Genomic DNA, 144,179 nt, shown 5'->3' with positions numbered 1-144,179 from the left:
CTTCAAATGCAAACATGTCTAAGTCATTCAGCTCCTTGCTGTGTTTCAAATGTTCGTGTTGTCTTTGTTTGCCACAGGAGAAACCAAGGATCTAAACCTCAAATCTAAGCCAAGTAAAAAGACAATACCACTTTAATAAAATGTCTTCCACTTTTAGGTCACCTTTTCATATCTGTAGATTCATTCATGTGAACATAGGCTTTAAAAACCTGTCCTGTTTCTTTATTTTGCTTTTTAGTAAAAATGAAACGTCTCCCTACCAGAATTTATTAGAAGAAGGAAGACTTTATAGGAAAAAAAGGAAGAAGAGTGGAAAAATGATAAAATTCTAAAAGAAACATGAAAGGAAGTGACAGAGAATTATTATCTCAGTCATTCAGAATGTGTGAAGGAAAATTGCTAGAAAGATGTGGTGCATCTAATAAGACTTTGGCCACAGCATTGGTGGTGCAATAGGGCAGTCAGTTTATGTCTTAGTATCTTTATCTTACTTCCCAGACAGTTCCCTGGAAAGGCACACTCACACAAAGAACTGTTGAAACAGGCCAGGCTCACTAAGAAAAATGATCTGTGAGAATTGTCCATGTTTTCAAAAGAGAGTTTGGTGTGAGCACATGATTTTCTTATATGAGCTGTGCATAAAGATAGAGGGTCCCATAGTTTTAAGGCTCAACCCACTTGGCAAAACTTACAGCAACTGCCTAAATGGGTGGTGCCTTTTCTCCATATTGAGTGAACCATGAAAAATTAAAATATTAAATACTGTAAAAAGAAAGATTTCTAAAGAACCAATGGTGATATCTTTTCCAGACAGATAATTCATCAGTGGGCCTAAGTCTTCCAGGAATTATTAGTGTCCAGTTTAAGATAAAACCAGCTGCCTTCAGTTTTTCCAGAAGTTCCAGGGTGTTTTTAAACATCTTTTGAAGAGATAGTACATCCTTTACTTTCACTGCACTAACTGTATTTGTCAAGAAACAATGCACAGCAGTCAGACATTGACAGGATACAGGAAAAGAGACAAAAAAAGTCCACATAACAGTCAGGAGAAGATAATACCATATTATAAGAGGTTAAGACAATGATTTGGCAATAAAATATTTATTTGTTCAAGTACTAACACAAGTCAAAAAAGCAAGTTGTTTGGAAATCAAAGTTTAGAAATATACAGCTGTGGAAAGTTTCCTTCCACATTCTTGATAAAATTTTTTGTGTCCAAATATCTTTTTAATCAAATACCTCCTTATAAGTTTTAAATGTCTTAAATATTTTAGTTGATGTATACTTAATACTTCACACAGCTCTACCCAAACCAGATGAAAACAGATAACTTTTAGATTGCTAAAATGTGCAATAAAAGGCTCTAGGATGAGAACAGGCTTTATGCTTTTATATCCTCAATTTTTAGGAAAGGAAAACTAATGAAATCCAATTATATGCAGCTCAGTTCCTGGGATGAATGCCAACCAATGGCTCTGTCTCTTATCTTCTCCTTGACTTTTGGGGCTTTGGAATTACGTCTGTGAAGAATTAGCAAGAACGTAGAGATATCAGTTGTATGCTTTAATATAGCCTTCTATTTATTTTCTCTCCAAAGTGCTGCCTCTGAATCATACCTGTTTTCTCACACTGCTATGGTGGTCTTGAACTGGTAGAAAAAAATAATGGTAATCTCTGTTCTCATTTTATTATGGTCTACTTCCCAAATCTCAGCAATAAGTTACACAAAAATTCCAACATCCATATAATGTATCTTTTCTCCCACGTACTTTCTGAGATACTGATCCTTTTAAAAACAATGAGAGAGAAAAGAAAAACCTCAGTTTAAAATTTTCAGAATCAGACAACCACTTCTGTCTCCTGTAATAATAATCCGATTTTCTTAAAACATCTTTCTGGTGAAGAAAGTCAGCACATAAGCATCCTAAGGAACAGTCTGTAAAAAAAGGTATTATGTTCATGGAGCATCACTCTCAGTAAAAGCAATTTTAAACAAAGGCAGTACCAAATGGCATAACGGTCATAGCATCTGTCTAGCCACACTTTCTTAACCTGGAATGCAAACCTTCTGTTTCCTTCAAAGAATAAAAACATCAGTACAATTTTATTTAATCCAATATCAGTAGAGGTGCTGTTGGTCCCTAACCACACACATAGTAAGAATATTTGAAACTGCAATACATCTTTGCAAAGAAAGAGCTAGTGTTTCTGTGTTTATACAAACATCTACCCTGAGCCCTACCAAATGTAGTTTCAAGGAGTTTAACTGGGAGCACTTCAGTATTTTCAGTGAAGTTCAGAACATTTGCAAGAGCAGAGAACTTGGTCATTGAATGCAGATCAGCAACTCCTGTGAAAATATTTTTAGCAACTCACAAAAAATTTTATAAGACAACTAAGACAATTACAAAATTAAGAGTCCTTTTCTAGCAAGATGGTAATACATAAGAAAGAATTACTGCATAATGACAGTTCAGAAATCCTGGGTGGAAGCCCTTACAGACACTACCCAGAAAGCCCTCTCAGAAAACCAGCAAATCCACTGATCCACAGAGGTAACTGTATGAAAACTGCTGCATTTTTAAGACTGTAAATGTTCTCATTCCTTTTGTTATTCTTTTAGAGGCCTTGTTTCCTCTCTTTCCAATTTCCCAGGTTTCAGTGAAGGGACATCAGAAGGTGAAGGAGTCCATTCTACCAAAATACTGTTTTCTGGAAGGTTTTATATAAAATAGGCAAGAAATTATTGCTAGCAACAATATCCTAACAACAGACTCTGTTGTACATTCATTCCCCCAGCTTTCCCCTTTATGTAGCTATGTTCATCTGCCAACCAGCCATTCAAATGGGAAAATTCATTAGAATATGCTTTATAGTGCATCCACTGAGATCACATTCATTACTATTCTTGAGAGTTAGTTCAGCAATATAAAGCAGGCATCATGCTGACTTACCCTACTCCATTGTGCTTGGGGGTCTATTGTATTATTAAAGCAGTGGAATGTAGTAAAACCACACCTATTTTAATGTTCATATAAAATATTCATCTCTGTTGGATAAAGGTTTTCATTTTTAATGCATTACATAACATTCCTAACTTTAGTGGCAGAGGCTACGACTCAGGTTGTTTGAATTTATTTATATTTTTCCAAATGAAAAGAGATTTTCTCTTTGGTTTCTATAAAAACAAGCAAAGCTATTGAGACGTCTACAGCTTCTGTGCTCAATAAAGAGTCAGAATGTTTGTTTAATAAAAGGGGCAGTTTTCATTTCTTAACTGGTGTATTAAAAGTACAGTTGTCAGTTCTCACATATAGGGAGTTACCTTAGCTCTGCTTTGGAAAAAAAAAAAATACAGGTATGCACCATTTCCCAAGAGCCTGACTTCTGCAGGAAGGTAAATTAACATCCCCAAGGGACCTCCAGAATCTTGGGACCAAGCCTATGCAGAATGCTGAGAAGGAAGGGAAGGGAAGGGAAGGGAAGGGAAGGGAAGGGAAGGGAAGGGAAGGGAAGGGAAGGGAAGGGAAGGGAAGGGAAGGGAAGGGAAGGGAAGGGAAGGGAAGGGAAGGGAAGGGAAGGGAAGGGAAGGGAAGGGAAGGGAAGGGAAGGGAAGGGAAGGGAAACTCACATATTTGATGAAAATAGAAATTTGTCACTCCATCAAGGACACAGCCCAGCTTTTCTGAGCACTGTGCAAGTACCTAGGTAACAAGAGGCCTCTCTGTGCTTGAAGCTGAGAGCACCTGTACTGCTTGCTTCTCTCACATAAACTAAGGATGGAATGAGTCAAATAATCCCACTTGACAACTGGACCACAGATGAAGAGAATCTAGAGAAGGCAGGGATACAAATCCTTGTATTGTGAAGCACATGGCCCTTTCAACTCATCCCCAAGATCCTGATCAAGATTTTGGAGCTTTTATGCATTGCAGGGTCCCATTCAGCCAGCATCAGACAAACATCAGGAATCAAATTATAATGATGTCAAAAAGAATTACTTTCTTTTAACTTGTAATTGAGTCTATCAATAATAGATAATGACAAGCAGGGATTTAAAGCTAATGTTTATAGAGGATTTGCCTCCTCTGCATATTCTGTTTGTTTCCTCCACTAGTTTTTCCATATTTATGTGCTCCCTTTATGTGGCTTCCTTATCTGTGCCTGAGTGTAGGCTGTGGACTTTCTAGGGTGGGACCACCTTTATATGAAACCTAGCAGAGGAGGGTCTAGCCAGGATTTGTAGCTGTACTGCAAGGAAAATAAACATTATTAATAAACTGATTTAATTTCATTGAACTTTCCAACTTAAGAACCAAGAAATTGATTTCACAGACTATTCTGTTTACCAAATGTAATATAAGCACAGAGATATTTTTTTCAGCTCCCTCAAGTATATTCCTGCATATGCTGGGATTCCAGAAATATTATGACAAAGGACAGGTTTGATTCCTTCATGTTATTTAATGTGTTGAACCCAACAAGATAAAAGGAATTTTTTAATCCTGCAATGTATGTCTGGTTCTTTACATAAAACTAAACATCATACAACTGCATCTAAGGAATTTACAAGGTAAGAGGGAGTTTCGGAAACTTGTTCTAAGATAAAGCTGTCATGTTAGAAAAGTAAGATAGTTCAATACACACACATATGGAGGAAATGTGGCAGTACATCTGGAATATGTCCTCATAAATACCACTTCTGTATTGACTGGGTGAAAAACCCTATAACATCAAAGGATGTTTTGGGAGAATATGGTTTCTTGGAAAAAATAGCTTACTGAATATGGAGTTTAAGTCCCAGGAGAAAATGTAAAGATGAGAAAAGAAAATGTGCTATACCTTGCAATGTACTCAGATCACCTAAACATTCCTTCTATTTAAAAACAATTCTTTTTGAATAGGTCTGAGTTGCCAATATTGACTACCATTATACCCTTTCACTATATATTCATCATAGTGGTAATTTCTATTTAAAAAACAAATTACATGGACGAGTCTGGTAACAATATGTCTAATTAGTATTCCATATTTTTTATAGTATCCTTCTTGCAGAGCATGAGTTTGGAAAAAAAAGTTTGTTGGGGAGCAGGTCAAAAGCTCTGGGACAGGTTTGAGGAACTGTCACACAGTGGGGTCCCCTTGGGGGGTGATGGTAATATAAATAATAATAGAATGATAACAACTCTGCCTGACAGGCTTCCTTCTTCAGGATATCATTACAGTCCATCTGAATGTGCTTCCCAATGACCTTCCCAATGCTTTTTGATTCTTCATTCTGGGAACTATTTGTTCCTTCATGCACATTTCTGAATTTCCATGAAGAGAGACATTAAATGATTGAACAGATTTAATCTGATTTTTAGTCAGCAGCAGTCAAAAAATTGCTGGATATTTCTTTTTAATTCTTGGTTTCACAAAAGCTTCAAATCTGTCAAAATAAAATCCTGTACAAAGCTTTCCATCTGAAATCTTGGGAAAGCCCTATTTTTAGTCATTTACCTAAGTACTATCCAGATGCAGTTGCTGTAATACTTATAACCAGAACCTACCTTTAATTAAAACCTTACTGCAACAACAGAGAAACAGTGGGCTTTTCCACCCAGCCAAGTTTTATAATTCAGTTTTTTACAGTGCCCTTTCCAGAGGAGACTCTTCTCTTTCCTGTCTGTCTTCGATTATTACTGGGCTGGTGCCACTATCATAGTCTGTGTGCCTCAAGACCAAATCTGAGTTTGTGCAACAAGAAAGAGTGGGTCCAGCTCCTCAGTCACTCCAGACTTGTATCTGACAGCACTCTGGAAGCACAGACCTTGCACAAACTGCCAATAAAAGCCAACCTTCCCAACTGCATTCCTTTAAAAGCCACTATTGTTCTCATTCATGATTGAACAGCTCAGCTTTCATTTCAAATGAAAAAAAAGAAGTCCAGGCTGCATTGAACAACTTCCAGACATTTCCTCCACCCTCAGAGAATTTCAATCCTATTGTAAGGCTTTTGAGGGTAGCACCCCTGAAATGGTGATGGTTATTATTTTTTCCAGTAGGACAAAATGTCTCTGATAAATTCCAGCACAATATTTCTGTAATAATTTAAAAGAAAGTTTCCGTATGTATTATCTTGCAGAATTGGAAAGGCAGAGCAGTAAATTCATGCAAGGCACAATTTCACTGGCAGACAAATAGATGATGGATTAAATCTGGTGTTTCTTCAGCTTCTTCAGTAATGAGCCATTTTCATTGTGATCCCAAATTGTTTTTCTAAGTCACATTCTGGGCTTCAAGACAATGCAAACAGTCATAAATTATTTTAATTTTGTTCAGTGTTATGCTAGAAAAATGATGAGCTCCAGGAAGATGCCATGAATGGAAGAGTTTTTATCACAAACATCTTGATAGCCCTGTTCACCTATTTCTTGATCATGTTTCTTAATTTATCCCTTTACTAGAATTACTACCTAAAAGAAAGTTACAAACTTCCAGTGTGCTACAAAACAAAAAGAGGGCATGATCCTTACCCAGGAGACATTATGATATGAAGTACCAGGCAACCGACCAGTTAAATTAGTAAGCTATAAAACAAACATCTGTGTATTTTTAATATCTATATATTTTTAGAAAAGGTTTAATTTGCCTCTACTGCTTTCATATTCTGAGATATGTATTTTAAGAAACGAAAAACAGGAATAGAGATTACTTATATTACATGCACAGAATCACAGGATGGGTAAGATTGGAAGGGACCACAGTGGGTTATCAAGTCCAGCCTCCCAGCTCAAGCAGGGTCATCCCACAGCACATGGCACAGGATGGTGTCCAGATGGTTCTTGAATATCTCTGGTGAGGGAGAATCCACAACCTCTCTGGGAAACCTGTTGCAGTGCTCAGTCATCCTCAAAGTAGAGAAGTTTTTTCCCATGTTCAGGTGGAACTTGCTGTGCCCCTTTCTGCCTATTGCCTCTTGTCCTGTTGATTGGCACCACCAAGCAGAGCCTGATCCATCCTCTTGGCACCTCCCTTCAGATACTGGCAGACATTGGTGAGGTCCTCTCTTATCTGTCTCTTCTCAAGACTGAACAGGCCCAGCTCCCTCAGCCTTTCCTTGTAAGAGAAATGTTCCAGTCCCTAAATCCATTTTGTTGCCTACCATTGGAGCCACATCAGGAGCTCCATGTCTCTCTCTTGAGAGCTGAGAGTTGGATACAGCACTCCAGATGTGCCTCACCAGGGCTGAGTGGAGGGGCAGGATCACCTCCCTTGTCCTGCTGCCAATGCTCTTCCTGATGGACTCCAGGATTCAATTGGCCTTCTTGGACAAAAGGGCTCACTGTTAGTTAATGGACACCTTGTTTCCTGATAATAATATGGATTTTATTCATATTAAAAAATCCCAACACATTAGTTTCTGTGTGGTGAATCAGCAGAGCTGGAAATGCCCAACATTTGTGGGCAGGTCAGACAGACTTTGGTGCTTTGCATCGTGGTGGAACAGGGAGCAAAGTACTGATGCCTACCTCCATTGTGCAAGGGAAAAACAGGTAGACTCAGATACAATAATTTTAAAAATCCAGCTCTGTGAGTAAGAAAGTATTTACATGAAAATGCTAAGTAGGAAGGTACCTTCAGTCCTGCTTTCTGGTGCTTAAGTGCCTTTTTTTATTGAGGAAAACCTCATTAAAAACCAGAAGCCTCTGCTAAATGTGAGTCCAGGCACAGTTTTTCATTAAGAATGGTCCATGGAAGATGTAAAGAAAGAGAGCTTCTCTTGGGCACACTGCTGTATAGAATTTCCCTTGGTGCTGGAGCACTGAAAGTCTCCTTCCACTTGGAGGGATTCAAACCCAAAGTTCCCATATTCTGTGATGGGAATGTGCCTCAGATACCTCAGTGAAGCTGTGCATGGAAGTCACAGGTCACTCTAAGAGGAAGCAGAGAGCTACAGTGAAGGTGGGAATCTATAGCACACTGATTAGGACACTGAGCTGGGAGGGAGGAGCAGTGACTGATTGATCTTTTGTACCAGGTTGCAAAGCCCAGTTCATACCCCCAGAAAGAGCAGGCCTACAGAAAGCACAGACACCTAAGCAAGAGATCCAGTCAACCCTGTGGTGAGACAATTTAGCTACCCAGTTACCAATGCCAACCCCAAAGAGCTGTCCCATGTCATTAGAAGCATCTGTCACAGCTATCTCTAGGATCTTCCCCCACCTTTTTTTTTGCTGCTTGAAATGACACCTTTTTACACAAAATGAAGCAATTATAATCTCTGATTATATTATCTGATGGTTTAGTCATTCAGCATCTACACTGAAAGTCATAAAGAAGTATATCCTAGTGGTTGGCTTTCCTCCATAAAAGCAGGTAAGCTGGGCTCCGTTCCCCATTTTCATTAATATTAAAGAACTTTATACATAATGTAAATAGCATAAGTTAGTGAGCAAGGAAAAGATTTTCCTCAGTGATACATCCACTGGAAAGGAGATGATGTTTGTTCCCATTTGACAAGAAGAGAAGAAACTGAACTGGATACTGCACAAATTGGATGAATTTTCTCAGTACTGAAATACCTGGAAAGCCAGGACTCACTGTTTTGAGCACAGTCTTATTTAGTGTAGATACTCAGAATATATCTGTAAAACCAGTCCCTTGGACAGCATTAGCAAAAACATATTAACTGCTGTGTCTGCCGGGACGGTGATGGACTAAATGTACCTACACTGTTTTGGCAGGGGAAGTTACATGTCTGTGAGATAAGGTGGCAGCTGAAAGAGAGTCTTGTGCATTGTTGTAACGCGTTGCTACAGTGCATCTCAAGAGTACACGATGCTGATGTAAACTCTTCCATGGTAAGGAGGTGCAAGTTGGCTGGGGAAATCTGCATGCAATGGGATGAGTAAGATCTGCTATCCTAATCTCTCCAGATGAATAATATAGTAAAGCATTGCCTAGGTCCATCAAAATTTAATATGAGGCGTTCTTATTGTTTATATTTAGTGGATTAGCAGTGACCTTATCCAAACATCCTCTTCCCTCTCACTGTTCCCTTCCCTGTGTCTCCTCTACAGCTGGGAGGAAGCACCTCTTGGTCCCACAGGACTGTCCACTAGATCACACTGCACTTTTCCAGGGTGCCTAGCCCCAGTTGAAGCTGAACACATGTATCTTAGAGGTCTTAAAAAACTAAAATATATGGGCAATGGTAAATAGAGATTAGGCACCGGGAAGCAGGGAGAGATGGAGGAAGTATGTAATCAAATTCCTTTCCTGCCACCCACACCCAGCTCTCCTCTGGGTGCTACAAGGGAATGAAGCCTCTCTTTCTTGTTCTCTTTGTCTCTTTCTCCCTGCTTCCCTTTCCACCTGAACAGATGTCCCCTGGCCACTGTCCCACTGGAGCAAACTTCAGCAGATCCCAGGACTGGTGCTCCTAGGTCACTGGCACTTGTGAGGGACTGGCCTCTTTCAGAAAATCCTGGTGACATGTGGCCAGCCATTCTACACACAAAACCCTGGAAGTTCCTAATGTGTTCAGCATGTGCAAGCTGATTAAGTTCCGACTACAGGGAAACATAATAGTCTGCATATAGTTGGAGGTAGTAAGAGGAGAAGTTATTAAACATGGTATGAGGGAGTTTATTAGGAGTAATAGGATGGAACTGAGAAGGCAAACACTTGAACATATGGAAAAGCTGCCAGACAATGAGATCAACTCAGTATGAAAGGCTAGTGCAAGGAAGTGGAGGAAACCACATTTAAAATTAGACTTAACACTAGAAAATGTGCAGTGGGGAACATGCCGGCCTGGCAGAGATGTGCAGATGGATCAAGTAAATCTTTTCTCTCCACACCCATCACCCTAGGATCTGAAAACAGGTCCAATCACAATAGATCCAGACTCCACAATCTGAGGCTTCATGCCATCTCTACTATGATCAGAAGAAAAATCTTTTTAACATATGTTAGGGGCTACTGGAAACTAGCTGAGCTGACAGTCACAAAGACAGGAAAAGCAAACAAGGCATACCAGGCCATCTTTGCACTGATAAAGGCCAAACAGCACCTTACAGAATTGTGATATTTTTTCCAGACTTACCATCACCTTTCCATCTAGACTTTGCCTAGAAGTTTTCTTATGCATCTAATATTTTCTGGGTGGAAAGGGGGTGAAAGGAAACTAAGATGTATGAGATTAAAAAAGAAAGTCCCTAAAATTATGTCCAGGGTGTGGGAGGTGCAAGAAATACATTTTGCCTTTCTTCCTTTCAGTGTAAGGGAAAGAGAGCTGTTGGGAAAGTCTGGCATGGTTATTTTTACAGCTTCATGACTATTGCTAAACACAGCTTTGTAGACACCACTGCCTGGAAACACCCACCCACCAAGTACGTATTTATTGTGAAACCAAGGCAATAGCAGAAGGCACCAGGGCTGCTGTTATCAAGTCAGCTGGGAACACCAGCAATTCTCACATCCTCTCAGCAGCCAGGCGATTCTGCAGCTCCAGCTCGGCAGCAAAATCCTGGTTCTCAGCTGATACGACACTGCATATATGGGACTAAGAAGGCTTGAATTAACTGTCAGACATTGCCTCAGGTCACAACGATGCATAGATTTTTCCATTCTCCTTTTATTCGCAATCTCTCTGCTTAATCCCACACAGCAGTTTCAGTGAAACCCAATAGGTCACTGGTGGGTTGCTTCCTGCAGCTCCTGTTTTCTTCCTCTGCAGACAGTCTCAAACGGAGCAGCTAAAACAGGTTTAAGTATCTGACACACAAATACCAGAAAAAAAGCAGAGGTTTGTGAGGATATATTAATGGATGCATTGATTTGCATGACTAAATAGTGCTTTTTAGGAGGCAAACATGAAAATGGCTACAGCTATTGCAATTTGGTATTTTTAAAGGATATTCTGGTTTTAGAATTAGAATTTTTTATTTTTGAAAAAAATATCTCTGTAGCTTTATTTTATGCTATGTTTCAGTTTTACACCCTCATATATGGACTCTGGGGGGTGTCTTTATCCTCTTGCACAATTTTAATATACAAATCAAGAATATTTCACTGTGTAAACACACCCAAATGAGCAAATTGAATTATTTCTGTTTCCAACCAGCTGCTCTATCTCACAGTCCCTACAAAGAAATTACACAGTTGAATATAATGTCTTTGATACTTTTTCATTACAAAATCTTGGCTAAAATATTCTGAGTTTATATTTATCTTCATTATTGTTACAGGCTTTGGTTGCAATACATGAGGAAATCAAATAAGATAATTTTCGTCATTTCATCCAAATGATAAACATTTTCATCATGTGGCTTACAGAAAATATTGTATTTCCTGTAGGGAAAACTGTGGGGAGTTGATGAAATGCTTGCTAATCACTGTATTCAAAAAACAATGGCAGGTAGATGCTAAAAAAACATCAGGAATATGAAGATGTGTAACTTCACTGTTGTTGAAAAAAAAACCCAATAATATTTCCATTAAACTCAAACATTGTTGTTCTCGATAACACTTCATACTCAAATGCATAGTCAAAAGAAAGTCAGGAAACACTACAAGTTTCTGTTTGTTTTTCTGTCAGTAAGAAAAAAGCCCAGTGTGTTTTCACCCCAATCTTTTGACTTATGTTTTCAGACAGCCTGTAAGTGCAGTGATTTGTCTTCGCTTCCAAAAATTCTGAAATGCTGTTACCAATGCAGAGCACCTTCTTAGAAGAGTTATCTCAGTTGTCCTGAAGTCTTTGTTAACTCAACTCCATATATTTCTTGCTTTTCATTTTAACACAGATGGACATGAACACAAACTACATGGTGCCTATTTTTTCTGTTGTGCTCCTGTGTCATTGGTGTTACCAAAGGATCAGTTAGAGAAAAAATAGGCTTTGGAGGTCTGGAGTCTTGAATGGCAGGCTGAATTTGACCATCTAAGTGACACTTAGCAAGCAATTTCATTTTGCACATCAGTCTTCCCTTGTGACTGCCATTTGTAATATCCAGGACACTGAGATTTCTGGGTGGATGACATTTTTATTAATTATTTGCATGACTCACATCCAAGAGGCCTGGTCACAAAGCAAACTCATCTACATTGAATGCAGTACAAAACTGATAGACACATATTTACAGACTGTAAAATGGTGTGTTAGGGACAGAGTAACAATAATCCATAATGGCAAACATTAACATTAGCTGCCTTTCATTACTCTTGCCCATGACTGATAGAAAATCCTGAAGGAAGAAGAGCTTTGAAAATTACACAAATTGATGAAACACTCACTAAAAATTACTTAGTCACAACAAGTTCCCTGCTCACCAGCAGATTGTTTTGACAAGCTGCTATCTGGAATATTTGAGGCAAGGCAGCTGTTTCCAGTCATCCCCCTCCACAGTGAACTGTGCATGGAAAGTGTACAGTGAGGATATGTGGAGGCAGTGAGTGCCTATATGATATCACCCTGAAGTGATCAAACATCTGAGTCTTGTTTTATTTCATAGGGCTTTTTTCATTTAACAAAGCCAAATGTCATATTCTGTTATCCTAGTCCTTCCCATAAAAGGATTATGGCTGTTTAGTTTATCAGGGTTCATTTTTTGCTAACAATGGACAGATTTCCTTCTCTTTACAGTATAAGACATTAATCTTCACTTTTCTACTAATCAGTCCAAGGGTTTTAACACTTAATACTTTATGCATGAAAAGCAAAAAGAACTGTCAGCATGATATAATTAAATTCTCTCTCACTGACCCTTAACATGTTTAACAGCACCTCTTCCAGTGACATAATTACAGTAAATTGGAAGGAAAGCTTCCAAAGTCAGTTGGATCTCCTGAATAGTAACTGCATTCTTTATTCCTGAATCCACAGCTGTTAGCACTCCTGTTGAGATGTATTTCAAGAACCTTCAAAGAGTAACAACTACATACCCACAGCAATATTAGGTAGAAAATCCTACTTACATCATTGGTAATTTGTTAGATATCAAAGACCTTTCTGGAAAATGATTGATTTTCCATTTAGAACACAGTATCCAGGATTTAATCAAAATAATTTAGTAGATGTCTCTCTGCTCTACTTTCTCAATAACCAAATATACACAAGCAGATAACAATTACAAATGTTTCTGATTAGAGATACTTAGGGGAGTATCAGTGTCCCAGGCCATGGGCTTCAGATAAATGAATACCATCTTAGGTCATTTAGAGGTAAGATTCAGAAACAGATATAGAAAAAAATTAATTATCAAAGCAAGTTTTAAGCCTGTCTGCCATTCTCTCACACAAAGAAAGCCAGAGTACAGATTGCCTTGGTCCTGGCAGAGTCCACCCTTCAAGTCTGAGAGAAGGCAACCTGGTATGACTGTTGCAGATACCTGACATGAAGATTTTTGTTTTTGCTATTTGCTTACTGCAACTAATTCTCAGTTTTAATCCCTACATGTACAGGATTTCACAGACAATTTCAAACTGAAAGAAACCCAAGGTTTTTGTTTACTCGAATGTTCTCTTTCACAATGAGAAACTTCCATGCAGTGACAGCTGTAATTACCATCTACTGCAAAAAACCCCTGCCAATATTGTCACTGAAAATAACTCTGAGAAGACACTGATTTGCCATCTGCATCCTCTGAAATCCACTTCCTGACTATTGATTTATCAGAATTTCCTTCCCTCTCTGAACAGAACTGACTATCACCAAGCAAGTGAAACAGAGGACTCACATTTTGAGGGACTTCACAGCTGAGCAAAAGCAGCCACTCTTCTGATTCACACAGCAAATCTCTGTTCTCCACAGAGAATTTCCCTAGACTTTTCTTGTTGATCAAAGCATTGCCCAGTGATAATGTGGAGCAGAAATGGAAGTTTCTTGGCTGCTGGAGACAAACTTGATAGCACTCAAGGTTAACATATGTTTTTGCTCTATCAGAAAATGATCTCAGCTCCCACCCCCCTAAATTTCTCATGCTAGGGGAAAATCAGACAAAATCAATGTGGCAGATAGATATTTGAGGAGTGGGAGGAGAGCTATGTTTTCTTTAACTTAGGTACCATCAAGAGCTCCATCCAACTCTGGCACATCCACCTCCTCTAACTTGTGAGCTTTTTGGATGGGCAGAAGGCATTTTCCTCTCTGCCTTGCTGCACAGTGTGCTCAGGGCAGATTTCAAGGCTGTTATATGCTTCCCCAGCCAGACCTAGGAGCTTGGCCTGAGGCCAGGAGTCCAGTTCATTGTCCAGAAATGTGATTCTGATTTGGACTTTGTGATGGGTGAGGGAGCAGTGCTGAGCTTCCTTGGGGAAGAAAGGATTTTGGCCAAAGCCTTTGTAATACAATACAAGTGTAAACCCCAGAGCTGGGGAATGGCTTGTGATAGAAGGAGCTTTGGCCAGCCTCGTTTGTATCACTTGCAGCACTCCAGGACTTGCAGCTGTACCAGAACTGTGTTGCATGTAAGTGCTAATCATCACTGTGTTCACAGTCATGAAAGGGCACAGCAACCCTACAAGTTGTGACCCAGAGCAAATGATTCGCACTTGCCTCACAGCTGTTTGCTCCTGCTTTGGGAGAGGATTAAAAATACATGGAGAACAAGGAAGTAGGCTTTGTGCAGGCATCCTGCTTGTCCTTCTCTCTTGGAAAGTGTTAAGAGTGGAAGAGCAGAAAGGCAAGGAAGCCCCCTTTCCTTGAGTATTTTCTCTTTGCAAACTCAGTGGGATCTTAGGTGGATGGAGACAGTCAAACTCACTAAGACAGACTGCCAAGGCTTGGCAACACAGCTGTAATTATTTGAGTTGTTTGCATTTTGTTTATTTACTTGATTGTTTTATGATTACATAAGTAATCTGGTTTTCATTATTTATTCCTTATCCTTTCAGTTTCCTTAGGAAAGAAAGGAACAAAAGAAATTTAATAAGCACAGACAGGGACCCACAGTATTTCCATGGTTTCTATCCTACAGGCTTAGGACTAGAAAGAGAGCAAGTTCCCAAGAATTCAACTAAAAATTATGACTATTAAAACATTGGTAGGATATTGAGAAAGAAGGGATGTATGCTTCCCAGTTAGACTAGTTTACCCTGCACAGCAAAAATCTCTGGTTCGGGAGCACTAGACTCCCTACCAAGCTGCAAAACCCCATTCATACTTGATCTTTGCCCCTGTAGCATCACCTAGCTTCAAGAAAAAGCATGGTCAGGAATGAGAAAGTAAACATTGGTCTTTAAAATTCCGTTTTGTTTTTTAATTCTGGTTAAGTAATCACTATTTAAAAAAAAAAGTTGCTTAATTGGGGAACTGTGTTTTCGCAGTTACCTGTGTCAACCTGTGAGAGGATTTGAGGCTTTCACTCAATCAGACTGAGGCATCTTGTGAGCATTTCTGTCTGCCGACCTCAGCTCCAGAAAGGAGAGGAAATTCCTCCCCACTATTCCAGTTTAAAATATATGCTATTTCACATGAAACTACAGTAATAGATTCGTTTATTTGAGTTACTCACAGTATAATAGTATAGTCTCCACTAAAAACAAAAACAAAAGGAGAAAGGACTGCAAGGAGAGGACAAACAACTGTGCATTTACAGCCTCAAGAGCCAAAGAAGCCAGGGATTCCCAGCAGGGCAATCAGCTTTGCTAAAGTGATGGCAGCAGTCCCCAGGATCAGGAGCCCTGCCTGTGCAGTGAACAGGACTGCAGCACTGCAAGGCTGCTTGAGGTGAGACAGGTCTGTTCTCACTCCACAATCCTCTCAGGAAAAGGGGATTTTTCTGCTGTCTGACTTAGGCCATAAGAACAAGCCTATCCCTAGGGAGCAACACCTTAAAATATTAGGCAAAACCTTAAATATTTTTTTCTTTTTAAGGAGGCTGCTTTTTCATCTGAGTGAAGATGGATGCAAGGCAAATGAAATCTCTCCACTCAAATCCTTTCAGTATCATTCCTCTTTTAATTAATTTTGGCCGTGTGACTACTTCCCTTTCTTGTCCCGTTGCTCTTTCAGGTCTTGCCTCTTCCCCCCACTAGCTGTCAGAGCTCTGCTTTCACTCTCTGGCTGCTACTTAACTTCATAGTGTAAACCCCAGACCACAGGCTCTACCCCACAAGCTCGTTTTCCTTTCTTCCCCTTGGGCTGTACTTACAGACTCTCATCTTACTAAACACAATGGAAAAAGACCACTCCTTATTTTGGCTCCCATGTTTATGCTGCTGTTACAGAAAGTCTGCGGAGAGGTAGAAGAGACGTGTGGGTGTTTGGATTGGCATGTTGCACACCAGCATCCTCTGACACCTCCATCACCATCACAGAGATAAAAGTATCAAAGAATTTTAAGTATTAATTGTACTAAGTGACTATGCTGGATAACCTCCTGGAAGGTACTAAGGGTTGACTAAGGCTGAAATAGGTGACTCAGGGTGACAGGCTCCCTTCAGTAGTGTCCAACAACATGGAAAAATCCAGTGTACTGCAGGTCTCCAGAATTCTTCCCACTACTTGGATGTGTCTATAGGATACTGTGGAAAGATCATCTTGAAAAAGGTCTGCAAAAGCTCTTTGCTGGATCATGGCACAGTTGTTGTACGTGAAGATGACACATTTCCAGCCTGTTGAATCACACTTTTTTAATGACCCCATATGGGAGCTGGATCTGAAAATAATTTGGTGTATTAGTAAAAGTTTTTCTTGCCTGTGAAATCATGTGTTGAAGCATTCTTATGAATCAAATAATTTTAATCTCTTGTTTTTATCTCCCAGCTACTTATCTTTGAGACTATTTAAAGGAAAAAAAATAGAAATTTTGATTCAGCTTTTTGGTTTTTTTTTTCCCTTCCCATTCTCTGGTGCTAGCCCACATACCATACATTTTTTTCGTCAAAATTCCTGACTTATACAGTCAATTTAATAGTCACTGTTGCATTCAGTTAAAACAGAAACATTATGATGTTAACCCACTATGATTGGCTTAAGGGAGACAGATTTGCAGACATGCAAAGGAATTTATGTTCTTTAAGCGTTTGGACACTCCCAAGCTTTTACAACAGAAATAATCTTTCCAATCTCATGACCATGTTCAAGTATTAGCCAAACGTATAGGTGCCATTAATGTGATGACAAAACTAATTTTCAGTGAGTAAATGCAACCTAAAAGGATAGCGGAGCATAGCAATATCACAGCCTTCTTAAAGCACAACAGAGATACTTTTTATGATATTGACCTACTTGAATAGGGAGTCTTAAATGGTTACTCAGTTAACAGTTGCATAGTTTTCATCTGGATAAACCTGTAAGTGCCACTCTAGGCTAGAACTTCTTGGAAAATACCAGGAAAAAATAAATTTAAAAAAAAAAAAAGGAAGAAAGAAAACCACAAAAGAAAAACAAAATTACTCTTGTTTCATAAAATAGTCCCACCAGATGCCTCCCAGCTAAATGAACTATGTTTTGTATTACTACCCTCACTGACCCAGGGATGTTGTCACTTTCAGAATCACTAGTATTTGTAGACATAAATATAATAAAATATATATTTAAATTCTACTAAATTTTTCAGACTCACTGGGGATTGAAGTCTCAAAACTCTTGAGACTGTGTACTCCAAGTTCTCATTTAATATCTTAAGTCTGTGATGCCTCAAGCGAGCAGACACAGCCCCTCTAGAGATCTGTGGAATCTCCTTTTGTCTAAGGACATTTTGAAGCTCATTGGCCATTTACTCAAATTCTTGGGTCAGAGTTTCCATCTCTTGATTCAGTTATATCCCTCCTTTTTGAATCAGGACCATTAGGAGGAACCAGAGCACTTGGTGTGTGACAGCTGATGTTCCTTTACCTTGCTGTGATTTTACTGCTATGTGTTACACTTCTAACATTGTGATCAGCAGCATTAGAGTGCAATGTATAACACATTTAACACATTGCAAGCTGGGAGTGGAATCGTTTCTGTACCCAGTAGTACAAAACCACTGAAGTGTTTTTGATAGTGCTGTGGCTCATTTTTAAAGGAAAAAGAAATTTACAACACACACTGGATTATAAATTCATGCTTTGCTTGTGAGAAGAGGACATTCTGTGATCCTTGACTTGAGGAGTTCACGGGGGAGCAACGCATGCCAAATTAACTAAAGAAGAGCCCAAATTCTCATCAAGTCAAACAGGAAATGAGAGAGGAAGAGTGTTTTGTTTTCCTGCACATCTTTTTAAGATCAATTCTTTCAAATCCAAATTTAGAACTGCTTGGAACTAAGCCTAGTTGAAACAATTAAATGATTTACTATTGTTTAAAAATAAATATGACTCTGGAGTATACTTTAAAAGTACTTCTGTGGTTATTTTATTCCTTTTTTTTTTTTAATTTAGAGGGAGAAAAATTTTTCCTCTATCCTGTCACCAAAAGGACAAAGAACAACTCAGGCTCTGTTAATTAACTGTGGAAAAACATTCCTTGACTTTGAAATTATTTTTAAAATTATAATATGGTATTTAAAGAGGACAATTAAAAAGTATGTGGTGTTATTAATGTATGTACATAAACTGATGCTTAAGTAAATGAAGCGTATATCACAACAAAGATGTGACTTGGAAATGACATTAGTTTCCCTCTGTTTTCAATTATACATATTCCAGGCCAATTCCAATGGCAGAGTTTTCAGTGGAGGAGAAAAGATGTACTCTATGCATCAGCAAAAGCCAAAATATTAAAGGGAATTCTTTTGTTGACATGAGGCACCCTGCTTGAGCAATATGGTAGTTATACATTTGGGGTGCTTTAATAAAACCAGCTGGGAGCAGGCAAGTGTGTGTCTTTAGACCTAAGGCACAACTCTGTCACCCAGCCCCAGGAACAGACGTGAGGCTGCTCCAGCCTTTGCCCCGAATGCCTTCCCTAACCCAGGTAACATCTGCTTTTCCAAGAGGTCTTGCTGTGTTTCGTTCCCATCTGCCTGTGCTGAAAGGGTTGGCTGGCAGGACAAACAGGATCGTGCTTGCACTCGTGGTTCCTTCATGGGCGTTTTTGTGGAGACATGTTCTCTTCCCACACTCCAGCCAGCCACATAGGATCAGCATTTATCAATCAGACAGATTATGTCTGGTGGAAATGCAAGCACCATGTCACAAGATGTGATTGCCAACTTGTCACATCACCATAGAAAGAACTGGCTTAGTTTCTTGTGAAACTATCTGATAGAGGTGGGTTTTGCACAGCATCCAGTACTCTTTAGATTCAGTGCATATCCGGCAACTTGTGAGTACACCAGTTTTCGTCCCTCAGCTTGCAAAGAAGTGAGTCCTGAGTTAACTTCAACCCACCTCTGCAATCCACAGAAAAGCAACACTAACTTGCAGACTTGAGAGAATCAAGGTAGAATGGCATGGCCATTTTTAAAACCTTTGAGGTAAAAAGATTTATTAACTACTGGAAACTGTGGTTCTACACATGGAAGTCACCAAGGTTACAATTTTTTACTATGAACTGGTTGACCAACAAAATCAGTTTCTTCTAAATGAAAATTCAAAGCTGTTTATAGATAGCAAACACAGCACCACCTTGAATCAGGACTTGCTTGTCATGAGCAACCAGTGTGCAGCAGCTGATACCAACACATGGTCCTTTTCGTGACTTCAGACCTCTGTTAAAGTCCAGAGAGATTAAACAGTCCTTCCAAAGAACTGAACAAAATTCTTACCTTGTAATTTCAACTCTACTGAAGTTAAAGTCGTGACAACAATGAATCATATTACTAGTAATACATGTAATACTAGTAATGTAGTAAATAATACATTATTATTAGTGGCTGTTTAGTAAACTTTAAAATGGAAGAAAGATTAGTCTCAAATACTTCTTTGTTTTCAGTGAAATTAGAAAAAAAAAAGAGCAGTGTATATTTTAATTTCTCAGCTTTTGAGGACAGTTTTCAGAATGTCACTTGAGATGAAGACAAAATACTGTTTCATTGTTTTGGCTCTAGATGGCTCTGCCTGAGCAGGGGCGTTGGGCCAGCTGACCTCTGGAGATCCTTTCCAACCTCAACCATCCTGAAAGTCAACTGAAAGTCAAAACTTTTCCTAAGTATTTCCTTCCCCTGCTTCAAATTAATCTACCTAATTTGATCCTTGAAATCCTGAGCTCCTCTGGTGTAACATAAGGCACCATGCATGAGATTCTGACAGAAATCTTTCAAATCCAAGGATATAACACTTCCTCTCCCATTCCCAAGGCATCACTGTTCTTTACTTTCAAGTACTCTCTCCACCCCTAGAAACTGCATCTGCCTTAAATCAACTACTTCATGGGTGGTGGAGTTTTTTTAGTTGGTTTTGGTTTTATTCTATAGAAGAGGATACAGTATCAAAGGAAATATGCACTGAAGATTTTTATTTCACATAGTCCTTTTTCCAATTTGAAAAAATTAAACCCCCAAGCAAAGAAAGGAAGACTGCCTAAATGTGCTATGGTGATATCAATAAATGCAATGCAGATATATTTTTTCCCCTTCTTGTCACAGATAAACATTTGTTCTGCAGTGTTACATTTCTATTACAGCATTTTGTAGAGGGTAATTTTTTCACATTACCCAGGGACCCTCTTTTCCCAGCCAGTTACATACACTCCTACTAACTTCCCACTATTTAAAGCATGCAAACTGAGATAAATGGGGTAGATGGAACTATTGACATTAATAGGAGAAATTTTATTTGACCCTTAAACTTTGACCTTGTTTTAAAGAACTTTAATTTCATCATGTTACTGGAAATCCTTTTAAAGACTCTATCTTGATAGGATTTGTTTTCTCTCTTTAGTTTGTCTCCTTCTCATTCATTGTCTTCCATGTGACTCACGATAATGCATTGTGTAAATCTGTAATTTATTGCTGCTATCTCTCTTAACACCTTGAGAAAAAAACAGGATCAGGGATTTTTTCAATAGAATAAACAGAAGTTAACTCCAATGAATGTTACCCACAGGCCAACAGCGAAACAAGCTTGAAAATGAAGCAAGCACTTCCAAAACATTACAGGAAAATACATCTGTGGATGCCTTCGAAGGGAGCCAGCTAAAAAAAGTAAATGCAAGAACTTTATTGGCAATATATTAATGCAAGAACTTTATTGGCAATATATTAATCTATACTGTAACTCAAACATGCGTCTCAAGGTGGCTTGTGTTTTAGCCTCCAATACATCATATGCTATATGGCCCTATGCAGAGAAAAAAAACCCTACATAACACAAAAACCCTCACACTTTTGGACAACATATGTTCTAAAGATCATTGACTGTTTCTATATTCCTCTTGCAGCTTTTCTTCCTTTAGTTGCTTGAAGTTATGCCAATCTCAGATCAACTAAAGAGATTTATAGAGAGAGAAAAGTTATGGAATTAATTATTTCAAGTAGGATGATATCTTGGGTTACACAGAAGGTGTAAGCAACAGTATGTATGCTATTACCATCTTCATAAATTGTTAAAATAGGTGGAGCAGTGTTCCTTACCCTGTGACTCAGCCCTGCTAACACCCTCTGGGGAAGCAGCAGCCACTCTGTGGGGGGCAATCCTCTCTAAAGGGCCATCAAGTCTCCTGGGATGACTCACAGAATTACATCATCCCATTGTGAGATGCCCTGCCCTGAGGGGAGGAACCCAACATTCCCACCTGCATATAAGATGAGCCTTGGAACACCACGGGGACTCTGCCACTGGATTCCCAGAGGACAAGAGCTCAAGAACCACCACTGGATCTCCAGACCTCTCTACAGGATCACCACTTCAACCAGACCACATCCATCACACCAACAGGACTGCAGCCACCATTTAACCAGACTGCTACCACCATCCTGACAAACAGGGTGTCAGGTCATATCCTAATTTTGTCAGTTTAAGCCAGTGTTTCTCTACTATTGTCTTTAGTTTTCCTATTAATTTGTAGTTCTGACTTGGAATCTCTCACAACATATTTGTGTGGGGTTAATTCCTCCGGTTTGCTTTCAAATGAGCACAGATGATATCTCCACTCAATTTACAGACTACAATAGAATCCTAAAGACATTACAAGGTAAATAACTCATTTGCATTATATATTTATTACTATTATTCTTGACCATTTGGAAACAGAAAAGAAACTAGTGCACAGACTTGTAAACAAGTTAAGTTTCAGTACTGCTCATGATTTTGACACTGGCATGGTAAGACAGTCAATTTAATTTAAATTTTTAATTTCAATGACAAAAATACATCTACGATCATTGAATCTTCTTATTTTATACTTGGAAATAAAAAAAATCTTTGGCAAATCTTACCACAAGCCCAATGTAAGTTTGTTTTCTAGACTGGTAAGTTATCTTAATGAAGGCTATTTCACTCCATGAATCCCATCCTTTAGCAAGCATCCTACAGAAAGATTTTTACTCTGCAGCAAACTCAGAAGCTGAGAACTGTCTTGTATTGACAACCTCCATGTGTTACATAAACAAAACAAAATTAGTAAAATCCTCCATCTTTTAAAGCTGCAAAGCCTCTTTGCTTAAGAAATGTGACATCACATTCCAAACTTCAAACCATTTAACATTTCATGAAGATTCTGTAACAAAAAAAAAAAAAAAGAAAAAGAAAATACAGGGTTAATACTGTTAACTCCTCTACTCCTTTTCCACGGAGGTGAACCTTGCTTTTGGGGGGTGATAAGTGAGATTGTGAGATTTTATACTTCTATCAAAGACACTTAAAAGTGATACAAATGGCATTTAGAGTGACAGAAACCTCCAGAAACCAACAATCTGTTTTCTGGAGGAAAGTGACACCCAACATGAAAGCACCCCAGTAAAACCTGATACAGAACACAGGACAAGCTGAGGCATCACCACAGCCTAGACTGCACTTTCGAGAAATGCCCTGTACATATCCCAGCTTCACTCTTGGACATTAGCTACTGCCATAGCTACACTTTTTCTACTACATAATTATTGACACGTGGGTGAAAGAGAGGCATTGAAGAAAACTTCCTCTTTTTATTCCTCGATCAATCGCTCCCAGTGTTAATCCCCAGCTGAAGAACTGAAATCAGCCCACCTTCACGATACTTCTTTATTCAGGCAATATTACTCTATTTCCAACCTTACAATATTTTGCATCCAAAGCTTGTTTAAGTACCCAAAAGATATGTTTAAATATCTTAAACTGAATGCACAGATTTTTTGTATTTGGTTCCCAGTTCAGTGCATTAATTAAAGTTTTAAACAAATTACCATATAAATTTCAAATCTGCCATATTTTGCATGTAAATAATCACCAGCCACATAGTTAAAAAAAAAAAAAAAAAGAAAATTATAGGCAGAATCTAGTCTCTAAAACAGACTTCAAATGTTTTCGAAATCCAAAAATTCATTACCTCAAAACCAAGGGTCAGCAAAAAAACCTGGCTCAAGGGTAATGGTCCCTCACATTCTGATAGACTGCCTAGAAAATTTACTTTAAAATAATTATTATTATAATTATTACTATAATTATAAATCTCCCTTTCTTCAATAACAGATGGTGATATTAAAGAAAGGATTCAGTCCCTAACAAAACTTGCTTAAGAGATCCACCACCACACTTTCCTTCTTGCATCACCAAGATTTTGCTGGGGATTACATGAGTCACAGGGGTCTCATGTAAATATTTAAAAATTGGTTCAGAATGCACTGTTAGAATTTTATTTTACAGCACATTGCAATAATCTTGCTCCCTGGTGGCAAGTACCTGCAGAGAATAGAAAGACTTCAGCCACACTCAGCTATTGAAAATTTCTTTTCAGATAAACTAGGTGGAAAAGTAGTGCTTTTGATTCAAAGTTCGGGTCCCAGCAGGGACACATTTCTGACAGATCAGCTGGGTCAGCAGGCTCACTTACTGCTGCTACATGGATGATGACAGAGTGGCAGGAAGAGAAAGTGTCACAGCACAGGACTGCAGCGCTGCTTTAAGTCACAGGCCAGTAGGAAATATCTAAAAATCCTAAATCTGAATACATTTGAAGCAGTTTAATTATCTGAAGAGACTGCTGTTCCTGGCTAATGCATTTACATATCAATTCACAGCTGAGCTTTATTAACATGAAGAAAAAATATTTTACTTGCTTCTGTTTACTTACCCATGCTTATTTTCTGCAAAACCTGTCAGTAGAAATGAGTAAAAGCTTGACCAAAACCTAAGAACAGAATGTTCACCCATCTAGTTAATATGCATCAAAAGGAACTGATTATCAGTACAAATAAAGACATGCCATTTTTGAATATTTTATTTACTATATTAAAACAGCCTATCAAGCACTGCTTCACTTAAATGACTTTACAAACACCTTGATTAGAAGAGTGTCCTGAATTCAATTACAATTTCTTTATGAGAAAATAAAAGCAGGCCAAAGAAGGTACTAGGTATTACACACACAATTTGAAACAGCCCATGTTTTTGGCATTTGTTCATCAAACTTCAGAAGCACAAAAGAGCACAGCACCTTCTACTTCGGTATTCTAAATCAAAAACTGAGCTCTCAAATGCCTAACTTCTAAAGCGTTGCCATTGTAAAGCTCAGAGTTTTTCACCAGCTTAGTCCTAATATTTGCTAAGCTGCTCAGTTATAGTCTCACAAATCTGCTCAAAAAAGACACTGGTTCTTCAAGGTGAAAAGACTTAAGTTTAGGCTCTGCAAGCTCAAGCAAACTGCTTTCTTCATGTGAATTGCAACAGTATTGGCACTGAAAGCACAACCACCTCCTCTGCACAGCTTGCACTTGTGCAGGAAATTAAGAGCATGATGACTGTGAAGCACAGTCCTTCTCCAAGGGATTTTAGCACCTAGGATTGTCTAAGATCAAGTACTGACTAAAGTTGAAATAAACTCTGGCTCCTAAAACTACATTTTTTGGATACAATATTGAGAAGAACACTAATTTTAGCTTAAAAAAAAAGCATAAACCTAATCAGGCACCATTTTTTAAACAACCTTTAGTGATAGAACAAGTGCATTTACAAGTATGTACTGGTCAGGTATATCAGGTTATCTCTGGGATTGAAGTCCAATTCAAGCTTATTTGTTTTCCCCAAATACTTTTCTCCCATTCATTTATCTTCTTTATTACAATAGTCCAGAATAGGACCAATATGCTGGAGACAAGAATTAAAAACCAAAAAAACCCAACAAACAACAAAATCTCAAATTGATTAGTTGTTTTAAGATGACACAGACTACACTTTTCAAGGTATCTGTATGTACTCTGATTATGTAAATAACAGTAGAGTTAAGTGCATGGTACCTTAGAGTTCTGCATACTAGAAGTAAGACTGGCTTGCATTTTTGGTGTTTCAGGTCACATACCAGTTTTGGGATGCCCCTCAAGAAACTACAGTGGCCTCAACTACAGATGCAGTAAGAGGTGTTAAGACTTCCAAATGACTCAGCAACTCATTCTTACTGGCAATTTAAACAAATGCAGTGAATCAGATAAACCTACCTTAAGTCAAAGTTGTATAATAGCTCCACTGACTGCTGCACGTTTCACAGAATAATAGTTTGAAATACAATTGCACAAAAGTATTTGGATACATAGAAAGAAATTCATACAATTCAGCTTGCTAAAATTTTACAGTGCTCCCGGTTTCAACGATAAATAAAAAGCATGACATACATTCAAATGTGGTCATTTTTTCAAGGGTACATGTAAAGGTCATGGAAGACAGAATGGAAAGTAGAGTCTTCAACTGGAAACAGCAGAAGAACCTTTTACTTTCCCTATGAAAACCTGCCTGAATTCTGAAGCTGAGATTGTAGCACCTAGCAGGAGTTTGCACAAGGAATGGCTCGATTTATGAATTACATAAGAATTCACACAATACCGGGCAGGATCCAGATGTAACAGTGCCAGTTGCTTTCTACCATTCTTTATAACATCATACCTTTACTGGTTAACAGTGGGTCACGGAACAGTGGGTTCTTGTCAAATGCTGTTTTAAGAGTGTTTTGCCCTAGAAAAGCCTAATGAAGCATGAAGTGAGAAAGATCTGGGAGTAGTGACTGTGATCCAACAAAACTTACCTGCCCTGAATGAGTGAAAAAGCGTGTTTTAAATAGCCTCTATTGGATAAGATAAAGGGTTATATGTGCAGTCCAAAAAGATGTAACACTCAGGACAAATGAACAAAAACTCTGCCACATGGCTGGGGTACAAAAAAGATGCCAAACCAAATTCTTTACAAACATCCTGGATGCTTGTTACCATTCAAAAAGTTTCCATGATTTAACTGAGAAATTCTTTTGATTCATGTCAAAGACATGACTAAAAGCCTGCCAGGGCTCATTGCAGTGTTCCCTCACTTTTCATTACCAGTGTCTTGAAGCACATGACATAGTGGTTTACAAGAGAAAAACATCAATGCGGAGAAATTAGAATGAAGCCAGGCAGAAAGAAAAAAATATTCTGTCTAAAAAAAAATGAACCCTTAACTAGTCCAAACTGTATCCAGTAGATTCTATGACTATGTAATTATCTCTACCAGATTAAGATATTTAGTGGGTAAGAAATAAAATACATTTCATCCAAGAGAAGGAATTAAACATGAACAGCTAAAAAAATTTATGTAAAAATGGATTTTTTAGTTCTTGAGGGACAATAAAATAAAGGATAAGTTAGGTGTGCTTGACATCGTAAGAATATTTTTTGATACTTAAAAGAAACAGACTGAAATGAATGTTCTGGACAGTATTCAGGTCATTAAGTTGTGAAAATGCCAAAGCAATTAGTGTCATATAACCAAAGTTTAATGAGAAGTCTGAGTTAGCACTCAGGTGGCACAACCTGAAGTGGTTTTGAAAATGTACTTTTTGGTGCGTCCTCAACACTGTCTGAAATCTGTTCCAAAATCTGTGTCTTGTTCTGAAAAGACTTAACACCTGAAAAGAAAGAAGTTGTTTTTCTGCTCCTCTCATCTCCCCTTCACCATTTTCTTGGATGAAGAACTTTAATCTCCTCCCAACACAAATGAAAGCAAACTAGGTTTAAACATTTGAAAAGATATAAAGGTTTATTAAATGAATCCAGATTTGACAGATATTACATTAAATTAAACAGCAATAAAGTTTTACTAGGGTTTATGTACAGATCACAGTGATTCTCATTGTGCAATGAGGGCTGACTTTGTAACTTTGAACAGTACTTACACATGTGAGCTACAACAAGCAACCAGCAACACACATTACCCCAAGTTAACCTCGCAAGTCGAGCAGTCCAAACTGATTATGCAGCACACAAATGCCGGCTACCACTATCACTACTTACTACACAACGGAGTATTTATAAAGCAGTCAAGGTTTGCCATAGAAAAGTGCAAAACATGGGAAGTCTGTACATAGTACAGTACAAAAAGGAATCATGCTACAGTCATTGAAAGCTGAAAAATAATTCTATAGCATAGGAAGCACTGCATCACAACTCTTCTGAATGGCAAGCAGATGGGCTGAGGAACAGCCATATCTTCATTGCTTTCAAAACTGTAAAATCCCTGTTCAACCATTTAAACATAGTTTAGTACCTATATTTGATCCATAACAATGACTTTCTACAGTGGAAGATCACATTAGTTAAAGCTCAGTAGCACACATATTCACTGATCAGGCTAATTTACAGGAAAATCTACAGCATGTTCTTCATTGAAATCATGAAGAATTTGTATCATTTGGTTACAAGGCAATTGAGTTTACAATTCATGTTTATCACTTAAAACCTCAGATTGGGCAATTAAAAATATATATATATAAAACTCAAAAATAAAGGTTGTTTTTTAATGTTTAACATTCTTGTTCACTGATGTAGAATATCAAAGGCCTATGGGCTCTCTTGCAAGACATCAGTCCTTATACAACAGTCTATACGCAAAAGTACACATTAACAGAAAGAATCAAAATAAAATGAACTTCAGAGAACACCCTACTTGAATAGCAACTAAAAAAAAATGTTCTAGTCTCCTAAAAAAACCTATAAATTCAGAGTTCTTAGTGCAGTGTTTACCTGCATGAGCACTCAGAAATAACTACATTAGTGGGCCATCAAGTCCCAGTAAAGACTTAAAATAAAGCAGACTCACTTGTGCAAATAAATAAAATGGCCAGGTAATAACACTTCATTCATTCCAGGACTGTCGAGGATATAACTGATCACTTAAAATAATGCTTAAAAAATGTTTTGGTTTTATTTTTTAGTTCAGGATTTTAATTTGAAAAAGTTGAAAGCAGTCTTGTACTAGAAAGCATGCTGACGAGGTCAGTAGTTAGGTTTATGTACACATGGCTCGGAAATAATGTAAAGTCAATGGATTATCACTATTAATAACATTGTATTCACTTCCTTAGTCTCTGTCATAATGAGAGTCAGTGCATCCACTGCCAGCAATGGATAAGTTTCATAAAAAGAAAATCCACTATATCTCCTGTTGTTCAAGCATTCAAAACTTCTAACCACCACTGTGGCACATTACTTAAATTCAACTTCATTTCCTCAGATCTGAAGACCTAAACACAGAGCAGCTTTGAAATTTGAAGAAAAATCCTATATTTAGCACACTCTCTTGTTGCAGTATGTACATTTTTAAATAAGAAACTGATGTTATAGTATTCAAAGTCCATAAAATACCGTATGCTTGCACATTAAGAAAACTCCCCGTTTGCTCCCCCTTAGACAAAGTAGGCTGTGTTTTACGTGTTTCAGTTTTTCCTATTGATTTAGAATAACTAATTCCACAGATACAAATATAGTGGGCCAGATTCATTTTTGCAAGAGAATAAGGTACTTACACAAAGTTAAAACTGTAATTTCCTATGGATTGTCCTGTATTTCATTATACATTCCTACGCAAAATTTACTGAGTGGCAGCTGGGACCATCAACTTGCATAACATCAAGACAACTTTGTGACATTACAGAATTATAATTTTGAAAAATCCTGATTTTGTTACACATTAAGCATTTTTGCAACGAGTTATACAATCTATTTAAGTAAGACTTGCTTTATAAAGAAATAATCTAATACCTTAGAAATTACAAGTTCTCGATAGCACTTCTGTATTGTTTAAACAAAAAAAAAAAAAAATGGAGGTCACTTTTCCACAAGGAGACTCCAGTAACTGGTCTGCCATAGAATCATAAATATGGTAGTTTTAGTAGCAATTACTAGAATGCCTACTTCCTAATACTTTGCAGGCATTCAGGATTTAGTTTAGAAAAACAAATCTTTGGCCTACATTTCTTACCGCATTTCAGATCAAAAATGTGGAGAGTAGTTTTTGTGAAAAACTCTCTGTATGATCTAATGAAACAATATTATGCAGAGCCATGTGTCATAGTAGTGGAACTCCAGGGAGCTGATGTGCTCTGAGGAAAAAAAAATTGGTCTTAATACAATAATTTTGGTAGAAGTTATCTAAACCCACAACATCCTAAAGAATGTAATTGCTTTTTGTAATTGAAGCACTTCAAAATCAACTCCCTTAACTTAACACACATATCAGAATATGTAACATGAAAAACAAATCCCTAAAAAAAGATTCTGATTTGTGTACAATCTGCCTTCGTGTTTCTGTGCATTCATGTACATAGATGCATAGATGTGCACATACACATGATATTTAGTGCTACTTAAAATGAAGCAATATTGCAAATACTTCCAAAACACAGTGTGCTCAAGCTGCTAGAAAGATGTCAGTACAGGACGAAAAGAGAGACTGTGCATCTAAGGTTTGAACTCTACCTATGAAATTCCCGGCAGCAGGGACTATGACATATTCAAAAACGCAGGAACAGAAAAATAAGGCTGTACTATTTATGCAGTCTTCCCTCTGATATTTTGAAGTGCCAAGCATTCAGCAACTATTTCACTAATGAAAAAAGTCTGTTATGGCTCATGCTTTACATTTGGAGAAGACAACAAGCTTGAGAAAGAACAACTCTTGTCAGAGCCAGTTAAAGCCCTTTTATCAGTATGCACTGACTTGCATGTTTACAGAGAATTTTCATGTCAGGAATCTCACTTCAGACAATGTAATCACTCAGAATTCTGGTTTGCAAAGAGGCATAATTGAAACAGAACTTCATAAATTAGCCATTAAGATGCATCTTAAACAACACAAAACATACCCTTGTCTTTCTGCTTTCAAGTACTATGGTTGCAAGTGTGAGGCATTGGAAATTTTAGGTACAAATCTTTTTTAAAACGTAACTATTTTTATTTTTTACAAAGAATTATAAAATGTATATAAGATGATGAAAAACTCATTTATCCTTTTTAAGACTTTTATTCTTAAAGAACTTCCTGAAAAACATTATTTGAAAAATAAAAATCATAGACTCTGCAAAGTACAAAAATTTACATCTTTGCACAATTCCTGTGCTTTAGTTGTACTGTATTCATTATATACATATATACTAATTTGTGCTTTTAATTACACAAGTTTAGTATAAACTTATAAAATTAAGTCTATGAGTTAACTATGCAAAAAGGATCTGGGAATAGCAGGAAACTTAACTCAACCATAAGTTAAAAAAAAAACCTAAAAATATCATTTTAGTGAGTCTACATTAGAGCAGACTATCATTATTACAATTTACTATACTAAATCAAATGTTTACAGCAAAAAATCATTCCTGCCTGCCTCCATCTTTTTAGACATTTATATACTAATACACATATCTGAATGCAGTATCATTCTTAGCCACAAAGAAAATCTTTATTTATATATGAACTCCATTGTTCTTCGGACTTCTCTTAGCACTTCAATTTCCTTCCAGTTCCTAAGACAAAACAAAAAAAAAAATAACAGAAAACACAAGGTGGAGTATTTGAACTCAGTAACAAGTGTCAACCTATCACAGTTAGAGAATATGCAGGGTACAGAATTAATCTGACAATCTTATTCCTTTAAAGTCTGCATTCTTAATAGAAAAACCTTAAAATTAGGAATTACCACATTTCCTTATCTGTTAAATCAATCTAGGTATTTCTTTTTAACGCACTATCTAAAAAGATTTAAGGACAGAAGGACTTAAATATCTGTACGCAAATAACTCTTCATGCTTATAGAAACCAAAGCCTGTGAGATTAGTGATCTTTGTCACTCCATAACCCATTATGAATCAGAAAATGTAATTTCTGCATATGGCTCTCACTCACAGATCTGCAATGTTTTCAAGAGCCCTCTTGACATTTGGACATACCTTATCCAGTGTAGATGTTCCTTTCAGAAGTTCTTGAAAATTTCTAGATCTTTAGGAGGTACCGGAGGTGTCTTGTTCCAGTCATCTTCAGGATAAGCTTCAAAATTCGAAGTATCCCCATCATTGGATACTTTGGGCACTATGGGAGGCTAGTCAGAACAAGCACAACAATAATGTTAGTCGTTTCCTCAATGAGCTCCTCTCCATCACACTGAAGCAGAAATTCTGTAAAAGCCATATTAAACAAATAAGAGTACAGATTTACAGTTCATCTTTTCCCAAATAATGAATGGCATGAGAGAGAGAAGCTTGCAGCAACACACATTCCCATGCTTTACCAATTTTACAGTTAAATAATGTGGTTAAAAGACACTGAGATAATTAACACACTTAATACAGATACCTATTTTACTGAGCACTAGTCTTAGTTGCTTTGCAGACTGAAGGTAACTACTGCAAAAAATCACTACAACTGAACTTCCAGGCACATGCCACCATAGCATAATATGCCACTCTTCTCCCTTGCTCCTCCCCTCTTCTGTGGCCTATGTACAAAAAGGTGTGTTATCACATTAGGTTATTTTCAACTAAGAATCTCCATCGCAGTATGTGAAACTGCTTCTAAATGGAAGGAAAGAAAGCCTCCTCTTCACTGCTTTCAAATAGACTGGTTACTTTTAAAAACGCTGAAGTTACAAACTTCTGTCTACCTCCTATAGTTAGTCCTAACCTAGCAATATATTCAGCAGGTAGAGAAATTGCTTCACCATAACACATTTCACAAGAATGGCTGTAAAAGCAGCTTAATTCAAATAGATTGTTTTTATGAAACTTGAAGGTACCAAGAGAAGTATCTGTTTTCTATTTGTTTTCTCAGAGGATCCTTTTAATTCCTTGTATTGCTCATCAGCCCTCACAATACCTGTAGTTTTAACTTGTCTTAAATCTAACATCGAGAATACTCTGCACTTCTGGCCACAGACTATGACATAAAGATCCTTTCAGGAACATTTCATTAATTGCAAAGGTTAATGAAGGGCAAACCCCTTTTCTTCTCTCAAGGGATATTCATCTCTCTATCCTCTTCTCAGCAACTGAGGGCTTAACTACCATGCTGAGTCCAACAGAACACTTAAGAATGAGAAAACTTTACAGACGATCACTGAATTGGCTTCAAGTTATACTACAGACAGAACTATTGTAAAGTACAGCAAAATGTTATTCTGCATCTCCTCAAAAAGATGAAAGTCTGGCTTCCACTAGATCATGAGATCTTATCTGATCTTTCCGGCTTCTCAAAATGATCAGTAGTTTTTCCATGGGAAAACAAGGGTCCCTGTAAGATACTACTTCTAAATTTCAGCCAAAACCAGAGTGCTAATTTCGTGTCTGCCAGGCACAGTACACTGTTCAGATGCTGAAGAAAATGTGCAGAATCTGCTCTGCCCCAGAGAACTGTCTGCTCCACTATGGGCAATGCCTAGTACCCCACCTTCCTGTAAGCATTTTGGCAGAAAAAACAGTTTTGTGAAGTGACACGCACACAGACAAAACAAAAGAGAGAAAGGTTGATTAAGGAAATTATTTTCTCTCATTCAGTCATTACTATTATTTATATAATACTGATATTTAGAACCTTATTACGACCATGAATCAATGCATTATTTGCACAACAGAAAAATTTAGGCTTTTTACAGGGAAAGTGGAGCATCCTGTGCAGTATTTCATATTTTCAATCTCTTTGACAGTATGAAATTGTGAAAACAAATTCTCAAGAATATAGCAGCCTCTAGAAATAACCAAGCAAAATTCTGATCCACTTCACATCGCTACTCATAGGGTTAATTAAGGAGTATCTCATCTTCTAAGAGCTTAATGTAACCATCACAAAGATTAAGAAACAAGTTTTGTATTCATAATCATCTGAGTGCTACAGTGAATTTTTAAATTTTTTAAATAAAAATGCCACATGAAGGATGTTTGGACCTGAGACATTTGTACATCTACCAATCAGTTTTTAATACTATTTGTTTTTTATTGCTTTGGTTGTCATAAACTTCAGAATTTATATACTTATAAAACAGGTTATCATTCAGTCTGTGTTCTTTGCAGATTTCACTGAACAGAATTTACTGTAAACAGCTAGAAAAATGTCACTTCATTACAATGCATATACATAAAACATCAACTGGGTGCAGTAATGATTAAAAACAAAACAAACCCATAGAATTAAAACACTGTAAACTTAATTTTCTTAAAGAGAAAACTCAACTGCAGCTTTTGTGTTAGATCCTGTTTACAAGAATATGTCAAGAACATTTTAATCTCATCTCTTTTTTTCATGCAAGAACTCAATTTAAGATATCTACCTGGAAATTAAGTGTAAGAAACTAATGCAAAAAAAAAACCCAAATAAATGTTTAGTTGGTACTTGATTGACTGCACATGGCAACCCAACCTCTGTTACAGAAAATCACTGCTGTAAGGAATTACACAAGTTAGAACTCTGAGGAAGTAAACAGGTAGTTTTGCTTCCAAAGGACTTTAAAAAGCATTTTGCAGTGTTGATAGCTTTTGCAAACATCTGCCCTCATACAATACTAGAATTCAATGCTGTTAAAAAGTATGCGAGAATTACATTCATAAATCCTTCTCTTTCACATTCCCTATTCTTCCTACTCCCACATGCTTTGTATTTCATTAAAATATTCACCTGATTTGAACTTGGCACAAAAATTCAAAGCCCAGAGTAAAATACTTCCATAAATGGAAGGAGAAGGAAGAAAAAAAAAAAAAAAAAAAAAATCAAATCAACAAACTGCCAATCCCCCTCCACCTCCCCGAAGAAAACACCACCTACAACAAGCAATCACTTACAAAACCCTAGACCTGAAAACTAAATTTTGTTTTAACTAGTCAACTTCAGCAAAACAAAGCAGGGATTTTTTAGACTTTTCGTATATAGACAAAAACACAAACAGACATTCATACTCTGCATTGCAGAAGGGCAAATATGTATTCAGTTATTAAGTGTGCTTATATGTATTTAGTTATTACGTGTGCTTATAGACATATGGTCATACACACACAAACACACAGATGCAACAGCCAACAAACCTTTAACAGATCAGTTTAAATGAACAATGATTTCTCCTTGTGATGTCCTATACAGTATTTGCAGAATGTACCTTTAGTCTCCTTTGAGGTACAGCATCCCAGTCTATAGATCTGAACCATCGATGTCTCTTCACATCATCTGCTCCATTCTTTAAGGAAAGAAATCAAAATAACTATTCTATAAGCTACATGTATGCCAAACCATGTATTTCATTACAAGAACTGTGATATCAAAGCAGACAAACAGTCTATCCTTTTTTCTTTTTTTCAGGTGATAATCATTAATAGATTTATAATAATTAATAGATTTTTATAACTCAGGATCTGCTAATTCCCAAGCAGATCCTGAGTTCCAGCAATAAAACCCAAATGTTTTTAATTTGATGTTTGGGTTCTTTTTAGCATTTTTCTGACACAGTGGAGATCAAAAACAGGCTTTAAAGTACCCACAAAACCATTCACTACAGTCCTATTCACTTCTGTTTTCTCCAACATTTCAGACAATGCCATTTGTTCAGATACACTTTCTAATTCTTGCACTATGAAAAAAGTAACTGAGGGTTGATGGTGTTTTAAATAAAAATAATGTCTGGGAAGCACGTAGTTTTCTCAAATATTACAGATGTTTAATGCTGGCAGCAAGAGGTTCTCAATACTGTTACAAGAATAAATATATTAAAACATTTGTTTTCATTTTAGATATACAGTTATAAGGTGTATTTGCCTTGTAATGATTATTTGCTCTGTGCTGCCTGATTTGATTATGTACATAAGGAAGTAAAATGTCTTTTTTTTTTCCAAGATTAAGCTTGTTTCAAGGACAGACTTATTTTTAAGGCATTAAGCACAGAAGAAAAACAGTTTATTCTCTGTCCCAGGCCTGATCACAGCACAGCACTCAAGATTATACCACGTACAGCTCCACAAAATGAAGCATATCAAACATTTGGGTTTTTTCAGATTTATGTGGAGTAGGACTATCCATGCTCATATCCAATGAGGCATCAAGGAGAATAATATCACCTAGTTCCCTCAAAAGCAGATGTGACTGAATGCTTCACCAGAAAATGTCCAATGGGATTTACATCTTTTTAAACCAATTATGATCATGAAAAAGGATCAGACAAGTCTGACCTACTGTTCCCACTCCAAAATCTGCCTTTAGTTAGAACTGGCTTTGATTTTGCGATTTTAGTCAATTGTAGGGAAAACCCCAAAGCAAACCTAAGCAACCACAGACTGAAAAAAAACCCCAAAACAACCCAAAAACCAGACAAACACACTCCCCAAAGCCCATGTTTGAATAAGTCAAGATTTGCTTTTGTTCATCTTTTTCTTTAAAACTGTCCAAAGATATAAAAGCGGTCAATAAGGTCAAAGATTTTCAGCTTAAGAGATCCTCCTGAAAACACTACAAAGTATTCTGAAGGATAAGAAAAACATTATTTCCTGGTTTTTCTTACCAAGCTAAGTTTGTGCCATAAAACACTCCAAAAGAAAACACTGGACAGCTGTTTAAAGCATTTATTCTTATATCAATATGGTAAGAAAACCCTGGATGATTGTGTACCTTTTACCTTCTCCTCTGCTTACCATTCAATGTGCTTTGGGCCAAAAAGCAAACCTCTAATATCCCCTGCCCAGAGAAATAAAAATTTTTGCTGTCTCTAAAGAAATGAAAGATTATACAAGCTAATTTTAGTATCTATTGTAGTCATAAATCTGTTCAGATTAGTGTAAATAATTCTTCCTGGTGGAAGAGTATTTGACAGCGCCAAACCAGCCCCACCAAGACAAGGACCAGATATCATGGTAGTACAACAATCCCTACACTCCTAAAAATAATTTTTAAACTTCAAATTTGATCAGTGCTCCTTCTGTGGTTAACAACTCCATAAAAAGAACCAAATGAGCAGGCACCCTTTACTACAGGACACAATACCATGTTTCTGGTCTAATCTAGGTTTTCAAATTAATGAAGGGGCTGGTGGTGGTGATGCTGGTGAGGAGGGAGAGAAACCATCATGAAAGATAGCTTTAATCCAAATAGGAGAGTGATTTTCAGCAAACCAGAAATACACAGGTTAAACTTCGCATTTAGAATTGCATAACTGAAGTAACATATGGGAAAATGCATCTCTTTCACGCTCATAAAAACAAAAACTCTATGAAGAACTGTTTACATCCTTCCTACAGAATTCTTTCAACCTTGTTCTGTATTACACCTAAGATTGTATACTGACCTTCATATTTCCTAGTCGTCTTGTTCTGTCAACCACAAGCAGCTTCTTAATAAGGTCTCTGAAGTAAAGAAAACATGTTCTCTGTTAAACAGAAGTCATTTATATTTGGCTGTTGTAAAAGTGTTACAGAATATAGACATACTTTCCTTTGACCCATTCATTTCCCCATATTTTAGGACATTTAAGAGCAAAAATAAAGAAGAATCTAACAGATTCTAATGGAATTCTTGAAAATTTCTTTTAGACTCTTTCAAGAAACAAGTGGAGAAAACCTCTCTCTCCTCCCCTGCCCCTCACCGAGCAGCACCATTTGTTTCTTCATATTTTTGTATTTTGCTGGGCATTCCAAATCTCAAAATGGATCTCTAATCTCTGTGTCATAACACAACACCAACACATATTAAAAAAGTGGATAAAGCTGCACACTCAGCTTTATGCCAAATATCCAGAGAAACCATGGAGGAGCTAGCCATCTGCTTAAAACTAGTAACATCTCTAAGATATAATTTCACTGAAAATGAAAAGCCTCACTGAGGCTCACCGAGATACTGGTTCATCAAACAGTTCTACATAAAGCCAGATCAACATTTTAAAAGATTACGAGAAGTTTAGAGACATAAAACTCTTCCATTTTAATAGCAAAGTACTTCAAATATTAAGCACCAAACCACTATAACATAAACCAAAATAATCATGGTTTATGGAATTAGCTTAATAATTGAGTTGAATAAAAAATATGGCTTCATATTTCTATAAGCAGTTACTTTTTATCTCAAAGATTATTTTGCTATTTAATTTTAGAAAAAATAGCATTCTGGTCTAATTGCACAAAATACCAATGAGAAGAAAGAACAAAAGTTTAACCTTCCTTATTTCTACAGTCTCAAATAGTCCTGAGAGATGACATACAGCATGAATTGCTGGAGATTACAGAGTATAGCTCGTTTCAATTTTTAACAATATAAAAGATTTAAAAAAAGTCAACAGTTTTATTTACAGAAAAGAACACAAACATAACAATGACACACCTGCCTCTCTCCATCCCTATATGTAACGTCTACTATCCCCCCCAACAAATAGCATTGTGTCACCTATCTTTGACATCATGAAAGTGTACGCAGGAAGAACGGATGAACTGAATGTTCTAGACTGTTTCAAAAGCTGCTGCATTTGGCAGGAATACAATTCTATATCAACTGGAAAGACATTAAATTAAGTCCATGTAGAAAGCAATTTTTAAAACTTTCAGGTTCATTCCAGGCAATCAATATACGGATTAGATTAAATCATGTGACCAACTAATTTTACAGTCACCTTCACAGAAATAGCCCTTTCTATTTCACAGAGAAGACCATTCTTTATGGAAGAAGCTACAAGGGTAATTATAAGCACATTTTAAAACAGAAGTAGGACTGAAAAGAAATCCAGAAACCCAAAAAGAGACTCACAGAGTTTATGGCCAAAGATACCTTCCTATTTCTATAAAATCAGACAACATTCCATGGATCATTCTTGGCCTGCTCCAAAAATTCATCATAGAATGCTTAAGGGATGAGCTTACTCAGTGATACTGTGTTTGTCACTAAAAATTATACTTGCTGCATTGACCAGAATAAATATCCATTGAATTGAAACAAATAATAGATGGTTCAAAAAAAAAAAATTAAAAATTATCATGTTGAAATTAATTCAATAGATATGTTGCTGTATGTATTTGGAGAATTAAATTCTACATAAAGGTCTCTCCAGAGCAATAATCAATAAAATGCTGTAACAATGACTATTTGTTTGGAGTTTTTGAAAACTGGCTTTGCAAAAAAAAGTTTACAGAAGCAGTAGAAGAGAGCAACATTCATGTAGCAGGAGGAAAGTAGAAGTGGTACAAATTCAGAAAGTAAAAAGTGAGTGAGGGTGAGGGAGTAGATGAGTAAGAAAATATCAATGTCCATTAGCACAAGTAGTACATATACCTAGGGAGAGAAGTGTTCTCAGAGTCCAGGAAGGGAAATAGTTCTGCTGTCCCAAAACAAAGAGTTGAAACACTGGATAGCACTAATACTTCAGACACAGGCTGGATGAGACAGGATCCAAGACAGACTTCTTCCTTGCTGAAATACTGACTTATTGGAAGAAGAGGGAAAACACAAGTGGGATAAAAGTAAAGTAAGAAGCAGACTGCCTGCCTTCATTGGACAAAATAGTCTTGGCACTTGCTTTAAGCTAATGATGCAGAGATATTCAAAGACTATCCAGTTCTGCATATAGTGGTTTGAAAGAAGGAAGAGGGGTTGATGGCCAAGACATTACGCTCACAACTCACTGCAGAAAGCAAGGGAAGCCACAGACGTAGTGTGGCCAGCAGGACACGACAGTGATTGTCTCCCTGTACTTGTCACTGGTGAGGCCACACCTAGAGTTCTGGGCCACTCACTTTAAGAAAGACATTGAGGTGCTGGAGCATGTCCAGAGAAGGGTGATGGACTTGGCGAAGGGTCTGGAGAGTAAGTCCTATGAGGAATGGCTGAGAGAGCTGGGATTGTTTAGCCTGGAGAAAAGGAGGCTCAGGGGTGACCTTATCAGCCTGAACTGCTTTCACTGTATTAGATGGGGTTGTTAGTGATGATAAATTTGAGAAGTTCCAGCTTCTGGTCACAATATCATACTTCAGTGCACAGAATACTATGAGAGAATCAGTTTTCTTTCCAAGACTAATTGGATTAGGAAGACCAGACAACGAGACTACACTAAACTGGAAACAGCATAGGGCTACTAAGAGAAAACTGTTACAAAGACACAAAAATATGAGACACTAGTCAGCCTACGGGATACAGACTTGCTTTATTTAGTGCACCTAATTATTCAGTGGAGTCTTCAAAAAAACTTAAAAAACCCCAAAAAACCAAACCTTTCTCAAATGATTAGTTTTGCTTTTATTTGTTTACCCAGTAGTGACAATAAGCAAGTGCCTCTCTAAAGTCACCATCAAAACATCATGAATTAATTACATAAGAGTAACTTCCTGTCATCACTGTCTCACACATTCATTCAGTTATCTCTGTTTCATAGGAGAAACTTCATGTTTATAATTGCATTTCCTCTGTTTTAATGTTTACTAAAATTATTTCAGTTATGGGATTTTTAAACAGGAAAAAGCCTTATTTCATCTGCAATACACCTTTAACAACTGCAAACTACTGAGAATTAAAACCACATTACATGTATATGTAATACTGCATATTGAATTGGGCCCCTGCTATCATAAATTTTAAGTTGATTTTACACTAGAACTTCTGAAGTATCAGAGTTCTTTCAAGTAATTCTGTTGAGTTATTTAAGTGGTATGTATCTATAGATAGAAACAGTTTAGTGCTAGTTTCCTGCTCTACTGATTTTTACTCAAATTATCTCCTCATATTTCTTATCTTTACTTTCTTAAAGTACAAGCCAATGAGGCTTTTGCAAGGTAGAAAATCATTTAATATTCCATAATACACAGAAAAGAGTCAGATACTCACAACTGTACCACCACCTTGAAGTCTATCAGATATATAAGTTTATTTGGACTGCAAGTGTAAATGTAATACAAAATACTTTCCAACATGATGTTTCAGAAAACCAGAATGTGAAATCAGGTCTTCTAAAAAGATTCTTTAGAAACAGTGCTCAGAAGGTGTTTAGAATAGAAAAGACAGTGTTGGGAGTCATGGACTTACTTTACATATAAATCCAAATGCCTTGGGAAATCTATTTTGCCAGCAAGAATCTTCTGATATATACCAAATGGATTGTCATCAAAAAAAGGAGGAAACCTATTTTAATACAGAAATTTGAAGTTAGAAAAAGAAGTTCTAAAAATCTCTTAAGCATATTATATTATAGCAATTCCCCTCAGAAACAATTGATTATATTGTTCTTCTTGCTAAGACACCACCAATCAAATACTATCTTGAAGAATAACTTAAGGCTGCCATTGAAAAACAGAAAACATTTTTGTATGCAACACACTGAATGCAGAACAAAAATTTCAATATAACAACAGAATAGAAAAACATTAAACTGTTACACTAATGCAGTATTTTCAATGTTAAAAATAAAAAATGCTTTGCCTTTATCTGTAAAACCCAGGGATATACTCTCCAAAAGAACATTACCATTTTTGATCTGGTCCTGTAACTGCAGGCACACCCTTATTTACCGGTTTCTGGCTAAAGTGTTAAAGGACCTTCACATGAACACATTATCCAGTTCAGTTATTTGTTGTACTTTTTGAATTCAAGTGTATGTTTTGCTAGATAAGGTTTTTGAAACAGACAGACTGCTCACAACTCTCCAAGTGCAGCTGCCTTTTTGTGCGGGACAGATAGAAGTATTCATTTCATAATCTTCCCCATGATGAATAGTAAATTAAGATGTAATTAAAATTCTACATTTCTATTTTCTATGAAGTTCTTCATGAAGTTATGAGCTAACAGAGCCACTACTTCTTGTTGTACAGCCACAGAAAGAACTGAGAGTTTTCTGCTGTGCTTCCTTTGCTAGTGTAATACATCCCCTGACTGCTCAGGGTAGGGGTCCATCAGTACAGCCAGTACAGGCAGCTGAGCCTAAGTGACAACCTTTTTCTGAGTGTCAGTCTTGCTTTTAAAAGTTACCGCAAGAAACCTTCTAAGGGAATAATTAAGTACTCATTCACTAATCTCAGTCCTGCTTTGTCCTCTGTAACATGACCAAAGCAACCCTCTTAACTATGCTTCTGCCTCCAAGTCCCTACAGATTTAAAAACACCCCAGGTTTTGAGTGTTGACCGTATTAATAACATCCAACCACCATTACAGTTTATTTGAAATATTTTCATGTCTCCCTAACATTTTATAATTACTTTCTCAGAAAACTAAACTGTGCATACACACACAAATACAGTGCTTGTGGCTTTTGAAATCACTGGTAGCACAAAAAAAAGGATGAAACCAGTATTTCTTCACTTCAGGCTCTTTTTCAAAATTCTGTGGTACTCAAACTATCTTATTCCTCAACAAGTACTATACATTACTTCCATTATGTCTTCAGGAGTATTAATTTCTTCTTTATTCAGCTGATGATCAAGTGGATTAGGATTCCCTTTGTAAAATTCGGCCATGGAAAAAATCAAATTCCATCAGAATAGTTAAGTAAAGTTGTCTGTAGGCTTATGGTAAAAAACAAAGTAATAATTCAAAGCACTGAAAAGCATGACTAAACTATCTGGTTAGGGAAAGACTAAAGGACACATTTCTTGTTGATGTTCAGAAAGCCAGAGTACTTTCTCTACGAAAAACTACTTTTCAGCTAACTAGAAAGTGGAAGAATCTCAGGAAGAATACCTGCATTATTAAAAATCCCCACTTTGGCACTAAAGAACAAGGAAAACGTGATAGGTATTTAATATGCTTAAGTTTTCCCACACAAGAAAGATTATCATATAAAGCTTCTTTTTTAGTCAAGCAATATTAATATCCTTCACATTCTCCATAGCAAGTTGACAAACACAATTTTTTTTTTTGTTATTACCTATTAGAGTCTATAAATGCATAAAGCAATTGGAATGAGATTTTGTAACTATGTATTACAAAGCCGCCAGCTGCAGTAAGCAGATTACTGTACATTACTGAGGTGTGAAATCAAGAAGAATAGAAGTACATATTTTTTTTTCACATTTACATGTTTAAATTGCTGTTTGCTTTCCCACTTTGAAAATCCAAAATTACTACGTCCAGAGTCCTTGAGAGAAATTTAAATCACACTTGGCTATATAGTATTTTATCGCAATTCTGCTTAAAGTACATTTGAACTGCATGCAAAATGGAAACAGCTTTGAAAGATAACAGAGTTTTCCTATGGACAAACCAAGTAACTTGATTTTGACGCTTTGTGTAAATGTCAACCTTCAACATAGCACAGATTTTAGACAAAACAACCCAAGTATTGTGGTGGAAGCTACCTAATAAATCAACAAAAATCCCCTTGAGTTTCAGACTTTCTTCACACCACAACACAAATACAAACAGCTGCCTTCTTTTCACCAACTGAAAAGAAGCTACAAAAAAATAGTATCTCTGTAAATGCGAGAACAGCTGCAAACCATTTCTTCTGCTAACTGAAGCATAACAATGGCACAGACATAAGTCTCAAAGACAGTCTGAAGAACAGAAGTTAGAAAACCTCAAGGGAAAATACACAGGTCTGAGAATACGAAACTGCAGACAGGAACCACTACCTGCCTAAAATGATAGACCAACACATTGCCTATGACTACCAAAGCAAAAACAAAAACCACAAAGCCCTCATGAATACACAGAATTCATATTAGCTGCATATCTGATAACAGTACAATTACAACCAAACATATCTAACATTAAATAGCAAGTATATTTTTCTCTACAGTAAATTGTACTGGAACTCATTTACGCAAAATAATGTTCTAACTCTTGTACTGACCATTTGTTCAGCTTGTTTAGATTAACTCTACAAACTTGGTGTTATTCATCTGTTAATATTTCTTCTCCCCCTTGCTTCTCTCTGTCCCTTCCCCTTCCTATATCTTTCTACGTTAAACCTAAGTTTGTGCAGAATGAGGATTCCATGGGCCTCTGGAGATTAATTTAGGGAAATAAGACACTGTAGAACAGGAAGGTGTGGGTTTGTTTGTTTGTTTTCACAGAGGCCATTTCCTTACACACACATCTACCAATTCTTTTCAACTGCTTTTGGGCTTCAGTGGGACTACCTTCAGGAAATAACTATCAAATGTCTTACGTTAATTTACTTGCAGACAATAACTTAGTCTTGAAGTCAGGTTTTGTTCACCTTCAAAATGTTTTCCAATTTCTTATATCTTCTTTGAATTTCAATGGATCAAGTTAACTACGGCTGTTTATGCAATAAAAGCCTTGATACTAAATCTCTGGCCATATCTTGAATTGGTGAGGAAAATGTTACGAAACACTACTGCCAAGAACAGCAAAAAGCTGATAAAATGCTAAAAGCATACACTCATTTTGACAACCTTCCCATCTAAAGAAAAGGGAAAGAAGCCATAATCCCTGCCTTCCTTTAATCCCCTAAAAAAAAAAAAAATCCTGAGAAAGTAGTACCAATCTATACCCCCACCTCAAAAAACCCAAACCAAACAAAAAACACCCCAAAACCCAAGCCTCCAAACACAAACACCCCAAAGAAACAAGCCTGTGTGGAGTCTCTATACCAGCTGTGAAAAATGACTGAATGCTGCTGCTTTTTTAGTGTTGGATGGAGTCCTTATCCAAGGCAGCATTCAATCATTATGAAGAGCATGTCTACACCAGTACTGTGGTAAAAAACCTTAGAAAATCACACACAATAGACAGCCGCTCTGTCAATCAGCCTATACAAGATCCCAGCTGCTTTTAGAAAAGTGTAATCTATCTCTATTGGTTAAAAGTGTCTAAAAGCCAAAATGTTCATATTTAGCAACCTCCCCCCACCCTGGAATCCAGGTCTCATCCCTTGAGCTAGATAGTGTCATGACACAGAAGATCCAACATAGAAACAACGGCAGCTGCTCCCTTTTTTTATAAACAATATATACCAGTCATATTTCAGTAGAATATACAGCAGTCATACTTCAGTGCCCTGCTGTCCTGTGGTCTCACTGACTCCAAACATCTTGCTTGATTACCATCTGTAGTTAGTATGCTAACTTTGTAAGCCATGTTTCTATTAGTGGTCTGGTAGAGAGAATCCTAACAACATCTCTGTAAGGCATGCAAATAAAAAAGGCCCAATATCCACTTACACTGAGACCACACAGACCTAACAGAGAGTGGTCCCACTGAAACCCGTGGCAGGAAGGTAAATCACAGCTGGGTGACTGCAGCACCTGCACTCATATTACAGCACCAGACACTTTTATCTACAGTCTTCCTGCTGTCTAGGACTAAGATTAGTGGTAACAAGCCTGATGGGAATCTCTTGTTCCTTTCATCTCTCTGAGAAGGATTCTCTTGACCAACTTGGGCTGCTCACCTTACAGGGAGTGATGGAAGAAAGGTGAAGCCTGGTCTCTGCACAGATCAGCCTACATAAATAACATCTTCATATTAGACCAGTCAGCCAAGCCTGCCTGGGTCAGTCAGCAACTATTATATATTTTTATTGTTTTTCTGTTCACAAATTGCCTTGAGATTTAAAGTCAGTGCCTATACAAGCCTCTAGGATAATAAGAAAGCAAGCAGTGGGCAGCAATGCTGTACTGGGATAAAGTTGTGTTGCTATTGGGTAGACTTCACAGCAGTACATGCAATGTATTGGAGCTCTGAAGTGACCCCTATCCATCAGGGGAATGGCTTGCTCAGGCAATTTTACAAGCTTGTCCAAAAACTGGAAGAGTCACCAAAGTCACTTTGAATTGACAGTACTGCATAGAGAAAAGGATGAATAAATCCAAGTAAGGACATTTTGTTCTGATCATTCTATAAGGCTGCAGATTTATAAGGAAAAGCCACAGAGGACACCTGACACACCTGGGGACTGGGAAGCCATAGAGCAACACTGAGCCAGGTACAAGGAAGAAGTTTTAAGAACTATGAAATCAAACTGATGAAATATACTATGTTTCTTTGGATGCTATGAAAGCCGTGCTTTAATCTGCATTTGTTTTACAGCACCCACCATGACAAAGCCAATTGCTTTCAAAAATCCCAGTCTTTTGCAAGTACCTTCAAACAACACAGCCAAGACAATAAAAAAGGAAAAACATGCAGATGACTTGTTTAGTACACAAGCACAATTTCACATACTCCCTAAATCAGTTATTTATTTTACTGAAAACAATATTTATTTTTTTGAAATCAGAACAAATTAAGACAATTACTTTTATCTAACTAATATTAACAAGTCATGAACAGTTAATTACATTAATGCCAGAAATTCCTTCTTCAGCTTGAATTTGTACAATTCTGGAAACATTGCTTATCAAATGAATTCCAGAACACCAAAAGTAGCATTTGAGCAAACTTATTTCAAACAGACCTATAAAGCTTTTCCCCATTCTTTTTCCTCTGGTTTAAAGAAAACCAGTGCTCAATAGTAACATAAACTGTATCAATAGAAGTCTTCCTACTTGCCACTATGTGTTGTTACAGACTAAAGCTCCCACTGCAACTTGGACTTCACTATGCTGGAAATTAATTACAGAAGTAGTCCTTTTCTTTACCCTTTAAGTATAAAGTATCTTATGAATAAAAATCTAAACTTTGACAAAACCTGAATTTCCAAAACAGATAAGACTTTCTTAACAGCTTCTCTTTGCCTTAAGTTAAAAAAAAAAAAAAACCAAAAAACCAAACCAAACGGAAAACCCAAAACTAAAACAACAAACAACGAACTCAAAACCCTAAAGCATTCCCACAACAACAGAGATATATGTTCTTTTGTACAGATTCACAATTTCTTTCTTCAAAGGCAGAAATTAAACTGGTATATCAATAATGAATTTAGCCCAAATTTGCAAATCTAAATATTGTAAACAGAACCAGCAAATAATTGTGTATTACTGTATTACATAACATTGCTGTGATACAGTAATTATCACTTACCCTGACAACATCTCAAATATAAGAATTCCTAGGGCCCACCAATCCACAGCTCTTCCATGGCCTTTACTTTGTATAACTTCTGGTGCAAGGTACTCAGGAGTGCCACAGAGAGTCCACGTTCTGGGAGTAAAAGAAGAAAGAAAAAAAAAAAACAAACCACAAAACAACAAAACCAGATCAAAGTGAAACTGAAATAACAGTAATAGCAAAAACCAAACACACACATAAGACATACCCAACATATACGTATATATATACTGTATAAAGAAGCAGAGAAATAAGAAAGGCCTCTACAAGATCTAAACAGACTGCTTTGATGATGCTCTTCAATTCTCCTGGAACAGAGATGTATGCAAATTAAGAAACTTCCTGCCTGCAGAAAATATCTGTGCACTGAATTTCCCAGCTGGTGGTGTGGTACTCTATCCATTAGGCTACAGATTGCTTTGAATTATTATTAGCATTTTTCTCTCTGTAAGCTGCAGACCTTGGGAGTTCATGGACTATTTCTAACAGGCCCAGAAGAAGACAAGCTTAGTGGGCTTTTCCAGCAAAAAAAGTTGATTTAGAAAAAAAGGGGAAGGAGGGAGTTTAGATCAGTAAATAACTGCACATACAAGAAAGATTTGTTTTACAATCTAAGTAAAGTTTTTCAAATAGTATTGAAATCTAACCTGTCATTACTTCCACAATATCCATCAAATGCAAAACATTTAATATTTTTAGTTATTTAAAATATTTACAAGGTGTAGTTAACCAAGTGTGAGAAGTAAGCAATATTATTTTTGATGTACTTAAATGTAATTTTTTGTCAGCTTTCTATGGTAAAGTCAGAATAAAACTTACACTGCTAATTGAAACTCAAATCTATAAAGACATGAAACAAACTGAAGCTAAGCAGTTATGTTTACAAAGACCAAATTACATTTGAAAAGAAGAATATTCTCAAATAATTTCTTCCAGAAATGTGAACTTTTCTTTGTAAAAATGGCCATGTAGAATTTGTCTGGCTTCACTCCCTTGACTTAGGTTTAAATACACACCTGAGAAAAAAAGGTGCTCTCATTTCGAATAAATTACCTTTGCCCAACAGCAAGTCGGAAGATAAAACTTTGAAAACATGGTCACCAATTCAAGAGAAATTGAAATCACAGCACAGAATAAGAAAGAAAAGTGTATCACATTTTAAAAGGAGTTCTAGTTAGAGATGACAAAGAATACAATCACAAACAGTCACTGCACATGATTTCTAACTTGCACCAAAAAAACCTCTGAGTATTTGTGAGAGGAAGAATTTTCTCCGAACTGGTAATAATACTCCTGAACAAATGCATTAAGATAAATACCAATCACTTTTGGAAGTAACACTAATTCAACTTCTTTTTTTCTGAGAATGCAGTCAGATGTTTGTTCCCCCCTACTCTGTGCTGATATGGCCTCACCTTGAGGCAGATTTGGGCACCACGATGTAAAAAAGACATTTGACTACTAGAAAATGTCCCCAGGAGAGCAACACAGCTGGTGAAAGTCTGGAGGGGAAGTTTATGAGGAGGGGTTGAGGTCACTTGGTCTGTTCAGCCTGCAGGAGTCTGAGGGGAGACCTTATTGCAGTGTTCAGCATCCTCACAAGGGGAAGCAGAGGGGCAGGCACTGATCTCTTCACTCTTGGGACCAATGACAGGACTCAAGAAACAGCATGAAGCTGAGTCAGGGGAGGTTTATGTTGGATATCAGGAAAAGGTTTTTCACCCTGGACACTGGAACAGACTGCCCAGGAAGTGGTCACAGCACCAAGCCTGAGAACGTTCAAGAAGTGTTTGGACAGTGCTCTCAGGCACATGGTGTGACTCTTGGGGGCATCCTGCCCTGGGCCAGGAGTTGGACTCGATGATCCTGATGGGTCCCTTCCAACTCAGCATATTCTATGATTCTAGGAAATATTTTAAAGGGAGCTTTGGGGATGTTTTTTTTCTTGTTTTCCTTTTATTTGGTGTTTATTTTAAGCCATAGCCTTGATTCATAAAAATAGTTAAAATAAAGGAAGAGGAGATGTACAGTCAGTTAAGGTTTTAAATGAAGAATTATGACTTCAATTTCAATTTAAGCTTCATTTTACTACGGCAAAAGCCAAATTACTCCAGCTAAACTGTCAAAAGTGTTAGACATGCCTTGCATACAATGTTCTTCAAGGTTCTTGAAACTACATTCATTAGTGTAGAAAGAAACATTTTTAATTTTCATCATAAATTCATCTAAAAAATATATAGTCTCACTTTCCAAAGCAAGCATACTGAATTCTTACATACAGCACTGCTTGACACTACTGCCATCTAGCAGTTGCCTACATCAGGACTATGGAATTAATAACAGCAAAGCTAAGTCATCTTTTAAAAAGTTTCTCATTCTCTCAAATTTAGAAAGCTATATCCATCATGTGACTTAATCATACTCATTTAGCCAGCTATGCAAAAGAAGCAACTGGCTGTTTTACTGTATTTGGGAACAAGGAGTTTTTCATCCTCTGTCAAGGTCATTTACATACAAAAAAAACCAAAAACCCCAAAATCAGCCTTTTATTTGATCATGACTTCCAGGACCTAGATAATTTGCTGGGGACAATGTAACTAAAATGACTCTCAATTACCACAGAGGTTATTAGCAGGATCTTTTTATTAAAGCAAGAAAATTGTGAATTCAGGCCAGTGTAACTTGAAGTCTCCTAGCTGCAACAGGAAACACAATTTATTACCACCAGTAGGTTAACTACTTCCTTAATTTCAATAGAGAAATTTATGTTTACTAACTACACAAGAACTTGGAAGAAGCTCATGTTCTTTTTTAAGATGTGTATCTGCGCTGTAAGATCATGACTTGTGTTTCCTCTTTTGTTGGTCATGAAACAAATTATTTAGTATTTTGGATAACACACCAAGTAAATGCTACAAAAAGACAACATTTTAAAATTATTTTTTATCATTGCTATTTTATGACTACTGAATATTCATCTGAAACTCTAGATAATCTTTTTGAAGATAAATTACAGTGCAGAAAAATAAGAATAGACTGTTCCCTTCAAATTGCTACAAAACATTCACTGCTCTGGATTTTCAAGATAAAAGCTGAAATACAGGTAAATGATAATTGATGAGGTTGAACACACAATTCTAAAGCATGAAATAAAATGAAGGATCTACTCTGGTTACAAAGGTAAGCTATGAAATAATTTTGTGAAACTTTCGAAGGGTACTAAGTGAAGAAGTTAAGTTTCGATGGTTAATGTGCTTTAGCATTCTACACTATTCAGTGTCCATCTCCATAGTACCTGACAAGCATTTTGCTTATGAATCAAATGAACAACACTTGTTTTGGTATCCTGGCAGTTTCTCTATGATTTTATTTAACAAAGATTGCTTTGTATCCAGCCCAGAAAAGTTTGTTCTGCAGGACATTCTTGCTTGTTTCTACAGTGACAAACAATACACTTTGCAAACTTAAGACTTACTGTGTCTTAGTCTTTTTCTCTTCAATCCACAGGGAAGAACAGTCATGAGGCACATCCAGCTTAAGCAATAGTGCAGAACTATCCCCAATATGTTTAAGATTAATCACTTGACAAGTTTCTAGAAAGACTCACAGGCAAATTTCTTTTTAAGGAATGTAAACTGAATAAACTAAAATTAACAGTGAGTAACATTCCAGGAAAAAAAAAAATCACTGAAGTTTTAATTTTATCTAAAACTTTTTTAACTTTCTGAGTAAAATCTGGCTGTAAAAAAATATAAGAATTCCATGCAGATTAGTTTTGTGCTTCTCTGAAAGAACATGGGAATTTAAAAAACCCAAAAAAACAAAAAAAAAAAACCCCAAACACCACAAAACAAAAATTCCAACCAAAAGCCACACAGAAAAAAAGAAATCAGATCAGAAAAAAATTTTCAATGAAAATACTATACCCAAAGAGTGGTATATGCTTTTCAGAAAGAGAAAGGTCTACAAATGTAATAGCTGTAAAGTTCAAAGCAAATCCTTTTTACAGCCTTCAGGTAACAGCAATTTATAAAAACCCCCTCCCCATCTTTCTTCTTGACATTGCCCTTTTTTAAAAGTAGTGGCACATCTATTTTATATGAATGTACTTACAAGAAACTGAAAAGGTTATTAAGTCTTCAGTTAAGCAACATCAAGGTGGAAAAGAGAAGAAATAAACAGCAGCTGAGGCAAAGACACACTGTTTTGGAGAAAAATTTAGAATTTTTAAACGCACACTATGAGTGAAAAGGGAGGAACAAGGATAAACAGAGGGACATACCAACAAGGAACAGAAGGAGCAAAGAAAACCTCCTCTCTTTCCTCTGTCTCTAAAAAGAAAATATTAAGAGTCTAGCCCTTCAGAAATTGTACTAGTAAGAAGGTAGAGGTGCAAGATGCTTCCCACAGTGAGAACATGAGCTATGAGCCAGACACTCTTTCTAAAGAGCAGTTTAACTGTAGGGGGACATGGTGAACATTTCATCCCTTCACATAGGGTAATGGAAAAAACAAAATGTGTACAAAAAAATGTCCATTAGGCAGCTACAGAATCATTCATGTGAAGTATTACGCATCTGGAATGTGCAATTTTATCAAAGGTCTTCTGCAGACCATGTTTTGATTTACGCATTAGATCTTCTTTCTAGGAGTGTCTTTGCTGATCCTGAGAGCAGGTTACCTCACTATGTTTGAAAACCATAAACACTTCATGTCTTGTTTTCGCAGTTCACGTATGCTGTATATATGCACACACCTATACACTCACTAACATATACACACATTCACGTGTACAGATGTTTGCCATGCATAAAAATGACCAAATATCTCCTATACGTTTGATCAAATAGGCTACACCATAAACAAAAGCTTTATGACATACTGACATACTGGCATATATGACATACTGACATACTGGAGTGGAATAGTGGATAAAGGGCTGAGAACTGTGTATTTTTACAGTGACAAAACCAGCATTATGACAATAACTTCAGCTAGCTGGGAGAGTACTATGTGGTTCCAAAACTACCCAGTAACACAAAAATCTAAACCACTTACACTTACTACCTGTGCTGTAACTGACAATGTGCTTGCTCATTCCAATTTTATGTTCTGTATTTATGTTACCTGTTGTACATCTGTAGGTAAATCAGGTATGAAAATAAAATGACTGTAATTTTCTATGATGTATTCAACACAAACTGATCAACTTCACTGCCCCCCAAGCAATACGGGAAACAAAAATGCAATTAAAACCAGTAGTGATAACGTAGTTTGATATTCTAAAATGTATTTGGAACTAATTTAGAGATTTAAATCTTAGAGATTCATCTTCCAGGTTTAAAAATATACTCTGATGTGAACTATCACCTTATTCAATGAAGGGTTACGTCTCTTGTGCCTCAAACCCACAGAAACACAAAATAAGAATTACCACTAAGTGGCAGTATTTACATATAAAGAGGAAGTAATACTAATCTCTAGGAAAACGTCTTATAAAGAGATTGCATTACTTTCTTACGTAGAAGTATGTGACCTCTTCCTGCAAAAAGTTCCTTTGACTAAAAAACAAAGTACTGAAAGAAGTCCAGCATTTCTAGACCTTTTTGCTTGCCCAGTGGAAACTGAATTCAAATGTGTTCATAATAAAATTCTGTGGTTTTAAAATGGATTTTCAGACCTTAAAGGTGAATAGAACCTTTGATCCTATTCTATGGTTTGATTTGTCTCCTCTGACTTTTACATTGTAATGGATCCATTACACAGCTTCTTCAGATCCATTTTCCTTTCAAATTGATCTTGTAGAACTCTCCTCACACACTGACCTGTTTTTGCTGCAAAAGCAGCATCAAACAGTTACACTGCTGAGCGAAGAGGATGAGCAACCTGCGTAACACCTATGTAACACCTAACTCACCACCATGCTGCCTCAAGTGGAACAATCAAATACAGTCTCCCTCAAAAGACGATTCAAAGGCGTAAAATCAAACCTCGTCACACCACTTTGCTGATATGACAGGCTAGTTTTTACCTCCCTTTTATTGAATCCCAATGTTCTCGCTTACTCTTAAAAACATCTATTATGGTCTTGGAAGAGCAGTCCAAACAGAGAGAACAGAGAAATCACTGAGTAGGTGGGTAAACCTCTACATTATCAAAAAGTTTACATAAAGTAAAGTTGACAGTAATATAGAAGCTAGATTTAAATAAGTAACTTCTGCTGAAGTTGGCCTTATTGTTTCAGTCTGGATTTTTGCAGTTTCATTTTAGCAACAGGCTAGTGAAAACAGCGTATCCAGTTTTAAAATGTTACTCTTACACTTCAAAAATCTCTGTAAGGAAGCTAGAAGGAAGCACAAGTTACGAAACATATAGCAATCCAATATGTATGGAGGATTAATATATGCATCTTAATATTTGTTCATACTACTTCACTGAACTCCATTTTTACAACATGACTGCTGAAAACTTGAATATACAAAATCAGCTATATAAAAATATTTTTCTGTGGTTGCTTATGTATGATATTGTTCCTAGTTATACCTAAGGGATAATACTGGTTTCCATACAGCCATTTTAAGATGATAATTTCCTTCATATTAAGGGATTTGACATGTGTGAACCACATGGAGTGTTAAATGAAATGCTGAGCACCTGAAATCAGACTTTTTTTTAACCGTTTAGCATGCAAAACATAATTACTGTAACAAAACCCCACTTACCTGTCCACCAGTTTTTTTGCAAATCCAAAGTCAGTAAGCTTGATATGTCCTTCTTTGTCTAGTAATATATTTTCAGGTTTTAAGTCTCTGTAAACTATTTCTTTGGAGTGCAAGTATTCTATTGCACAAATAATTTCCGTGGAGTAAAACAGTCCTGTGCTGTTGTTGAAACGCCCCATGTTGCGCAGGTAACTAAAAAGTTCTCCTCCTGGCACATATTCCATTAACATATACAAAAAACGTTCATCGTGGTTGGTCCAAAATCTGTAATAAAAGTATTATTTTATTGAATAAAGAAATTATGTCTCTGATTTACTTCACAAGTAAACATGTAAAATGGTGTCTGTTGCCCCGACTGTGTACATAACTAGTAATTTCTGATTCGTTGTCTGCAAATATTAAAACCCCAAGAATCCAGCAGGATTATGTAAAACATTCAAGTAGCTGCCTTAACCTGCAAAGTAAACCAGTTAGCTAAGTACAGCATAGGCCAAGAAAAAAAATTAATTGATAGATTCTGTTTCATTGCACAAAACAGGTCTCTGCTAAGCACAAATAACTGACTTGATAGAAAGACCAGACATTTCTTACACACCTTACATTTTATATTATCAAACATCGTAACTTTTGTAAACTGCTTTTGTAAACACTTTCATGACAGTATGTTCAAAACCAGACATCAAAGAGTTGTCCTTCTCCTCTCTTATCCTTTCTTCCTGAGAGACACACAATCCCAAATAAAGCATCAGATATCAATGCGTGTTCTTCTATGGTATCTTTCACAAGAGCAATAGAAAAGCAAAAATGACAGCAAAAAAAAAATTATTTCTGTACCTCAGAATTAATCTAAGGATAGGTACCTTCCATTCCTGAGGCTGCTACTTTTAATTTAAGAGCTATTATTGTGGTAGTCATAGAACAGTATTGAACAGGTAAAAAAGAAAGAAAATAATTCCATGTGACTTTAAAATGTTTCATGACAGAATACAGGAATCTTCTCTTCCACATTCCCCTAAATTAAGCTGTTTTTCTTTCTATCTACAGTAAACAACTCACATATCACATCCCTAAATGTAGCTCAACAGTTAAGAAGAAAATAAGTATCTGGTAACATCTTGACGAACACTACCATTTAAAACAAAGAACCATCCCTAATTCTATAATAGAAGACAGAGAATACTGTATCCCTACCTACTTTATTGATACAGTGATACAAGAACAGAAGCTGCTTTAGCTTCTAGTCAGTGCTTCTGCAGTATCACAAGTACCTGGTACTTAATCAGAGCATAAAGCCTTGGGAAAGATAAGCAGGGCAAACTGAGCTCCTTAACACATGAATGACTTTTACTCAGGAAGATTTTATTTTTGACACTGCACTGAGGCAACCAATGAAATACGATAGACTATCTTACATCAGCTACAGCTCTTCCTCAGTGATGGAGAAAGCATAGCCCAGGCTTCCCTTCTGCTTTTATGGAACTTCTTCCCTATCACAGTCATCAACATCATTAATTGGCTACTGATGATGTTCAAAGTATCTTTATTGATTATACAAACACAGTCTGACAATGTATTTTAGGTAATTACGGACATTAAATGAAAGAAGAGCAGGAGTGGGTATATATTTATGGAAAGCCACATATTTATGGAAAAGGAAGAGCAAAATCTGACAATACAGAGAGGAAAAATGGAACATCTAGACCACTAAGCACAGGATTTTTACTGGAATTAATTTCTTCAAAAATTGACTCCTAAAGATTTGTCTATCGACAGAAAAATGAATACTTTACTTGGCACACAAGAAAAAGGGCAAAATTAAGAACTTCAGTACTTGCACTTCAGATTGCTTTAAATGGTAGTTTTATACCAAAATGAAGAGAAAAAAACCCACAGAAGCTGTGATTAGAATAAAATGCACGGTGTCATTAACTCTACAATTCAGCTTTACTACATAAATTTTGGATGCCATTGTGAACTTCTGCAGACAAACAACTTGTTTTATATTATAGGACTACAAGACATAGTTGATTTTTATTAAATCTTGCTCTCTTCAAAAACATGTCAACATTACACCTCGCTATGAAGACCTGCACTACAGAATTATGACACATTACTGAAACATGTCACTAAAGATTGCCAAGGAATCTCCAGTGATCAGCTGTTGCAAGGGCACTTAAGAAGCATTTAGAAAAGAATTGTCTAAAAACATATATAGATTACTAAGTTCAATGTATACAGAAAAACTGTATTTCCCTATATTCAGAGTAGTTATTTCTGAAAAGCAATAGGAAAAGGAAAAACAAAAAGAGAACTCTTTACATATAGGAAGATATATGGAATTTCTGAACACCAGAAATTATGTGCAGCATTACTTTATAATTTTCCATCATATAATCCTGAAACATTATGCCGCACTGACACATATTCCTTGTTTTGCAACCACAGGAAAATACCATCAGTGCTTAAGATGGTGGAGCTAACTGAAAACATAAAAACCAGACCATGTAGATAACACACTTTAAAGGCCTTAAAGCTGAACTATTATATAAAATATCCCCCTTTTTTGTTAAACACTTATAGTTAAACAATTAACACAAAAAAACCCAAGACATGTATTGGGCAAGGAGAGGCTGAAAAAAGCTTTTTGTCACACAAAAAGCTGCAAAAAGTGTTATTTGTTGTACAGTCTAGTGACAATCATCCATAAAGGCTTGTTTAACTTAAAGCACATAAATATTATTGTGACTTAAATTTTAACTACCTCACTTGAGCTAAGCTGCTTTGAGTCTCTTCTGTCAAGGGAAAAAGGCATCACATAGACAATTACATGAGCATAGCTGATGCAACATCTCATTGGACATTTCAACAGAAAAGGCAGAGCTCTAGAAGACATGAAGAATGTTTGCCTTGCACACAAAGTGAACTATTTGAATTGTGTCCTTTGGCAACTTTAAAAATCAGCTATTTTGTAAATAAGGTGTGAAAGAAATGCAGGAAAACTCACCTGATTGGATTTTTGATCACTTCTGTATGAACAAAAATCCTTGCAACCCTATCTCTGACATTTCTCCTAAGTTTCTCTATTCCTGCTGTTCCTGAAACACAGACCTACTGAGTTGGGGTTTCTTTGGGAGTCATCTTGCTGGTTTTGGTAGGGTTTTCTTTTAAAGAACTTACAAATGTACATAAAAAATCCTGTTCTCCCTGCTCCATTCATATTTCACCCAGTCTTACCAGATGTACTCAGCCTCTCCATCTTGCTTTCTTCCATGAATCTCAATCTCTGCATACTCTAGAACTCATCTTACTGATACTATGCTGCAAACAGGATTTCTGAACACTAGCTGGAAACTAATATCATCATGATGCCGGAAAAAGCAACACTACACCAGGGAAAAAAGCCTCCTCCTGCAGGGCTCATTCCATCTTCTGGATGACTACCTTCTTGTTTTCCCTCTGATACTTTCTTAACCCTGGGAGGAAACTGTAGTCCCTGCAGCTAGAGATTAACTAACGCTAATTTTGTCTAATTTTATGTAAAACTGATTAAGGTAAATGGGAACAAATCTTGGTTAATAGCCAGCCTTGTATGCATGCATGAGAAAATATAAATGGAAATTAAGTCTGCAATTACCAGAGGTTTACTTATCCCATTAATAGATATGGACTCAGATCTAAAAGAAGCGTTGTGGTGCTGTGAACAGAAAAGTATGATACCTTCTTTCTCTAATAATGTGACCACAGGGATCATTAGAATTACCCCAATTCCACAAAAAAAAAAAAGTCTTCTTTATGAACCGTGTTTAAATCAAGCTTCTCAAAAAGTTCTATCACTTAACAGCCTCAAATACAGAAATACAAACGTCCAAGACATGCTGCAGTTATTTAAACTCTTTAAAGTTGAAGTTTGCAAAAGTATAGTTCACTTAAGTTTTTAAAAACCAGATACTTAAATAACAGGAATATCTTTAGCTATTTACCAATATCTACAGAACATACATGTAGAAATACTTTTATCACCATTTTAACATCAAGAATCATTTTAGAAGACATTTTGATGAGCCAATCCTAACAATTCTTCATTAGCATTTTCACCTCACTTCAGAAAATGTCTCTTCTGAAGCAGAAAAATAAGACAGAGAAAACACCCTATAATAAATTATTGTTTGAATATTTAAATTGTGCCCCTTGATTTTAAAGTCCTGATTCTTCTAAAATATGTACTTTATTCCAAAATCTACTTTAATCTAGATTACGTAATAGAAATTAAATGTTTGGTGTTGGTTAAATATGTAAGAACTTGAAACAAGACTCTGGACTACTTTAACTGCACTTTCTGTATGAGTTAAATGAATTTAAAAAATACAGCAACTTACAATCTGATCAAAAAGGGGTGGTTGACTTCTTTCAAGACAGACTTTTCATTGTGCACATGTTGCTCTTGCTTCAGTCGAATGACATCAGGAATGCTCATTACTTTCAGTGCAAAGTAACGCTTGCCCATTTTTTCCTTCACCAGATGAACACGTCCAAAGGTACCCGTGCCTGAAAAGTTGAAGTAGAAACATCAACTTACTGTAAAAAGGGGAAAACCCCACAGATAATTTGCTAAATCAAAACCTACAGGAAGTCCAATTATTCAGGTGAGAAGATTATAAATTTAAGACATGCACAGAGAGGTGAAGTGATTCGGTGGGGTACAGAAACAATGGGAAAAAATACGTAAAATTTGCCAATCCTTTTAAAGACAAATAAATTTTAAAGTCTGCTTGCAGTGTTCAGTGTTATATCACTTTGAAACAGTAGCTGTCTGGCACTCCTCTTTTGTGGTTTTGTACTCCTTTTCCAATTCACTCTAAAAAGTAAAAAGGAAAAGAAAAATATACTGACTTTTAAATAATGCATTAGGTATTTCTCTACTCAATACAGTAGTCAATAAAGTTCCTTTTAAGTGCACTGCATTTAAGACAATCATATATAACTGAACCGCCTCTGTTAGTTTGAAATAGAAGTTAAAACTAGCACATTTAGCCACATTGCTATTTGCTGTGCAGCACAGTGTTACCCATTTGAAGATGAACACACAGTTCAGCTCATTGCGCAGCTGCTTACAGTTTTTCTGCTCATTAAACAATGCCATGTAGATTCCATTACAAAAGTACACCAGATCGTTTCAATCCCATTCTCAGCCAGAAATATGTACCACTATAAAGGACACTTGGCATTCAAATCAAGTGCCTAACTTTTAAAAGGTCACTCTCTCCAGAAAAGTCAAAAGCTTTTATACTTAAGCTCACAGTCACCCCCTCCTGTGCACATACCCTAGGAGAGACAGCACACAGACCAGTTACAGTATCATTAACTGGTTTGTTACTTGATTCCAGATTGTGTTGATTAGTTTAGATCAATTTACAGTACAAGACAATTTTTTAAGATGTGTAATGGGTACAGAGAAAGGAGTATGTATGTGAAAGAAATGAACAAATTAACTTCTAAAACTGCATTATTGAGGAGATGAGAAAAGGGAGTTTTTGCTTCTGGTAGGTTCAAGTTATGTTTGAAACATTTGTTTTCTGTATGTGTATTCTCACCTAAAACATTTTGTTTTATTTAACAGTTTTTCTTTCCAGTCACTTATAAAATTGTTTAAGATATAATATTTACTTAAAAACAAAATACTCATCTTACAAACTAAAAAATACCAACTCCAGCAATCCAGTTTAATGGAACTTACAGCTCCACTACCAATACAGCTTTCAAAGCCAGTTTTCAAGATAAAGCTTCTCACTACACAAACACATCAAGAATTACCATTGTCCAAGTACAAAAGATTCTATCAAAGAAGTTTTACATTCCCACCTGTCCCGAGTTACAGTTATTTAACCATGAAAACTGTATACAGGTATCAGAAAAAGCTGGCTGTTGTAGCAAAGTAAGACATCAGGTTACCCTGGAAAATTTATCATGCAATTAAATCCTTTCACAATGTAATCATATTACATGACTATACTTGTAAACAACTGTATTTGCTCAGGGATAGGCTTCTGCAGTAAAAAAAAAACAAACCAAACAACAACAACAAAAAAAACAAACCCCAAACAAAAAACCAAAAAAGGCCCCAAAGCTGCCATGCAGAGACATCTGTTCAAGCCACTTTAAATACTGATTACTTACATCTACACTGAATGCACAGATTAAAAAAAATTAACTCAGGTTATTTCTCAATTAGAAGCTGAAATTTGAATTCTGAGTAAAGCACTGTGAAGAAAAACTACAGTCATGTGGCATACCAAAACTAAAAATCATCTTTCATTTCTGAGATTTCTAAATATGGACTACGGAAATTAACAATACTAACCCCATAAGCAAATGTGATTTTTGATACATTTATGATACTATGCATTTTGATACTTGTATGAACAAAGTGCTTCCACAGACACATTCAATAGGACAGTCAAAAGTGAACAGGTATCTAATTGTTCCTAGGTCTCTAGTGATTACATGTTACATGACTTGTTCTACCTGTTTTAGACATTTTTATTTTAGAATGCTTTACTTTTCCTTATGCTATTGGTTTATCTTTACAAACTAATGTTCAGAAATAACAGCAATAATGATAGAATTCACAAGTTCCATCTATTTTCAAGAAAAACCCGTCAAGGACTTATTTAGCAATAGTTCAGACTTTGGAAACACTTCCTCCTTAAAAATGTCTCTGCCAGAAACAGCAAAGCCTGGCAGGCTATTCCAGAATAGTGGCAAGGACCTAATCTAGAGAGCCTCTGGGAAAACCAGAAGACCACACAGACAGGCAAGAGCACAGAACCTCCCTAACCAGTTTTATTGTTGAAATGATTCCAGGCAGTGTTTTTTCAAACATCTTTAGCACAGTTTCAAGCAACTATGAAAATCAAGACAATACAGACCAAGAAGCCATCTAACATTTGTTTCCAGACATCTCCTCTCATAATATGTGTTTTCTCCCCATCAAGTCTTCTCAGAAAATCCATTAGGCCTGCATTAGCTGGCAGTAACCAGACACACACCCACCACTTTTCCTTGGGACTAATTGTTACAATTTTTTTTCACTGTGTTTTACGCCTAGGCAGTTTTCAAATAGCCAGATAAAGTTTGTATACAAAAAATACCGTAACTCAAAATCTCACTTCAAACCTGCTCATACTTTTAGCCATTTTTGCAAACATTTTTAAAATTTTCTTCCTCATAATTTATAGGGAGGAGGGAGAAACGGGAGAACAGTCAAGGTGGGAGGCTGCAACAAGATGTTGTTGTGGTTGTTCAGCACTGTCAAGAAAATCTAACTGTTTCATAAAATCAGGTTGTCTTGTTGTAACTGGGTGGACATTCTACCTCTTGGATTCATAAAAAGAAAACTAAATATATGAAGCAGTATAGTGGCAGTGCACAAGATGAAGGTCCAGCTCCCCAGATTTGAGGGAAGGTTCTTGGAAGCAAAAAAAGGCAGTTAATAGCATTCTATCAAAGCACCACTGCCTTCTACCCTCCAGGAATGAGAGACTAAAATCACGGAACAATTTCTGTTAATCCCTATGAAAGAACCGTTCAACTTTTTCCCCCGATCACCTCAGAGCTCAGCTGTGTGAACCGACTAAATTTGACCTTTTGTGACAGATAAGTAAACATTCCTTTGGATTAACTTTAAATGGAAATATTCCACACTTGTCCATAAGAATGAAGGGAAATAGTGTTTACAGATTTACACATTAGTCTACTGACGTTTATTTAATATTCAGTTCAAACCAGGAAAACATTGTACCATCCTGGATTAGTCCTGGGATCTACCAAATACTATCCTGCTGAAGGAAGGGAAATGGCTTTATGGACACCCTACATACATATCCCTACCTGTCTGTTTATTACAGCACATGGTACCAGAGGTTCAGAGCAAAAATAAAGCACCTGCATGAGAAGATCATACCTCAAGAAAACAGCTGGTCTTAGAAAGTCTGAAGGCAGATTTGTCAAGTGAAGAGTGCCTGTGCTGTTTGCAACACAATTCAGGATTTTCAGGACCAAATGGGCAAACAGAATAAAATATGCAAAATGCTAACCACTAATCCAGTATAATCTGTTTACAACAGAAACAATAAAATTCTTGGATCACATTGCAAATTTTATGTGGTTGCAGAGCTTGAAGGAATGCCAGCAACCTTCTCCATTAGGTAACCTTCTCATGTTAGACACAAAGAGAGGAGGCCAAAACCTGCAGAAGACCAACTTGGCCTAGGTATCAAACACAAGTAGAGCATTTTCAGTCTTACAAAACAAGCTGGATTCCCTAATACCATGCAAAAATACCATAGCCAGCTTCCATGATTTTGTTCTCTTTGAAGCCTGGTAGAATAGAATAAAGAATGTGGGAACATTTCTGATGCAATTTCAGATACTTTTGATGCTAGGTAAACCAATCCTGCAACTTTTGATCAACTAAAACAATTGAATGAGTAGTCATGTAGTGACTATTTTGCTATTCATGTAGATGACTAATTTAATGCTTAGATTGCCTCTCTATTTGCTCCCATTAATTAGACCCAGCTGTTCCAGCTTCCCATCCTTTTAATCCCGAACTCTTTCTTAAAACCAAGTTTGCCTTGCTCAGATAGATACCATCTGTTTTAATGAAGAATAAACTACGTCCTGTGAGCTCTATGACCCCAAGGGATGCTTTCTGAGTCCCAAAAGGGTTGGCCCTGACTTCAACAGAGGCCTACTAAAACCATCACATGCATTAACTTTTATTTACAGTTAGAAGAAACATTTCCTACTGTGACAAGTATCAGTCTTTATTGATAGCCACAAGCACAACAGACCTAACTCTGTTAAGTATCAGAGATGAACTAAGTGAATCGTATCAGATTATGAACTCACCGCTGAATGTCACATTTGTCTGCCATTTAATCTTTGTCTTATTTTGGGATGCAATTTGAACAGCACAGGCTAGGAAATGGGGGTTTGTCAGTAATTCTTGACAAAGAAGTGGAAAAGTGGCACAGCAGCAAAAGAAAACCAGCTTGCCCAAACAGACTGCTAATCAGGAGATTAACACTGGGAAGAAAGATGTGGGGAAACCACAAGGCAGAAGCAACTGAGGGCTTCTACAACAAAAGATGGGGCTGGCATTTGAACAGGGCAACTCAAAACAAGGATGATGATTTCCAACATCACAGTAGCCAAGTTTACATTTTTACTAATGTTTCAACCCACAGACCAATGTTGCTGAAAATGCCACATTCAGTCTCTTCAGTGTTTGGAAAGCCAGCTGTGGACTGCTCACTGCAAATCTTAGACCTCTGCTTTTATAGATCTGCACTACTCTAGATGGTTCAGATTTAACAGTGAAAAACATGTCAGAAAAATAACAAAAGTTAGAGGAGATTTTATAGGATGCCTTTTATTCTGTCTAGAACTGCACATCTCATACTGCTGAATAAAAGAAAGAAATATCTGATCACAATTTTTGTGCAGCTTTTTCATATCCTTCAATGATACGCATTGAAATCAGACAGTCTGATTAAGACCTTAACAGCACAGAAAGCAGAGATGCATGTGTAGTGCTCACCATGGGCAGCCCTGCCAGAGGAGCTTGCTTCTACGATGCTTTTCATTCATCCATTGCACCATTATGTCAAAAACCCCTTAAGTGGAGCAAATGTCTTTCTACTTAACAATAATGTGAGATAGTACACAGAAAGAACTATGCCACTCACATTCCAGGCAAGGTCATCAAATTACCAGTTCCAAAAATTTTATTGGCTCTGGAATACCAGTGGTTGTCTCTTACTTTTATTTGCGATGATAGATTCATCCCTTCTCAAACCAACTGAAAGCTCAGTATCATTAATTCTTTATCCCAGGTCAGCTAAATTCAAAAAGAAAATAGCAATGCATGTTCAAAGTACAGCCCAGCTTTGACTCAACGGGATGCTGTAAAAATTTCCAAAGATTCTGAAGACCTGGCAATTTTCAGGTTCCTTCTTACTTGTTGTACAAGGGCCTGTAACAACACAGCACTAAAACTACATTTAACAAACTAGAATTTGGTTTAGTCTCTTTTCAATTTCACACAAGATTTAATACACCAGACAATACCAAGAAGTTGTGTCAACAACTTGTGTTGCTCACCCACTCATTAAATCTTTCTGAACTACAGTCCTTAAGAAATAAGGACATGGTAATTACCAGGCTAATTAATACCCATCAGTCAAATTTTCTGTTTTTCACATAGTTCAGAGACATGTTTATGACTTCCAGAAAGTGCCCATCAACTGAGCACCAATGATTCAAATTCCTCTGTAATTTAAGGGTTTTTATTTCTTTTTGGCTCACAAATTGTTGTCTCTCTACAAAAAATATTGTAAATATAAGAGCGTCCTTAATCAAAACAAGCAGAATTCTTAAAAGTTTCTTCTGTGTCTTTATTCCTCTTTTATTTATTTTGAAATCCTGTGGACCAATAAATAAATGAAACCAGAAAATAACCAGATTGCTGATGATGAAAGCCATAAATACTCTCTATTTCTAAACAGCTCTTAGAATACCGAAACTAAATGCATCCCCCCTCTCAAAACTTTTAACAGCCACAATCTTCAGAACTATTCTCATAAAATTGGTTATTTCCCTACTTGGTTCTTCAATGGTATTTTTGCAACTCTTTCTATGCTTTCCACAACCTGCAATTTGTGGCATGTTGATCAAAAGAAGACAAACAGATGGGAGGACAATAAAGCTTTTCTTCCATACTGAAACCAGGACATTGCAAAATCATTACTCCTACTTTTACCTATTCAAATATTACACTTGAAGTATAGATGAGTCACAACTGCAAAACTGGGATTTTTTTATAAAAACAGCTCAAACAGAAACCTTTAAAAATGAACTTCTTTTTCACCTAGGAACTAAGTTTTCACTACTTGCTGAACTAAATTAAGGAGGCCTGCTGAAACAGCTTATTTTAAATTATACCAAACACCTGTTAGAAATGAAGCTTATCAATCTGTATTAACATAATTAAAAAAAAAACCTCGGCCTATCATGTTTTAAAAGACAGGTACATTTAAGCTAAGTATCAGGTACCTGTCTGACTAGTAACACATGCCAAACTGAAAGACTAGAAAGCATTAAATTCTCTTTCATCTGATGAGAATTTCAGGTAATTAAAACATTATCAAAAAGCATCACATTTTAATAGCTAGACATGAATCTGTAAATTGGAAATAACACTAGAAAGACAGACCATCTTTGGAATTTAAAAAGTTATGTTATTCAAATCCTATGCAGAGAATTGATTCTTTCAGGTAGGGAGAGGTTAAAATAACCAAGAGCTTCTTGTAATGTAAATATTAAAGAGAAGAATTTTTAGCCTATTGGTTTCTTTACAAATAATTTCTCAAACAAAAGCCAGACATGAAAACCCCACACCTAACCTTCTGTACATTAACTGATGTTTAAAATTCCCATCAAGTTCAGAGTACTTCAAGACTCTGTCTAAAGAAATGTGCTCAAAGTTAGTATTTTCTAATTGCTTCAATTATTTGAAGTGTTTAAAATCACTACGAAACAGCTTCCTTAAAACAAAACCTAATACAAACAGACATTTAGGCTGAAAGTTACAATATTTAATTCATACATGTTACACTTCCACTTACCAAAACCAAAATCTGACACAAAGTAATCCACAGTCAGGGGAACAGAAGGAAAACCAACAAGATGAGTGAAGTACTATCCCAGGTATCACAAACCCCCAAATTTTAGTCTACAAGACTTGTCTAGATTGTTTAAAAAATTTTAATGAAAAAACGTTATGAATTGTAATGAAAAAATGTATTTTACAATCCAATCCAAAGTAACGAATCCTGATCTGTCTCCAGACACTGTTTGATTTTGTGTCTGTGAATAGGAGTGAGTTGAGAATATATAGCTCCTGCTTCTTGAGCTGGGATTAGTACTACACTCAATATTTTGAATTGGATGTCTAGAAGCAGTCTAAGCCAAAAGGCTCTGTCATCTGATCTTCTATGAGGATGAATAACATGCAATTTACCCCTGGTAGTATATAAAGAATCAATTCCAGTGAATCATTAACACACCATTTTTCATTTATTCTGTTCAAATAATGAGATAGAGGTGTTTCCCATGGATTTTTTTCCCCTTCCAAAAAAGTAGAAAATAAAAAAACACATGCAGGCACATCTTATTTTGGAAAAAAAAATAAAAAAAAAGGTCTAAGTTTCATTCTCAATCAAATTTTTACCCAAGAGAACAGTAAAGCTCTCTCTCATTTTTTATCAGCACTTCTATCTTCACCTTCAGTTTCCCTGGTGACAGAAGTATTTACAGAACTGTTTTGGCTGGTTGCTTTACCCAAATTCAGCATGAAAAAATTTAGTTGGTTTACCACCAAAAAACCCACTCCAAAGCAGAATAAAACACCCAAAACTAAACAAATTGCCATGTCACAACAATGACAAGTTTCAGCAGACTGAAACCTTTTTCAGGTAACTTCAACTAAAAGAAACAGTCATTAAGGTGTTCGAAGTTTCAAATAGCAACTCTGCAGAAGATACACAGCTGTTCACAACTGAAATATTGTTCCACCATCTTTTGCTCTGTCAGTTCCTACAGTTGAACATATGAGGTCACATATGTTGCCATGAAACTACTATACTCACAAAGCTTACAATTATAGCCAAAGAAAACCGAAAACCTTAAAATAAAACTGGCCAGCCAAACAACTACAAAACATTGCTGCACCCAAAACTCATGTTTTTGTCTCATAAAAATAAATTAAAATAAAATTCTGATGACTAAGAAGAAAACACCAATGCAATAATTCATGAACGATTTAGAGGCACTTATTTCCAAAGAAGTTAATACTACACAGAGTCTAATAAAAATCAAATCCATGCAACAGCACAGATCAAAACTTTAACAGCAGCCCTCTCTGAACTAGGTAAGTTTAAATAGGGGTACTGATAGCAGGTATCGGATGAGCAACCTTTCTTTTCAACCCAGAAATATGTGTCTCCACATACTTTTAAGATTTTACAATCATCATCTTTCAGTGTGTCCTGAAACTTATCTTTTCCAAAACAGCTACTTGCTGCGAGTCAGTCCCATATTAATGCAAAGAAAGCATGAGGCTTAATATCTTTGATAGTGTCCTTTTAAAACGCAAATGAAAACATCTTGTTAAAGTACAAAGGTTTATTATTGCTGACCCAATGTAATAAAAGCCACATTGTTTGTACTTGACCGATTTCCTCCTTCACAAGTGCTGGACAGAAGCCTTTGAGAGACTAGTACCTCTTAGAATACATTCCTTTCAATTACATTTCACTTCCATCTTCACTGAAAGCAGTGCTAAATCAGACACAAATCAAGAGAAGGTATTTCACACAGTGCACAAAAACTGTATTGTCTATTAGTTAAGATGTACCACAATGCTGATAAATTATAAGAAATTACATTGAAGAGCTTCTGGATGAAGACAGATTTAATACTTACACTTAAGACTTGATTTAAATGAACTCAGGACATTTTAGGTCTCTGATGTTTCAGGAAATGGATAAATAGGAAACTAATAGAAAACTATTCCAGGATTACCTGTTCCTGTTATTTTCTGTGTTACCACATATTTAAACATAGCAGGCCCTAGTCCATAAACACATTTTCATGTATAAGCACATACACACCAGCACAGCTGAGACAGCCTGGTTGAAAACCTGATACACTAATATTCAGAAAGCAAAATGAAACCAAAGTTCAGTGGTGGCCAACACCAACTTTTCAATTTTTTTTTTTTTCCAATCAAACTTTTCACTTTCATTTTTAAACTTTAAACTGACCTAGAGCTAACTCAGGATATGGAAAAATGAAACAAACAAAACTTGTGGACATTCTCACGGAAGACAAAGCCTGACCATTGAGTAGTAGTTAAAGAACTCAAAGAATCAGAAAGTTCATTGTTCACATTGGATCTTAAAACCTTAGGATGTCTACTTCTGAAAAATTACAAACTGGAGTTCTTTCCACTTTCAAAGATAGATTACCACAAAGCACCATGTAGGTCATACCATGTTCTTTATAGCTGGACATTAAAAGACACAGTAAGTGTATGCTCTCAAAGAATACCATTATTCTTGGCTTGTTCCAATTTATGGTGGAAACTTATAAAAACTCTTTGTACAATGCAAAAAATTCAAAAGTAGCAAAGTTGCAGGCTAAGAGTATGCAAGGTGTTAGTGTACCCCAAACACAAGGTAGAGACAGAATTTCTCTCATCTTTTAGGCAAAGCATCAACAGTCTCCCCAAACACCTTGAGCTGGAACCTCTTCACTTATCACACAGCTTATCTTTGGACCAGCCAAGTAGAATCCCCTGCAATGCAACAGAGAAAAAAAGCCACTTCTGTATTCAATAAATTGGTTTTACACATCCAGTTTATGAACACAGAAGTACCTATTTCCCTCTGTTGACTCTGCACATGTAGGTTTGATAGTGGTTTACAGTGCACAGGTCTACATTCGGACAGAAGAGACCAACCTCAAAGTTACATGGCCTGGTAAGTGCATGTGGGATTTCAAAAAGAATTGCTGGCAACTCACTAAATTCTTCATCCTTCATGTAATGAAACCTACGCCCAGCGATACCTATTTAGCTTTATAATCTTTAGCACTGTTACCTAAGAAAAACTTGCTGGTCCAGTGTCACAAATGCAGTACTAAAAATGTCAGTTCATTCATATAGCATTTTTTTCAAAATACTGATATACTGAAACATTGCACTCAAGAAGGATACAGTTTGTACAAATAATCACAGTTCAAACCACATCCAATTTGTGAGCTTGAATTTATCTCTATAGTCTGTAATTTTACATGTTATTAAAGTTTATACAGCACAATAGTCTTAGAAGGTATTTAAAACATTACTCTCACACTTGAGCTATTATGCTGACAAAGAAAAATATTTCTGATATAACTAAGACCTTTTATAAAAATTCTATTGAGTTTGTTCTTTGTTTTGAATGGATTGTAGTGAGTACTAGAGATTTTATTATAATATGCACAAATGACTCAGTATTGTAACCATATCAAAATGAATACCTTTCCAAAAGACTCAAGTAATTCCTTTGCATCTACGAGCAGTTGCTGTGCCGCTACAACCCTGCATTCTATTTTCTGTAAATGAAGCTTTACAAAACAAAATCAAGCTACAAGCCCACAAGAATCTTTTCCTAAAACATTATATCAGTCTGGAACAAGCACTGCAAATATATTTATTTTTGGTTAAAGGTTAATACTGAGAATTCATGAGTGGAACAAAATATTCCTCAAAGGGAAGGCTTTGTTTATATTCAGAAGGCAGTATCAACTGATATTCCTAAGAGACTACAGAATAACAATGCCTTAGGTATCTAGAATTTACTTCATGTGTTCCATTACTGTTCAAATTATCACATAGTATAGCTTACAAAAATTAGTGCAACTCTGTACAAGATACAGTGATGAAATCTCCATTGTTTGACACTAGAATGAATATCACAGTATTTTCCACTTAAAGGGCTATTATGGAAGAAAGAGGAAGTAAGTCTAGAATATCAAAATAAAGTTGTATTTTATATGGAACTGGAACAAATGCCCTAACACAAATATTAAGATTCAAAATCCCAGTCTCCAAATTCCATTCTCAAATATCAATTAAACATTTTAGAAAACATCTTGATAGTGCCCAAGAATTACATTACTAATAAAATTAAAGACTGAAAATATAATTTGTGTTAATAACTAATGTTACTGGAGACATACCAATGGTAATTAAACATTTTTGCTTATCGTAAACACTTAACTACCCTATCAGAAAAGGACCATGGTCTGAATTTTTCATGCTATTCAGGGCTGTATGGACCACTCACTCTTTTTTCCCTGCAATGCAGAAAAATAGTTCTGAACTTAAATTCTTTTCTACCGTCATTTCAGCCGACTATGTGACTGGAACATAGAATGGGTGCATTAGTTTTTTCTAATTTTACTATGCAGTTCATTATCAGGGAAGAAAAGCCACTCTACCAATCTCCCACAGGTTCAGCTTCCACTGAGTTTTATGCACACACTTTCCTTCCCATATCAAAACTGCGATACAATCTCTCTGCATTATTATACTTCTCAACACCATGCCCAAGGAACCCATCCAAGCCAACAAATAAGACTCTAAATAGAACCCTGTACATGACTGTCATTATTTAAACGGACTAGGATAAGAAAATTTGAGAATTTATGCAAAAGTACACTCGAACAACCTACAAGTAAATTCCTTGCACGAAACAATCCAGATTTTCCAAATGACTCTTAAGAAAACTAACCCCATAGGAAAAGAGAGAACAAGTCAATACTAAAGTACGCATCAGAGGCTATGGCACATGTTATAACAATATCATTAATTTTGCAACAGTAAGGAAAGACTTTTTGGCTGATACCTGATAGTATTTCTAAGCTGGACATTGTTTCTGTACATCTTTCCTTTTTTTCTTTTCTTTCAGTATAACAGCATCTGAGGTCCAATACTTATTTTTTAAAAATTTGTATTAAGCAGAGTTTGCAAATTTCATACATCCAGAAAGACAGGTGGAAAGATGCAATAAGTTACAAACAGGCAAGGATAGAAGTGAACTCCCTACACAATGCATTTTTTCCGATGCAAAAGGAAGACTGACATACAAGACTATAGAATAAATCTCATTTGCAATGACTTTTAGCTGACCCTGAACAAGTATATTTAAATGAGTAAATATAGATGCATAATAAAGATTTTATCAGATTTGAAACTATTAACAAGAAATGCATGCTGGCAGCCCAGAAGGTCAACCACACTGTGGGCTGCATCGAAAACAGTGTGGTCAGCAGGTCAAGGGGGGGCATTCTGCCTCTCTACTCTGCTCTGATAAGACCCCACTTGAGTAGTGTACTCAGGTCTGAGGTTCTCAGCACAAGAAAGGCACAGAGCTGTTAGAACTGGTCCAAAGGAGGGACACAGAGGTCATTAGAGGGCTGGAGCACCTCTCCTGTGAAGACAGGCTGAGAGAAAGCAAGGCTCAGGAGAGACCTTATTGAGGCTTTCCAGTACTTAAAGAGGACTCATTTAAAAAAAGAGAGAAAAAAAAAGTAAGACAAAAAAAAAGGAAAAAAATATGTACTTTTTACATGCGCAGTTAGTGACACGACAAGGGGGAATGGCTTCAAACTGAAAGAGGGTAGTTTTAGGCCACATGTTTGTTAGGTTAGATTACTCAGGTTGCCCAGCAAAGTTCAAGATGTCCCATCCTTGTAAGTGTTCAAGGCCAGGTTGGATAGGGCTTTGAGCAACCTAGTGGAAGGTGTTCCTGCCCATGGCAGAGCGGCTGGAACTGTTTTTAAGGTTCCTTTCAACCATTTCAAAGCCTTCTGTGATTTTATGAATACTCAAATCTTGAAAGTAAAACCAAGTTCACTTTTTTTGCAAGCATAAGCATTTTGTTTTAGATTTTCTGTTATTTCACTCTACTATCTTTTGTACATTTCCATCACACATCAAATTTCTTAGCAACATATATAATTAGATATATGAATATATAACATACACATACACATGCACCCATTTACCCAAACTCAGGTGAATTTGTTGTTTACTGACATAGTTGCTTTCTACTTGTACTCTCTTCAATTCTCTCACCCCATACAACCTCAGAATTACCTGAAACTAGTCTGATATACTTAAAAACAGGATCACAGTCTGCAGTAAAGGAAGTAAATGAATAGCAAATCCAACACCACTTTGATAGGACAGATTAAATTACAGCTAATTGAATTCATGAGCTGTAGCTCACACACCAAGAGTACTTGACGTGCCCTTCGTAGACTCTGTTTCTCCAAAATTGAAACATTGCTGAGGGTCACTCGCTATTTCAGCTGACACAGCACACAGCTCAACAGAAATGTATTTTAATTTGTAATGAATTTAAAGAACAAACAGTTCAACATCATTTATAATTCAGGATTTACACTTAAGGAAATAGTACACAAGCTCAAAGCTGCTAAAATTAGAAGGCAGGGACAGATGTAAGGATCAGAAATAAACACAAAACCAATCTATCTAGGCCTGCTCGTCAGCTCGTATTTAACTCAAATCAGTTGTAACTGAAAGCTACTGGTAATATGATAGTTATTGCATTATTATCCACTAACACTTTTTACAGAAGGTGAAGCATGTTAAGTTTCCAGTAGCAAAGTCAAAAGACATACCTCTTCCCTGAAAACAGATGAAATAGCCAAACAAGAAAAAATTATCACATACTAGGTATATATTGTTACTGGTGTCTGTTTTAGATGCTTGCAGATTTCCTAGGAACAAGTTAAAAGTCTCAAAAGACAGGACAGAGACTGATGAGATTATTGTTTTGTAGATATGAAGTCCTCATACATGACTGATTAAAGAAGAAAACAGCACTGCACTATACAAAATATACCTCCTCACAAGGTATCAGAGGAAAGCTGTACCAATGACTAATAGAATTTCATACTTCTTGACATAAAATTTGAATTCTGTCCTTCCTAGGACTTTCCAGTACACAAGTATAATCAATGTTTAGAGTCCCTAAGCACCTGTTTTCCTTATGGTGCCCTTTTCAGTCAAGTTTATGGAGTTCCTCAGTCTTTAAAATAAGGTCTGTGTACAACAAGCAAAACTCTTTAGAAATGACTGCACTTTATGGTAAATTATTCAATACTTTCCACCTCTCCTCCCCCAAAAAAAAAGGATTTGTCTTGCTCTTAAAACTTAACCAACTATACTGCAGAAAGCTCTCCAAAGCAAAGTGATCAAATACAGTACGGCTTTTCTCCTCTTTGCTCCCCCTTCCCCCAAGTGGCCTCACATTTCTGGATGGCACTTTTTTTTCCTGTCCTATTAACTACAATCATTGTTTAATTTTATATCAAGAATCATATTTCAGAGAAGCAAAGAAGGCCAAGTAACAAAGTTGTTTTTGTTCTCAAACAATGCTCTTAACATTTCTATCAAAAAATGAAAACAAATCAGACTAGAAATCTTGACTATCATGGGAGGATCTGGAGCTCTGAGTCAATCTATAGCTATTACACCCAACTGCCAACAGGAGATTTTTTTCCCCTTCTACATATATTTTAAATGCGTAAGCATACAAAGATTAGAGAGAGGTTTATCAATATATTATACCACAGGACGTAAACTGCCAATAGCTCCTGCAGGAGTGGCCCACTTGAGCATATCAGAGAATCCATTAAAAAAGCACCATAGTTGACTTATTTCCACGTGAATAGATGACACTGCACACCCAGTACTATAGAGCAAAACTACACATTCAGATACACTTATTAAATCAAGAACCAGTGACACCTGTTTCTTCACTTACAATCATTTAGAATACCCCACTGTGCTCCTAGGTACACATTCACTCAGGTCCACTGGTTTTGCTCTGAAAAGAAACAATTATACAGGAAAAACAAACCCACCGAAACAAAATGGAAGTGTCTCAAAACAGCATTAAGTCCCCTTATCTTACTCTCTTTTCCCAACACCATTTTTAGTAGGAACTCCAACACTGTGTACCAAAGGTATAGCTTCACCTATCCATTCATCTCCACTGCCTGCCAGCCTTCTCTTACTATTCACTCACTTTGCTAAGTCCCCATTACTTCAAGAACCCCCTTTATTAAAATGCAAATAGCAGCAACAAAAAGTCAGTAAAATTCAAAACAAATATTTAACAGAGGTGTAAACCCTTTTCTCCAAATACTGTTCCAAAGCATTTCACTTGCAATTAAGATCTGGATTCAAAGACAAAATTATCTATATTGCAGGCTTTTATCACCCAGGTGCACTCAAAGGAAGCTCTTAAAGCAATGTGAAACAGGCACGCACTAAGCCAGGAAATCAATACCTATGAAAGCGACCCCTGCTTTAGTTTTTAAGTAAGATGGGTTTACCTGCAAACCTGTCAGGTAAAACAAAAAAAAAAAGAAAAAAAGAAAAAAAAAAGAAAAAAAAAGACTGCTTGCTGAAACACTGTTTAATTAGTCACAAAACCAGAGCTGTGTTCCTCATTTTTCATTTCACAATCTTGCCTACTTACAATTAGCCTGTATTGCAAGCTCTTCTTGACAGATCAAGAATTCTCTGATAAGAAACATCACTTGCAGACAGCACAAATCATACAAATTTCATGTTCGAAAGTATTAAAAAATAATTGTTTTCACAGAGTTATCCCAAATCAAATGAACCAGGCTGTACTCTGTCTAATCTACCACCAACAGTAGTCTAGGAGCACTGAAAAATTTAGGCTGCCAAGAACCAAGGCAGCAAAAAATTATCACCACTGCCACCAAAATAAATCTTCTGACCTACAGTAAGTCAAGTGTTGCAGATAAAGAGTTGAGCTACATCTAGAAACTCTTCACTTATTGGAACAAAGAATATAGTTTATTTTATTAAGTACTTAAAATGGATAGCTGTCATAAGCTTTACAGCATCAGGACTGGATGTGCCCAAATTTGTATCTACTTTTCAACTAATGAATGTATAAAACTGAATGAATGTATAAAACGGAAATTTAAAAAAAATTAAAAACCTTTATTTCCCTCCCCCTCCCCCCTGAAGAAATATATTTTCATGTTTTTGGAAATATTCTGCATTAACTGCAATGTTAGTTCTTTTTTTCAGATTCTTTCAAATTCTCTTCTCAGTTACTTTTGTTTTCCTTCTAATGGCTCTGTCTTGTAGGACACACTGTCTTTCTCACAGCTTCTTCCCAGCTGGCATTTGTAGCAGAAAAAAAACAAACAAAACAAAACTAACTTTAATCAAGCAAAATTTTCCATGAACAGATCCAAGGAACCACTGCTACTCACTGTAGATATACTAGAAGTGATGTAGAAAAGCTTTCAAACAGAATACTTTGAATTAAGGTGCAATACTGGGAACATTTTAAAATTGTTTTTTAAATTTATTATAACCCAAATTCCATTATTTCCAAATATATATAAAAAAAGTGCAATTTCTACAAATATGGGAATTGAACTGTGTTGGTTACTAAAAAAAGGAGGAAGAACAATATTGCTGCTTCAGCATAAATTCTAAATTCACCACTTCTGAGTGTGACAACTGGGTGTCTTTATAAATAAAGACATGCTGCCAAAGTTTTTATAGGCCTTCGAAAGTCACAAAAGCCAGGGAGAATTTGATGGCCTCAGAACAAAAACCCAACATATTGACATGCAACCTAAAACATTTTCACAAAAGAGGGGATAAGAATCCCAGTTTAGAAACAGACTGACCAGCAGCTGTCCTCATTGTTTGTTCTCCAGGGACAGACAACAAGTTACCCACTAATCTTCCTGAAAACAAACTAAAATTTTACAATGCATACTCTGAAGTTATTTTCGGCAGGCCATGCAAATTAAAACTGTACAGGCTATCATCTCCTGCACCCAAGAGCTGTAGGAAGCCACTCCAAGCTGGGAGGGAAGAGGTCTGAGGCTGGAAGTCTGTCATCAGTTTTGGGGCAGGTGGCTTGAGGAGTCTGCTATTATAGCACCCAGAAATTTCATATGAACAGAGTCAGCCACCAGCCTCATTTTTATATGTGCCATCCATATAGCTATTACAGTGCATCCTCATTAGCAGACCAGTAAAGTAAAAATCTTACACCCAGCTTAGCCTGTTTTTGGAAGAGTCTGTAGAGGGATCGTTCTCTTAACATCTACCTAAATAGTTTCAGAGCATTTAATTTACTGACTGGAGCGATACCTGAGAGGCACAAAACCCAGTACTAACAAGACATTTTGTTTCCATCCAGAGAGCACCCTGTACCTTCAACAATAATGGCAGAGTCATTACTATTAATATTTCAAATTGCTCTGAGTTGCCATATTCCCCAGCACAAACAACACTTAAGCAAACACCAAGAACACTTGTAAGAAGCTACATTTTAGCAAAGAACTATTCAAAAACTCATAAAAAATACCGCATAATGGACACCTTAAACAGTCATTTTACATGATTTTGGTAACCAGCCATTACCTCCTTGGTAAGAATCATACAAGCACAAACAAACAAACAAGAAAACCAACCAAATAAAAAACAAAATAAAACAAAAAACTCAAACAAACAAAAAAAAATCCCAAACCTTGGCACGTTCACCTGATTTCCTTTCGTATTAAACAACGTCAGAGGTACTATAATCTCATTTTCCAGACAAAATGATGTACCTCATTGTTAGCTTTAGTGCTTTAAAAATATGGCTTAGACAATACCAAGTGTACACACAAAAAACCCCACGTGTTTAAGTCACAGGTTACAACTGCTAATAATTGTTTATACTATAAGCTCTTCTGTTTTGAGTTCCCTTTCTACAGTGGTCCTATAAATACAAAATAAAAATAATTACATTCAAACATATAAACTGCATATTAGAATAAAATTAACAAGTAACAGGTACCTGATCTTTCATGAAAAATTAAATCAGAACCATTCCTTTAAGGAAGTAAAAAATATCCAAGTTTAAAAGTTTAAAAAAACACCACTCTGCATGCTGTATGTATTGTATGAATAGTCTGTAGAAACAAAGATCTGGTAAGTGTGATTGACATTAAGAAGCCTATATGTGCTGACAGTAAATGAGCAGAAGAACTACATTTCCCACTCTTCCTCCATCAAACTGCAGAATAGTAAAACTTAGGGTTTACATGCTTGTATAAATTTACATATATATGCATACTTACATATAAAATGTATAATCCAATAGAGTAACCTGTAGGTGATATTCAAACTGAATATCCAGAAAAGAAACAAAAATAAAGATTTCACATAAAAATTAGTCTCTTTTAGACTTGATAGCTTGTTGGCATAAGGGCTATGAAATACGCTCCCTAACAAATAGTCACAAGACTGGAAAATCAGATACTCTGGGAATGGTTCCACTGACCAGATTAACCCAACAGACAAGTCTAACATTCCATCACCATCCACAGCATACAGAAATAGGTTATACCACACAGCTTAGTGACACGAAACGGATGCTTCCTTCATTAAATTTAATGTGCTTCAGTTATCAATAAGTAAATAGCACACACACGGAATTAGTCTGATTTGAAACGTATCAAATCAGATAAGCAGACCAATTGGCTCCCAAGAGAAAAATGACAACACATTTACACAAAAGTTACTGTCAATCAATTAACAGACCAGATAGCAACTGCTCCAAGATGGGATGGGAATGAAGAAACTGGCCAGAAGAAAAAGGGCAGCCAAGTGAAAAGTTTTCACAACCAAATCCTACAGATCACCATCTTTCATCCACCTTCAGTATTAAAAGTAAGGACAAAAACTCCCCCATATTTTATATTAAAAACTGAGCCAGTGCTCTAATGTGAAGTGCAAACAATTCAGTTCACAAAGCGAACATTCTTAGCTAAGAATGTCCTATCATATACCTGTCCCTTTCCTATTTTTTAAAAAAAGAAACCAATACTTGTTAGTAATTTGGAATACAGTCTTCCTATGGGAAAACAGAAATAGCCTAATCTTGAGAATTGCTCTGTTCTAGCACCTAGATATCCCCAGGTGCACACGAACACTCAATACTCAGCAAAAGCACTTACCAATTTGAATGAAGCTCCTAAAAACCCTATAAAAAGTTGCATAGATGAAAGGATGCTTTCCCAAGTAAAAATAACATGTTAAACCTCCTCAGCAGTACAAGGTAATACTGAAAATGTTTTACACTGGTTAAGTGTCAACAGTAAGGGAATGATATTAAGCTAAATTAATTTGATTAAAAACAGCTTATGCCAAGACAAGACCACAGAAGTTAAACATAAGTTCCCATCTTTTACTATACTAAAACTCACTCTTCGTTACTGTATACACATCTATGTGTCTCACAATGAACAAAAGTGGTATATAAATTCCACATTTGTCTTTTTTTCCAATTACACTTCATATCACCCTTAAAAGTGGACCAAACCAGGACTGAACACACTTTAGCAAGGATTTGTTTCCCTAACTTTTCATTATATGAAAGCCAAAATATCAAGGCATTCATCTCTAAAAGGCCACTCTTCCCATCCACTACAAACAGTCCAGACAAGCAAATTCAGGAACCTAAACATACAAAAAAATGAGTCAAGCCCTAAGAGCCTACATGCTCTCACTCCCTAATACTTTAAAGTTCATGTTTCCTCCCTCTGAAGAAGAAAAAAGAAAAAAAAATAGTTCAAATCTGTATTTCTCCTCAGGTTTCCTATCTTCTTCAGTTTGGGCTCAGACACAACACTTAACAAAGGAACTTTTTCAAAGTATTTTCACTTGGTACATTAGTTTTATTTAAGCATAAACTTGACGAGGGAAAGGTATGGTGTTAGGAGCTTTTGATTTTGTGGTTGAGTTTTGCATACTTCTTATTTCTGAAATATTAGTACTAGTTGGGTTCCAGATTATTTGATTATTTGCATTGCAAAAGGCACTGTGGGGCATCTCTGGGCTATTTATAGGACTTCACAAATTATTTATCTTCAAGAAGTGTATTCAAGCATCAAGGCCTATTCTATAACACACTGTCCAATTCACAACATCAGGAAGAGAATACTGAATTTCTTTCTGCAATCAATTCAATATCAAGAAATAGGTGACAGGCAGACACTAACTATTTACCTCAAGACTGATTTAAACACAGAAGATAGAAAAGCAGAAATGTGAACTTTCAATTTTCACATGTTCAGACTTCTTCCATACACTCTCACTTTTCTGACCTCTCTGAAAGATAAAAGAGAATACTTATTTCAATCCATTTTTTTCCAGCCTAAAGAGAACAAGAAACTTATAGGAAAGTACCTGTTGCTGCCTAATCCACAACAAACATTATGGTATTGAAATCCACCTCAGAAGTGGATAACAGGAAAAGCAAGAGAAGAAAGCTGAGTCACACCTGGTCATTTTCTCTCTACAACACCAGCTATAATAATAATGATTTATTTTGGGACAAGTGTCATTTTGTGGGAGGGAAAAATGAAGTAAGAAATACAGAGAGTGAAAACAAACTCCAAGTCATTTAGCTTTATGACTAAAGCCTCAAAGATGTACAAACGTAATGGTGAATTCAGGTCACCATTACAGTCACAACATTCAGACCATGTTTTCCTTCAAAACTTGTGGTATTTAAGAACATTGCCAAGTAAAATCATGGATTATTATTTATCATTTCAGTATCAAGAAAAGGTGACAAAACAGGGAAAAAATGCTCATATATCCCTTAGAATATTTAAAATAGGTGAGAATCTTGGTAGTGAAACCAAAAATAACACTTTGTAAGAAACCGAACTAATTTAAACCTCTGAAAAAAGCCCGCAGTCTTCTTTTCATGTAAAGAACTTGACTATTCTCGGGCAAAATTTCTTACTTAGACAATACTCTTGGAAAATAGTACTGTAATACAGGATCCTTCCTCTGGCATTAGACTACAGTTGTGTACCTACTTTCCTGTAGATATGGTTAATACAATGCCATTTGAAATATATTTGGCTAGTATGTTTTGTGTAAGAACATGGAGAAATTAAACATTTGAAAATATGTAGTGCTTCATTTTCCCCATGAACCTTTTAAAATTTTCCCATGGTCATAAAAATGAAAATACTGGTATGCCCAATTTTTAATTCTGCATTTGTTTAGAGTTAAGCACTTCATGGGAGTAGCAGTTTAAAAGAATCTTTTTGCATAGAAATACTCTTACTAAAATATTTCAATCAATTGAATAGATTCACAAACCCAAATTTACATTTACAAACCTGCTATGGAATTCATAGCACTTTGAAAAATGGACAAGAAACAGCTCTTACAGGAGAGAGGGCAAGAAAAAAATTGTCATCTTTCTCCTCCTGGTGTTCTCTTTGTTATCCCTTTCCTATTATCATGCATTTCAATTGGGAATGTAACACTTCTCCCACCTTCACCTACCCAAAAGTGAAGAAGTACCTTCTGGTTTTCCTCAACTGTTTATTCTACACCTGAATTATTTTTTCATTATGGCATAATTAAAAATTTAGTATCTCCATCTCAGGATACATGTCAGGTGTCTGACTGCAGGCACTCTGGCTTCTGGAACAGGAAGGTTGCCAATATTAAATGCTCATCAGAACCAAGGATGATACAGAAACTATGCTCCTAGTGTTCACAGTCTCCCTCTTTCACTGACCAGACCTACAAGAAGTTTGAAATGGATTCAGATAAGCATGGGTGGGACATGAGCTTTCAATGAACATGGTAGTGATGGCATACAAATTTTTGTTTCAGTATAGCAAAGAACTAACTCAGTCTTGGCACAGTTGAGTATGTAAATTCACTGAAATTTGCAGAGTATTTTAGCCTGGCCTGAACAGCAGTTTCTAAGTCTGCTGAGCAAACGGTTGTATTTCGATGTCCTTTGAAAGGAAAATTAATTCAAAACAAGATGAGGACAACCAGGCACCTTCAACAGCTCCAGAGCAAGAGTGCTCAACTTTCACACAAGACTAGTTAAAAAAACCCATACACTTCAAAGGTTCAAAGCCACATCTTCAACTCCTCAGGAAGTACCCTTAAAGAAATATTTTCCATGTTTAACTTCTCTTAGTGCCAGAATCCATTATGCACCCCAGTCCTGCGCCCTCCGCAAAGCCCCAACTTCACTTGATCAACTAGGCACTTCCCTCCAAAGCAAACCTGTACTCCAGACTCTGCTCCAGTCGCCTTTAAACAAAGAGCCCACAAATGCCCAACCAAAGGCTGAGTCCTGGGATGTGTGGGGAAGATAAATGTCCTCTGAATCATTATGCTAAACTGTACTTCCCTTTTGCTCTTCCCACCTTCACACTGAGTTCTTTGCTAAACCAGGCACGGGGTCCCAACAGAAATCACAAACACACTGCATTATGCTGGTCAGGTTAACAGATTTTAATCCTCTGACACTATGAAGGATTCTTAAAACAGTAGGTACTATATTCAAAGCAGGTTGAATCAACTCAACTGAGTTCAGCTTTTTTTTTTTTTTTTACATGGATTTTATTTCATCCTCCAAGAGAAGTTGCATAAAGTCAAGGATGGCTACAATCTCACAGACACCAACATACTTTTGTTACCTTAAATATTACTCATAAACAGCTTCAAGAGCATGGAACTCAACTGCCTATTTTGACACTTTCTCAAGCTGATAGTTTTCAAGGCTGTAACTATTTCTAAGCTTGGGTATATCTACAAGAAACAGTGATTCTAGTAAAGGAGATACCAGAACTTCCTGTTGTGTAATTTTTGGGCATTCCCCCTCCCATCCTCAAACATCTCCAATTATCTCAGATAGCACACACAGCTTTCAAGAACATCAGCAGAAAGAAAATGGTTATCCTTATCAGAGCAGTCAAACTGCAGATGACTCTAAATTGTTGCAGTGAAACTGATGACATTAATTCCATCTTAATACTGACTTAAACTACTGCTAAAATATAAACCCACAGTGTACTTAACTAACTGAACTAAGAAAAGTTTAAGCAAAGCAAAAAAGTTCTTCTAGCAAAACTACACATTTACTCTATTACCGTGCTGTATTTTGCACTAATTTAACTTGCAGCCTATTTAAATTATGATTCCAATGCAGCATGTTAATAGGTGCACACATGTGGAGCAGCCCAACCTCACGCAGACTTACTCACTCAGATCCCAGATGCACTAGAAGCATTACTAGGGCACTGCATCTTTTATAAACTCAGCCACTCAGAGCAGGTATTCACTTGTTCAGTTTCAGTATCACTTTGAGGCTGCAGTATTTGCTTCCTGGTCAGGAGCAAGACCCCGTCCTTCTCACAGACTTCTGCTGAAGCACATAGGCATGTCATAAATTCATTTTTCAACCAACTTACAATAAGCCAGCTCAGTTTCTTTGACAAGGAAAGACCTTATGTATTTATGTGTGCATAGTTTAATGCTTTTCCAGTTTTGCATTTTATCTTTCTTCTCCCTATAAAACAACCAAAGACACAGTTCAAAAGAGATGCAAAGAATGGTCATCTTTTCAGACAGAGCTATTTGAGAAAAAAAAGAGAAAAAAATCAAGCTGGGCGAGACAGAGAATGAAGACAAGAGTAAGTATTCTTTCAATGCCTTGACACACAGCTATCTGTTCCTTTCACCTTATATTTCCTTCTTTGTATCTTCATAATAGGCGGCTCACTTTTTTTAAGTCTCTCTTTAAATCTTGTGGAATCACAATTTTCCCTTTCTTTAACCTCTAAAGAGCATCTTAAAGAACACGCTAAAAAAATATACTTTTTAAAGTTGACACCAGGAGTATTTCCACATTTCTTCACTGGCCTCAGGAATATTTCCATGACAACTATGTCTTCTTTAAAAATTACTATTTTTCTGCTATGTTTCATTTGAAGTCTTGATCCTCAGTGATGACTATTTGTATCCACATGGTCACAATGTAAGGAAGAAGATCAACTACTTCTGGAGGGAAAAATCATCAAAAACCTTTCAAGTCTCTTAATAATTTCAAATAATTTATCAGTAAAATGCCCACATTTCATTTGGGAACATTACCTCAAAACCCAACGCACTTTAAGAGAAGATAATATGTTCTTCACTGATAACAACACTCTTGGGCCCTTCCAACTGCATGTTTAAAGCCATCAACTTCACTAAGAAAGGGTTTATGTCACACCTTTTTGGCCGAAGAGATCTTAGGGGAAATTAAGATCTACATCCTAATATTTACCAGAATAAATCTATCCAAAATAATTTCACAGTCCTATGATGGAAAAGTGAATAAAACTTCCATGTAGTTGAACATATAAGCTTTCAAACCAGGTGCGAAAACATATGTATCTATAAGTAGGCATGTTCAAACTCAATGCACAGATACAGTGGACATGAACAGAATGAAAATCATCACTGATGTCTGAAATTACTTTTTGTTAAGCACATGCATTTACTCTGCAATGCCGCTGACTACAGGCAGTTTAGTTAAGTGTGGTACTTGTGAGATGAGACCTTACCTTCTACCAAAATTCTATACACGCAAAGCATCTTTGCATCAATATTCAGGGCAACAGCATGCTGGGTGTTTGACACACGTTCAGCTGTATTCGGCTAACCTGTCTGATCTCTTCCCTGGCCCGACAACTAATTTAAATGATGAATTTTTTATCAGGACGCAGGTAAATGAAGTTAAACCAGATAAACCAGGTTTTACACCAAAAGGTCTTTCAGCTTCAGCAGTGGCAGTACCCATCTCACAGACAAGCCAAACCCGGGTCCGGGTACAGACTGGTCTGCTGCAGATCCCGCAGCCGGAGCTGGTGACACCGGCAGCACCGCGGACAGACAATGCCAGCAGCCTCCCGCAGCCCCGCAGCGCGGCTCCCGAACTGTGCGGGGGCTGCGGCGCGTCCTCCTCAGCCTCCCACAGCCACCGCAGGCACCCCAGCTGCCCTCTCACCGGGCAGCGGTGGCGCGGCGGGAGAGACGGCAGCGGAGCGGGGAGGGGGGAGCGCAGCGGGGAGGACGGTGGTGGGGGGGCGGAGAAAAAAAACCACAAAAAAGAGGGCGCTGGGGAAGGGGACAGGCGACTGTTGGGACACCTCCTCCCGCCGGGCACGGTCGCAGGCAAGCACCTCGGCAGCTCCTTTGTTCCCCTCCTTCCCGCACTCACCCACGGTGGCCAGGGTCTCCAGGTCCTCCAGCTTGTAGGCAGCGGGCTCGAGCGCGGCGGGCGAGCCGTGACCGGCGGGGCTGGGGGCAGGCACGGCGGGCTGAGCCGCGGCCACTCCCGCCGCCGCTGCCGCCGCGTCGCCGCCGCTCTTCGCCCCCATTTTGGCCTTGGCAGCGCTGAAGGCGTCCATGGGGCCGAGCGGGCGCCCGCGGCCGCTCAGCGCATGGAGAAAGGCGAGAGGAAGGGGGAGGAGAGGGAGCGGCGGGGACGCAAAGTTTCAGTCTTCAGCAGGCGGGGTGGCTGCTCCCCAGGGCTGGAGCGCGCTGCCGCCTCTCAGGGGGCGCGCAGCCCTTCAGCATCGCGGCCACAGCCGCCGCGCCGCCCGCCGGTGCCCGCAGCAGGCAACGTCCGCCGCGCAGACAATGGCGAGGGTGCGCCCAGCCGCGCTACACGCGGGGCGGAGGGCGGGGTTTGCCGCTGCTGCTGCGGCACCGTCCCGCTGAGGGCTGGCGGGGCGGGGAGGGGCCGGGGGAAGCGCGGCCCCCGCCCCCTGCCGCGGGCACGGCAGGGACCGTGTGGCGGCCCTGGTGCCCTCTGCTCGTCCTTCCTCGGGCGGCACGGCGGGGCTGCGGGGACGGGGGTGGAGGGGAGCGCCGGCGGCTGCCGCTCCTGCCGCGCGCTGCCTCAGTGCTGCAGGGGCGCCTGGGACGGTGCCGTGCGCCGCCCGCAGAAAGTTAAAAATGAGCGGTGCGGCCCCTCGGCGGCACGGGAACAGCCCTGGGATAGCCGGTCGTACCCACGCGTGGGAGCGCGTGTTCAGTAGCTCCCCACGCACGTCTCAAAGGGTTTGCCACGCCTTATTTTGCTCCCTGCTTCCAAGCAGGTGTGGATTCCGCGCCGGCCACAGCCCGTCCGCGTCCCCTGATCCAGCCTGCAGGGTGTTCGGGTGGCTGGGGATGCCGGGCTGTGCTCGGCCGAGCCTGGGAGGCACCCACCTCATGAAGCAGCAGCAGTGGGGTACCGAATATAGCTCCTTCCAGAGCAGCCAAGAAGCTATTGACGCTTTTGCTGGAAGACAGGGCAAATTGGTGTGTGAACCGAGTCACTGTAAAGCATACGCGTCAAAATTGGGAAGGAAATCCTAATTTCCTCCATGCCTTTTTCTGGCCCAGTTTTATCCTGTTCATAGCTCCTACCCTATGCTCCAGCGAGCAGGATATCTGCAGAGCTGATGTGAAAATCAAGTTCACAATCAAGGGTGGCGTTTGGCATCTCCTTTTTATTAAATGGGACATCATGAGGATATAAGGCCTATTAGTTTCTGTTTGGAGTAAGCTCAATAATAATGAGAAACAATTGTGTGTGTACAAAAATTAGTATAAATATATAAATTATGTGTAAGAATTACAAATTTATGTACCTTTATCCTGAATTTTAAGACATCTTTAGAGTGTAGTCTTAATACTCAGAGGATATAACATGCATTTTTATCTTTTAGCTTGTTGACAGGAAGGGTTATGACTAATTCAGAAAATCATTAGGTCATCTCTGCTTCCTGTCAGCCTGTGAAAAGTCACCAGTCAAGGAGGATGACATCACTTCTGCCCCAAAATTTCAAATTCCATTTGTGAACTCTTTGGAATGCAAGTTTTGGACTTCTATTTTTCTTTGTTACTTTACTTAATTTCTTTTTTGCTTCTTTACTGTGAAGTTGACCTAGCACTAGAACAAATTTCCCAGGGAGGTTGTGGAGTCTCCCTCACTGGAGATACTCAAAAACCATCTGGATGCCGTTCTGTGCAATGTGCTCTGAGATGACCCTGCTTGAGCAGGGAGGTTGAACCAGATGACCTACGGTGGTTCTTTCCAACCTTACCAATTCTGTGACTATGTTTTGTACATTGTATACCAGATTTACCATGATTCAGGCCTTCAATGAAGTATTTTAAAGATTCCTTAAATTGCAAATTTAATATTCTGGCAGGCCGTAAATTTAATTCCTGTTTGGTCGAAAGACAGGCAAGCCAACAAAGCTTTCTTAACACTAACTGAAAATTTTAAGATAGCAGTTTGAAAAATAAACATTAAAACATTGAAGAAATCTCAGTGTGCATAAAAATATAACATTTTTTTAGCCAAATAATTGCAAATTAGAAAAAATATATAAGCTGATTGTGATAATTATGTTCAAGAGAGTACCTTAACTTTGGTCTACCTAAGAAAATTGATATTTTATCTTCCTAAAACCTTTTCCTTTAAAAACTAAGAAATTATTCACTGCTCAGATATTAAAAAGGACCTGAAGTAACTTACATAGGTATTGATTACTTTCAACTGATATTTCCATTTATGCTACAAATTTTATCTAATGTTTTAATTACTTGCATTCAGGACCTTAAAACTTTCTTTTAAAGAGCCTCCTACTGCCATGCTTCAACAGTTGGTGGCTTGTATGACAGCACAGATTCAAAAGAGTTGTGATTCAGCAAGCCTAATTCCTAAGCACAGGATTAGCTCCATTCGATGCAGTGTCTGTTCTTAAGATTAAAGTTTGTTTCCTTCCTTTGCATCCAAGGCATTTGCTAGTTGTAGTTGTAGCAATGTAATTGCAATGTTTATATTTAGAATGTCAACATATTATTAGTGTGCTTTGCCACCTCTGTATAACCCACTTAGAATTTATCTTGCAGATACTGATTATTATCCATAATACTTCAGGCAAAGAAAATGTCATTCTTTCTATGTACAATGAGGTTGAGAATCAAAACTCCTAACTTCATAAATTGCAAGTGGAAGTAGAGGTGGCCACTGGATTGCAATAGTGGATATGAAACATAGTTTCTTGCCCAATTTGGACACAATTCATAGGTAAGCCTGTAGCTGTGTACTCCTTTCTTCTTTCATTTCTGCCCTTATTTTAACTTGACATGTAAACTTTTGGCCATAGGTACTTTTTGAATAATCTTGGCCTTTCCCTTGCTCTCAATAATCCATAGTTCTCAGCTTTTAGGTGTCTACAGCCAGGTTCCTGTATCTTACAGCAATTTACCCTCTTATGTTTCCATTCCTTTACCTTACAGGTGCTTACACCAAGGGTTAGCTCTATTTTCATATTTCCTTAAAAGTACCAGGTGTTACAGATGATTCTTTCCAAAGACAGTAAATACCTTTCTAAAAGAGATTTTAAGAAAAAGGAAAAACAAACAAAGAAACAAACAAAAAAAAAAACCCAAAACACCCAAAGAACAGTAGTTTAAATAGTTTTCTGAAGTCATGATTTTAGTGAGAGCTTATTCTTCCATTTCAGCTGCAAAAATATTCAGTGTACTAATACTAATACTAATACTAATACTAATACTAATACTAATACTAATACTAATACTAATACAGTCCTTTTTAAGCTCAGAATTTTCAGGGGCCAAAAGGGTTCCAGGTGTCAATTGGGTTATTCCCTGCTGCCTTTCATGCATGTACGGTTGCCCAGCACATACAACCACACTGGTAGTTAAATGTTTCTTTAGGTCCCACATTACTAACTTTCATCCCATTTGTTCCTTTTTGTTTGTTTTTAAGTTTTTTATTTTCCCCCAGGAAACCTTTAGTTAACAATGTTAAACTAATGGAAAGGATAAAAAATTTTCTACCTATCAATGAGTTGATATAACAGGTCATTTTTCTGTCATTTTGAGGGGATATTGTGGTACACATTCCATGCAAATGGAATATGATTTAAGCAACAAACTCTCTGGGAAAGGATTCAGTAATTTAAATGTCTCCATGACTGCAGACAAAAGAGTCTTTCCTGTAGTCTGAGCAGGTTTGCTTTTGTCTACCTGAAAGCCTGCTTCTTTCTTCCCGGCGAATATATAATTTTCCTTACAAATCTTGTTAAAGCATATCTTTAGCATCACCATCATAGTAAAACTGCTACAACAAATTTGCTGGAGAACCTGTTCAAACCTGTGGGGAGGAAATGGAGAAGTCCTTCAGTGGTGGTTATTGCTAATAAATAGCTCCGTATCATCTCCTTTAGTCACATTACATACAGTGCCTAAAAGCGTGGGACTGCTCTGAGGAGGAAGAATAACTAGTAAAGATAATTAGTACTGGTATGTGTTTTTCATTTGTTTTGTTTTGCTAAAGAAGTTCATGATCAGGCAAGTCCTATGATGTAAACCAGCACCCTTTCGTGCAAAAAAACCTGGCCTGTGACAAAGGAAGGGGGAAATTTTTCCACCCAGCTGAAGCAGTTCCTTCATAGAATGGAAATAAGCCCATCTGTATAATGAGCAGTCACACATCATGCGAACGTATCTACACATTCATAAAGCAACTGTCACACTTTTATTTGAATATGATTATGTTTAACATTTTTTTAAAAGCATTTAAATTATGATGAGTGTAGTGGCTGTATCCAAATGAGAGTTTAAATACAAAGAATTAACATAGTTGCCAACATCCAAAACCGTGTTTCTTAGGTCTTGCTGCATTGATTCCTTGGAAATGCATTGGTGTAGCCTGTTCCAACATAGAAATGCTGGTACTAGGGTGTCTAGACTTCTGCCCAGTCTGAGCAAGTTTGTGCTTAGCTTCTGCCAAAACTAGATTGAGATCTGGAAACAAGATGTTGCTTTGCCTATGTTTGCTGAGGAACTTGTTCTGTTAAGCATTCTGAAAGAATATCTCCTGTGCATGCAAAACTGCCCCCTTCACAAAAGTAAGTTGTGGCTAATTTTTTTTTTTTTTTTTAAAAATAGGAATGCTGTGTTTGCTGATAGGAGACCCTGAAACACCAGCGTGCTGGACAAGGTGTTTGAAGTCAGGTGGTGATATTTGCTTCAGTTCAAAGACAGAATAAAGTAGCAATGCACTGGGACATCTTTTTGTTCATTCTTTTCCTCAAACAAATAGTTATGTACATTGACACTGGCATAACTCATTTTGAATACTCAGGATTGCATGCTGGTTACAGCAGTGACCCAGTAAATGCGGTATCCAGAATTTTTGAACGTTACTGTAACTTAATGAAAAAACTCTCATTCTAACCTCCCTTCTTTAAGTTACTGAATGCAATTGTAGGACCTATTCTCCCATACTGTGCATTCCTACTTCACAAACACTCCATATTTACTGTGCCAGTAAAAGGACATGTTTACTATATTGCTCTATGGAATTCTGAAAAAATTGTATAGATTAAATATAATTCAATTCACATTTATTTATACAATTTAGGGTATGTAACTATAGAGTATTTTTACAAATTTTAAAATTTCTGCAAAAAATTTGTGTAAAATAATAAATTCCACAAATTATTAAATTGGTTTGAGCTTTATGTTTGTTTTTTTTTTTTTTGTGTAGCAAGACATGCATTATGTGAACTTTATAGCATTCAGGGTACTCAAACAGAACAATGAAGCCTATCTGTTGCTACTATCTTCAGGAAATTAAGCTATCTCAACAAGGAGTTCTCAGTTAGATAAATGTAAAATTTCTGTGACAAAACATTTTTCCCCTGTATTTAGAGTAGTTAAAAGACTTTTAAAGTGAAATTGCATGTGCCTTTTTTAAGACATGCACATGTAATGCATGAACAGAATAAATCTTTTAATTCAACATTTTTAAAATTTTATTTGGTTTCATATCTTCATATCCGAGACTAAGGACTTTGTGAAAAAAAGAAACATCTAAAGTCTTACTCTAGCTGGGGGCATCAAAGTGGGAAAGGTGCCAGGCCTGAGAGTCCATCATATCTTCATTGATTAAGTGCCAGGTTTTTCCCATGTCACAATTTATGTGGGCTTCAGGTGTGGTTCATTTTAACCTGATCCAAATCGAGGCTGCCACAATTCTGTTGTTCTCCTCCCTCTCTCACATCAGCACCCACGCCCTTGCATTTGCTTTTGACACTCAGGCAGCTTCCTGGTGAGCCAGTTCGGGAATTAGTTCCGAGATTCATTTTTTAAATAGGGTTTCTAGCCAAATCACTTCCCCAAACCCTTGCCTTGCACAAAGTTTAGGGCATTTACTGCCCTAATCTTACATCTGTGGGAAATTCTGAGCCAGTCTGCATTTTTATCAAGCTGGTTCAGCTTTATCAACCACTTTCTTTTGCTTATCCCTTTGCTGTTTCACCCACTGACCCTTCAAAAAAAAAAAACAGCCAGTACTTTGAATACTTCATAGATGTTCATGGCTACAGCTGAGTTTCCCATTAATAGTTTTTCAAGATACCTTCATTCATAAGTATTTTCTAACCTAAATGATTTTATGCTCTGCATGACTAAATCACTTCACAGTGGTCTCGAGATTGGCCATAAAACCAGAGGAAAGACATGAGCACCTCATTTAGATTGTCAGATGGTAGATAGTATTCTAGATTCCTTTCTTCGCCTAGCTCTATCAGAAAATAAGCAGTTAGATTTCACTCAGGTTGGGGCTTCAGATGAGACTGTCATTCTCTCTTACCTCTGTATCACTTGAAATCAGCTAGGCAAAATCTGACCGTAATTTACTCCAAGGTTAGGCAAATCTGTTCAAATCTTTGCAGTTTATCTTTAAAACAAAGATGACATCACAGGCCCCAAAGTTTTACAAATAATATAGAGAAATGTTCTATGAACATTTATATTCATGGCTAAATATAAGCAATTCTTGTTATTTTTTTCATTTCAGGCAAAATGCTTGCATGCATGATAGCTATGCTTGTATGCATGATAGCTGTATCTTTAAAATTGGAATGGAATTGTGAAAAAAGACATTAGCAGTTGAATACAGCAACATGAATTATGCATTTATTACTTGTAATGGTATCTTCTGCTGTGAAGTAATATATTCTGAATCTGCTCTTAATGTAATTAAAATACTATAAAGTCTGTAAATTCATTCTGTAATGTCACACTTTCCACTTTAACATTTCAAGCTGGCCTAATTTATACTTTTATCTTTTATAATAAATTAATATGATTGCAGAAACATGAGCTAAAGCAGATAGAAAAGCCTTCAAAATATTTCTACTGATACTCTTACAATCTGATTACTACTGAAGGTGAAGAAATAGATTTTAGATTTATTACAATTCATTTTTGTACTCTTACATATGGAATAAAATTATATATGATATTCAAACTCTTTTTCTGCTAAACAAATATGTTTTGCTGAACAATTACAAAGTGATATAACTGTGACTCATTCATCTATTTACAGCTCAGTTCATGAACTGTTCAGTTCATGAGAGTCATTGCAGACTCATTAAGCAAAGTATTTGAGCACCTACTTAATTTCTGTTAGTTTTAAGCAAGTGTCTAGATTCTGTTAAAGCCAATGGAATTAGTCACAAGGTGCAATGATGCAATAACTGCAGTTGAGTTTACATGCATGGTTAAAGTCATGCGTGCACTTATGTGCTTTATGAATGGGAGGATAAACCAAAAGCATTGCTTGAAAGTGTTCAAGCAATGAAACTGAGAAGGAATCATATTTCAAATATAAAATGAAAATAGAATAAAATGAAATTTCTTAGGCATCATGCTCATTTAACTATGAACTTTAGCAAAAAAAAAAAAGGCTTTGTGACATTTAGGAAGACTCAAGAGTCAATTTAATATATGATCATTATATATCTGGGCAAACCATAGGTTATGCCCAGGCATATATACTACATAGCTGTTCACAATAACTCCTGAAGAAGAAGGACAATTTATCATTCATTTAATGCTTTCACATTTTTTGCTACTTTATGGTGCATTTTATTTTTTTCATTGTATATTGCTTTGATGTAGTATAAAATCTGTGAAGTAGTCAACATAAATATTAAATGTTGTGAATGTTGGGCAATACAGAATGTTAATGTAGCTGAGTTCAGCAACATATGAGTAGTCCAATTGTTCATTGATCTTGCAAAACAACTAATTACATAACTTCTCTACTATACTTAGCAGCTGATCTTTGAGTCAGCTTCATGTGTGTTGGAAGGCAATGGATCTTTTCTTTAGACAGCTCAAGTAGATCACTCATTCATAGTTTTATTAAGGATGAAAACTTTTAGACAGCCAAAGTTTGGTACACAGTCATTCTTCTATTCAGATTTCAGACTGATATAATTTTACAAATTTTATGCGGATGAAATTAGGATTATTTAATTAAATGTAAAATCCAACAGTTCAAATTCAAGTTAACATAACAGCATTTCAGGGGATAGGTTACTGCATCAATTAAAACACTGTCAATGCAGTTCCCTGCAAGACTGAGGATAATGGGGAAGACAGTGGCTTGAGTCAGGGGAAATATTCATTTGGGAAGAGGAGTTGCTTTAAGTAATCTAAAAATAATTGCAAGCATTCTTTTCCAGTTTTGAGCTCAGTATATCTAGAAATCAGGTCTCATCATTAGCAAATTGACTTTATCAAAGTTTACACCCAGTGTTTTGGGAAGTTTCTCAATGTGTTTATCTATTTTTGCCATGATTATTTTTCATCATCCACTTATCTACTTCTCATAGTCACAGAGATATTTCTGTGATGACAGTGGCTTTGTATCAGGTGTAATCTACATACACTTGGGATTGGTTTGTTTGTTTGCTGCCATTAGTTAATAATGACGTACTTCAAATATTGAAAAAATGGTTGCTTAGATACTGATTCAAACCTATTGGAAATCAACAGGAATCTCACACTCACTGATGTCCGAGATTAGTAAATAATATATCAAAAATTATGTATTATTTTGTTATTTTTTAAAAGAACAAATAATTTTGGGGAGTCTGGGATTACAGGAAAAAGATCTTTGTTGTTTATTTCCAGTTTTATATTCCTTCTTTCTCTTTCCCTGTGTATGAAAGACACACGGATATATCCAATTTATTTTACTAAAATAATTCTACATATTTTTATTTAAAAAAAACACCAAAAACCCCTCTGTTTTTAACTTGGACTATGTTTAACTACTTGATAGGTCCTGTAACAGGGGGATAAGGTTTTGATCTTTTTTTGGTTACTCCTTTTTGTGACTGTTACTCTTCAGGTACTTGACTTCCTTAACCACTTTATCAGTGGTGCTTCTTTCATGTGATAAGAATCATGTTTATATGTTGTGGGTTTCTTCTCTGTTTCGTTTTTAGACACTCTTTCATCACGCAGCCAAGCAGTCTCATTGCATACAAGTTTCATATCTCCTGATGACACCTGTACAGTTGCAGAGGTTACAATTCAAAAATGAAACCTCTGCCAGATGGCTTCACCTTTCTCAAATTCTCCATTAAAAGTGATTCCCAAATTCATCACAAGAAAATATAATCTGTGAAAAAATATGTAAATAATAAGTAATAGCAGACATATAGGCCAAGGAGAAAGAGTGTTTTCTGTTGGAAAAGTGAGTGCCATGCAGGATGGGCAGGGTAGTGGGAGTCAGCACAGCACTTCCAGGGGGCGTGGTAAAGGAGTAGGTCTGCTGAGGATTTCTGAGCCCTGGGGAAAGCCTTTTGAAGGAGAGTGTTAGTTAGGGCTTCCTTTTTCAGCTTCCTTCTGAACTTCTAGTGGGGGGATGTCGCTGTTGAGCAGCTAGCAGAGTAATGAATGCATCGGTTCTCAATGGCAAGAAGGAATGACCTTTATTGTTTTGATTTCATCACATATATAGAGTTCTCAAAAGTCACCCAGATTGGTCAGTCAGAAGCCTTCCCCCAGGCCTGATTGGCCAGGCCTGCACTGTCCAAGTTCTGGGACACTGTTCCAAAAACATCCAAACTTTATCTTTATTTACAAAACACAAGAAAACTTCTCATGGGAAAAACTGTGCTAGCCACAGGGGGAACAGCAGATTTACATTTCACTGGGGACTGAGAAACCCAGTCTGTAGAAACCTCTGAAGAGAGAAATTGGTTTGGATCATACCAGGGCTCATACCTTGACTTTCCTGGCCAGCTCTGTCCTTTTCCAATCCCATATCCCCTATCTTCCAATAGAAGAAATGGGAAATAAATGCATATGTGGTAGTGCATGACTATATGAATCTGTTTCTAAAATTAATGGGAGAAACTTGAAGTTCTGTAGCAATGATTTAATTAGGTTCATCAGTTGTTTCTAGTATCTGCATTTGAACAGCTGGAACTTGGGGAATATTGAAAGGAAGAAAATTATTGTAATTCAGAAAGAAATGTGAGTAAAGGGATACAGGGATTTCACAAAGAAACACTGAAGACATAAAAGTGCTTCCCTAAAAATGCCAAGGTATAAGTTTTAGGGTACAGGTGACTGGGGGAATGCTGTTGAGGTATCTCTGAATGAGCATATGCTCTTTAGTCTGGAGAGTTGACCACCTCATTTTTCTATCACTGGTAATATTTGACTGCTCCAACCTATGCCCCCAGGGATTATTACATAGGAAGAGTAAGGAATTTAATGAAGGGGCATGCATGAGGTTTTCATAAGTTAGGAATTTAAAAGCGGAAAGTGTGAAAATCATATTTTGACCATGTTAGAGACAGTAGAGTAATGAGGCTAAATGGGAAGATGGAGACATCAAATGTTTCTGCAGGTTTATTCAGTACTCTTCTACTTTGTTTTGGATTGAAGAAAAGTTACATGACCACTGGTAGCTATTCCATTCATTATAAATACTCAAGATCTTTACTAGTGTAGTGTGCTGTTCTATTAAAATTGTTTCATTTTTTAGTATTTGATGGAGGGAAGAAAAAAAAGCCCAAAGATGACTTCCACATTTGAGAAGAAATATGAAAAGAAAATACTTGGTGATATAATTTCTGAGATTAAGTGAGAAGTGGTTTTCACTAGCTGATTTGAAAAGCACTGATAGCATTTATTTGGCAATGTAACAAATAGTGCATATCTTAATCTCATTACATTACAAATGATTTTTATTTTTTAAAATCAGTAGATATTTGCTGAACATAACATGACAACTTTGATACTTGTTCAAAGTTTTTTGAGAGAAAGGTTTCAACTTTAGATAGGATTTCAAAGGTTGACAGTTTAATCTCCCCAACCATACTCAGGGACTTTGAGAAGGAAAAATCTTTAATGAATATTAATGGAATCAGATGGCAGCTTTTCTTGGATAAGTCCATTTAAAATGTATTTCTCCATTTTGTCTTCTTTTATGAAATCAATTATATGTGTTTTCCCTTTAAGCTTGTATATGATTTGGAGTCACTAGGAGGAAATGTTAAAGCGCTTTGTTGACTAACAAAAAGTTAAGCACATACTTTATAGTAAGTGCTTTACTAAATTGAAACTCTTCTAATGTTTTCTCCAGTTCTGATGAGAGAAGAGTGAAAGAAGAAAAAAAAATTACCTTTGATCTCACTGAACCATTTAAAATAGAGGTATGGCTCTCTAGGAACTTATTGTACCAAATCAGGCCAATTCAGCAGAATGAGGCTTCAAACTGCATGTTCTTATTACATGTAACACTAATTTCACTGGGTGTGAAATTGTTTTTTGCTAGTCCAAAAAGCATGAAATAAGCGCTGAGCAAGAAATATCTCATAGAAAAAAAGTACCACACTGACAGTCTCTGACAGTAAGTAATGATTAAGGAGAAGGAAAAGGCATTCTCATGACACAGGATTGCTGCAAACTAAAACATTTCCTTGGTAGCACCCCAACTTATTCTTTTCCAAAGATGTAATAATTTTGATTTCACAAAGCAGTGAAATTGTCAAAAGTGAAACTGTTGATGCAAAGGAAATGTGATATTAGAAATGAACAATTTGTGGTTTTATACATTTGCTGAAAATATGAGTTAATTTCTTGCCAAATGAACCTTACTGTGCAGTGCAGATATAAAAGACTGGCAATTGATACATCATTGACACATGTAGATCTCTGTGCTAAGGCCTCCCAAATAAATAAAATATTTTCTGTTAGTTCACACATGTTAATATAATCTAAATCCTGTGTTCCCCTTTATTACAGATAAAATAGAAGTTGTCACTATAAGTGATTATGCATCAGGTATCTCAAAATAAAACAGCGATAAAAATATCCTGAAAAAATTATTTGCATGAGATGAAGGTCTGCCTCAATTCTGAGAAGTGTTTCTGCTGAAGCTGTGACAGTCAGTCAAGGCCATGAGAATACTTACTCTGTGGTGAAGTCTCATAAAGTCTAAGTAGGGAATTATTTTAAGATGGGGAAAACTAAATGACCTCTGGAGCCCTCAAGATCTCTTCCTGTATACCACAGAAAGATTTCTGCTAATTTCTGTTTGTCTTTATTTAGTGAAGCTTTATATCATTACAACAAATAAGTGTTAATATCATAGCTTTTGTGAGAATCTTATATGTGACTCCAAAAAGCCTCTAATTATAAACTCACAATTTTATTCTTCAGATTTTTGCTTTTTTAAAATGTAAACACGAGTATAAAGTAGCATGCCAATTATTTCATTCTAGTTCAGTATTCCTGTTTTTATCTAGGATTATGCTGGTGAAAATTACACAATTTTTAAGTAGTTCATTTACACAACCCAGGAACTTTAAAACTAGATTAGAATCCCAATTTATATTGCCATGTTTTAGATTGAAACAAAATGTTTCAAATTTAAACCAAACATTTATTAAGGGTCTAATATTTTTCTTCTGAAGACGTATTAATTACTTGAGTGTCTCTTTGAGTTATGCTTTCCATTTTTAAAAAGCATGTAATTATTATGTAAAATACCATGATGAAATGAAATTTCATAGAAATTAGAAAGAATTTTGAAATCTAATAGAAAACTGGTTTGTTCACTGAGTTTTGAAAACAGGCACTTTTATTCATTATAGAAAACAGTTTTCTGAAAAAGAAATAAATTTTTGTGAGTGCAAGAGAATTACCTGTTGGTTTTTTTTGCCTCTGTGAAGTTATCTCAGTTTCTCCCTGAAGAGCTTGAGTATTTTTGTGGCATAAAAAGAAGAAAAAATTAGCACTGCTAACTACACTAACATAGTACTGAAACCAGAGTTGAAGAGCCCAGTGCACTCAGTGAGGAACCAGTAGTCATCCACAAGTGAGTGGAAGTCAGAGAAGGCAAGGGTAAGTGTGGTGTGGACAAAGCTAAAAATTTGCCTTTGATATGCAAATTATAAGTGTACAAAATCAAGATGGAAATGCAGGTGCCTTGTCACCTCAGCCGCTGGGGTAAAATGAGATTCAGGCTAAGAAAAGCAGTCCTCAGCTAATTGTTTCTTTTTCGCTCAGCGCCTTCCACTTGTCCCCTCAGCTGTGCAGCCACCCAGTGAACAGTCCTGGCAAAGCCATCAGACTGAAAAGTGATGCCATAGAAAGGGAGAGCTTTTTCCAGCCTCACCAATTCCTTGGTTTTGATCCCCACACTGTTACGATAAGAGCTCTCCCAGAAAAGTGGAAGAGGTGATCAGCAAAAGAGGAGGTAGGTGAGCCACATGCTGCAGCTGAAGAAACCCATGTAAAATAATGACCTAACAGATCTATTTTTGTCAAATTATGTCTTGCCATAGACTTGCTACAGGGTATAGTGGACTCAGAACACTTGTATCCTAAATCTAAATGTAATCTAAAGGTGTTTTTAAGATCCATTTTTCTTAAAAACAGAACAGCTTACATTTGCTTGTCTACTTAGTTATGAAATTGGTTGTTGTACCTAGGAAATAATCTGTGGCTAGCACAGGTCTTTCCCATGAGAAATACTTTTGTGTTTTATAAATAAAGATAAGGTTTGGATGTTATTAAAAACAGTGTCCCAAGACTTGGACGGTGCAGACCTGGCCAATCAGGCCTAGGGGGAGGTTTTTGACTGACCAATCTGGGTGACTTTTGAAAACTCTATGTATATGATGAAATCAAAACAATAAAGCCCTTTTTTCCTTCTTGCCACTGAGAACTGACTTCCTTACTCTGCTAGCTGCTCAACAGTGACAATAATCTGGTTCATCAAAATTAATAAGAATAGTCAGAAAAGACACAAAGATAGTGAAACGTGTTTTTAGGGATTTCTAGCATTCTTAAGACTGCATTCACAGTTGAATTGTAAACTGTAGTCCTTGACAATGAGCTCCATGGTTTCATTCCAAGTGATTTCTTTTGTATTCGTATTTCTTTTCATTCCTATGATGCATTAACCACCTTTTATAACATAGACATGGTTGTATTTTTTTCTTCTTATTTTAGCCTTATTTTCAAAAGTGTTTGGGAAGAGCCTGTCTTCATGCGGTTGAAAAAGAAATCTGACATTTTAACGTCTGTTTATTTTGTTGTAGTCCTAATACTGGAGTATTTCATTAGAGCCAAATTTAACTCAAGATCTTGCCAATCTTGACTTCTGTTTATTATTCATAGTTCTTTACTAACTTCCTTTGAAACACATTGCCACAAATTTTGGACAGATACCCATATATATTTTTCAACAGTTATTATCAAGGTGCTATTATATTTTCTGTGGCTCTTTTGACATTTTTCAACCTTTTCCCATTATTTCACATCACTGGTTTTTCTATATTTAAAAATCTCTTTTCTTCTGCAATTGCATGTCATTATTTATAACAGTATAATATAATATAATATAATATAATATATGTGAAATCTATCATGGCTGTTGGTTTGAAGGCTGAACCCTGTACTACCATCTCAACTTAACTGTGTTAGGTTTTGTTCTTCCTCATGACACATTTAGCATTTATATTTCTCCATATTTCTCCCTATTTTTCATCTGTTTCATTTTTCTGGAATATAGACAGTTTGTTGTGGAGTTCTCATGGCTTTTTGTTTTTTAGTAGCCTACAAACTTACTTATCCTGCATTTTATCTATTTCTGAGTTCTGTAAACGGTACCAATTTCTGGCATATTTCATTCTTTCCCACTCACAACTGTCCTTCCTTCTGCTGTTTTAGATTTATTTCACCTTCTGTAGCAGCATTTGTATCTGGTTTTGTAATGCATATGTGTATTTAAAAAGTATTGGCATAATGATGATTCAATGTTTTACTTATTTTGCAGGAATATAAATATTTAACAGATTTTCTATGCCCTGGTCCTTTTATGTCCTCATCCATTTCACATGTATGTATTTTATCAACTGAACCCTTTTTTCAAAATGTGTTTGGCAAAAATTCTCTTTGTGTGATTAATGGGTTGATTAATTATTGCTATGATTGATGATAAATGAGCGTAAATACAGACAGCAGCTGTATCTTCCTAGCAAGGATAGAAAATAGGGAAAAATTTTGAATTTTTTTTCACTGTGAAGTATGAAATTGTTGCCCATTGTTGCACTTAATCAAGATTTTGGAAGCAGTGAAGGCATGCAAGTACCCAGCTTACAGGTCTTTTTAACTGTGGTGCAATGATGGATAGTGCAGCAATGCTACTCTGTGTTTTACCAGGCGAATTTAATAATTATTTAATTAAAATTATATTAATTAAAAATTCAGCTGAAGAGTAGAAATATGCTGACAGAGTATGCTATAAGCAATGTAAGTTATTATAAAGTCAGCTGCTTTAACTACATCTTGCTGCCCAAGGTATCCATTTCCCCCTCTGGCCTCACTGCTCTTCACAACACTGGAGTCAATCTCACTACTAAGCTTTGTCTAGCAAAAGACCCTGGAGAAAAGCCCTGCAGAGAAGGTGTAAAAAATTAAGTGAAAAAGCTGCAGGCTTCCTAGTCTTCTTTTCATGTTGAGAACAGCCCTGTTTTTTGATCCTTGCACCACTAGCTTTAGAAAACTGGCTACTCAATAACTATTTCTTCTTTTCTGTGGGATTCCTCTGACTATGACATTTTTGTACCAACTTAAGTAGGGTGGACGATGCCAGAGGGGCAACCAAGCCAGTTTTCTGCACTGCATGGGGGAAGAAATGCACATGCAAGATCTCCTCCCAAGTTAACTCTCAAAAGAAATCAGACAGTTCTAGAGTTTCAAAAACAATTCTTGCCTGGGGTAATGGAGGATTCTCAGATCAAATGATGAATTTTCTGATTCTATAAGTGCTCTTCACACTTTGTGAGAGCTGCTAATTGACAAGCAGAAATCAGGACTTTCTGACACATCTTCCATAGGGCTAAGCAGCACTGGACAGTTTAATGTTGTCTAGAAGATTCCCAGGTCGTTATTAATATAATTAATGAATAATTAATGAAGCATGCTACATCAAATTGTTCAGTTGAGAGCAAGTATTTTGATCTTGTTTAGCATTTATAACTAGAACTTAAAAGTGAAGCTGGCTTAGGGAGCTGCAAGAGTATGTTCCACACTCTTTTCATCTTAAATTTAGTTAGATGTTCTTTCCCCCAAACTTAATTATTTTTTCTAGAATTTAACTTTTGTATTCGTCTGATTACATTATGCTGAGTGAATGCTGTGTTTCATTACCTCTTTTCCTCTCTTTCCATGCTTGCTACAGAGTCTTGATCTGTTTTTAAGATCATTGTTACTACTTTGGATTGCAGTAGAAAGCAGACATTGATAAATGGAGTGGGTATAACAGTGGCTCTACAAATGTTCTCTGTTGCCCAGAAGTTATCTACTCTTCTGGTTTTCCCAGGAAATAGTTATCATTGTTTTAACATAATCATACTAAAATAGTGCTTTAAGGTAATTTCTTATGAGGATTGATTTTAAAGCTACTGTATTTAAGACTGAAATTTCACTTTGGGCTCCTAAATTAAGGTCTGAGTTTTGTTAATGCTCAGTGTCTGTCAGTTTCCCCCCAGTTGCTGCATACCCTACAACATCAAAAAATCATATTATTGGTGTTGCTATGTGGACATAGAAAGCCATTTTATATTTGGTGGAATTAGAAAATCTCATACATTTTATTTTGCATTTTCAGGAAGAATTCACATTAGGTTTGAATTTTTAAGGATGTGACCTCATTTGGAAGGACAGAGATTGTCATATAAAATGCTCACTGCAATTATTTAGGATTCACAGTCACAACAATACTGGGTGTCCATCATACTGCTTGGGCTTTGAAATTTTGTCTGAATTGTCTTTTTTGCAAAATAATAAAAATAAAGCAGATATTTTTATCACCACAGTTTTTCAATAAATCATGAATAACATTTTCTATGAAATCTTGTCTATGATAACAATGTGTTTAAAAAAAAATTAATAAAAACTTAAATTATTTACGTGCCTTGTTTTTCATTATTTTAGAGAAATTGATAAATATTTTGTTATATTAATAACCATGTCTGATCATGTATACAATTCTAGGACATGCTACACCTTTAATTTATGTACTTTTTTCCAGAAGATTCCATGGTCGTTTGCATGGAAGGCCTTCACATTGCTACTATAATTAGTCACTATGTAATCTAGAGCCTAATAATCATATATAAATTCCCTGCTAATTACCCTGTAATCTACTATTCGTTGATTAGAAGAGCATGAGACAAGTATTTCTACTATTATTAATCTCAATTTACATGATAATTATAGGGCTGCTACAGATTTTTCTTGTTGACTTGCTTGGATATGCTGTGCGGCCTTTTGTTGTGTTAATAAAATACTGCCTTTTTATGTTCATCCATTTTAATCCATACTCAGCCAGCTTCTCCTTACATGCACTTGTAGCCTGCGTCGTTCTTGGGCTGGTACACAGGCAGGTCTCTACAACAGGTCATTCTTTGTTTTCCCTGAAAAGCACCCAGGCAAGTTTATGTGAAATAGTTCCTATGCTCTTGTCTAGTTTAAATACAGGGTGAAACCCTGCCCATGCTGAAGGAAAAACACAGGGAACTGTTGCTCTGTGGAGCAAGAATGTACACATACCTGCTCTGAAATTCAGGAGGAGGCAGTGTGGTTGATATTTGGGTGAAGATGAAAGGGAAAAAAATAAGGTTAATTTAATGGTAAGGATATACTATAAACTGCCAAACCAAAGGAGTAGGTGTGAATGAAGCTATTTTTGTGTAGCTATGTAATGCATCAGAATAGCAGGGTTGTGGGACATGGTTTTAATTAAGTTTGTATCTTTGAAAGAGTAATTTTGTTTTTCACACAAGGAATAATAACTAGTGAGATGGACACAATATTTTTATTTGAATAAATGGTTGGTACTAGCAGTTTTAGGTGTGATTCAAACTAGCCAGACTTGTAAACCACTTGAAAATCCAAAGACAGGAGACATTGATGAAAATGATTTTGATGTATTTGGGATTCTAGGAAGAGGTCACATGTATGGATGAAGAGGATAAAGGCAGAAGTATACTTCAGCAAAGAAAACTTATCAAATTCAAAGTGTTGTTAGGTAGGGTCTCATGGGAAGATAGAATGAAAGTAGGATAACTATCAGGGTTCTACCCTGATAGTTATTAATTAAGGAATTAATTAAATTTTGCAACAGCAAACACCTAAATTAAAAGAAAAAAAGTGAGAAGTTAACGTGATAAATTAGAGAAATTATCTGAAGCCAGTAAAATGAAATTCAACAAAGAAAAATGTATATTAAGGCACTAGAGGATCAAACTCCCCCCCTCCCAAAAAAGCAACAAAACAACCCAAACACAAAACACCAACCAAGACAAAATGGGGAATCACTCTTTAGGCAGAAGAATTGCAGATAAGGATTTTGAAGATTGCATACAGCAACATAATAAATGTATGTCAATAGTTTGATGTGGTTAAAGAAAAAGCAAATTTCATTCTAGGAGGTATTAGCAGCTGTGTTGTACATAATACAGGCAGTTTTGCTGCTTTTTGCAGATCTGATGAGGCCTCAGCTAAAATAATGTGCCGACTTTTAGAAATTATTCTCCATGCATGATGTAGGCAAGTTAGAATAAGTTCAGAGTAGAGCTAGAAATGCCAAAAGATTTATGTAGTGTGATCTCAGAGGACAATTTGAAAACACTGAGTTAATTTATGAAAATAAGATTGTTAAAGGATAAATCCTCCAGTGTATACACGTTGTTGCATTGTGGTTTTCATCTGTCTTCCACCAGAGGACAAGGACAACATTGATTGAATTTGCAACAAGTGAGGTTTAAGTTAAATGGGAAAAGATAATATTCAAAACACACTGATAATAACAGGAACAAGCAGCCTAGTGTAACAGTAGTGTTTCTATTACTGGAGGTTTTGAAAGAGAATGTAGGAAAGCCTCTGTTAAGAGTGGTGCAGCCTCCTTCAGTAGAGGGAGATAAAATCTGTAACTATTTTGTTCTTATGCCATTCTGATATGTCCAATTGTTTTGGTTTTGTTTTGTTTTGTTTCTTTTTTTAAGTTAATGGCAGTAATGCCTTGGACTTTGGAGAGTATTTTACCTGCTACTGAGGTTGATGGGAATAAAAGTGGACCTTCGAACTAGCTCTGATACATGGAAAATGTGGTGGCAGAATATGAGTGAGCTTTAGGCCTTCTTTCCTCATACCAGCTTTTACATTAGATCATGGGATATGGTGACCCCCAGAAATCACATAATCAGATGAAAAATACACTGAGGGTGTCATAGGATATCACATAGCTGAATTACATCATGGTATTTGAAAATTTTTGTAATTATGTGAGTTCAGATTGATGCTCACAATTTAAAATTAGGTAATTTCCCCTTGGGTGCCTACTTTCAGATTCAAATTATAAATGACTCATTCAAATAAAATTTATTCTTATGAGTGATGCATTATCAATCTTATTTGAACCATTGTGAACAAATGTGGAAATTAGCAGAAATAAATGTTAATTAATTTAAATATAAATAAATCCATATGAAATTATACCTTTAGTAATCAGATAATGTTCTATATAAAAACTTTACACATGTTAAATATCAAAGAGAGCCTGACTTTCATGAAAATGCTTGGGATATCTGAACTCTAGAGCCTTCTTTATCAGGTATTTTCAGTGTAAAAAGAAAATTTTATGTACTACCCCCATCAAATAAATGTCAGCTTTGAATTACAGAGAAGCCATCACTCGAGAGTTAGCCCTGTACAATGGAAGCCACCAGCACATGGCAAGTGTTATAATTAGTACAAGGATCTAATTGTTGCTTTGCTCTGAATAAATGGAAAAATGATAGTTCCACAGAGTGGAGGTCTATGGAATAAGTGATATATTAGTGTACTCTTGTTGTATAAGACAATGTGAAAGATCACATGAAGATACATATTTAAGATAGTTTTCCCATTAATTTCCATCTTGTAGAAGAAAACATTAGGGATGTTTCTTTTTATGATAAATAACAGGTGTTTTAAAAGCAGTACATTCATTCGTACTAGGGTGTGAAAGTAATATAAAGAGATGTATCCTTAAATTGCTGTAAAGTTTATTTCTTACAGGCACCTCAACCCGTATGTAGGGCTGATTGTTTAGATACAATAGCAAATTCAGAAAGTTCCTTCTTTTTGGACATTTGATTATGAAAACAGAAGTAGTACACTGTGCTAAGTTTCCCTCATGTTTTGCTGTCTCTTTTTAAATCCTGCTGTTTCAGGTTTTGAAGGACTGACATATAAAACCACTGGGTAGATTACCCAGATTTCATCAGTAAAAAACTTAATATTATATCACAGGATAAACCGATACAGATGATAGCCATGATGCAACAGTTTCTGGTTTATCTTGTGTTGCTTCAGTTTACATTTTAGAAAATACACACAGAGAAGGACACTTTAGGAAATACAAAGTTTCCAAGTACTCAAAATTAAGAAATGCTAAACAGAGGCTTGTGTCTTATGTTAAAGTATTACCTTTATATGCATGATCCAGAACCTGGTACAATGGGTCTTCTCTTGTAATGGAGGAGATTGTTATCACAGTGCCTTAAGTTTCATTTTCACAGAAGCTGGCAGCTTTGAAAACTTACTGCCTTGCTCTCCACTAAATAAACATCATCTGTACTGTGTACTGCAATTATTCGTTGTATGTAGCCAAAGAATAATGAACATGTAACGACATTCCTGCTATTGCAGATGATATGGTGGGACACTGAATCTGGGGGGCATAGGTGACCTTAATTTAATTGCTTGGTCTTTCCTGACAACTTGATTTTGTCCATTGAGTTTTAGTCTGAGCTATTATTTCCCTTGACCTTATATTCAACAGCACTCTAACATTCCCCAGGAAAAGTATAAATTATCATGAATAAATATCTCTCAGCAGTCTAACAGTTGGGGGTTTTTTTTATGCCGAAGAGGAAACACTGTTTTTTAAAATCTGCTTTCTCTTTCAAGTTTCACCAGAGCACTTTGTCTAGCAGAGTAATTTTGCCTTACCACCTGATTTGTATTCTTGCAGCTTTATTGCTGCAGTCACAGAGTTTTTACTTGTTGCACTTGAGATGCGCATCTTCATTGTAACTAGATAATCAGTGGAAAGATTTTATTCTTATGAGCAGTTCATGAATGAAAAGCAGATATTTTTGATTGAATTGTGTCTTTTTCTTTTATTTTTCCTTGATCTGCCCTCATAGCATCTTGGAAGTGAGAAGCAATCTATTTGTACATTTAGGGAAAAAAGCCCCTCATCACACCTCCTCATTAAAAAAGGAAAGAAAAGAAAAGTGAAAAAAAATACAGTTGATTGATGGAAGAGGTAGCAGAAATTAAAGAAAATTTCCTTTGAAATGTAAGAACAAGTAGAATGTAAGAGTGCAGATGAGGAAAATGAAATGAAAGAAACCTAGTGAAAAATGGTGTCTCATGGAGAAGGGGAAGAGCTTATCTGATATCTGGAGGCCTCAACATTTGCAGAATGCAACATTGCTTTTCAGTACAAACTGAACATTTCTTGTGTACACAGCTGGGGGAAAATCTGTCATGACATGTCCTTGGAGCTCTTGTGACAATACAGGTAAATCAGAAACACAACCTAGAGAAAAAAAGAACTGTTCTCAGAAAGCTGTATAAAGCCATCCTCTCCAAGGCTTATTGCTTTCCTCTTTCATCTGAGCATCTCTCTGCCCTCTGGGAATGCTGCTACCCTCGGTCTGTAACTGTAATCCCAGAAGTCTGCTCCTGTCATTAGCTAGTACTTCATTTGTGGTGACTGTATTTAGCTTGTAAACTACTTCGTTCAATGTACCAAACACAAGTATGAGGGTTGCAAAGGATGTGACATGGCAAATGATCAAAAAATACTCTGTGTAACGCAATTTCACTCCTGTTACAAAAATAGCTACATGTAAACCCTGTGGACAATAAAAAAAATGAAAAACATATTAAATAGTGCCAGAATAATTCATCTACAGGTATATTTACTGTGTGGGAAGAAAAAAAGTGATTGAAAGGACCATGATAGCAAAAACAACTGATCAGAAAACAAATAAACAGACAGAAGTTGACTTGCTAATTATCACTAATAAGAAATGATTAGTGAGTTGTCTGTGTGCCAAATGCCGCTTGGGTAGGGTACAGTGTATTCTATATTGCTTGCTCCTTTCTTTACCCCCTCTTTTCCTTATGTTAAACAAATGAAACTAATGATTTTCAAGAAGGTGGCAGCATCTGTTTTTCGTAAATAACACTATTTCTGGCTTTGTTTTCCCCACCAGCACAGCATAACCTATTCAACTGTTCTTGAGGAAAGCATGGTCATAAATTTGTCAGAAAATGGAAAGATGACTGTGGCACATTCACTGTATGCAGCAGGATGCACTGCATATTAGAAAGCTGGAAAGTTTTCTGGGGAGGTGAGGAAGATTTACGTGGCACCTCTTCTGGTGCAGTACAAACACATGAATACTACTGACACTTTAGATACAGCAGGTACACAGTGCCTTCTCAGATGAATTGCATATGAATTGTATGGTAAGCACCATTAAACACTGTGAAAATGCAGTGAATGCCTTTAAACTCACACAGCAAACATTTGCCAAAAGCTGTATATCCAAAAGGTATATCCAATGGGGGTCATTATCTAGTAGTGACGTGGTAGAATCAGTAGTGGAATAATTGATGTTAAGAGAATTGTCACTAGACTTCAGCAGTAACATCTTGCCAGGAAATACAAGGCAACTTATGCTATTTCAAACCATTGTTCCAGAGTGTAAATTCAGGGAGACATTGCTGCATTGATTCCACAGTAATTTTACGTTTTACAACACAGGGACTAGAGGCATTTTAAATATAAATCATGGATCTGGAAGATGGCAGTTTAAAAAAAAGGATCTGACCTAATGCGGCAATATGCTCAGGTCTGTAATCATATAAACTTTCCCTGGCAGTAAGACTTAGGCAAAGTAGATAGGATATATCTAGCAGTCATCACCCTTGGCTTTATGTGAACAATAGAAAAATGATTATCATTATGACAAGTCTCTCTGGTACTGATATGTGGATATGTGGTACTGATACTGTGGGTCTTGTGGCTAATTATTGTCAGGCCACTGATGACTTTTTTATTAGACTAAGTAATGATTTGAAAAACTTCCTTACATTTGGACAGTGCTCTGGAAACATAAACCGAAATCTGCAAAATCAGGCACTTGGCTCTGTGGAGATTCTGTGACCTCAGTAACTGGTGTGCCTGAGCATGGGTCTAATTAACTGGTGTAATGTGTAAAAGTTTGACATTTTATAGCTGCTTTTTAAATTTATTTCCAACTTTTCATTTCACTGTGGTATAAGTTTGCTCTTGTGGATCAAAATGATAGTAGTGGCTAAATATCAGGTAACATTTTCATTCCATTAATTTTCTGCAACCAGGAGAGAGAAGGCCAGTATACCAAACCTTATTGTCACCTCTGACTACTCTTAAAATTATCTGTCCTGTAGAAAGATTTAATGGGCAGACTCACGCTATCAAACAACACTTAATAATTAGATATAAATAATGCTAAATCTTTTATTGAGAGCTGTTGTTTACAAGTAGAGTAGGGACAGCATGTACCAAGCTGGAAGGAATTTTGGACTAGGAATTCCTGAAGTGTTTTGTACACCTGCAGGCCTGGAGTAAAATAAAATGAAGTCTGATGGTGAATACCAAAGAACAGGAGGCACTGTACTTTGTTACATGTGCCATGTCATTGTCACCCTTGCTGTCCCTTTGTGCTTTGAGGGAGCACAAAGTGAGCTGCTTCCATGTCTTAGCTGGACTGGTTCTTCTGGCCAAGGCAGAGGCAGAGAGAGCCAGGTTCCTGACCTTTATTTTTACATCAGTTTCTTTGTGACAAGGCTCTGGCTGTTTTCACTATTAACTTTAAACAAGCTTCATGAGTGGGAAAGCCACTTTGTATTCTAATGTCTATGTCTGTTATAGGATTGCTCTAACTTAAATTACAGTTCTAAGTTTATGACTTAAAATACTGGCAATCTCAGAAGCACATGACAGAATTCAAAATTAAGATATGTTATTATTAGACATTTTTGTATTCTCTTAACTATGAGTATGTTGCCTTTTGAGGCCAGTGTTTACATTAAGACTCTTACTTGGTGCCAACAAAAGCAAGGCTTGCCTCCCTAACAATAGGAACCCTGTTATTACATCTCGATGAGTGCTAAGAGAAAAATGTCTCCCTGCTGCCATTGCTCAATTAGGCTGGAACAAGCTGTGTGAAAGGAAAACACGGGACTCATCACAGCTTATCTGTGAATGTGACCATATCAAGAAAGTAGGGGTGTTTTTTGCAGCCTGTGACACAGAAATACTCCAGCATCTGTGGCTATTGTTAAGGAGCTATCAGCACTGTGATAGCCTGGCTCCACCAGATGGCCATCCGGAGAGTGTAAGGGGTTAATGCAAAATAAAAGAGATGGAAAATGGAAGACAAGATGAAAGAAATGAAAGCAATTAGTCAGCACAAATGGTGCTGAGCCTCTATCCAAAAATAGCAGATTTAACATTTATTACAAGCAAGAACAGAAGTATCTTAGTGACATTGGCTTTGTGGTAGGAGAAATATAAATAGAAGCAAGCAGTTATGAAAGCAGTTGAAAGGAGGACTAGAAAACACATGAAAGACATTGGAATCACTTAATCTGATTACAAAGAAGTAGGAACGTCAACATTAAAGCTAATGTTAATATTTTCAAAATTAATTAACAAAATAAAAGTAATTAAGATGAACTAGGAAACAGGCATCCTCAGTAGCCAACCTAATTTAGTTAGAGAAGGGTGGTTTTTTTTTTGTTTGTTTGGTTTTTTTGCTTGGTTTTTTGTTTCTAAAATTAACAAATTATGAAAGCTAGGAGGATAGGTGGAGTTGACTTATTTTCTTTCTTCCTTTGGCTTATGTGGACAGTAGATCAGTTGTCTGCTTACCCTTTCTCATTTGAATCACCTCTTTGTTCATTGGGAAAGGATCTAAAAACCTCAATTTTCTTTGTTTCCCGATGGATTGTATCATTACAGTTTTATTTGGGAAAAAAATAGAACAAGGAAGATAATGGTAGACACGATGCGGAGTCTTATTTTTAGATCCCTGTTTTGTTTTGGCACAGTTCAAAAGTGAGAGTCAAGTTGTTGGATGTGAACCAGCCCTTTGAAACTTTTGATGAGGTTTAAATCTGATGAATCCCACCCTTAAACACTACCCACCCACCCTGTTCAGTTTGAGCCCACATTTGTTCCATTATATCTTGAGGCAACATCTAGCCATGTTCTGGGAAGAAAAGTCTTGCTGCACATTGCTGCTACCTTCCCCTCCTTATGAAGAGGTTACACATTTTTATTGGTCGTGTTTGAACGTAGTCTGAGGTCTGATGCAAATCAACAAAAACACTTAGAGCTGACATGCGTTTGGCTGAATCTTTGGTCATACATTACTTTGGCACTGCAGATGGCTCAGATATATTAACGAGGTTGTAAGAAGCGTGATCAGCATTTGTGGATGTAAGTGTGGTATGTTCATAAGAGGTATGGTTTTGGGTTTTTCTAAGGTACTCTCGGGGTTTGTGTTAATAAATTATTCAAAATAAAGGATGATGAGTACATCAGTTCTTAATGCAAAAATATCCAGCCTCTTTGCCAAAATAAACTCAATTGTAATATTTAAAAAAAGGAGAACCTAATAAGTAGTGTGAAAAACCCTAGATAAAAATATAGGAAAAAAGATACCTGTCTCAAATTCATTGTAGAAAGAAGTATTAATATAAGTAGCAGAGCAAGGAATGCAGAGATGTCCAATGGATAGAAAGCCATAATAGAAAAACAGCTCTAGTTTTCTTCAGCAATGAAGGATCGACAGACAAGCGCAACCCTCTACTATGGGGGGTTTCTTCTATGTATCATGTTGCAAAGAAGACACAATTTTTTACCACAGCCTAGATTTACTGAGAGTCAAGCAAGCTTCAGCCTAAGTATGTGTAAGGACTCCTGCATTCACTAAAGCTCCTCAGACTTCAGGCAGCGAGCTAACTTCCTAACAGGTTCTCAAGGCTAGAAATGTTGGTAAAATGCAAGTGCTTGCAATTTCAGAGAGATAAAAAAAAATTAAACGTTGATTAACTGAAGTTATCAAGTACTTGCTAACTGCTCAGTTTTACTAAGGTGGCCCAGGAAAAGTTTCGAGATTTTTCATTTAAAGTGCTATTTGTGATAGGCAAAAGGAAACAGGCAAATGTAGGCTCTCTATGTTTACTTGTATCATCCTCATACTGCATCATATTTTAGATTTACAGTGCCTTCTAAATGCTCCAGCTAGAGCAGAGTTTACACTGTGCTGGATGAGTGAGGTAGTTAAAACTCGATGCTGGGGTAGGCCCTTGTGTTCAGAAGGCAAAACTTCCAGGTTTCATGCTCTGCTTCCTGTCTTTCCACAGTAAACTCAGAAAAAACCTGTGGGTGACAGGGAAATCAGTGCAACAAGTTGCTGTTCACTTGAATGAAATGGAACAATTAGCCAATTAGTATGATTTGCATTCAGCCTGTAGTCTAAGGTAATGAATTTTGGCTATTGAGATAAAATTAATTCTACTAAAATGAAATAGGTCAGAACTACTAGGATATAATACTTTAAATTTTCATGTGTAGTTTATAAGCAATTTTCAGCTGCAAATAGGATAATCTTCACCATAACATAATTACATTTTCATGGATATTTTTGGCTGTTCTAATAGAGCTGGAATGTGGATTGCAAAGCCCACAGCCCATTTACAGTAAATATCATGACAATTAGCATATGTCCACTTCATTCAAATGGATCTTTCTTTGTATTCAGAGAAATGTTTGACTTCCAAATGACTTCTAAACCAACAAACTGAAGCCTCCCCTCCCACCAAAAAAAAAAAGAGAGAGAAAACCAATTTTTTTTTTACTTTTAGCTCCTATTTCCATTGCTAGAAATAGTCATTCGGCATCAGTACATGAAAAGCTACCTTTCAGTCAAGGAATTATCAGTTAAAATCCAATTGCAAGTTTCTAAACCATTTTCCTGTTAAAAACTGTCCTGGCTATGTAATCACATTAGCTGATGACTGGCTTGTATCTGGGCAAGGCAGAATGTCATGATTGATGCAGAAACTTGGCACATGCAAGCTCAGGCCAAGGTGCATTTCTAAAAGGATTATCCACAGAACAGCCCTTGATACAGAATCACAGAAGAATCCACAGCTGTGTTCTCCCATCTCTATACTTAATGCTTAAAGCTTTTTATGGCTATTCTATGGAGAATTACTGAAAAACATTCTGTAGAGCTATTCTCCATCTCCTGTGTACGTGTTTTGGCTTGAAGTTTTCATTGTAGATTTATACCACCAGATTCCCTTTTTTAGGTCTAACTATTACTGCATGGATTAAGGCAGGAAGACCTAAGAAACTATATATTTAGAATATATAAACATTTATACAAAATATATTTAGGTACTCAAAAAATAGAGGAAAGTTTGAATTCATGATGATGTGTAGATTGTTGTCTAGGAAATAGCTGCATGGTATAGGAAGGTGTACCACATCAAAGGTACAAGATAGATCAGTTCATGATCATCCTGTTAAGATATGAGGGTGACTGTTTAATTGCATGGTTATTTCTATGCATTATTCCTTCCAGTTTAGTACCACAATAAATTTTATTATCATATATTTACATATTCTGATACCCCTCTCCCAGCCTAACTTTAACTTTTCTTTGTAACATCAACACTTCCAGTGGGACTGAATCCAGATGGCATCATATTCTCTAATTTTTATGGTGGTATCTTACATTTGAGGACATCTCCAAGTTTCCTTCTCCTTCTGGGGCTCTGCATTAGTATAGTTTTTTCTGTGGTCTTCATGTGGGTTGACCTAAACGGCATATCTTGATCCTGGCAGTGACAGATACATTCACTTCCCAGGCCACACCTATAGACCTGGAAATATAATGAGAGCACTCCACCAGCTCAAAATTGTCTGCTTATGACTTGCACTTCAGAAGTGGGGTATGAGGAGAATCCTTGTTATTCAAAGGAACTCTAGCAGGGATCAGGATGCAGCCTGACAGAATAGATGACCCTCTTTTCTCCAAGGCATGGCATGGAGAAGAAAAAAATTACACAGGAGACACAAGCAAAAAGAAAAAAAGCAGGTCAGGAGAATTTATGAAGCAGAGTAGTAGTCATACAGAACATAGCAGGCACACAGAAAGGCAGTGCGCTGGCAGGGGCTTGGCATTGCATCTATTTTTCAAGAGAAGAAGGGAATTTTTAATTCCTTTAGAAGTTTGCTTATTGAAAGAGCCTTTATTATGCTAACTTTGTGATCACTGCCCTCTGAAAAAATTACCCAAAGAATGTATTTGGAATTAGCCGGTGAACTTTGTTCTGTGTTGCCAGCATATTTTGTTTGAACTTCATGCACGAACATGCCCATTTCTCAATATAACACTCTCAATTTTTTTCCTCTTCTCATGTAATTCTGCTGCTGCTTGAGAGAAAAAGCAAAACCAACCATTTGGTCTTGACACTTATGAATGCCCTTTTTTAGTCACAAGGAGAAAAAAAATCTGTGATAGGGTACTCAGACTGTGTTTAAGTCACCCAAGTCTTTAACTATATCTTGCACTAACATCAAAACTAAAGTGTGTTTATGTCAATAATTTGCTTAACTCTGTGTGTGTATAAAAAAATACTTAAATCACTGAATCTACTAGATTAGAAAGCTGATTTTTCATCAAACATTGCACTGACTCTAAATATTTCTACATTTACAACTGGCATAAAAATCAGAGAACAAAATTAGGTGAAAGGATGAGAGAAACTTGACTCATGCTGTAGTGTGGTTTTTCAAGGTTCAGCATGTGGATCCTCTGGCAGACAGAACTGGATTAAGTTTGTCTTTTGAAATGCTTTCCAAAATATTTTGAAAACACTTGTGTTACAATATAATACAAATCCAACTAATTCTGAAATAGATGATAAACACGATTAACTTTGTAGTGGAAGCTATTCAGAAAGCTTTAGGCAAAAATTGTTGCCATCTTGATGAATTAAGAAGGGGATAATATCACAGTAATGGATATTTTTGTATTAGTGTATGTCATAAGGCTTTGTAATTAAATAGTCCCTGATGAAATTGCATATGCCAGTTTTGACAACATGTTGTTTTAAAAATAAATTCCCTTTCATCATGGTCTTCAGACACCTACACACTGATAATGTGTGGATAAATTTCCACTCTGCCCCTTCAAAAAGACCATGCAAAACCCAAGTTTTTCTGGATCAAGACCATATTTTATCCCCCAAATTGCATTTTATATAACTGTTCTGCATTTGGTTTTAATTATTCTCCATTATTTGTTTTCTTTTACTGTGCACACAAATAGACTGACGGGCAATTTGAATAAAAATAGCTTTCATTTAAGCCATGAATGTGAATCCAAGTTAGATTGCCCCAGAATTTTTTTCTGTGCATATATATCTGGACCATTGCTACAGATTGCAGCTAGTATATTGCAGGGACTTTAGCTCAGAGAAACATGGATTTCAAGGTGCCCTTCTGATACTGGAGACCAGTCATGCAATATTATTCAGTGCTAGATAAAAAGAGCTGATTACAAAGCTTTCCGTCTTGTCAGTACCTGGGAAAATATCAGTACAGTTCTGTGGTCAAGTCCTTCCACTCTTAACTATAGAAAGAAAGATTTTCCTTTATAGTGTCTATTAGTTTCTTCAATTTGTATCACAGGGAGTTAAGTACTCTCTATACAAATAAACAATGCAGAATAGAGCAAATACCCATGACTACAGTGACTGTTTTTCTTTGCCATGAGGGTTTTATACTTCAGTAAGAGATGAATAATAAATACATATTTGTAGACTCAGAGCGATTAAGAACATGAGGCCAGATCTGCTGCCTAGAGAGACTCTGAACTCTCCACCCATGAAGCTGTTCTAACCTGGGCTGGATGAAGCCAGAGCATCCACACCCCCTTCAGAACTTCACAGATTTGAGACCTCCAGAGCTCCCTTTCATTCTACATACATTCATGCTTATAGTTATATGCTTTTATATATATGTGTGTGTGTGTGTGTGTGTGTGTGTGTTTGTGTGTGTATGTGTGTGTGGGTCTTAAGAGTCCATCTTGTCAAAATAAGAAAGCTAACCATCAGGCTTTTCACATTTCCACATTTTCAATGATATATATGTATGGACATTTGTAATTAATACTGGTTTTGAGGTTTTGGGGTTTTTTTATCTATATTTGCTCTTCACTGCTACCCAACTAGCATTCTGAGATAAAAAATAGTCTTGTGCTACTTTTGCTGATCATTCTTTCCAACTTTTTCTACAGCTTTAAGAATAGCGCTGTCTGTGTTCAGTCATGAAAGAGCACAGACAGGGACATTTTGGCCATGTAGTTCAAAAGACTAGTTCAAAGAGGTTGTACTTGGGGACTTCACTGTGTAGCACTGGAATTTGTCTTATAAAATTTAGCAGCTGGAAGATACTAGAATCACTCCTGAGCTCTGTAACAAGAGTGCCATAATGTCGCTGTTGAGCCGCTAGCAGAGAAAAGACCTGGATTCTCAGCGTGGCAAGAAAAGAGCTCTTTATTATTTTGATTCCAACTTATATAGATTTTTCAGAGGTCACCCAGATTGGTCAGTCAGAAACCTCCCCCTAGGCCTGACTGGCCAGGCCTGAACTGTCCAAATCTCGAGACACTGTTTTTAATAACATCCAAACTTTATCTTTGTTTATAAAACACAGGAGAAAATTCTCATGGGAAAGACCTGTGCTAGCCACACCATAAGACCATCCGCAAAACCTGTGTATGTAGCAGAAATCATCCCAAGCTGTTCAATAGTTTTTATACATGCCTCTTACCAAGCTGGTCATTTGTCTCTTTGTTCTAATTCTGTGTTGGTGAAAGGTGACTGATTTCTGGTATAGGGAAAGTTGACTCTTCAGATTACAAGGTTGTAGCCTGCTGATTTGGAAATCACAGTAGGAGATCTTCACAAGGGAGAAATGATGTTTGTGTGGCAATGTGAAGTCCTTGGGTAGAAGAGGACTGCTTCCTTATTATGTCACCTCTTATGAGAAAACATTTCATTTATATTGCTTCTCTAAATTGCTTTCAGCACAGAATAAACTGGATGTAACAGTGCTCCATGTTGCTGCAAAAAGAAATTTGGAAAAAAATCATTGACAGTGATAAGAGGTGAAAATAAATCCCCAAAGTAAAAAAAGGCAGTGATGAAGGTAGGCTGGTGTAACTTCAGTTTTCTGCCTGCTTGTGTAATATAATACTATCTCTAATTAAATAAACACAGCGCAAATCCTAATTCTGTTTCATTGCAAAGTTTAATGCAAAGTTTAATCCCCTTCACTCCTTTCTCCATTCTTACCCCTGCTCTCTTAAATAAATAGTTCTTAGACAAGTGTTATGTCTCCACAAGTTACCAATTGCAGTGACCTCGACAAACTAGGTGGGAAAAGAGTAATTACATATCAGAGTTTTTAGCTATTGAATAGAAGATCTGCTTACATTTTTATATTGAAGACATTGAAAAACAGTACTGCAGTACCGTTAAAGTCAATGTAAGAGTATTAAAGTCAATTTCAATACTACAGTATTAAAGTCAATTTCTTTAATAAAAGTTAAAGATGAAATTTAAGACTGGGAGAGTTGATTCTGCCTGACAGGTGAGAAAAAGCAGTTTTTGGATGTGCTGTCCATCAGCAGTCTGAACCTCCATGGATGGGGTATTGGCTGATGTTACAGAAGTGATATTGCATTATTTTGGATGCTGCATAAAGAAAGGATGGTCTCAGTCTAATATTTAGGGATGAATGTCCATGTTGAAATTTGAGCTAAAATTATGCACATTGTTGCATTCTTTAGAGGACAATTGCATCGCAAAGGGATATTTCAGTTACAGTGATAGTATGGTATTGTTTATTTGGTGCATTTATTTGAATTTCCTGCATTCTTGCTTCATCTCTCTCTGAAAGTATGTAAGATAAGAGTTTCATATTGTTCCTCTTTATTTTGAAATACAGAAAAGTCTGATACCAGACAATTTTCTACAATACTTCTGACTGAATTGAGATATTCTGGTTTCTAAAGATAAACACAATAACAGAAAAAAGAGGCAATAATCTGTGATTACCATCTTAAATGATTTTTACAGAGGCAAAGCAGAATTATAAATTTCCATCCAAGTCCAAGGAATTTTTTTAGAGGAAAAGAGATAAGAAAAGTTCAGCACCTTTCCTGCTGCTGTGAATGGGCATATGCACATTTTAGTGCTTTTGCAGGAAATGAATATCGAATATTATTACTTTTGGGCTATGTCTACTTGACTAGTATTCCTTCTTTTCACCGCTTCAAAAATCTTAATTCAGTGAAATTTGTATGAAGTAAGAGCAAATATCCATTTGACCAACCCAAATATAAAATGTGATGCATACTGCGTGCCAGAGCCTGCTCTATTTTCCAGTCTTCTATGCTTTGAAATAGGTTTTGTTTTTCATTTGGCAAACTGGCAGCACAACTCCTCACAGCTGTTACAACATTTTCATGTCAATGCATATTATTACAGACTCATAGTCTGTGCCTTATATGCATGACAGATGTTTTTTTTTAAATCCTCAGTCAGTAGGATTTTTATCTTCTTTACACAACAGAACACCTCTAATCCATGTACAGTAGGTATAAACATGAGTAACATTTTAATGAGAAATGGCCCCTGCATAGTAATCCTATTGTTTCTTTTAACCAAATGATTTTACTGTTGGATTTTAATGTATGTTTGGAAAAATTTTACATTCTGCTCTGCTGACTATCTTCCTTATGTTCATTTTCCACATAATGTAATGTAATTGCATTATTTAGTATAAGATTATTAAACCATCCCACAATTTTTTTCTGTCTGAGACAGTTATCTGTTAAATCTTAGTTGATTTAGTAACTGCTATAAAACATATTTAATATTAATAGAAACATATATACTTAATTTCCAATACATTTTATAAGGTTTTGCTGTAAGGCTCAGTACACTAAGGAATAAACAAACAAACAGATTGGTTTATTTATAAACAATAAAATCCAAAGCAAGCACCTAAACAAAACGGTGATTAATTCTTCCCTTCCACATATTCTAAGAAGCTCCCATAGGAATACATGCAGCTGGGAGGCATGTCTCAACAGGGACATGCAAATTATTGTTTGGGTTTTCTGTTTGTTTGTTTGTTTGTTTTATAGTCAAAAAGATTGTTTCAGCCTCTATGCTGCTCCAACGGAACGTTCTGTGTTTCTTTGTTTTTAATAGATGCAAAATGGTAGCCTTCACATTTCAAAATCCTTTTCAACTAACCTACTCCTAAAAACTATCCTTTATAAATCTGTTCGGCTGTTCTTGTGATATTATGGAAATTCATTTTCTTAGGAGATACCTTGAAATAATTGATATGGCCTTTTTCTGATTAGAACTGTTTTTCAGGAAGTATAAAATCCCACAAACAAACCTCTAAGAGGGAACAATGGTCACAATTATTTTGGCTTACTAGATATTAATTTAAGTATTTTTCCTTGTGTGTGATGTAATAATCTGGCACATTAAAACAATAAGATTTCAGCAGCAGAAATATATATCCATAATGCTGTCTGACACAAATGTGTGCAGCAATGATTATTCTTGTTTGCTCATCCATGCAGCTTCACAGATTTGAAATATGGAAATACTTTGCTCTTCTGGAGACACAATGCATCTTACATCTCCCCAACACACTGGTGTGTATGGAACATGAATCTACAGTGTTACAGGACTAGTGAAGGCATAATTCATTTTCCTTAAATAAAAAAGCCAGAAACACTAGGTAGCTTTGTACATTACGTAATTATATATTTAGCTGACCCAATAACTATTAATACCACCAATTTAAACAGGGAGAGATAAAATGTGTTCTGCCTGAATAAGCAACTAGTTACAACAGTTTCATAGATGAGGAAATACTCTAAGTAAGATACAATCAATTTTTTGTTTTGTTTGCCCCTTTCTTCTTATGGAAATAATTTAAGCATTTGTCACTGTAAGAGCTTGAAAAAATAATGAGACAGCCTCCCAAATAGTAAAATAGCAGAAACTCTTATATGTGAATTACATATTTGCCCATCAGCAATATTTGAGATGAAGATATGAGTTTTTTACACATTTGGAGTGCCACATATAGACTTTTACAGATTATTTTTTCACTGTGTGACTTTATGTTCATGAAAGTAAAACTCCTTTTTACTTTGGCCAAATTGACTGGTTTAAAACTACTTTCATCTGGAGGGCATGCAAGTAGACCATTTTGTATGGCTGAAACCTGGGGAAACCATACCCATTTTTTGCTAATAGCAGCAGTCAGCTCTCCTACTGACCAGCAGAAAGTTTGTAGGAATATATTCATATATCATGGATTTTTTCATTATCATTTTCCCTTCTGTGTGTATGACTCTGCAGAGCTAGAATATGAAGCACATCCACACAACACTTCACAGGGAAGCTGTAAAACACCAGCATAAAAACTAGGACAGCCCAAAGCACATTTATTTTTAAAGGGAGCCTGAATATAGCAGTACATTTTCAGACCAACTAAAACCATATTGAGACTGAAGTAGCAAAGAAAAATGCATGTAAATTGTTTTGTAATTCACAGCTTCTGTAGAACATACTCTGTCATATCAAAAACTCCACAGATGCTAGACATATTTTCTTCCACAAGTTTTTCAGAGACACCAGGGAAACTTGAATGTCATTTTTAAGTTATGAGTTCATTCAATAGATGCAAGCATTACTGTATTGCAGAATGGTTTGCTGCATATTTGACAGAAAAATTCCCTTCTGTGTGCGTGTATCTCGTAGCCAATTATGGTTGTCATAAATGGTGAAATTATTTGCACTGCTGTTCAAGGTGTCTTTTTCGATACCTGAAGGTATAAGAATTCAATCAAATAGGGCTATGAACTCTTCCATTCACAATGCAGAAACCAGACTGTGTGACCAAAAGATGTGATTGATTAGTGAGTAGTTCCTCAGAAGTTTTCATAGTCAGCTCCAAGAGTTAGAAAGATCTACACCTCACACTTGCCCCCCATCAAGTGGAGTGATGGAGGGTAACAAAGCATTTGAGAAAAAAAATGTATTTTGAGAATGTGGCATGTGTTTCATTAGCAGCATAGTTTTTTGGGAAATAGTTTATGAAGAGCTAGTCTCCCAGTTTTGTAGCTAATTTGTTTTATATAGATGCCATGTGTGAATTTTCAGAGTACAGGTCTTGACTAATCACTGGGACATTATTTTTAGTCAGTCAAGTCCAGTTAAAATGCTAAATTCTTCATGTATATAAACATATAAGTCTTATAAATATAAATGACTTACGTTCCCATTGTGTTTTACTTTGGTAGTGGTCAGAAAAATACAGATTATTTTTCTTTATACAGATTGGTATTTATTATATTCTTTCCTCTGATTAATGATACCTGATGCTGTGATTCCCAAGGCTGTATACAAAAACGACAGGACTGACTTGCACTGCAAAATAAGCACATTCATTTCAGTATTTATGTGTGTGTGAGATGTTTTCATAATCTGTATCTCCTATTGGATTCATTTATTTGACATATGAGAAGCAATTTTTCTCAACTGCATAAAGACATTTCAGAATACATAATGGTAGAAGAAAGAACAAAGAATAGAGGTAGATTGAAAAGTAGATTTATTCAATTATACATGATTAGTGCAATTAAAAAATACAGTTTTTATTAGGAATAATGATATAGCGATCTAGAAGAAATATTTGTGAAGAAAAATGACTACACATGTCTCGGCTATAGCCCAGCTGTAAGACAAAGGCAAAGTGTATTTTCTCTTGGTCAATTCTATATTTGGGTTGCTAGACGCTTCCCTAGAAGAAGATGTCACTGATAAAAGACAAGAATCTCATCTGAATACTTTAACCATTAGGGTATAGAAAAGCTGTTTGATGACATGCATGCCAAAATGACATCCTCCTACTTTTTACAAAGCATGACCCTTTGCTAGTTTTTGGGGTGAAGACCAAGAGATCACTCTGGTTTGGATTCTATTGACTAATACAAAAGGCAAGTAGAAGAACTGTCAGGATGATTTGCAATGTTAAAAAAAACTTTAAAAAGTCCCACTTGTTTGACAGTATCAGGAGACACCTTCCTAAGGACAGATAGATGTCTGTGGTTTAGGTATTACGATAGTTGTCTGCAACCTACTCCAGACTTTAAACGTTGACTGAGTGATGAAACAGGTTTGAGCTAATCGTTGTGATACATGAAGTTGAATTGGGACTCTGGGGGCTTTTGTTCTTATGCATAAATATCTGAAGGGCAGTTATAAAGGAGACAGAAATGGGCTGTTTTTCAGAGGAGCACAGGGACAGAGAAAGAGACAATGGACTCAATATGAAACACAGGAGGTTCCCTCTGAATATCAGGAAGTATTTTCACAGACTCTCTCCCTATCAGTCTGAGCACTGGCACAGACTGACAGGTTGTGGAGTATCCATCCCTGTAGATACTTAAAATTTGTTTGGACATGGCCCTGGGTATGGCCCAACTCTAGGTGGCCCTGCGTGGGCGGGGGGTTAGACCAGAAGACCACAAGATGTCCCTTCCAACCCCAAATATTCCATGACTCTGTGGCTATATAACGTGTGTTTGCTCAACAGGATTTTAGAGTTATGGCTTCTTTCACTGATTCATTGTTACAGAGATTGATATCTGGTTCTTGATACCATGGGGTAAGGAGAAAGAATATGCATGTGGCACTATTTTTATCTTATAATTTAAATAAAGATTTAATCTCAACACTTGGCTGGGTTTCGTGGGCAGGAATGTATCTGCTAAGTAGTGCAATCATTGGAACTAAATATTCTGTGCAAGTTGGAACAGGAATTAGGACAGGAAACTGGATGGAGTTTTCCCATTCTAAAGGTGTGGTTTTCAACCAGTGAATTCCAAATTAATGAAATTTTCCAGTCTACATTTATTTTCATTCAATATTGAAAAAAATTATTTGAAACTGAATCATTACACACATTTATGTTGTATGACCAACTTGAGCTTTAGCTGACTGTACTTCATTGACAGAAATCCTTTAATGCTAATCCACAGGAGTGTTATTAGAAGAGGCACACTGTGAAACTAATATTTGATTATTGTTGAGTTGCAAACATGCAACATCATCTCTACATTGCAAATGTCTGTGGGGTTTGCATATAAATATTTGGCAGTTAAATTGTATTGCATATTTACATCCCTCGATGGGTTTTTGAATTTTTTAAAGAATTTTTCAGTGCTGAAAGCTCTGATCTCAAATACTCTGCAATTTCCTTGACATGTCTTTGCTCTTAAAGTGCTTGTATATTTTCTTAGTCCTAACTCTGTTTTGTCGCTAAAGTAAATGAATTATGACTGTTTTATTCAACAAGGATCAGTTGCACGGTCCTTTCTTAAAAATATCAGTAAACAGCACAGAATTTACCTGGCAGACCACACTGAAGGCACAAAGACACCCTACTAAGCAGAAGACATGGCTTAGGTAAAAAATATCACCCCACATAAACCTTGTTCCTTGATTTTTTGGTAAATACACCAATTTTAGTAATTTGGATCACAGTTTCTTCCCAGCCATAATTTTCCATTTCTGTTCTTTGTAATTTTATGTTTTGTGAAGACTGCAATACTCTGACTTTAAGAGAGTATATAACTTTCTAAGGTGTCCTTGCTAGCTTTGGTGAAATTATTTACAACTCTGCAACATGACCACAAAATGATAGTGATTCATGATAGCTCTGCTTGGGTAGCATTTAGCATCCTATCCTACTTGCTTCAAAGAGACGCAAGTGATCACACAGAAACAGAAATACAGACACTAGGGGATTAAGATAATCATAGAATATTCAGTATTTTTACTTAAATAAGACATACCAAATATGTGGAGATGAAAAATAAAGCCACTGTAACATTTTTTAGAAGTTACACTGTGCAAATAATTTATAATTTATAATCACAATTAGCAATTTAAATAGTATTATGGCAGATTATCACTCTATGCACTTCCTGCATACATACACTCACAAATGCACACCTGTCTGGGAATCTGAGGAAAATACACTCTATGGCAGGATGTATGTCATGTGGCAGAGGTTCAGAGAAACACAGTTCTTCCTCTGTATGGGAATGCGTAAGAAAACAATATTCCTTACTACAGTTCAAAATGTGACCAAGCATCAGACTGCCCTGAAGTTCACAAGGTTTTGGGGTTTGCTGAATTCTCAGTTAAGTTATTCATGAGCAGCTGGGCTCATAGGTGAGAGTGATATGTGTTCGTAGGTGCATGTGATTTACACAAAATATGATGCAACATCGAAAAGTGAAAGAATGCCTCATTGGGAGCAACCAGCCCAACAGAACAGGGTTGGTGTGACTTTACAACAAATACACCTAAAGCAAAATTATATGTTTCAACAGTGGGAACATTTCAAAACCATTGGCTGTGGTTTGGCATACTTGTTAATGAGATCCAAAGAGAAAACTCTGTGTTTGTGGGGTTTTTTTTGACCCTCTTACGCTGGTCTTAACAGTTGCAAACTTACATTGGACATGCAAGATTTTTATGTGAAAACATTTAATGATTTTAAAAAAAGAAAATTAATAGCTCTTGTTCCCCAAGGATCATTTTAAGCAGATGAAAACATAATTTTAAGCAGGTGAATTTTGCTTGGATTCCCTGCAAGAGAAGGAGGTATAATGATGTAATGAGAAAATTATTTCTGCGTAGGGTGTGCTGTGGAGACATAATGGGTAATGCGGAGTGTGGTGAGAACAGAGCTGCTGCAGGTGTGCAGCTTCACAAGGTGCTAATTAGAAAGCAGGTGAACACAAGTAAAGAGCAGATTTGGTACTTATAGAGGTGGTGGGAAATGAAGGGACAGTGCAAATCCGTGTCTTGTAATGCACAATGATAAAAGGGTCCTGATTCTTCTGTTTTGCCTGATTTAGCCACAGCTGAACAAATTTAGTCCAGAGTAAATATTCAATTATATATCTTAGAAACAGCAATCCTTACTCTATTATAAACTGCTGACAAGAAACAGAGAAAGACTTCTCTTGCTAACTCACACATTAGATTTTAAAATCTGTTGTGGGAAAGGGAACACTGAAAAAAGTAGAAAGATGGCTTTTCCAAAATTTGTACAATAGGCTGCTTAAGTTTAAACTGTCATTTGAATGCCAACTGCCAAATAAATCCAACCTGGTGTCTCCTAGTGATAAAAAAAAAAAATCAGCTTTAACTGTTATTAGGAAAACAAAGTAGGAGGAAAATCTCTCCCATAATTCAAGTCTAAAATAAATGTTTCCACCAAGACAATAAATCAAAGTTCTAAGCACTTTCATGATCCAGTAATCAGAAAATTGTTATTGACCAATCAAATACTTAATTTTGATTGTTTGAAAGTCCTGAATTCCAGTTTTGCTAGATATTTATATTTTTCATAAAAATACAGTTTAAATTTAAAGAATAATATTCTGAATCAGAAAGAGGAACTTTATATTGAAGACATTAATTTTTAATTTTAAAGTTCAAAAAATGTGGAAGCGTGCCATTATGTCTTCTTTTAAACCTCATGTTTTTCAGCATCTGTAACACTTTTCCAGAGATCGATTTTAAAGAGAATATCATCACAGGGCTTTGATGAGTTGGCAGAGTTTCTTTTGGGGTCTATTCTTTGCATATATTATTTTCACATTCAACCTCTATAAAAGGAGTTCATGAAGACAATCAAATAAAGCTGAACCAAATAAATTATTGAGTCTTTTTGTTCTCACAAAAATTCTATGAAGTAATATATTCTATTATATTTTGAAAAAAATTGTATTTGTTGCCATGAACAGAATTCGATAGCTTGCCTTTGTTTGAATGTTTCAGATAGTTACTTTGAGTGGACTGTTTGCAGATTACCTGAATTTTAATTCTTAGTTTTGATTAGTTTTCACACAACCTCTTCAGATGGGAAGTACATTGATTTCAGCACTTAAACTTGATTTATATAACTTTCTCAAATGAAAAAAAAACATATTCTTGCAACATTTCAGTTAAACAGTAAAAATCCTTCTATTTTCTAAGTGAATAAATGAGGCATGGAAAATTTTAGTTCTGATATACAGAAATGAGGATTTAAGGATAAGTAAGTAGTAGAATAAGGTTTTGAAAGAAATGGGCTTTGTATTAAAGCAGGTCAAGCAGGTGGCAATACCAATGACATATTTGTAAGGAATGCTATAGATATAGATGGTCTTTTTAAGTGAAATAGGGAATATTCTGCGATATCAAAAATCCCTGGTTATTCTCATAGGGTTATTTTTCGTTCTTTGATTTAGGCAACTGACTGAGATTAAACGAGATTTTAATGGCCGATAATGGAATACCTTTCAGAATTTGGGTATTTATGATTAATACAAAGTCACAGAACAGATACCTGGAAAAGCAGGCAGCTGAGCTGAGCTGCAGTCTCCCGAGGCCCAGATTAATGCTCACTCCATTGAACAGCCTTTTCTCCTTCAGGTAGATTAACAGAACTGGTCATGTTTCTAATTAGAGGGACAGTAAATCTTTGCCTTGTGATTGCATAACTGTACATTTCACCTTCAAGGTCTTGCATATAAAACTTGCAATAAAACCCTGCAATAATTTTGTCTATTAAATCTATCTATAGTTAGAGTCTCATTCAGATACATGTTGCAAGTGAACTCAAAAGATCATGGTTGAATTAAACTCATATTTAAGGGACAATTATTTTGCGATTTATCATAGTAGATAATAGCATTAACAGTATACTAGGAAAACATAGAGCTTTCCACAAAAGGACCTTACAGATTTAATGCTAATTAGTTAGTTTAATGATAACTCTGGGAAAACCAAGCCAGAGTTTGGTGCTTAGTCTTAAAATCAGGAGAACCACATAGTAAGGAGGAACATGAATGAGGCCCAGAGAGCAGAAAGTTCTGCTTGAGCAGCTCTCGCATTTAATAGAAAGACCACTGAGAAATCCCAAGTCTTTCTATGAACTCCCGGAAACATTAGTTTGGGGTCATGAAAAACTGATTTTTCCTTCCAGTATTGTCTGAATGATAAGAATAATAGTTTGTGGGTGTTTTGGATATTATTTTAAAGAATTTTTTCTCATAAAAATTAGCATGATCACATATTTAAACAAGGCAGAGATGCATTAAACTGAATGTCCCTGAAGTCAGTGTCAGTTGTACGTGTTCCATAAGAGATTTACAACTCTATTAAGCCAATAAAAAAGAGCACTAAAATAAGAGATTTTGAATGAATACATATTTTCTAAAACTGGGAATATTCTTTCTCTTTTGAGCGCAGATATTTTCTTCTTATTTGGGGATTTAAAACAGAATTATTTTGGTACAGATGTCTGTGTATCCATAAAAGCTATGCAAATTGGTCATTAAAACATGACATTTCATCCTGCAGTGATTTAAAGGGAATTCAAAGGCAATAAATCAAAAAAAAAACAAAAAAACAAAGGTAGGACACACAAACCAGAAGAACTGTTCTTCTTGTGCTTTTGAGATTTCAGGTTTTTTTAGGTACAAAAATTTTGCACAGAAAAATCAAGCCAGTCACACTGATATGTATGTCGTTTCTATAAAACACATGATAAATGAATCAAACATACAAATGTAGTGGTTTTCCTGCTAAGGTAGATTTCTCATACTGAAACTCACTGGATATTTTCACTCTGTGGAGCCTCAGTTCTGTTTTGTCTGATGACACAGTCGGGATTAAGAAATCATATTTTACTGCCAGTAATTAAACATATGATAGCTACCATTTATTTGTAAAGTTTTTGAACCTTCAAAAAAATGACAAGTTTTTAATTCCTATCCATGCAACCAGTATAACATGTCATTTTGTAATCTATGAAGGTCAAGGACTCTCTTGTATTTTACTCTATTTTCATCTTCTCAGGTGCATATGGTGTGTTTGCATGTGTCTTTAAGAAGGTCAGAATGCAAGACTGTAGGGTGTTTCATTTTAATAGATCACATTTGAAGAGAAATAAAGGACCATGGTGCAGATATTCATCCAGGTGATCCACCAGCAGAATGTAAATTGTATATATTTTGAAGTATGGATGAATTTACATGCTGCTCCAAGAGGAGGGTCAGTATTGTGTAGCATTCCTTCTAGCTGGGATGGGAATACATACCTCTGATCTAAATTAATATTTAATTCTCAAAAGTAATGTACCATGCAGTAGTGGAGCCTTTGGTTAGTGTGGTAATAAAAAAAAAAAGCTTAATTGGAAATTCTTTTGAGAACTTGCATGTACTGTACATTATTAGCCTGGGGTAGGTCATTCTCACCTCCATTAGTTTTCTGACTGATAGAACACATATACATTCTACAATTTCTGGAAGTAGGGAATATGGTGTTCTTTCTCCCCTGCTGTTTTCCTCAATAGGCTTCCTATTTTTTCTTGCTCCAGTAACACAGGCTGATGTAACAATTTGGTATGTATTGCTTAAAGTGAGTTCCATTGTCTTTGGACAGGTTGGCTGCCTGTTCAAATGGATTTGTTGAAACAACGTGCTTTTACCAGGCTACACTTGCTTCTTCTCTTAGCAACAAGAGGTTCTGACGTTAGCAAGCTTATTTTGGAAAGCTCTGCTCTGCTCAGTGTGGAATCAGAGCACCCCAAGGGGCTTGAAGTCAAACTTTGTAACTTGTGTTTAATCAACAAGCTGCAGAAACATCCTAGAGACAAAGCAAAAAATGTATGCTTTAAAAAATAAATAAATCTGAAAATATGGTAAATAAATGCTTAGGGTAACAATGAAAATGCAGTAACAGCTCAAATATCCAGATTGCCACTGATTTACACTGACACATTAAAATCAAAATAGTATTAAATAGGCTAATGACATTGAGAAGCCTGTAGCTGAAATTAAGTAGTTTATGTTAAAAAATCAGTGGGGGATTCTGGTAAAAAGAGAATATAACAGTTGTAGAAAATTAATTTATTTTAAAAACAAAAGAAAACCTAAAGGAAAAGTTGTAAGCATAAAGGAAAAGGTTATCTTGCCACTTTACTGACCCTGTTTTTCCCCTTGAGAATCAAGTGATCAATGCTTTATTTGTAAAAATGTTTATAGGATTCATAAGGTTAGAAATGCAGACAAATATTACTGAGAATTCTCAGCCTGGGAAAGCTCCCAAGAGCTTTTTAAGCTTGTTCTGTGGGTCTCAGGCAAGTAATTTAGCTATGAAAGGAGAGAGGAAAGAATAAATCTTAATAATGCAGTAATGCTACCCATTTCAGTGTTATTTGGGTATGAATATTCACACACTTAACTTTAGGCACTTATCTCAAGTGTTTTGCTGAGCTAGAGACTGAGGACGGCCTTGATGAGCTGAGAACTGGCAGATCATACATGAAGGAAAACACTCCTACTCTGTGTCTGAAACTGCTTTGTCAGCACCTCCACGTTTCATAGAGATCACTCCTGTCTCAGAGCTAGCAATGACTCTGACCATTAGCAAAGGTGTCCCTGGGACCAAGCTTTGATCACTCTTAGAAGAAAAGTGCACTTCAGTTAGCACTGACTTCAGCAGAGCTTGAGAGCACTGTGTGTTTTGAAGGTCTGCACAGCACCACGAAAGATCCAACCCATGTAGTGCCTCTGCAAGAGGTTGTTCCAGGGAATCAGAAAGAAGCCATTATTCTTTGGGAAAAGGAGCTTGACACAATGAAATGTTGCCTCTGGTGTGCCATCAGATGTGTTTCCCTTTTATCTCCTGAGTGTGAATATGTTAACATCAGCACTAGAGGGAGAGCAGACTTGATAAACCCTTGAGGGCTCGATACTCACAGGACAAATATTGCTATGGAGGAGTGCAGTCACTGACTGCAAACAAAGCAAATTCAAGGGGAAAATCCCTCTGAACTAACCTTTTTAAACTAATCCTTTTAAGATTTTGTGTTACTCCTGTATTATTCAATTTCTTTTTTAAAACATGTAAGGCTGTAGTTCCAAGAAAGTTACTTTATAATAAAATACACAGTATTTCCAGGTATTTTAATGTGTGATCTACTGCACAAGCCTACAGCTCCAACTGCTGGCAGATTTTCCTGGATTTTCTAAGACATAAGAGGTAAAATAAACCTAAGAAAAGCATGCTTTTCCACATAGAAAAAGAAATACAAAAATAATAGTAATAAATATTCATCATTTTTCCTAAACCCACAAATGTTTAGAGACCTTGCAATCCCCTTTTCAAGGCCAGCCTGGTGTTGTGTAACAAATAGATACACAGGATGCATTACTAGCATGGCACAAATCACAGGCTAGGTGGATACAATGAGTCACAATGCTGATATATATATATGTATATGTATGATTTATCTAGATATCATTAAACTCTCTTGATCTGTCTTTGTGCCTGACTGTCAAGAGATATTAGTAGATTGTAGGTTTCAAACTAGAAGATAAAATGAAGCTTCTAATTTAGATAGAACTCATTGATTTTATTGTCTCTTGACAAATAAAAATGCAAAGAAATTCTTGCATATGGGAAGACTGGACTCAAGCCATGTGTGCAAATGATAAACCAAACCCACAATTAAATTACAACTTGTTAAAGATAACAAAGGAAGTGACAAGGAGTAAAAGGCCTTCCTTGAGGAATAAATTAGCATATAATATAGCAAGATCTTGCAATTGTCTTATTTTTAGGCCAGGTTCTGGTGTATACTATTGAGTACACAATGATTCCTTAGTAGATGTGACTATGGAAAAACAAGGATATATTTTTTTCTTTCCTGAAGGCATTAATAGAACTGTTTTCATGAAAATTTACTATAAACATAAGTAAAGTAGTAGGCGAAAGGTTAGAAGCAGCTCAAAATGTATCTGACCAGCAGAGGTCAATGTGCAAGTGCATAATCAAGGATCATATTTGGGAGACTGAGTAAATCAATGCCTTTCTCTTCAAATTGAACATATCTGAGCCTCTAAGGCTATAAAACCCCCATGAAATCTGCAGATGAAACAGTGTCTCTAGAAAACTAATGCTCATCCACAAAAAAACCCTCAAAACCTCCCAAAACCAACCAACCAACCAACCAACCAACAAAACCACCCATCCTTCCCCCCGCAAATAATGCTACTACTTCAGGCTGTGGTTTCATAGTACCCATCTGCTGTGAGTCCTCATTGATCCAGAAAAGAAACTGCAGTTGTTTTCCCCCTCAGATTTCTTTTTAGCTAGCAGCAGATGGGTCTAGACCTCTGCTAGAAGCACAGCCCAGGGCAGGCAGGTGTTGTGGGATTCTACTGTGAGGCTGAAGAGCTCACACCCTTCTGATGACTGGCATGAAAGTCAGGATAATGTGATCTAATGAAATTTCCTTTTTTCTGGTTTTGTGGATGATTAATCCCACAATTTTCAAGTATTAGCTGGATTAAAATATGTAATTTAGGACCATAAATTTAGCTTCAAAGATTAGGAAATATCAGAATTCCCTCTGCTTGAGTAAGGTTCATTTGACCTATCAGGCACTTGTGGTATGACTTAGTTTTTAATTACAGGATCACATGCTATTTTTCAACAGTAACTCTACCTCATTTAGTTAATAGGTCATCTCTCTTCCAAGAATGGTCCCAACTTGTAGAGTTATAGATGCTCATAGCTTACACGTGGAACCACAGTTCCTCATACCTTAGTCCTCCACATGTAAATTAGGTATAATAATAGTATGCTGTCTCACTGGTATGTTGTGAAAATAACTTAATTGGTGTTTGTGCATCACTTGGTGACTACCGCTGGCTACAGGAAAGCCCAGGAGGAAAATAATAATTTTGTATCTAGAGAAAACCTTGAGTCACGTGCATTATACAGGGTGTGGGACACATTTTGGACAATGGCTAACAAACAAGATGTGGAAAGAGAACAGATCAGTAGTGGCAGCAGGTATCATATGTTGGCTGCACCTGAGTTTAGCAGGTTAACTGCATCCTGGCTCATCTACTTGAAAGGTAAAGGAGAGGAAGGAGCAGGAGGACAAAAACTAACACAGTTCAGCCTTCACACTGAAAAGGATATGTACTGGTGGGGAAAAAGAAAGAGTATGTGACTAGGGAAATAGAAACTGCAGTGTAATCCAAGGGTTGCACAGGACACATTATTTTGCTGTTCTCTAGCTTTTGAGTGCTAGAGCTTATAACTCAACCACACTCCTCTGAACGTATATATCTATCTTTTTATGTATATACTTAGATTCCATCTACTCAAAGAAACATCCTAACTGATCTGGATTCTTCTTGGGCAGTCCTTAAATAAACATCCATGAAATACAAACCTCATGCCACAGAAACCACCGATAACCAAAAGCATTCAAGATCTATATCATAATCCATCCCTGCTAACGGAAACCTATCTGGTCTTACAGAAGTCCTTGTAGTTTCTCAGCTAAGTCTTTAGTCAATCATGCTGATGAGATGGCTGATGAAAGAAAGCCTCTGCAAAAATGAAAAGCTCTCCAAAAGATTAGGCTATCAAACTGAGACATCTTCATGACCATAACTGGCAGGAAGGTTTCAGGTGAGTCTTATTTTTATGAAGTTCAGGATTGCAGAAGACAAAAAAAATCCCAAAATATCCACTTGTTTTTTTCAGAAAGCCAGAGGCAAAGCCAAGAGCTGTATCAAAAATAATAGCCTAAAATCCTCATAATAAAATATGACAAGGAAAGCATTTAAATTTTGCACTACTTTTAGGTATCAGTTGGAGAGAAAACCTAGCCTAATAGTCCCAATGTAGTTCTGTAGAAAAAAAAATACAGTTCTCAATCTAGAAATGTAAAGTATATAAAAAATTACAGCCATAAATTCTCTACTATAAGGATACTGGCCAAACCTTATTGATACTTTGCTAAAGAGAATGTACTTCTGCAGCTGTTACATAATTTGTTAGTAGCTGGAAATTAGAACAAAAAAAAATCACTGCAAATATCCACAACTTTGCAAAAAAAAATAGGGTCATTGGCTCAAAACAAACTGAAAGATAGAAAAAAAACCTCAACATGTTAAAAAGCATTATCAATTTCGTCTTGGTTCTGTCTGCGTTTTTATGTAACCCTTACTTAACTACATTTAATCCTGTTAATACTTAAAATGCCTAAGATAACTATCTAAAAGTTAAGAGCTTTATTTCATCCCTTCATTGTATTCTTACCCAAATCTATAGTGAATTCTATGCTCTGCATATTTCTTACAGAGAATCACAGCTAAAAAGGGTACTTATAAATGAAAGTCTCAGATGACATTTGCTGCCACCTATTAAAGGTGCTTTTATAATTATTTGTAGCAACTCTGTCATGCCATGAACATCAGTTATGGTGCTGCAAGTGGCTGGAGCAGATTCAGGGTACAGTATTTCTTGCAATCTGTACCAGAGCCTGCATCAATTCCATCAACCTCCTTTGTTGTCAAAGGAGCAAATTCCATAGTTCACAACTGTATACAGCTGCAAGAATTATCAACTCCTACTTGACTGCGAACATGTGAAGGATTTGCTACTCCAGCTGGATCCCTACAAATCTACGGGGACTGATGGAATTCATCCAAGAATCCTCAAAGAGCTGCCTGATGTCATCACAAAACCTCTCCTGAAAACTTTTGGTCTGTCATGGGAATCTGGAGAGGTCTCAGCTCACTGGAAAGTATTTGTTGTGACTTTCCAGAAGGGCGAGAAGGATGACCGTGAAAACTACAGGCCGGTCAGTATAACTTTAGTGCCTGGTAAAATCACAGAAAACATTGTTGTGGGAAATATTGAAAACTACCTGGAGGACAGCACAGCCATCAGTCACAGCCAACATGGATTCATGAGAGGAAAGTCCTACTTGTCGAATCTGATTCCCTTCTACAACAAGGTCACCCACCTAGTTGATCAAGGGGAGCCAGCAGATGTAATCTTCTTGGACTTCAGCAAAGCTTTTCAGACTGTCTCTCACAGCATCTTCCAGGACTCCATGATCCTGATAGGTCCCTTCCAACTCAGCATTTTCTATGATTCTATGAATCTGTAGGAAAGGAAGGACTTACCAGTAATTGGAATGAAATGCTCTTGAAGGCTCACCCAAAGCAGGGAGGTTGGATTGGCTTTCCACATGGCTGGTCATGAAGGAGCCTTAACTGGTTAGTTCTGCTGGGAATAGCAAATGTGTTTTTGTATCTTTCCTGACAATTTGTGGGTGTTTCTAGTTCTCAACAGCAAAAAGCTTAACAGAAGAGAGCATTTGTAGTATGATACAGTGCTCCTCTACCTCTGATAACATTTTCCTCTCTGTGGCCAAAAGGATTGTTTCAAAAGTGAATTTTTGCAGTGAATAGAGGTGACATTCTTCAAAAGTATCAGATGAAAAAATGTTTTTTAAAAATATAATGGGAAAAATATTAATAAAAAAACCACCAAAACCAAACCACACTTAGCAGATATAGGCAAAACTTTATAATTTTTTTAAATATGTTTCTCTTATGAGAAAATATTTTAAGGCATATTCTAGTCAAGATTGTCCAGATGCAAAACATTTAATTGAAAACTATAGAAGTATTTTGCAGATGTACTCATAAATATTCTGTTTCCAGCTGAGTGAGTGAAAATAATCATTGTTTGTTTAAAGATAAATTTTCTCATGCAAAAATTGACTAATATCATTCAGTGATCTCTATCAAAAAGTAAATGAAAATACTGGGAGAGAGTGTTGACATGGAGCTAAGAAACATTACCTAAAACCCTACTGCATCCTACAAGTCAAATAAACAACATAATGCTGATGGAACAGTCTTGGTTGAAAAAGCAAACCAAAATAAAAATAAAAATAAAAGTAAAGATAAAAATAAAAATAAATATTTTCAGTTAGCCCAGATTTTATTTTGTCCTGAATTCTTTTAAAACAATTTTTAAAAAGATCTGAAATAACTAAAATAAAACACAGAAACTACAAGTGATATGTTTCAGCTTCTCACAATTACCCATTGCTTCTGCTGTAGTCCCAAATCTGTGAATAATCATTTCAATCAGTCCAAATCAATCCTTCTGGGGGGTTTTTTGCTTTGTTTTTATTCCTTCTTTTTTTTTTTAAATAAATTAAATGAAATATTTGTAACAAAGCTTAGAGTTTCAAGCAGTGCTCCCATGCACAGATGACTTAAATTCTTCCCCAGTTGTGTGATCAGTGACGATTCAGGCTGTGTATGTTGGCTGCCTGCACTTGTGGTTCTGAAGTAAGTGAAGCAGCAAGTCTCTTCTCCAAAACTGTGTTGACAGCACATACTGAAAGAGGATCAGTTTTGATGTGTGAGGTTTGCATGGTTCAAAAAGCCAAGCATCTTCAGACATCAGGAAAAGGAAGAAGAGGATCCAGTAAAAGAGCTCGTATCTGATTAGAATCACCACAATGTATTTTTCAGGGGAATTCTCAGCTGCTGACTATGGAAGAGTTTTTTTTCTACAGTGGTTTCTAATTTTGAGGAACTTGTCACACAGGAATGGGGAAATGGTGTTGCACTGGCTGTTCAGGACCACAGCAAGGGCCCTGCTTCTGTGCCTCTGTGGTAGAATCTGCCAAGCTGGAGAACACTGAATAACAGTCTGTAAAGATAATGGAGAGCAAATATGAACTCTATGAACCCATTAGGGCCTTTCCATTCCTTGAACCAGGGTACTTAGCAGCCAGCACAGTCAGAGAGCCAAGACTGAACACTTATTTTGCTCTTTCAGCTGGCATGGACACACTTCCTTGGAATAATTTAAGCTGCTGAATACCAAGTGTATCATCTGGCTGAATATTTCATTATAGCCCCACCCAAGTTACACAATATTACCTTTTGTTTTGGAAGGAGAACTGCCACCAACTGAACTGCCTGGAGTTTCACAAGAAGGACTTTATATTTGCATCGTTTTCCCCATAATCCATCCTGCATAATGAGGAACTCTAGTCTTGTCACAGTAAATCTGGCAATGTTTCTGTCCCGTCAAACCTTGTTATAGGTGAAACAAATCAATATACTGTTTTTCTTAATAATTTTGGAGAGCGTGGGAATTTTGATTTGCCTTTATGGTCTTGAAATCAATGTACACATATATACCAGTTCCTTAAAATCATGTTTATGTCTTTTGTAGTCTAATTGCAAGTTTGTCCTGCATTAACATGGAATTTGTAAAGGAAAAATGGACTTTCTTCTTCCTTTTGGAGAGTCACTGCTACTGCCCCCAGATGAAAATGAGTTTATCCAGGGAATAATTATAAAAATAACCTGCAATGTCAGTCCTTGATTCACTTGTGCTGCACAACTGTTACGAAGAAGTATCAGCTGATGTGAGTGTATGGTTTTATTGTTTGTTCAGCCAAGAGTTTGAGACAATTCTCGAAGTATAGATGATGTCTTTATTTTGGTAACAAGGTACAATAGTCCTTTATTTGCAAATAGGAAAAGTGAAGGAGGAGTTTTGCGTGGTGGGTGGTATGGTGGTAGTGATGTGCACTGAAAGATATAACACCTTCCATAAATGGTTACGACTGGGAAAGTTCTCTGAACTACATGGCATAATGTAAAAACTGTGTAATGGTAGAGAAATACTAAAATATTAATGAAAAGTGTCAGAAAGCCACCAATCTTTTCTTGTTGCTACCTTTTTAGAAGTAGTTACTACATTTGTTTTGATACCAGAATGTGTGTCAAAGAGCCTGCAGAGGGTGGCTAATTAAGGCTATAGCATCCTTCTTGCTGTCAATTAAATATTTTGTCCATGAGAAGTCAAGATTTTAATATATGTAGTTTCAAGAAAAAAATAATACAGGAATATAGGAAGGGTCTTGGAGGAACAAAACAAAAGCCTGTTATGTTATCATAACTCTGTTATGATCTTTCTCTCAGTAGTTAATGCTGGATATTTCATGACAAGACAAAACAAAGAGAAAGACGACTTCTCCCGACACATAAATAGACTAATTTTTATACTATAGGAGTTTACTTAAAATCAAATGATTCGTGTCAACATGATATAGATGGTGGTATGGGTAAAATGAAAATAGATTTAAATCTGCTGTTTGCTATCCAGAGTCAACAAATGTGACAAAACTATTTGTGAGTCAGAAGTTGTGCAAGCAAGCAAAATAGTTGAGACATCTTTATCCCAATTGATTATAGGAGAGGTATTTGCTGTTCTGGTACCTAGAGTACAGCATTAGCATATTGGGCAGCAGATTTACCACAAACAAAGGAAGTAGTTTTTCTTTTGACAGATAATTAACTGATGGAACTTAGTGCCACAGGATGTTGTGGAGTCCAGAAACAGCTTAAAAAGAGTTAGAAAATTTTGTTGAGAATAGATCATCAGTGACTATTTAATAATATAGTCCACTTACAAACTCAAAAATTCCTTGAACAACTGGCTGCTGAAAAATAGTACAGAAAGTGGCAAAGTGACAGATTGTAGTTTCTGTGGTTTAATATCTTTAATGTTGTGGTATCTGCTTCTGTTCATTGGTGGAAAAATGATTTTGGGATAGATGGACCTTTGGTTTGACACACTGTGGTGAATAATTTTTGTGCTCCTGTTAATAAGTGAGAGTACAGAGCTGAAAAATCCTGTCTGACTAGCAATATTGTTTGACCCAAATTTATTGAACTTAAAAGCCTCTGAGTTATGAGCTGAAGTATTTTGTCAACCTTCTTGGTGTGGATTTAGGAGAATTTTATGGCTTTCTAACTCTTACAGCATCTTGAGGAGTAATTGGTAGATTTTTTCATCTTTGTATCTCAGCTTCTCTGTATCTTAAGAGGAAAGAGAATGCTGCCCTGCAATTAGAGATCTTGTTAAAAGCACGTGCAAACCATCCCCCCCACCCTCCCCAGTCTGTGCTATTACATTAGTGTTAAATGTTTGCAGTAAAGTATTTTACTTTTGGCAAAATTCACGCTTGTCGAGAAAACTCCAGTTTATTTTGAGCTTTAAGCCCACCATGTATTCACAAACATTTAATTTTAGTGCCCACACTGAATTGCTGGGATCACATCTGTAGAAACGTGGATCATAAAGGCACCAGGCATCCATATTTTCTGTAATCTGGTTGAATTTCCCCTTATATCCAACATGTAATTCTTCTTGTCGCTTTTATGAAAGGCGTTACCTCCATCACGACATGACGCCACTGTGCCCAGAGCAGTCCGGCTGGAATCTCCGTTCGTGCTGTGACGGTCGGAGCAGCAGCACCCTCTGCTGGGACTGGAGCTGGGTCTTGGTGCAGAGCAAGGAAAACCTTGGGCGGGAACTCAAGTCTCCTCTCCTCTCTCCTCTCTCCTCTCTCCTCTCTCCTCTCTCCTCTCTCCTCTCTCCTCTCTCCTCTCTCCTCTCTCCTCTCTCCTCTCCCACCTCAAAAGAAGCAATGAACATCAAAGAAATAAGCAGTGTAAGACTGAATTAAATTGAGTACTGCAATCTTTTTCTAAGCATCTTTTGGAAGCTATATGAAATATTTTCCGACATTAAAAGAAAATCAAGCAGGAGGGAAATGAGTCCAAGAGGTTATTTTTCTGTATAATACCAAATACTTTGGATTTGTATGGAGGTTTATAAAAATGAATACGGGCCCAGATGAAGAAGAGGTAAAACTCTTAAGAATTCTGAAGAAATTATTTAATTAAAAATGTGAATTGGAAAGACACATTAAGCCTTGCAAGTGCCATGTTTTTTAGCAATTAGTGATCATTAAGGTGTTTTGTGAGTTGCAGAGGTTAAAGCAGTGAAGTGTGGTGTACCTTAGGATATCAGAAACCCAGTTCTATTGCAAGCACACAATCTTTTTCTTAGCATCAGAGAAAGATACTCCCTGCCATTGTCATGAGCCCCAAGGAGGGCTCAAAGACCAGTATTACCTCGGAATGCTTTTTTTTACTAACATGGTAGAACATTTTGTCTTGCAGAAAGAGTGTCAACCACGACAGCCTAGAGAGGGGCGGGGCAGAGGGAATCAAGATTAAAATTTCATAATGAGTTCTCTGTCTTGGCAGAGATGCTTCTCCTGTGGTGTCCAGAGGCCAGACCTGCAGCTAGAATGACAAATGAAGATAGACAGTGCGACTGAAGAGGAAAGTACTAAATGAAAAAGAAGTGGGAAATTGCTTTGTGAAAAGTGATGGATCAATAGTGTAAAATGGTTTTAAGCAGCCTTTATTTGTGACAAAGTACCAGATCTCATAAGTGATGAACTGAGATGTTGCCAAAAACTCTTTTTTCAGGGACTGATAGAGATGCTGAATCCCCACGGCTTTTAGTAGCTTTGGTAGGACCTTTGAGTCTTCACTACCTGAAAATCAGTTAAAAACCATGTTCCTAATCTCAAAATACTTTGAGAAGAGGAAATTAGGTTCTGTAAAACTGAAGATTCGCAATAAAGTGATAAATATAGCCTTTTAAAATCTGACTCCCAAAAATTATATTTAGACTAGGCATGAATATAATTTATTAACACTATGGAAAAAGAAAAAAAACCCAGACACTGCATATGCACAATAATGAGTCTGCCATAAACAGGAGGAGTTAGACAAACATTGGAGGAGGAAGGTCTGAGTGTTGCAAAAATTCTTCAGGGGCCAGATATGGGGAACCATCATATTAGAATGATGCATACTATTGTGTGAAGGCAAGAAAAAAAATACATCAAGAAAAGCAAGTGAAGTAGAAACGGGTATTGAATAAGATTCACAAAATATCATTAAAAAATTACAAAAGAATTCCCACTTATGATTATTACAGTTTATCCAGAAAAATCTCAAAACCAAACACAACAACCAATCAACCAAAAAACTCCCCAAAACAAAACAACAAAAAACCCCAACCAACCAGCCAACCAATCAACTAAAAATCCTAATAAATAATAAAAAACCTGGAAACATTTGCAGAACTTAAGTTTGAGGGGACGAAGAAAATTAACAGAATTATCTAAATGATGTTTTCAGCATTTGCATTTTCTGAAATCTTTCTTGGAGTACATTTGTTCTTTCAGTTTCTTCTAGGAAGTAATTTCAGGTAATTGTACTAGTCTGATTTCTAGAAAGACCTTTTGGACTGCTGGTAACATAGCTGTTAGAGTTGGGCTGGAATACTGAATTGGAATATTCTATCTAAATGCAGTTTCTGAAAAAAAAATAGATTGAAGGGAAAGGAAAATGTATTTCCAATTCTGATAGCTATTTTATTCTGAACCCATTAAAAAGCTTTCTGCACGTAGTCCACAAATAATGGTACAACACCTGAGGGAGCTGTAACTGGAATGTTTCATTTAGCTTTGGAAGGACGTTCCATAGATGGGAAGAGAGAACTTCAACCAGAGACACCTTTTTCATCTTGATTATGTGTTTAATAAAAAAGCCCAAACATATAATGGTGTTTCATAGAATAGGTGGCTGGTTATTTATCTCCACTGAGCTTCAGATCATTTATCACGAGGCATAAATTTTGTTTGTCTTTCTCTTTTTAATAAATATGAGCTTCAATGTTTCAGAATTATGCATCATTTCAGACTCATTGGGTCCAGTGACTTGGCAATAAAAATTTTGCCATTTCTTTCTACAGAATGTTTTATTTTTCAGCAGACAAGAACAGAAGAGAGCATCCTGATAGAACACACAGCTGCACAGCTCTGCAATCTGCCCTTGCTGCTGGGAGAGCTGTGACTCACCAGAGCTCCTGTATGTCTGGGTCACCACAGAGAGGAATGCTCTGGGTGTTTCAGGCATGAACTCAGAAACCTCTCACCATTCTTGAAGTAACTGTCCAGTTTTGATCACACAGTGCTGTTGTCAATGGCATTGATGTAACTGAAAGGTGCATGTATTCTGGGAAGAGCAACTTTATTGGGCTAGTAGCATAATGCACAGGGTGGGTCAGCTCAGAAGCTGGAAGCCAACAGAGATGTTAATTTAAATGCATTTGTTTATGCTGAGTGCTGTGGGGACCCCATGCCATAATAGAAAGTGTCTAAGTACCATCCAAAGCCTTTTAGCAGTTGCAATGGCAAGACCAAACTGATCCATCTAAAGCACTTGTTGTATGTCCCATTCTATCCCCAACACTATTGCCATTTCAAAGGTTTTGACACTTGAGCCTTTTGCATCTGTTTTTGCCACCGTAAATTGTTATTTGGTATGAAAGCTTAATATTACTGCCACACAAGGCCTTCTGCTGAAAGAAGTATCAGGGACATGGAATTTTACTCCCTGGATAGTCACATAAAAGCTGGTAAGTGACAAAATAATTTAGTCACTCTTATGCTGAAGGGACATAAATTTTTGTGTCTGAAAGCATCAGGATTGCTCATCTAGAGAACATAGGAGAGGGTACCATGAAACTTTAAAGGAAACCTTGAGATGTTCCGTGCAAAAGATTCAAAGGACCAGAGTTTGAATTTCTTAAATTCCCCTGTGTCAGGGAATTTTCCATGCTAGTCAAGAAACTTTTGATTCCTGTATCATTGTCAGGACTCCTCCCAGCCCATACCAGCTTCTCAAGGTAAGCATCTTATGGAGGGAAAAGAAGCAGCTTCTTATAATGTCATCACTCAGACAAAAAGCACTTTCATTTATGCAAATTTAAAGGACTTAGTTATGAGCAGGAAACAGAAACTAGTTAAGGTGGGTAACAAGTATATGGAGTTCATATAATAGCCAGTTGATGTATTGCCAGTTCTATTAAGGCCGAGATAAAAGATCATGGGCTTCATTGAGTTCTATGGCCTAGAGTTAAGAGATTGAGAGTTGAACATCTGTCTGTGCTGTCTGTCCATGGTGTGCCATCGTGAATTGTGGTCAGTTGTGAAGAAAGGAGGTTTCATGTGCCTTTACTAATCCATCATTGTTTATTTGATCTGGTAAGTGGGGGTGGGAAACCCTACTGTATGAAGAGAAAAGCTCTTATCTGAAGGTATTGCTACTCTGAGGCTATGCCAAGCCTGTTGGGAGTGGCACAGACATCATCCCCTTCCTTCCCCTATATTACTTTTTCTGCTTCTTGGCTAGACTCCAAAAAGAAAAAGACAGTTAGAGCAAAATATTTTTCCCAGAGCTGTAACTTGAAGGGAGAAGATAATATTAATAATCTTGGGCAGTGTCATGAGTTGACTACGGGAGGTTGCAGAAATGGTAGCAGGGAGCTGCACACACCTAGAAAAGACTTGTACAGTGTGGCTTGTTCAGTGTGAGACAATGCAAACAGGCTGCTACTACTGGCTACAGGATAAAACCCCACTTTGCCCAGGGAGAAATGCACCCCTGCCAGAAATAAAATATAATTAGTAATTCTTTGATTGTTTTAAACACTTTTAGCCAGTCAGGGCCCCTATTCACTCCTTGGTCCTGAGCAATGTGAACTGATGATGATGATGATGCCAAGGTCTCTTTTAACAAAAAACACTGTTTAAACAGGTCATCCAGGAAACCTGTGTTCAAATTCATCCCTTTTGCAGGCTGTTGTTTATACATTGAAAATATCCATGGGTGTTTGATCTGCAGGACTCATTATTACATTGTGCCTCAAAGAACTGCGTTCTTGGTGAAAGCAAAAGGCAAGTCTATGCTGAAAAAATTCCAAACCATTTCCCCTTTAGGAAACTTGCTGGTGTCATGGACTATCCTGATGCATATAGAAGTGGATAGTTGTTTTCTCTTTCAGATTCTTTCTTTGTACTGCCCAGCATTCATAGAATTCTCTCTCTGAACATCATGAAGATTTCTCCATTTCATGTTGACAACCACAGTTTCAGTAATGTTTATTTGCAAAAATTCAGTTAGTTTTGGGAGGGCTGAGTTTGCTAGGCATGAAGGGGTTGCTAGTCTGCTGCACAGTCCTTTATCTCTGCTGCTTTATCTAACCATGTTCCCTCTCCTTCTTGTGTTTTTCAGTCTGAACACAGCCTTCGTTTACCCTTTTACTGCTTACACTCATGTTGAGCATGATTTTCTTGGATCAATCCTTACTGTAGTTCATTAACATCAGTTCTGATTTCTTACAATCTTACATGTGTCCTAAAAGTTCTAACTTTAGCTTTGCCTATCCATGGACACAAGGAATCTGCTCTTGTCTGTGGAGGCTTTGGGTTTAGTTCCATTATTCCTTGTTCAGCTACCTCATAAAATATATCTAAAAAGCTTTATGTTTGTGCCCTTTTCTATTTGTAGACCTGCTTGCTGGTTAGACCCACACTTGCTCATCTGTGTATAGCCTTTTTTTTTTTCCTCTCAGTTAGAGGAAGCTGCTTACTCTGGATATATTAAGTGCTTCTTGGTTTTGCCTTTTCCTGCTCTCCTGGTCTGATTTACCTGGGTGGCAGACTATAACCCTTCATCCATCTTAGTGCTGTGCTACTGCTGGCCCTGGGAAGATACAACACAGTGGCCAAACATCATCAGGTATGCACTCTCATTTTATCACTCATCTTTTGTCTGTTTATAAAGGTAATCCTGTGCTCCTGGAAGAGAAGTAAAGGAAGTTCTCACTAAAAGAAAGATACCTTATTTACAATGCAGTATTATCATGTTTTTGGCTCTTTTGAGGCACTGGCATATATCCTGTTACCTGAGCACAGTGTATTCCAGTACAATATTTTTCAAAATTTGCCTTCTGTTTCCCTCTGTCAAATAACCATCCCCCAGAAAACCTGCCTAATGCATAAGCAGTGTCTTGAAAAGTCCTAATTTACTGTCATCATACAGTTCCTCTACTTAAATATTTTCCAGTGTTTAGCTGTTACATCAGAGTTTCAGGAAGCAGAACAATGAATCTGTTACATTTCCTTTTTTTTTTTTTTTTTTTTTTTTTTTTTTCTAATTGCGCTTGGCTTGTCTCTCTTGGCTTGATTTAGAACAGCATTTTTTCTCAAAATGCAGTCTCATGGGGTGGAACTTACCTAGTCAGATGCAGATGTCTTGCATGTAGACCTGTGTGTCAGAGCAACTGACACAAAACTCCTTTAATATCTATTTAAGAAAAATGCACTTTCAGGGTGCTCTTTGTCTCATCTCATTTCATCTCAGCGTGCATGTAAAAAAGCTCAGAAGAATTGCACCCTTGAAGTGATATTTCTCCCATGTTGACATCTGAAATTACATAGAATAAAATTTGCTCATGATGTCACACCTTGAATCTATTTGACTAAACTCTGCCTTTCCTTTAAGCAAAATCTTGTCTTTCACAGACTGCTGTAGTAGTGAATAGTCTCTTGTGCCATGTGTTTCTTTAGACTAGATGATTCCTATTGATTAGATTAACCGGGGAACATTTATTATCTTAATGTCTTCAGAAACCTGCACTGTCCAATAATTTATTAGATTTTGTGAGGTCTTCCACTGACAGTAAAAAGGGGGTTTTGCATCTTGTCAGACTGTGTCGGTAGTTCCAGAGATCTCTAAGTTGTTCTGAAGTGGCTGCATTCAGCAATGGCTCTTACCAGCTCTATGTGCTCAGACATCACAGCTAAAGGTGACCTGGTGGCACTGAGCTGCTCCAAAAGCATTCCCTGGTAATGCCTTTTGAATGCATAAACACAATCCATTTCCCACACTTGTCCTCAGAAGTGCCTTCACATTTTGGGTTTGCATTATTGCTGCTCTTAAGCTGCTTTTACTCATTTCCAGTTCATCATCTCTGTAAAGCCGCAGTGCTTTAGAACTGATGTGTTGCTTATGGTTTTCTTGTCCTATTCAAAACTCTGTCCTTGGATGGCTCTACATTGACCATCATTATACTACAGGTATTATGAAGTAAATAGTAAGAAGAAATAGACTTACTGTAAAAGAAATTTGTTGGTTTGATTTTACTTTTATGTGTGTGTTAGAGGTATGTCTGTGGGTTTTTCTGTTTGGAGTTTTTTGGGGTTTTTTGAGACTGTTCAGCCCTCTTATTCCCCTTCAAAGTTCTAATTATTCATATTTTCTTCTTAGTTTAAATTTTATACCTGGTGCATGTGGCAAATAAAACTTCTGGACCTTCTGCCGGGATAGAGCCACATTGTGTGACAGGATGTCTATATCCTTTGGCAAAGAAAATGAAGTGACTTGTTAATACACTAGTGCAGCCTTTCACTGGGGCTACTGCATGCACATCTTTCATAAATCCTGCTTGCTCTGATGTAGCTGGAAGGTCATACAGTAATCTCTCTCAACTTATACTTTAATAACAAATAAAACATAGCTTTTTCTAGCCCTCTTCTATAGAAAAGATACAGGTGCATTTCAGAAAAGGTAGATATTATGCCTCTTTTAGGAGCAGAGAAAGTAAGAGACAGAAAAGTGATGGAAATTGTTTAAGACCAGTCAAGGAGGGATGAGGGGTAGAGCTGGGAACTGAATTCTGAGTCTTGGTCCAGTGGTTTATCTATTGGACCTCATTTCCTCCACTTTATTTCATTAAAATTTATAAGGTGTTAGTGCTCGGTCATGGCACAGGCAAATATCACAGCTTAAAGTCCATTGCGTTCAATATAATCACCAAAGTAATTCTGAACAGCTCATAGATGGGTAGACAGGTTGTTTCAATCTTGTTTGTCTAATCATAAAAAGTATTCATGAATTTAGTAAAATCTGTGTATTTGCTGTTTTGAAAGCAATGATCTCTCTCTTTCATTCTTATTTCCTACTTTTTTAGCGGATATGTTAGTTTCAGTAGCTGTTTAACTTTATCAGTGATAAAGTTTACTGCCTATCAGTTTTTGTTTAGATTAAACACATTGTATTTTGCTCAGCTATCCTACCCTCACAGCTGGTAACAGACCATACATTAGATGCATTATTGCAAACACTCAGTTTCCAAGTCTTCTCAAGAGTAAATATTGACCTTGTCTTTGTTAACAAACCAGCCCAGCAAGATGACTTACGCCCATATTGTTCTCTCCTGTCAGATAGGGAATAAAGTTATCCGGTATCCATCCCAGTGATTTTCTCTGTGGCTGCCCAGGGCACATATTTTCTCAAGCAGGCTTTTGCCATATTGAATGGAACAGATTTTGCTAGTGATTCATGCTGTCTTTCTGTTCCCACAATACAAGACAAGCAGATTAACTAGGAAGCCTGACTCAGCAGTTGCAAAGACATTATTCATTGTGGTAAAGGGGAGGAAGAGAAATGCCATAGAATATGGTATGAAATACAGAATAATGATGAAATAAACAAATAATAACTATTGTGGTTCAAAAACTGACCACTGAATCAGCTATCTACACCAGATGGTAGAGTGAGCTCTTTACACAGAGGGGGAGGTAAGTCCCAGGCAGTGATGAATGTAATACATATTATTTAAAATAAAGGGAACTTTAGAATGATTACTAACATTCTTGCTTCAGGTTTGCGAAAATCTCAAATTTAAAATATGATGGAAAAATCAGTTCTATGCAGCAAGTTTATTTCTGTAACTATGGAGATAATAAATGGAGGGACGGAGTATTAGTTAGACTGTAATATGTTCACACTCTTGCTAATGAAGTAAATTTGAATATTGTGACACTCTGCTTCATCTCCACCTGAGACTGTCACTAGGGTAAATTAATTTTACTGTGTGATGCTACTTTTAGCGACTCTTTAACATGAAATATTCTCTAAAGAAATGTTTGGATAAATTGAGTGCATATGAAGATACCTTCCTCAATGTCATGACAGAGTGAGTTATTATCGATGGGGAAAAAAAATGGCAGAGTCTGTTAGAGGGTTCAGTGTCACAGGAGATTTCTGTGTTGGCAAGGGAACTGCTTGCATTAGTGTTACATCCAAAGTGAAAAACCTCTCAACTTTAAAACAGTTTAGCAGAAGCCAAGGTGAGGGCAGTACAAAGCACTGAGTACATGGGAGAGACACATGCATTTGTTTCACATAAAGCACCTCCTTACATACCCAGAAGGCATATGGAGGCTGTTACAACTCTTCTTTCCAACTTCCAGAAGCAGCAAGAGCAGTTCTGTGACTCCATGTGTTGCAAGGTTCACCTTTTAAGTTTATACTCCAT

At 36.7% G+C, this 144,179-nt stretch overlaps 1 protein-coding gene across 1 annotated transcript; it reads right to left on the bottom strand.

The window, feature by feature from the left end:
* Positions 1–27,024: 27,024 nt before the first annotated feature.
* Positions 27,025–83,200, bottom strand: PRKX (protein kinase cAMP-dependent X-linked catalytic subunit). Its single transcript, XM_085052729.1, has 9 exons — positions 82,738–83,200; positions 57,328–57,496; positions 52,952–53,215; positions 46,203–46,322; positions 40,305–40,400; positions 36,592–36,649; positions 34,420–34,497; positions 31,232–31,380; positions 27,025–30,808 (listed from the first exon to the last, which is right to left on the bottom strand). Exons 1-8 carry the CDS (start codon positions 82,925–82,927, stop codon positions 31,255–31,257), a joined length of 1,101 nt encoding a protein of 366 aa, XP_084908855.1. The 5' UTR covers positions 82,928–83,200; the 3' UTR covers positions 27,025–30,808; positions 31,232–31,254.
* Between the last annotated feature and the right edge of the window lie 60,979 nt (positions 83,201–144,179).

Source organism: Lichenostomus cassidix, chromosome 1 (genome assembly GCF_008360975.1).
Source record: "Lichenostomus cassidix isolate B80296 chromosome 1, HeHo_3.0, whole genome shotgun sequence".
Taxonomy (NCBI): Eukaryota; Metazoa; Chordata; class Aves; order Passeriformes; family Meliphagidae; genus Lichenostomus; species Lichenostomus cassidix.
Note: the sequence above shows the minus strand (reverse complement) of the source record. Positions and strands in the feature narration are given on the sequence as shown.

Excerpts from the sequence above, each read along its gene's own strand:
- PRKX (XM_085052729.1), bottom strand. The coding sequence starts at position 82,927 with ATGGACGCCTTCAGCGCTGCCAAGGCCAAAATGGGGGCGAAGAGCGGC. Across the intron at positions 53,216-57,327 it reads CACCCCTTTTTGATCAGATT|ATTTTGGACCAACCACGATG; the intron begins GTAAGTTGCTGT and ends CTTTTATTACAG. Across the intron at positions 36,650-40,304 it reads CATTTGGATTTATATGTAAA|AGACCTTATTAAGAAGCTGC; the intron begins GTAAGTCCATGA and ends TCTTTACTTCAG.